Here is a 142,324-nt window from a genome sequence, read left to right on the forward strand (position 1 = left end):
TTACATTTTTTTATTTCACTTATGTTGGTCATTCACTGAACTTTTTTAAAAATTGGTTGTGCAGTGACATATTGTAATTTCTACTTCCTCATATTGCTGGCGACTGAATAATTGTAATGTGCTTTTAGAAAGCTTACAAGAGGAAGTGTGTAGTTCCCTATCAGTTCCCACATACAAACTGGTATTTTCGCTTTATTTACATTATGATGCAGACTGTATTATTTCATAAAACTAAATATTCATCATCTCTTATACCTTCAAGAAATGGCTTTGATTCTCTAATATCAACCATCAAACTATAATTCAAACATACAAAACATACAGAGCACACAGGAAATGTTAAATACAGAGGCTGACTTGTTAGCTAGTGACTATCTGGCCTCACTAATCTCATGGAACATAGCAGAACAAGTGGCACCTTTCTGAGATTAACTTGTGGATGGTTATGGTATTGTGCTGTTCAAATGAGGCAACATAAAACAGTAACACAATTGTTGTAAAAGCCTTTTCCCTGCCTTTGTTTTGCACAAATTAAATACAACCTTTGTTAGCTTTATTTTATCTCCTGCTTTTCTCCATTAGGTGGTGAGTTTAGGTCACAGGTGGCCTAAAAGCTTTATCCTACTTGTCTTCAGTTCTCCATCTTTGTACAAAAAATCAAATCTTCATCTCCCATCTATTCTAGAATATTTTGACTATGGTGTTTCTCAACTACATGCACAGATAATACGTCTTTTTAATGCATCCAGGGACCTGCAGTTGTAATGTGTTGGCTAGCTGTGAAGCATCACATTCTTTAAGTCCTGTTGCAGTTATCTCTCAGTGCTTATGTATTATTTTACTGTCTTTTTGCTCCACATTTAACCAAAATATGCAGTGGCCTTCCCTTCATCTGTGCAAGTCTGTATCTGTGTGTCTGTTTTCAGTTTTGCAGAAATGGGTCAAAGATTAATTGACAGCATCTACAGTATGACTAGAAAGATAACACGTTGTTCGCTTGTTTTGCACAGACGAGTAACCTGACAAGGAAATTAAAAGGCTGTCTCGTTTTTTTTTCCCCAGACAGGAAATAGAGACATACATTTACTAGAATATTTGACTTAACTCTGTGCTATACCCTGTGAAAAAAGAGCAACGGACAGATGGCCTGCTAACCTGTGTTTTTTGTAAAATTGCAAGGATGCACTGTTGTGCAATAAAGTAATTAGGGTGATAATGACGTGTAATTAGCCTCATCCTGCGGGCTTGTCCATCCTTCTCACGCCAAGATTTCAAGGATTCATCACTGGGAGAACAGCTAAGTTACATTTATCTCCATTACATTACTCAGATAGGGTCAGTGAAAAGATAGCTTTTATCGGCATCAACATGATCCTCAACGGCATTATGAGGTTGTTGACCTGCCATCTCGGGGTCAGGGTGCGTTTCAGTCAATTCTGACTGGCTCTCATGGCTCTTATGAGTGTGAACATACACAGTTGCTGCTGACCTTGTATAGATGAATCTAATTGGTAGTCAGCAAAGCACAAAAAATTACCATCTCATAAACAAGATGTACATTTATATGCAAGATAAACATAGCCAGATGCACAAACACAGACAGCTGATGGTTTGGGATGACAGTATTTGGCAGCATCTGGCATCCCAACACTATGCAAGTTTAAAAATAACTAAATATTCTGGTCACTCAGTGAGTTTTACAATCATTATGCTTCATAGAAATACCATCCCTCTTAAATGACATGTCCAGATGATGTTGCATTCAGAAAACAGATACTGGATTTGACAAAGATGACCAGTTACCAGACTGAGAGGCTGTAACTGTGAATGGAAAAACCCAGTGACAAACTGTGAGAGTAACGTTAATTTCACACTTAGTTGGCAATGTTAACCCCTGCAGTCTACAAAGAGGACCTTCTGGCCCTGCATCCATGTGGATACATTTGGAAATGTTTCAAAACATTAGTCTTGCATCATAGTATTATTAGGGAAATAGAGCTTTTCAAAAATGCTGATGTGTCATGGACATATTTCTCTGTTGTATAAATTAGTCGATTTCAATGCAATAGCAATAGAGTTAAAATTAGCCCTCATAGTAGTTTTCAATCAAATCACTCATGTACTCATTAATGTCGACATGGTTTGATTAGAGTCTCTCGCACAGCAGTTCTGCTACATATCCTGCCTCCTTTGACACACCCAAAATTCAAAACATGCCACTAACCCTCACATTAACAATCTGTGAGGGACTGTGGGAAAATAAGTAGCTGTGAAGGAAGTCAGAAAAGTTTTGTTTTTTCTATTTGGTAAAGGAAGAGTTCTCCAATTTTTGGGAGGAGAGCAGTTTAGGGTCTTTAAAGGGTCCAAAATGTAGAATTTGGTGGCATCTAGCAGAATGGCAGAAAAAGAAAATAATATTCATAAGTATGTTTTAATTAGTGTATAATCTCCTGTCAATAGGAAACATTTTGATTTTGATACCTTAAAAAAAGCCTTTTCTATCTATACAGGGAGTGGGTTGTCTTCCATGGAGCCCACCATTTTGCGCCGCCATATTTCTACAGCAGCCCAGAATGGACAATCAAAAAACCTGGCTCTAAAGAGGGCCTTCACATTTTTAATAAGTTTCGCATCATCACCATAGGTTCTCCTACACACAGGGAAAGGGGAGAGTGAGGAGGAGGGGTATTCAGTTGGTTGCAGTCTGCAACATCACTGCTAGATGACACTAAATCTTACACACTTTTCCTTTAGCTTTATATTTTATTTTATTCCTCACAAATGTTTTGCATTCATCATCAAAGCATTTAGTTGTTGTGTGGCATTTATTGCAGTATTATTATATAGAGTTGCAAAGTTGTAGGAGCAATTTCAGATGATAATGTTCAGCCCACTCCTGACCCCTACCATTTTTGAACAGTCCCTAACCCGAACATAAAGTTCTTTAACCCTTTTCATGTCCTCTCTTTCAACTGCCTCTTCTGACAATGACATCATATCACACTGATGGCTTCAATCATCACCAGGAAAATCCCTTAAAGGCAAACGGGAAACTGTTGCTCTGATTATAATCTGCACTGTTGCATTATACTCTCAGGTTTTTTATGACCTCAGACATTATTATGTAACCTGCAGAAAAGCAACACTTCTCTTTCCATAGCTAAAGGTACATTTTTTGTGGTAGGACCTGGTCATCTATGTTGATCTAAATGCCAGACAGGAGCATGACTCACTGGTAGCAGTGGCTCATTGTGTAAAGACACAGTTGAAACAGCAAAATTGTCTGTACTAACAACTGATTAGACTAGATTATCTCACTGGTAATATTATTCTTGGTATAATTTGAGTTTTTCTATTTACCTTAAGATAAAAGTTCAGACTTCAAAAATGGGCTTTGGATGTCCACTATAGGACATTTGTCCCAAAGCTAGAAATTGAAAAAAGGGCATCTGTGTTCTCTGCAACTTCGGCATAGAGCACGTTGCGGAATAACCTGACACTCAACAAATTCATCTGATTAAAACTAATTTAAATTCAAATAATGAAGTAGAGGCGGATTATTCAGGATGTAACATTTTTTTAATTTACCTGATTTCATTAGCGAAAGAGTTATTCACAGGAAGACAAATGAGAGTGTGTGCGTCTGTGTGTAATCTCTGTGTGTGTCAGTTGTGTGTGTCTGTGCATGTGTTCGTGTTTCACATATCAGCTGTCCCCACAGCAGCTAACAGGAGTTTTACATCTTAATCAGAGTGTTAGTGCATGCCATCCTGGTGTTAACATGCTTTCTAATAATTAGTGTGACATTCGATGACAATATGTTTCCAAAGTTTCCAGTGGTGCTGCATTGTGTTAGTACAACACAAGAACATTTCTCTCATTCACTCAGTCAAAGCATCAATCAAAAGTTTGCATGAAAAATATGGTCAATGAAGATTAAGAGATTCAACTAAGAGCACACCAAGCTAAAAGCAATTCTGAAAAGGACAATAACCCTTCAGAGAGGGACCTTATTTTATAATGGTTGTCTCTACTGTTGTTGTTTATGGTACTCTGATTTGCATGCTTATGTCATTTAAGACATTACCCAACAATGGCATTTGCTGTGAATAAGAAAAAGAAATATTTTTAATATAACAGTTTTTAGGAACTTTATGACAAGAATAAAGTTACATAACAACATCATGGTTAAATTGCAACTGTGCACAGCTCTATGGCTGATCTGTGTTAGCATAAAAGGGGCTGTTACTACAGCTGCCTAAATCAGCTGGCCTTATCTGATGAATTCACACAGTCTAGCAGGGGGTAAACTATAGATGCCTCTTACAATACATTCTCATGCACATAATCCACTGATGGCATGGCTCAAATTACTTTTCTTTGTTTTCTTTTTAGATGTTATTTTACATGTTGACATGATTAAATCAGTGTCTGGACCAGGAAGGAAGGTAACATTGAACAGAAGACTGAAGGCAACATATATCTTACATATATTAATGACAATCGCTCACAGACATTACTCAAAACCTTTTGTTATTGTATAATTTCTAATTTAATTTGTTAATTTCTAATTTGTCATGAATTTCCTACTTCTTCTGACACATTACTCTTCACATAAGAAATGACTAGATGTCTGCAGTCTGTGCCCAATTTCATGCTTCACTGGAATGAAATATTAAGTCATCTAGGCTGCCTTTATTGCGAAAAAAAAAAAAAAAAGATGTTCAAAGAGTCCTGGAAAAAAAGTAATGAAGGTGCATAGCATTTACATTTCTGTATGAAGAAAACCTCCAGCATTTGCAGTATTTTCAGAGATTACTGTAAAGGCGTCATCATTAAGATTGTTTTCAATGCATATTTCACCCTTGTATGTGTAATATGTAAAAATGAAACTCCTATAGGTTATGCATAACTTTGTATCAAAACAATTATGTGCCTCCACCTGACTAAGTCCAGTTTAAGAGCAATGTAATAAAATGCAGACTGTAGATTTAAATATGACATAGCAAACATAAATTCATCAATTCATATCTTCAATCATCAATTTGATATCTTTATCTTTAATGCCTGTTTTGGATTTCAAAATGTTTTGAGTCAGTCTTTGACTCGTCTTTTTAAGTCTCAGCCAGTTTGTGGTGTAAGATGACCTCTGGTTGATCCTGTTAACTGATTAGCTGCAGGACATATAGGGCCTGCTGAATAATGACACCCTTAGCTGACTAGGAAAAAAACAGACCACAGATTAAGGCATAGTATCAGATTCTATTAATTATAACCAGTCTAATCTTAATGGAAGTTAACTTCTTTATATCTCTTTTATATGCCCAGTGTAATTCAGCTTTAATTACAAAAGGCTGTGAACAAAAGACAGACAGGGAGAGGCTTGCTGATGGTGTCATCTTAGCTCATTTCAACATGAATATATCAACAGAGTCCTTTGGATGTGCATAGAGACAGAAGAGTGGTGCATTCTAACAGAGTGACAAATGAGTGATAAATAAGTGTTCCATTATTGAGCGTGTGTTTTGTAATTTGATGAATCTGTTTTCATTTTACAAGTGCTGAAGGAATGGTAGGCTCTCTTCTGAAGTATTATTATTGAAACGTAGAGATCCTATCACCAGTGCTGCACTTTCTACTTAGCCCTGTCCTGCTCTCTTTCATAGTAAATGCCTCTTGTTAAATATGTCTCATTCCCAACTCATGGCTTCAGGGGACATAAACCATTCAAGACTCCAGCTATTTATACAAGCTGGATGTCTGCCAAACTTATGGTGAAAAACAAAACCAGATCAGTCTTATATCTCTCTCACACTTGGCGTTGAATGAATTGAGATTCGACAATTTGCAATTCTCAATGTAGCACGTTTCAAGGTGGCAAAGAATTGTCAGGGTGAGGTTAGAGTTGACACAGAGAAAGAAATCAGCCCACGCCCTGTTTATTTGCAAATTAATCACTGTAGAAGTGGGAAGAACAAAGGAGTCAGCCATATTCCCAATAGTCTCAGTTATGCAAATCTGTACCCTTTTGGAGTTAGGGGTTCTGAATTTACCAGAGCAAGCAAAAAAAAAAGTTGCAGTCACAGTTACAAGTGGGGTAAAACAGGTCAGAAATGATGCTATAGCAGTGATTCTCAAACGTTTTCACCCTAACCCTAACCCAAGGACCCCTAAATTGACCTAAATTAAACTACAGACCCCCATCTGGTAAAATTTCTGAAGCTATTGGACCATCCAGCAAACATTTCCGAGTATAAAGGCCCTGCACACCCATACAGGTGTTTTCAATTCTTCTGGCTGCTAGCTTCTGGTTGTAGCTGGGTGGACCTATGTTGGAGTTTGAGCTCACTAATCTTCATGAACTGATAAGAATTACAGCTCTGTAATCTCTCCCTCCCGATACTAATTAGACGGTCAGACACATGGTAATCAATTACAGTCTGTACACGCCAACAGTCCTCAGATAATGTTTAACTGGACAAGTAAGTGAAAACACCTGTGTGGGTGTGTAGCTAATCTGATATTCGTGCATATTACAGACCTGCAGTTAACATTGCATTTGAAAGAAGCACAATCTTTCAATCTTTCAATCTTTCAATCTTTCAAATTTATTCCATATTGACTGCTTGTTTGGCAATAAGGTTCTAATAGAGGGCTAAAAACTTAGGTGTGAAGAGAAAGTGCTTGCATTCATATTTCCATTCTATTAATACTAACTGGTATCATGTTCATATTAATGGTTAATAATCTCAACAGGTCCAGGATTGTGCCCCAGATGGCCCCAGTCTATTACTTTCATTCAATCTGATTGGGAGACAAAACGGTGGCTGTTTATTTATTTATATTTATATTTCCTGTGCAGCCATCATCTGACATTCAATAGTGCCCTTGGCCAACAGCAGTAAATGAGATAACACAATAATTCAAATGACACAGAGACCTAAGAGTATAAACACCACATGATGCTATGAACATTTCTTGAAATATTGGGAGAACGGATTGTTTTTATTTGTACAATATTAAACTGGTATGAGGTTAAATTGCTGTTTTTTAAGCAAAGATGGGCTATGATTCCCCTCTCTGCTAACTGGAGGTCCACTGGGACTTTTTTGCTGAATGGTATTGGTGCACACTAATTAAATCCTCACAAGGACTGTAAAGCCTGACCTCTGATTTTCCTCACACAGGGTAAAAGTAATAATGCCTTAAAGTCATAATCTCAAGATTTTCATTTAAATAAATGTCTGTTAAGTCACTGTCTATCACTGAATTAGATAATACAATGGTGATTGAGCCTATGTCTGTAAACAAGCTTTTTCAATATTATGAGTATTACAAACTATTTATTGGTGATGACATTCCTGGGAAAAATCAGAAGCAGTGCACAATTAGTGACATGTTTCCCATCACCCAGCATTGGTTGGTCTGCCAGAGAGACTATTCAGAAAGCTACAGTAATTCAACAGACTCTGGTTAACTGCACACTGAAGGTCATTAGGTTCAACCTTTAACCTTCTTACATGTGTCTAATAATACGACTAATACCCTCTGTGAGTGTTTCCCTTTGTGTGCCCCAATCAATAAGAAACAAAGTGACTCCCATGAGACTGACCATTTCTCTGCCAAGCAAAGGATCAAGGAGTATCCTCTTTCATTTATTATAATACAGTTTACTGTACTTTGGCATAGGCATTATTTTCATTACTATTAATGCCATGCAGTGAAAAGTTTGTTGATTTGTAGTAATGGCCAGTAGAGAGCGGTCACTTTTTGACCGTTGAAATTCCTACTTGGAAAAGTGTGAGTGGAAAGGAATGTGGAGTGTGAGACAAAGGACATTTATACACTTAAAAAAAAAATCTGTGTGTTATGGTCGCATGGTGAAACACAATAGCATCCTGTGTAATATACGTTGGTCAAATCCTTATACTGACATTTTTTCTTTTAATCGTTTGTACATATTGAACTCTTTCTGGAAACCACAACCCAAAAGTTGTTGATTAGTACAGTAAAGTGTTTTTACAACCTCTTCCTCTGTCTGAACTTTATCAGGGGCGAAATGAGTGAACAATGACTCGTACCCGGGTAGTAACTGCTGAGTCTATATATGGCCTGATCCATTTGAAATATACAGTAGAAATAGTTTAGTCCCATTGCTTCTGTTTATCTGAACCACACGTAATACCAACGTGGATATCTTCCACTTACAGCAAGTAAAACACACACACTGCCACTCTGCATGGCATTGCACACAGTGTCAGATTTTTGTTCTTTGATGGCCATACACCAAATTGTTTTTGGGTGGACCTCAGCCCCAGTCCCCTAGTGGTCTGAACCACAGAACCAATTATGCTGTGCTAAATCCCGAGAGGAATGTCTCTGTTCCTTTGAATTAAATAAGAAAATAATTGAGCTGGACAATAATTCTTTAAATCAAACAGAGATTGAATGGATAAGACATGACTGAACAGTCAGTAGCAACTTTTTTTAACATTGTCACACTCAATTTGAAATGTATTTTCTGACATTTTCATTCATCTTTGCCTAGTTGGCCTCAATAGAAGATGTCTGGAAGTGAAAAATTAATGGCCTGTGAAATATGTGCTTTTACTAACTGGTAAGAGCATAGCCTGAGGATAGAGTGCACACGATAACACACAGCACAACATTTGATTGTATATTTATGTGTACAAATTAGATGAATATATCTATAAATGTTTTGCACTTGTCTTATTAGTCTTTTCCAAGTGCAACCCCGTGCAATTTTTACTAATACATATGCTTATTACTTTGTTTGTTTGACTCCAATGACATGGACTGAACATATGCCACAAAAGAAATATTTCACTGTGTGGCAGGATTGATATTTACTTTAGCTGTTAAATAATGGTTGTTCATTCTTCCAGTCTTAATGTGACACTAAGCTAATCGCCTACTGGCAGTAGTGCCACATTCAGCACACAGAAATTAAAGTGGTATTAATCCCCTCATGTAGCTCTCGGCAAGGTATTAAATAAACATATTTTCCCAGAATGTTGAAATATTCCTTTAAATTGGCAAAGTGGCAATATGGCAAATGTAATACCAGGAAAGTGAATTAACATGTGAGAGAACAAGTGAGAGAGAGACTATTTAGGCAGTCTCATTTCCTCTCATGCTCCTGAAAGCTCTCCCTAGAGGAATAATGCCTCCAGGTATTGTTCCTCACAGATTACAGGAAAAATATAGTGGGAGGGAGGTGAGAGGTGCAGGCTTGGTCATCAGGTCAACATCACAACTTTCTATGAAGGCAAAATGGGGAATAAAGTCGTGTGCGGAGCAAGAGAGATCTATTGAAGCAGTGCATGACTAAACGGAGCGTTGAACCATATCTATCTACTATCTAGGCCAGTTAGAGGGTTATCCAAATGTGAAATGGTTTGGCCTGGGAGTGTCAGGATACAGGAAGACAGATGTCACAGACCGAGGAAACCAGTCATGATTAATCGAACACGTAGACTCCTGCTTTCCAAAACAGGACATTGAACAGAAACTACATTTACATTATATTAAGGTAAGGTATGTGGCTCTTACCCAGAGTTCAGTGGCGTGACGTCTAAGACTGAGCTATAACACGTGATCATACAGGTTAGACCAAGAAATCAACAGCTTTTCCATGAAAGAAAAAAAGAATATGTATGGAAATGTAAATAGATTTAAACCCTCTTCAGATATACGTGTACTTTTTGATATTATTTTCACTCAATGGGAAGTTTCAGCTAAATGCAGACAGAAGAGAAGGGCAGAAGGTCAACAAAACATTCAAATGAATTCTGAAATCATGAATACAACAGGTTTGTGGAAACCTGCCAAGATAAGTTGTTGTGGGACAAAGTGTTGAATGGTCACAGGGTTACCAAAATCAGATGAACGCCTTCTATGAGTGCTATGAAAATCAAGCACATGACATTTTATGGTTACATGCCCAATAGGTAGTGAACTTTGTCTCTGCATTGAATAGCTTAATGGGTGATGCTTTGCTAGTGTAGAAAGTGAGAAATCTTTAAGGCAGTATAAGAAATCATAGCAGGGGGCAATGCATGCAACTGAATAGTATTGTTTAAAAGAGAGAGTCACAGAATTGATCTAGTATTTATAACATCTGCATGAATGCTGAGTATTGAGATCCGATTATGAGGATTTACTGGTCAGATTTATTCTTGCGTCATCAGTCATATGAACTTTTGTGAGAGCTCATTGTGTAGTGTGGGGATGAAGTACGGTGCCTGTGGCGTTTGCAGTCACTGAAGGTTAGAGCTCTGGAAACTATCATCACTTCCCTCAGTGAGGTAAGCACAGGCCTTTGTGCGCACACACAAACACACTTGCAAGCACTCATAGAGAACTAAACACACCTACCTCTTCAAGAACTTGTTTATGATCCATGCTTTATCTTAATGGTTATTATTCCCAAATGCAATGTGACCTGTATACTGTATTTCAACTAAATTGCCTCAGCTTGTGATTATTATCAAAGATGACTCCAACAAAATCCTTACACAGCAAGAAATGCCTAAAAAAAAGTGTTTATTGATTGATCAAAGACCCTTTTTGTAATAATTTAGTGTGAGCATGACACAGACTAAATTCTGGATGGAGTCCGCCAAAGAAAGTCAAACTCATGACAAAGTAAATAATGACCGAATAATTCTCCATCCACAGATCATATCATTTAGATTTTGGAAGGTTGCATTGTATTGGAATTCAGCTTGTTGTCAAGTGTGTCTGTGTACCTCTGTGTCATTTGTGACATTTATTCACTGGATGCCATTTGTCACAGTGTGTGAGATGTGAGACAGTGGGTTTCTTAACTTGCTTGCTCTTTAAATACACTCTCAGCTACAGTATGCTTGCACACAAAAATAAATGTTTATATGTACTCATAGTTATAGTTATTTAGTGGTGACACATCTTGGTGACTCAGTATAAGCAGGGCTAAGGCACAAACTGGAGCTGGATCTGCTCTCAGCCCTCTGCCTTCTTCATCTGTCATCTGATATTCAGTTCCAACACCAAACTTTGTGTCTGTGTACAAGAATGCCCCAATGAATAGTTGCACATTAGTCCATAGTCCATAGTCTTTGCATAGACTATGGTAGTTTCAGAAAACATGCAAACTTATCCTGAATGCTATCAGCCCTATTTATTAATAGTCAATGATATTATTCCATAACCTGAAATGTTTTTGATTTTGTGCATCTGCAAAGACTAACATTTTAGTGTATGCTGTAGTATACATTTTTTATTTTAAACAAATATAATATCATGGCAAAAAGAGATAATTAACGGCACAAACACAACAAGATTTAGTCAGGAGAAGGGGAGTGGTACAAGTCAAACTTGATTATAGTCTGAGCTGGTGTAACTTGCCTGTTGGATCAATTGTGCAGCCAAGTTATTCCTCATTTTTTATAGATTCACCAGCTTTTTTCATCTGATCCTGAATGAACAGGAGAGAGCTGCAAAACCTCTTTAGTCCTGTGATTGCATCACTGAACAAAATGTTTTACTCTAACTTTTAACACAAGACATGCATTATACCATTAGTATGGTAGCTTTAGGTAATATAGCAGATTTTAAAAATATATATGTATTTAGAATTTCAAGTCTTTGCTTCTTTTTGCAGCTTTTGTCTCATGCAGTCCTGCAGCCGCTGCAGCAGGGACAATGTGTTCAAACGCTCGGGAGCTCTCAGCACCCTCCACAGGCTGGCTGTCTGATTGGCTGAGCACTGACCATGATGTCATCACTGCCTGCTATAAGGGCTCTGACAAATAGCCTGGGAGACACATTAGGAGAAACACTGCTCAACTGAAGGGCTGAGTGAGTGAGACACAGAGGATAAGATAAAGTAAAAAGAAAGACATGTGACAGTGAATACTTGCAGGAACTACCTGAACAGTTAAATTTCTACTTTTTATGGGAGGCAGAAAACAAAACAACTACCTGTGGAGGTTTGTACTTTTATTACTTTTTTAAGCTGTGCTTGCTGAAGCCTGGCAGGATGTAGTGATTTTGCTGTGTGGTGTTAGTGCCGTCATTTTTGTTGTTTGTTGTAAAAACCAACAGCAGACACCTCAGAACAAATTTAGTCAGTGCTAGTTGTATTTACACATATCATTTGAATGAAGCTCTTGTTTTCATTCTTCTCTCCTGGCCGCTCATAGTTTTAAATTGTGTTCCTCACCTCTGTGTATGTGTGTGTGTGTGTGTGTGTGTGTGTGTGTGTGTGTGTGTGTGTGTGTGTGTGTGTGTGTGTGTGTGTGTGTGTGTCATTCACATATGGTCTCCTCAGATGGGAAGCACAACCCCCCCATTGTATCTCAATGTGAGTGAGAAGATGATCAACTCGACATCAGACCCTGCTAAGAATGAGGAGGCTTACAGTGAGGCAACAATGATCCTGCTGGGCATGATCATGTCCTTACTCGTCCTCTGCATAGTCTTTGGCAACATCCTGGTCATAATAGCTATTGCCCGCTTCCAGCGTCTCCAAAATGTCACCAACTGTTTCATCACGTCCCTGGCCTGTGCTGACCTGGTAATGGGTCTCATTGTGGTTCCTTTCGGTGCCTGTTACATCATCTTCAAGACCTGGCACTTTGGTAGTTTCTGGTGTGAGTTCTGGACTGCGACTGATGTGCTTTGTGTGACTGCAAGCATCGAGACCCTGTGTGTCATAGCTATAGACCGTTACTTGGCCATTACTTCTCCCTTCCGCTACCAGTCGATGCTGACCAAGGGCAAGGCTCGCATTGTGGTTGTGCTGGTGTGGGTGATTGCAGGCTTGATATCGTTCCTGCCCATCCACATGAAGTGGTGGATATCAGATGATAAGGAAGCTAAGGAGTGCATTGAGGACAGTAACTGTTGTGAGTTCTACACCAACATGGCTTATGCCATCACCTCCTCTATCGTCTCCTTTTATATCCCTTTGGTCATCATGGTTTTTGTCTACAGCCGTGTTTTCCAGGAGGCCAAGCGCCAGCTGAAGAAGATTGACCAAAGTGTTGGACGTTTTCATAACAGTGACAACAGCAACCTCAAATCTCTTGAGGCCAACAATGGGCGTGGCCAGAAAAAGGCCAAATTTTGCCTGCGGGAACACAAAGCCCTAAAGACTCTGGGAATCATCATGGGGATCTTCACTCTGTGCTGGCTGCCCTTCTTTCTGCTCAACGTGGTGGTGGCCATCTGGAAGGTGGAGGACATCGACCTCACCTTTAGGATTCTCAACTGGATAGGTTACGCAAACTCTGCCTTCAACCCGCTGATTTACTGCCGCAGTCCTGAGTTCAGATATGCATTCAAGGAAATCCTCTGCATGAAGAGGAACCGCCTCAGCAACCCAGGACCTGTGAATGGATACATCTACAGTAGGCACAGCTGGCAGAGTGAGCAGCAGGGGAGAAGTAAGGGCAGCTCGGAAGACAGTGACACCCATGAAGGGTGCATGGGGAAGGGAGCGGGGGTTTGCAGCGTTGTGGACAGAACAGTGGACCCCAACGGAAATTGCAGCAAAGCCCTAACAACTGTAACAACAGTCCTTTAAACCTGGATCTCTGCGACTTCTGTCAACAGGGTAATCCGTTAATGTTTACACTGCTACCATGAACTTTTTCCAATTGACTATTGAAGGTAAGGCCAGTCAAACTGACTGGAGACTGCTTTAAAGAAACTGTAATAATCATGTTCAGCTGAGGAAAGTGTTCTTCTTCCTCTTGCAAAACAGTGATTAAATAGATAGATCACCTTTCTTTCTGTTACATTTATCATGTTGATTTTAAATCTACCTCACCACATTTTCGTCAATATTTGTTTCTTAACCGTTTATCTAAACTATTTCACATTGACTCACTGTCCACAGAGTTACACTAGGGCCGTATCTCAGCAGTTTATTTACTCTACTAAATGGTCTCTGAATGATATAAAGTAATTGTTAATTACCTGGCTCCAATTTTATTTGAAGGCATGTTTTTTTATATCTTGGCATTCTTAGCGAAAGATCACATAATTTACTCACAAGAACATGTTTATGTGTTTCGAAGGAAATATTGGAGGCTGTAAAGTCTGTTCGGGCAATCCAATTCAGCGTGGATAGTGAATAACATATTTATACATGAATACATTCCAAACCAACCAAGATTAAATTTAATTTTCCAGTTTGTGATAGATTTTCTAATGTGACAGATGATCAACACCAGGTGTGGCAGAAATCTGTCTCCCTCTCTCTCTCTCTCTCTCTCTCTCTCTCTCTCTCTCTCTCTCTCTCTCTCTCTCTCTCTCTCTCTCTCTCTCTCTCTCTCTCTCTCTCTCTCTCTCTCTCTCTCTCTCTTTCTTTCTCTTTCTTTCTCTCTCTCTCTCTCTCTCTCTCTCTCTCTCTCTCTCTCTCTCTCTCTCTCTCTCTCTCTCTCTCTCTTTCTCTCTCTCCTCAGTGCTCTGCAAAGTTGTGAGGCCCAGCTCCCTGCATGCTCTAATGTTTTACAGCCTGTTGCATGGGAGTTTCTGTTGCCAGCAGATAGTAGAAGAGATAAGAAGGCTCATAGTTATCTTCCCGATGTAAGCTGAGAAACGCCTGGAGCCATCCTCTGTTAGTCACTTGATAAAGCTTGCAAGCTTGTGTATTTATCAGCAAGATTCCAGCCCCAAAGATACCTAATACACTTCGGTCCAAAGCAGACAGCATTGTTGTTAATCCTAGGTATTGACCTTTAAAACTTGCAGCTGTTGTATAAATTTCAGTGCATTATTGTTTTAAAACCTTTGCTACTGCACAGTCCAAACCAGTCATATCTTGCGTTCACTCCACTGGTTCATTTTTGAGACATGCAAACACTATTTGGTACATTACATTGCCATTACTTAAGTGTACTATAAGGGGTAGCAAACTGTTACTGTTTCTTTTCCTTTCTGCTGGTGGCAACAGAAATGGTTTTCCCTATTGTTGCACAATCCCTGTTTGTTTATGACATTTTGTGGTTGCTGTGCTTCAGTATGTACAGTGTTTACTGAAACTAGAGAAGCTGTTTCCTCAGCCATGGCACAAGGGTACAAACGACGCACTATAATAAACAGAGCGTCAAAATAGCCAAGTGATAACAAAGTTCCAGGTCCAAGATGTGCTAGTGGCTATTCAGACCTGTAAACACAGATGAGAAAATCAGTCAATCAGCACTCCTGAGCTGTGCACCTTTGTGCTCCCTGCCTGACATGTCCCAGAATCTCCTCTTTGTAAACGGATGTCGGGATCATCATGAAATCTGTCAGCATTTGGAACGAGCGCTCAGGAGTGTGTTGGGTAGTTCCTCAGCTGTTTCAGTCAGTTTCAGCGAGTGTCCTTTTCTCGTTTAGGGCATTTGCCGACTCCGGGAAATGCCCTAAACCAACTGAGCCCAGCCCAATAAATTCACAAATAAATGAATTATCTCTGCTGTTTAGCTGGAGAATCAAATACTGCCTTCCTAAACAAAACACTGAGATAGATTAGTAGATCACAAAGTATACAGTTCTCCGTTTTCAGGCTGTGAGGTGATCCAAAGAGCAAGCATGAAATGATTCTGTCTTATTATTCGTCTTAAGATCACAGGCTCCTGGGACTGTTGTGTCGCCTTTTGATTTATTAATGAAGGATGAGTACTTAGTATGCAGGGCTTTAATTTGAGGATTACCCCGACTTTTCCCAGTTGAAATGGCAGGCAAGTCCATTACTCCAAGAGAAATAATGGAGGTGTTGCAGTGGATCCAGTGTGGTTAGCGATCACTAGTATGTTCTGATCGAAGTGACAGCATGCTAAATGTGGCTCCTGAAGGCAGGAGGGGGAGCAGGGATTCTCTGCCAGTCTAAATCCGTGTTAGTGACCTGTGTTTTAGTGCATGTGGCGTTGCCCCTTGAGTAAGGTCAGCTGACGCTGTCAAAACTGTGAACTTTGAATCTCTATGTACTGTATCGCTAGGTTTGGTCAGCACTGTTGTCACAGACCTTAGGAATAGACGTAAATGTGGTGTCATCATACGTCAATGTTTGCCGAGCTAAAAACAAGCTTTCCACTATGTTCTTTTTCCCCCTGTTTTTCTTTTTCATTGAATAACATCAAAGTAAATGTGCACCAGGCTTTTCTCAACACTTTGACTGTACAGCATGCACAAAGCATAAACAGATAAAGATTTTAGACCAAGATTTTGATAAGAGACTATTGTATTTATTCACACATCATGAACTGAAGCTTAACTAATAAGTCACTGCTTGCTTAGAAAAGGAAAACACATGTTCAAGTCTATTTAAAACATCTGCCATTTGTTTTAATGCACTTTGCAAATTATCTTTTGCATGTCAAATCTGTATTTGTGGTGGTGTGTTTTGTGGACGTTGGTTCCATTACCTTTCAAAGTGATCTATTTTAGTCCAAGTGGAGTAAGGCTGTGAAGAATATATCCACACTGCTCCCTCCTGGCAGTGGCCTCTCTTTGCACCTCAGCTGTCTCAGAGTTATTGACGGTTACTGTTTCATCGATATGCCTATATATTAATGAATGTAATTCATGTCTTCACCTCCCTATGCTAGGACACAACACAGTTATGTGCAATGACTCTTGAATGATTAGCTGACACTACAACATTCCAAGCATGGCTGAAGGTATGAAACCATATACCATGCCTACTGATGCATACAATGTACATTCTGTTCTCTCACCAATCTTTGACTGTAGATTACTCATATTACCATCTGGTGTATGGTTATACCAACTCTGCTAATATAAAAGACTCTTTTTAAAGTGCATTCTGGTTACGGACAAGTCTTAGGGGATATATTACAAAGTGGCACATATATTTTCAGTGTTAAAGAAACTTCATGTAAGTAGATTATTTATGGTTACAAACAGCTTAAGCATCTTGATGTACGTCATGCAACATCACATTTTAAATTGATCGAGGGTCAGGTGAGCTAAACTAATTCAGTCCTTACTGATTCATTACTGTTACTTTTGACTAAAAGTCACCTTTTGTGTACCCCACAATAACAGCTCCCCTTTGACTTAGATTAGGTTTGTCACTGACTTAAAGAAGCACTGTATAGCACTTTTTCATGAGACACTTGTAGATTTTTAGGTATCGAATCCTATTTGAGTTCATGAACTGTAAACAAATAATGGCTGGAGAGTTATGCTGTTCACTTGTATCATAATATCTTTGTGGTCCTCGCTCATGTGCATGAGGAAGTTGTCTTTCCTGTTTGCAATAAAAAATGAGGACTCGTGAGAAATGATTGCTGCAGAGTCTGGGCACAGACGTTGTTAAAAGTGGACTATTCTAAAAAGTTGATGTATGTGAATGTGAATTTTTTTTATATATATCAAAGATAAATATTGCTTCAGCCAAAAGTAAACCTATTAGATGTGAACTTCTTTCATGGCCAGATTGAAAATGTGGTCAATCAGCTGAATGTTTACTAAATGTTTTGTTTTGCAAGTTACTTTCGCACAAGTTTTTGTCACTGTTTGTTGAGGCAATGAAGCCTGTTACAAAATGTGGTGTCCTGTGGTATTTATGAAAAGCAAGTATGCTTAAATGCAAATATGTGCTGTAACATTTAAATAAATTATATACATGTTGCATGTAATGTCCTCATGGATGTGTCTTTCGTGATCATTAAATTGCACAACAGTTTGTGGTGTACTTTTATTATGCAAGCAATGTCCTTAAAAAAATACATTACATTTCATTTTTAACTTTAAAATACAAAAAAAAAAACACCTGAAGTATAACAAGCAACAAACTTAATATGAAGCATCTGAATGCATCAGGCCTGCATGCTGACAACAGCTCAGGCTATTTCAGTATGGGAAAACCAGTCACCAACACGTGATCCACATAGAAAGCGATCAAGATATTATGAAAATGTTTCCATCCTCCTTTTGAAACTGCACATCTGTCCAAATGTTTCGAGTAATAGTTGATTATACAGAGTGCCTAAATTCTATTCCAGAAATCCAAGGGAGGAGGACAGTGGAGATATATAATGCCATAAACAAGTCCTGATGTCTGGCCCTTTGTGAGAGCAGATTACATGTTTCATGCTTCTTGCAAGCACACAAAATGTCCATTTGCTAAATGAAGATTAAAAACCTTAGGAGCAGTTATCGTGGTTAGGGAGGTATATGTTTACAACATGACCGCAACAACATACCTAATAGGTTTTGGATATCGCTCTATACTGTACATCAGGCTTTCATGGCAAGCAGAAAAGTATTTTGAAAGAAGATACTTTCATTTGGCCACAGGGTTGTTTTCTCTTTTTCTCATGTGACAGACTAGGTCATTTAACAAGATATAGTACGTAGTTAAATGACACGTTACACTGTTGACTGTATGAGTGAGTGGAACATTTATAAAACCTGTAAAAATCTCTTAATCTTTGACAGTTTAAATCAACCTACAATTTATACACATACTTATTACTCGGGAGCAAAAGTAACTTGATATATTACTCGTGACTATACCTTTTTTCACTTGACCGTTAACTCTGTCCAAGTTGCCTTTTGACATCTTAAAATTCATCACAACCACTCACTGTTTTTTTTGTATTTAACGTGTGCTGTGGTTTAACAGGCAGGCAGGATACAGTTTGGAAGGATTTTCCGACCATCCAACAGCCAGTGGTAGCGTAGCCTCAGTTACAGCACACACTGATCCACACAGAGATCACACTGATATCAACCCTTCATTACTCCAATTAGACAGCGAGCATGCCGACCCCCAAGTGTAAAAGTGACAGAGCGTTACTGGGATTAGTAGCTGTAATATAATTACTCCTAACACTACTTGCCACTCGCTACTAAAAAAGTAATTACATTACTGTAATGTGTTACAAAGTAAAGCATTACTGCCCAGCACTGATTATGAAACCATCAGTCAGTGTGTCCAATCACAAAGAGCCATCATGTGGCCTGTGAATTACATCTACTTCAGACTTTTAGACGTACACTCAGTCTGATCCACAGAGATGTGTGCAGGCATAAATCTGAGAGATCTGCTGCGTGCTCAGTGGAGCTTAATGATCAAATCTGAATACTGATAAAGAAACTTCAAGAAACCATACCAAACGTATATCTTATATCTGCTTTGTCTTTCAAATACAAGCACATTCATGGTTATATTTATTATCAGGCTTCAATGACTCAGATCCTTAAGAGCAAGATAAAAAGGCAATATTCCCTTATCCAGACCTTCCATGTCGCCTGAGTCATAGTTAGGGAAAAAAAGCAGCTGTCTGAAAAAAGGAGGTCTGACTATTTCTCAGATATGTTAATCATGGCAGTGACACACTGTATACAGGGTGTGAGCATGTGAAAACTTTGTCTTGGGTAGATCGATAAGTCCCTTGGTACTAAAGTGACCAAGGCACCACAATGTCTGTAGTCCCCTCGCTCCCAAGGGCCCAAGGGCCACTAGCATGTGCATGTTTGTGTGAATGTGTGTGTATGTGCATCTCTCATCATAGCCTGTCCCCCTCTAAAAAACTAGCACCACCCGACCTGAGGTTATAAAAGCAGCTATGACTTCAAGATGGGTTTCATTTGGTTTTCAAGGCCAAAGAAAATGTAATAAAACACATCTCTACGAAAACATTTTACTTCACAAACATGCCATATTCTGCTAATGTTTGTACAGTAATCCTGTAAATGTTCTTATTCATCACAGTGTCTGCAGTCAGCCATATGTATGTTCAGAACATACAATAATATTGCCTGTGACAACTATAAGACTTAAACTTAGAGGATGGAGGCACTGGATTGTACTGCACCAGCTCTTTTCCCTGAGTCCCTTCTTAAAATAATGGAGCCTTTGCCAGAGAAATAGATCATGGTTAAAGAAACAAATCCATTTTAATATGACGTGCAGTGCAAATCAATTGGCAAAATACCAAGATATCAGGGGGATAGATGTGATGTTAGTGATGGGAATTCATTACAGGATGTAAGGATCAAGGGTTAATCGCATAATGAATGATGGCATGAAAACGCTCTGGGACATATGAGCTTAAATGGAATGGCATAGAAGCCCACACACTGTACTTCTTCTGCTTCATAATGCCCTGTCACACTAAAAAGTGACACATCAAAATTATTAAAATAATGCACCATTCACACTAAATGCACTGATATTAAAAACATTTTTTATTATCAATGCATGTCTTTGGTTTGCAGTGGAACAAAATGGTGAAAATAACTGAATGCTTTTTCTACAAAGACAGTCTAAAATAGTCTGGAGAAAATGATTGGTACCCTTCAGAAGTTAGAAGAAATAATTGATTTGTAGTGATACCTGAGGCAGAGTAGTGAGTTTGAATTAGTATCACAGGTATTTTCAATCGTATAATCCCTCATGCAGCCAGTTTAAAAGGAGCCTCGCCCTGTAATTTTGTGCCGCTGTGTGCATCATATTTAACATGGCAAATGGAAGGAAAACTACAGCATGGTCTGAAGGCATTAGAAAGAAAGTAATAGCCAAGCACAGTCTACATAAAGGTTACAGGACCATCTAAGTGAAGTAGTGAAGAAATCATCTAAGTGAAGAAATCTGAGGTAATGACTTCAAAGTGGTGCAAGAGAACAAAGAGTGACACAAAAACTACCCAGTGCAGTGCTACCCAGTGCAGTGCAGTGCAGGTCTACAAACTGCAAGCATCTGTTCATGGTTTCCTATGATGAAAAATGCATTCTGGATTTGGTTCAGAAAGGGTCAAGAAAGTGTTTTAACTGAGTATATGGGTGGTCACACATGATGAATTCACTGCTTACTATCAGTAGTGAGTGATGGACTTTAAAACACTTCAAGTGTCAGTTTCCTATTTTAAGTTCTATTCATTTTTGTCTCCATGTTGCTGATGATAGTGGATGACTTTTGGTTTATATGTGAATGAATTGGCACATCAACATAGGAAAAAGAAGATGCAGTGCAGCATCTTCAAAATGTGCCCCAGCTCAGTCTTTATCTATATCTCCTAATGGCTCAATTATCTGAACAAAATAAGAGTCATAATTTGCTTTCAAGCAATCAATTTTGCTGTATTTGACTCTAAGCTGTCTCGGGGCATTGTATTCTTAATGGTGAGCAACTGTATTGTACTGTGTGACTTCTTTGAACCCCTTATGTAATGCTGAAGTTGTTCTGTTTGGTTTGAATACAAAGGAGGATGAGATAACTAAATATTGTACATCATATGATGTTCTATGGTGCAGGAATTGACTTTTAAAGAACTAGAGTTTGGTTTTGACTAACTGCAGTTAAGTCTTGTTCTCAGAGAGGAGCTGTGGATTGTATTTAATAGCCAGCAGCTTCACTGTTGTACATTCATCAGCAGGACTGTTGAAATGGATGGCTTACATTAACCATGCAGCTCTATGTCATCGTAACTCTCCAGTCTGCTCCGCAGAGAAGACTGATGTATGGGAATAGCTTGACAAAAATCAGGCTGTCCCTTAAATGTGCGCAAACAGCTGGGCTCTAATAGAACGTGTCTTCTTAAGTTACTGTAAATCTCACAGTTTTGAAATAACCAAAAAGAAAGACACACAAACACCGGAAGGAATGACGGTTACATTCTTGCAGTGCTCTTACGAGAGGGGGAATTCCTTGTTTTGACCTGTCACTGCCAGACGTGTCACACCACGTCAAAACCAGTCTGCTTGTGATTGCTTTTTATCCCTTTAACACTACAAATGATCTCTCCCAGAATTCCCTGACATACTCACAGTGTTTACTAAATGAGAGGCAAAGATGCTTGTCTGTTAAGTCTAATGCCTAATATGGTACTAAAAATATGCATATAATGTAGTGTGAAGGCTGGAGCGCAGAGGAAACCACCAAGTGTGTGTAGGTGTGCATGTGCGCGCGCGTGTGTGGTCTTACAGGCTCATGGTTAATGTCCTGTGGCACAGAAGTATCCAACAGTAAACCCTGACTTAACAGAGGAGCACACCATGTGAAATGGAAGCTATGTGCTGTATTTAAAACACCACTCGGGCCAATAGTAAATACTTGGGTGGGGGGTTTTAGCAGGCAAATGCACACACAGTACTTCATTTTCTAACAATGCTTGCCATGACAAAAGAGAGAGAGGGAAAAAAAGTGAGTCTAGCGATTCCAAGATGTATTTTTTAAATTTTCATAGAAAAAACATGCAGAGAAAGTCAGTCTAAACGTGTATGCATTTATAACCAAATTGCACATAGAGAGCATGAACATGGAAAGAATTACGTTGCCCTTGAACTGAAAAGAAAACTATGTTCCTACAAGTTCAAATGGAACCTGAAAAACGTGTTATCTGATGTCAAGACGGTTTTACCCTCCCAGATATTTACAACTTCACATTTAGGTCACAGCCAGTGAGAAGAGACAGCTACTATTATGACCCCGTTCTAATGAAAACCTGTATAGACATAGAGTGAAACCACAGTTAATAGTGCTGGCCAAACTTTCACCATGAGCTGATATAGTTTGACCTTATTCAATTTATGGGACGGCACTGACAGCATAGATAAAGTTGCCTTGAGATTGTGTTAACTGGAGCGGTCAACCTTAGACAGTCATTTTTCCTCAATATTATAGAGAGCACACACTCTCCGTTCACCTGTGATGGAAAATGACAAATGAAAAATGATGCTTAACTCATTCATCTGTTACAACAGTGAAGGATTACATAGGAAGAGTGTTATTATCTCCTGGCAAGTGAGGTGAGGTGGAGAAGGACAGGGCAAAGTAGAAAAGTGAAGATGAGTGTGTGTGTGTGTGTGTGTGTGTGTGTGTGTGTGTGTGTGTGTGTGTGTGTGTGTGTGTGTGTGTGTGTGTGTGTGTGTGTGTGTGTGTGTGTGTGTGTGTGTGTGTGTGTGTGTGTGTGTCTTCTATGTACAGTAAACTGAAATTGGACTGTGACGAATCAGCTATGTCCCCACTAAGACTCTTTGTTTTTTTGTTTAGACCATTAAATGAGCACTATCAGTTAACTTAAACTAGAACAGCGGTGTGTCACCATGTGACTCTATAATTGCATCAAGGGACTGATGGAATCAAAGTTTCTGAAGTACTATAGGTTGTTATTTTTGTTATCCGACAAGAGAGACTAACATCAAATTCATCTTAAAATCATCTCTACCGCCTTTGGAAGATGTTAGCATGAAAGCAATTTAAATGAAATATCCAATATGTGCAGAGGACAACGGTGAACATCAAGTTTTTATTTTCTTATGTGACAACTAAAACAACAAATTATCCTCAAAGTCTTGTTGGAAGTACGTGCACCCCTTCTATGCCTCTTGCATTATGTAATTTTACTCATCACTAGACACCGTGGGGAAGTTTCGACCATGTGCAGTAGTGTGACTGTGACTCTAACGGAAGCAGGGCCAACGTTTCCTAAAATTGCAACTTACTTCTTGGTTGAAGTGCTCTCTGACACATCTTTTCCTGTTAGTCTTGCAAGCACAAATATCACAAAAGTAAAACTTAAAGTTGCCCTCCAATTCAAAAGTGTAGAAGACATCTTGTGTCCAGCAGTTAAACTTGAGATGAAAAACATTTGTGTATTTATCGATTTTGGATTTTTTTATGGGGGACAGGAGTAGATGCTATTTTAAGGATTTAAGCTCAGTAATAAATCCTTTTGGTAAAAAAACCCCATATCAGACACAAATTATATTTCAAATCAGATTATTTTTCTATCTTTAAATGTGTATGGAGCTAGAGCACCTTGGTAGCTGTGGTTCAGGCACATGCTATATAAAGGCGGCGTACCTAGTTTGATTCCGACAAGGGACCTTTGCTGCAAGTCATTCCCCTTGCTGTCTCTTTCTCCTTGATTCCTGTCGGCCTCTATGCCACCCACTGTCAAATAAAAAAAAATATATATATAAAAAATAAATCTTTTAAAAAAAAAGAAGTGTGGAACAGATCTTTAAATGATAAAATGATGATGGAACAACACTAATTTTTCTTACCTTCTACTGTTGTACTTGCATGCACCTCAGAGTGATCCACTGGCACAAACATAGGTTATATGCATTATTTTATGCATTTATCCCTTTTAACTTACTATCTTTTTAAATTATTGGGTTGTTTTGTGTGTCTTGACCTCATACTTAACAGGTGAATATGCAAAACTTAGACACAGACGAATACCATGGCTTAAAATAATGTGTCAACTGTAGCAACTACTAAACTTTCGACAGAAGACAGTTGGAGTCACATGTTAAAAAAAAATGTACTCGAGTTCTGGGACTAACCTCAGAATTCTGACTTTAAAGTCAGAACTCAAATAAATGTTTCATATTTGGCCCTAATCCTCTTCTGCATTTCTCAAGTTCATACAATTTTGGATCTTAACTTTAGAGGCCAGGTAAGGGTTGTGTTGACTAACAGACATGCAGAGAACAGTTTATACAGTGCTGTGCTTTTTAAACTTGTTATATACCAGGTCCTTCTAAGTTTATTAGCTCCATGGGTTTCCAGGTAGTACGGTTATTCTCAATCTGAAAATACCATCTAGCTCAAAAGGTCATTGACAATCAGCTTGTTTAAGAAGGAAGTCACAAGAGATTGTTTCCTGAAAGAAAGTATTCATAAAGTCACAAGCTGTTATTAGCTGGAAGACACATCTTTTCATTAAACTACAACTAATAATAAACCGGTATTTTGTGTTGTTTTTTTTAACCTTCACTGTTTCTTTCCCAGTTATGTGTTTAAGTTACTTAGGGTTTCACATATTGTTTAGGGCCACATGAGAAAATTCAACCTCTGTGTTTTTCTGCTTTGATATTAATGAGCTTCTGTGGTTGCGCATTATTCAATGGAGCGCTGAGTGTAAACATGTAAACTGTTAAGTTCATCTGAAAGTAGCCCTGGGAATACTTAAAAAGGAAGAACAATTCAGTGCTTGTTTTGGCACAATTGGACTTGTTTTGAACTTGTGCTAAACTCATGGCTGTGTGGGAAGGAAGAAGCCCAGCAACACTGTCTAGCATACAGTATGTATGCAAACATCCCTTCCTTTGACTCATGTTTGACAACAATGTCATTCTTAACCGCTTCTCTTTTGCCTGCCTGCTCTCTTTTCCATTCTGCCAATTGATCATATGCAGTATAGTTAGTATTTTATTTCTGCATTTGTCTGCATGTTAAGCAATGATTTATTATATTTATTAAGTATGCTTTTCTCTCCAAAAATGTGGTTAAATTTAGGCCAAATCACATGTGAGATCAAATCATTGGATATTATTGTCTGTATTCTAGACTCATAATGTCACAAAATGTATTAAAATATAAAACCCAAACAGTGTCATATTGTATATGTACCACTTCATTACTGGACCTTAGGTATAACTAAACCCAAAATGTGACAGAGGACCCTTTGGATTGCTGCCAGGAAGGATGATGTAAACGTTTTACTCCTTACTCCTCTGTATCTCACCTGTTGTGAAGAGCTGCTGTAGCTGGTTTGACACAGACCAGACCTAGAGGTTGTCTTTTACTGCCCTCTTCTGGTTATACTAAGGACCAACACCATCTTACTGGCTTTTACAGAAAGGCAAAAACCAACATGATAGCTCACTCTTGTGGTTCTTTCGAGACATGGCATTATTGTTAAAATAAATGATGCTGCTTCTGTTTTTCTGTGGTGGCCTCAGAGGTGTAAAGTGTGACAGAAACATTGGGTAAATCACATGATGTTTAACCTGTTATATGATGTTTAGCCTGTTTTAGCCTGATTTTAATTAGATTTCATTTATTTTTCAAATCCTGAGACCTGAGTACTACATCTCGCTCACATGTCTGACATGATGAATGACAAATAAAGCATCTTGAATCTTGAATCTTGAAAAAATCAGAGAGAACTATACTATTTCAGAAAACAGTGGAATTCCAGGGGGGAAAAAACAAAGGATCAGCCCATCCTCTGGCTGAACAAAAGGTGGAAAATGTATGTTTAGCACATAGTGTGGGAAGAAATCTGAATCAATTCCAAGTTTTTGTGACATACTGTATGTGGGAAGCCACTTAGTTAAAAACATTTTGAAGTAGCTTGAATTTCTTCCCACGGTAGTGATGTAGTGTTGGATAAGTGTTTTCTCCTCTTGAACCCCTTGAAAAAGTCATACTCTCTCCTCTTTTGACCTTATGTAACATTTCCCTATACAATGAATTAAAATTCATATAAAATCTTGAAACAATGCCTGTAGCACCTTGTACAGTACCTGTAGCACTATGGACACCTGTTCAAGATGATAAAAAACAAATGAAACAAAAACTGTCATTTTCCTCCACACATATTTAGACCTCTGACATTTTAAGAGTAGATGTTCAATAGTTTCATCCTCATCACAGATGTCAATAGGGCACTTTTCAGTTTTATCAAAACAATTCAACCCTGGTTCCCCATATAAAATAAATTGAAATGAATGTAGTTTTTTCTTTACTGACTGTTCATTGTGAGAAAAAAAGGTAGCTAAAAACAACAATTTAGAAAAGTTTTTATGATTACAATTTTAGTTTTATAACTATTTGATTTATTTTCCCACGTCTATAGTTCTTCTATCTCCCTTTCCTTACTTACTTGTACCAGTCGTTTTCATAGCAGTTCTCACTACAGTTTTGTATACCTAATATTTTCATTCAGTCATTTCTATGTTGCATGTCAATCAAGGGTCATGCATTGTCCCTTCCAAACCAGATGCCTTCTGTTTTACCCTCACATACGTCCTCATGTAGCTGAAGAATTTTGTTTACTATATTGAGTTAATTTTTTTGTACCACATCTGTCTGTGAAGGCCATAGCATATGATTCACATCATTTTCACCAAAGCATTCAGTGACCCCTCGTGCCCTATGGATGGGAGCATTGTCATCCTGGAAGAGACCACTCTTATCAGTATAGAAATGTTTCATCACAGGATAAAGGTGATCACTCAGAACAACTTTGTATTGATTTGTGGTGACCCTTTCCTCTAAGGGGACAAGTAGACCCAAACAAAATGCCCACCACAGCATAACAGAGCCATCAGTACAGACAGACTGTATGCATTACAGAGTTTACTTTGTATGGGATTTGTTAATAAAAGGAAAATTATTGAATAGCTCCAACGGTATTCTTTAACATTTTCTTACTGTTAATGTTATTGTGTTTCCTGAAATGTTCATTTTTAATATCATTGTGTTTTCTCTAATGTTGTGTTTTCTTTCTGTTGTCCAACATTGTTCCACTTTACACCTGCAGGGTCACTGTGTAGCCCCTATTTTCCTATATGTAAAAGCCCAAAAGCAAAGAGTGAACACTCAGCAAACAAAATATCATTCTTTATGATTTGAGACATATCTTCCAAAGATACAAAAACACATTTAGAAAACATATGCAAGCATAATGCACTGTAATAACCACAGAATGCATAATACAAAAAAGTACATGCTTTTAAGTTACTAAATCTCTGAAAACTTTACAGTATTGACATCATCTGTCCTACAATAAGTGCCATATGGCTGGAACGTTGCATTCAGTTTGCCGGACAATACACTCATGACCGGACTAAGGAAATGCCAGTGAAGAACCTTAAGTGCAACTGGGAGACTATAAGTATCCATCATCTAAATCCATGTGTTGACTATGTTTGTCAGCTGTATTGTCCATGTTTACAGCTTTATCTTCGTTTATGCTAACAGTCTCTGATTGGTCGGTATCGGATCGACTCTTCTCAAGGCTGCCATCTTTCTGCTGAAGATCTGCATCTACATCACTTTCTTTAGTGGGAGTGTTTTCTTCATCCTGAATGTTAGAATCAGTGTGTTGTGAATCTGTTTGTCCACTGATGTCACCTGTGACATTAACAGATATTTGACCTGACACATCGTGGTCAGTGTTAAAGTCTGAGTGGCCTTTGATAAAATCGTCCTGATCTGTTTGATTCTGATAAGTTTGGAAAGTGTCAGTGGAGCTGCCGGAGTCTGTGATCTGCTCCTTTGCCGTAGCGAAGGACTCTGTGAGAATACTGTCACTGTACGACTGACTGGTGATGGTTTCTGTCTCAGATGAGGCATACACACAAAGACTGTCAGTATCAGGAGGATGAATACTGTGATCTTCTTTCATGTTGCCATTCTCAAGAATAGTGTCTCTAAGTCCATGCTCTGTGTCTGCCTGCATCATACAAGTTCTTGAAAATGAGTCACCTTCACAGTTTTCATTTACGTTTCTCTCAGGCGAACTTTCTGTATGTTCCATATCAGCATCAGAAACATTTTTCTGATTCTGGCCAGACTCTGTGTCTGCATTGCCCATGTTTTCCTCTCCAGCCAGAACTCTCTTCAGACTCTGGGCTCTGTCTCTGTAAACTTGGCAGAGCTGAACATCGGGCATGTGGTTGCCATGGATCTCGGCCAGCTTCATGTACACCACATACAGAGCCTCAGGGTTAGCTTGGTCCTCCAGGGCAGCCGCCAGAGCCATCTGGAAGTAGCCCACTGCATCAAAAGCATCCTGGAGAGATTGCACCAAGCAGAGGTCAGAAGAAAGATCTCAAAAGAATTAAAAAAATATATTTTCTTTTTGTGCAAACATGGTTCTACTTTAATTTATTTCTACCTGTTTTTGACAGGAAAATTTGACAGGACAATAGAAATATCTTCATTGTGAAAAGTTATTTACTTGTTTTGTATTTCAAGCAAAAACCCAATTCACATTTAGAAATTATAGATGAAATTAAATGATTTGTTAAAGGTGTAATCAAGCTTTAGTTAACGTGAAAACATCATTAGCCTGTATAAATAAGATTTAGTCAATGTCTATGGGAGTGCTTGCCAGTTTAAATTGAATTTTGGCATCTGAATTTTGTTTACAGTTACATTTTAGACTGCTCCTGTACCTTGAGCTTGTGTAGAGTGATATTTCCAATTCTGCAGTAGAGTTGTGTGTAGTAGCGAGCCTCCCTTGGGTGCTGCAGGATGGGCGTACAGAGAGACAGGGACTTGAGGTAGTAGTTCTCTGACATCTCGTACTGCTGCAGGTTGTAGTAGACTGTAGCTAGCCGGTGGTAGGCTGTCCTCTCATTCACACTCACACCTAGGGAAAAACAATCATGGTAGAACTGGGCCAGCAGTATTGTAACAGGCTTTACTTCTTTAAATGTGAACTCACAGTTATATGGCATTGATTCTACAGCAGGCTGTGCTTCTACTCAGTACCTGTTTTGCTGGCAATTTGAACAGCCAGTGTAGCGTACTGCAGAGCCTCCTCATGCTCTCCCTGATTCATCAACAGTTCAGTCAATTTACTCAAAAAGCGGAACTCTGAATGGATGTCCTTGATGCTTCGTGCAAATGGCAGACTGCCATCCTGAAGAAAAATGTAAATCATTTTATGAAATGACATGCCATGAGATGCCGAGATATCTAGAATTAAAAAATAATTTAATGCAATCAAAGTAAAACTTAGTTTATTATGAAAACTGCTACCTTGTGACACTGCAGCTTTGATGTGAACAAAATGTATCACATATATTTTATTTTGTGTTCAGACTTACCCTGTAGAAAGGCAGTGATGCCATTCTGTTCCTGTGGCCTTTAAAGTAGACATCTCCTGCCTCCTCATAGATGCACATGGCAAAATGAGGATCATTCATCCGCAGGGCTGTCTTCACTGCTGCCTGTCAGTCAAACAACAGACTTAATTTATTATAGTGGTTGTATATTCATCATTAGACTGTGATTTGTGAGTTTGATTAAAAACTGTGTTAATAAGGGGAGCATAAAACATTGTTCAAAACTGAAATGTCATGTCAAATCAAAGCAGCTATGAGGATGTAATAAAGCCACTATCTTTGCTTTTGAAAAATGAGGAGCTCCGGCATACAACAAGTTTAGTACGATAGCAAAAGGGTAGAACCAGGAAAAGAAATGGACTGAAAAATATTCATCGCCCCAGCCCTACTCACCTGCAGGTACATGTCAGCCAGCTCGTCCTCCTGGATGAGATAATAGATGCGTCCCACCTGTAACCACGTCTCAGACTCTTCTTCTCTCTTGCCCAAATCAATAGAAATCCTCAGGCTCTGCTTGGTGTAGTCCAGAGATTTACGAGATGATCTGCACCACACAATCCAAAATTGACAGTTATGTTCTTCCTCATAAAACAAAACAAAACAACAACAAAAAAAAGATTGTGAAAGGGAAAGAAATTTACTTCTCAGTGTTGAGCGAGAGGTAAAGGCTACTGAGGATTTCCAGATACTCTCCCTCCAGTCTCTTGTCCTTCAGTTCTCTGGATACTGACACACAGTGCTCATAGTAGACGATACTCTGACCATACAGCAGCATGTCAGCGTATAGCCGGCTCAGCACCTTGGCCACCACCATCTGACCTATGAGGAAACATAGCAAATTGGTTACCATTTGTGCCTGAAGCAAAATCTACTTTGGTAAGTATCTGATACTAAATAAGAACGTAAAGCAGTTTGAGTCTCTCATATTAGCTACAACAAAGTCTTATTTCAGATTTGAGTAATAATCAATGGAGTGTTTCAGCACAGTCTTACAATTAATATTGATTATACAGTATGTTACTTATGTTCACACCCTTAATTTGTACTTACTGTGCAAGTTTCTAGCATGTAATGCAATTAATAACCCCATTTCATAACACGCCCTGCTGTCCTGACTCTTCCCCCTGTCTTTGTAGCTCCGGCCCAGCCAAAGATAGGTCTGAACATGCTCCTCATCTGTGGGGCTTTCCCGGAGTTCCAGAAAAAGGCGCAGGGATCTGGTGAAACAATAACCATCACAATAAATAACTATTTGTCATTATGTCCTGTCACAGTTTCATTGTTGCGCTATTTAGAAGACAAATGATAGGGAGGATATCCGACCTGACCAGGAAGCGCTCTGCTACCAAGGATGCACCCACATCCAGCGCCAGGCAGCCCAGGTTGGCCAATGCCAGGGCCTGGTTTCTCTGGTTTCCGCTTTCCCTTGATATTACCAGGGCAGAATGGAGATGCCAGCCTGCTTCTCGGATGCAACCCTGCCGCCTCAGACACAAAGCCAAGAGGTTGTGGATCACTCCTCGCTGAGTGGGACTGTCCGTGCCCTGAGAGCAGAGAGAGACACACAGAGACACAGATTATAGGAATAAGTCATTGAGAGCTAGGGAAAACTAAAATTGAGCTAATCTGCTGTACCTGAAGTGATGTAAGCAGTGGCTGCAGCACACCCTGAGCCCTCTCAGCCTGTCCTGTCAACACCAGCAGCCAGCCAAGCAGCACAGCGGCCTCAAAGCCTTCCTCCTCATTGATGTGACCTCCTGTTTCCACTGCCTGTTGAGCACAGCACACTGCCTTATCAAGAGCATCGTGCTGCTGGTAGACTGAGGCCAAACCTAGGCACAGGTCCCTCTGGGTCTTTAAGTCCTCCCCTTTTTCAGCTATGGCCAGGGCATGCTGAAGGTAAACCACAATCTGTGCAGGGAGCAGGGAGGTTCCTTCCTTCCAGCACGGGTTCAGACGGACTGAGTTCCTGATAAACAACTCAATCCTCTGGAAGGCGTCGTGGAGGGAGTGGTCTTGTCTTGAGTCCAGGCTCAGTGAGGCCAGTGTTAAGTAAGGCATGTATTTGCGATGATAGAGCAAGCTCAAGAGCCAGTTCAGGTCCAAAGGAGCTATAGGCCGTTCCTCAGCGGCGGAGAGAGTCACTGAGAGAAACTGGAGGCGCTCAACAAACGGAAGGGCATCATCAGTCTTCCTGAGATGGAGGAAGAGGCTGGAGATGAGGTAGCAAATGCGGGCCTCAAGCAGTTTGTCCCCCATGACCACAGATCTCCTCAGGAGCAGCTTCAGCAGTTCAACCTCATCCATGGAGGTGAAGGTGTGGCTGGGGAGACATAGGATCAGGGCACTGGCCTTCTCCAGAGTGTGGGGCAGCTTGTCTGTCATACGCTGCTTCAGGTAGACAGCGGTGAGGTTGGTGATGAGCGCGATGAGCAGTGGTATGTCTGAGAAACTGTCCACATGAACACTCAATGCCTCTTCATAGTACACTCGTGCCTGAGGATGAGAATTTATATTTAGGAAATGGTTTCTAACAGATGTAGACTTACAAAGGACAACATACCCAGGAAGTATATTACTATTATTACTTGATAGACTGAAATTTAGATAAGAGATGTTGAGCTGGATCTATTATTTATAGCAGCTCACACCTTTAGGTTGACAATAGTAACCATTGTTTATTGAAAGTAGTTTAAGTTTTTATTTAATTTGATGGCTAAAATGTTCCTTGCAGAAATACAATACAATCCATTGTATTACTTAAACTTTAGTGATATAAATGATATTGCACTGTGTGCTTTGGCCCCTTACAGACCAACTAACATACATATACAACAAAGTAATGGTGAATATAAAGCACAAACCTGGGATAGCTTAAGCTTCCTGGCACAGAGTCTTCCCAGTAGAAAGCATGCCCGTCGATGTGCCCAGTGCATGTCCATCCTCTTGGCACACTCCCTGACACTCTCGAGGTGCCCTGATAGCTCATCCTCGCTCTTCCCATTGAAGGTCACCCAGAGGAAGGAATACTGCAGGTCATACAGGGGCAAGAAGTCCTCCTGGAAAGAAATAAAGAAAGAATTACAGAGGGTCCCCTGACAGGCTGTGTGTGTTTAGTACAAATAGAGTTAATGGAGCTGACACAAGTAAATAAACCCATAGTTTCTATTTTAATAACAGATTCCTGTTTCAAGTTTCAAACCTGAGACTTTGTACTGTGCAATGTGGTTTGGAACGTGTTAAAGACTTGCAGCCAATAGGCCAAAGTTTGTTTGAAGCAGCACAACTGACTGAAGTCAACCTCAAGTCCTGACAAATTGTTGACTGATTCAACCAGAAATGCAATTTTTGACAAAACCTTGAAATGATGGTTAAATTAATCAACTAAAACCGAGCACAGCACATCAGTGTATTCATACAGGCCTTTGAAAACCAGAAGAGACATGGGTTTAAAGGGAGACAAATTGCCTAAAATTGTGGTCTGGTGGTGGTGCTCAAAAAATGTTATAAACAGTAAGTAACTTATCAATGCAGACATACAGCATGTCTCTCTTCATGCTTTGGCGCCACCAAATCCACACATAACATATCTCACATGAAGTGCTTTCATCAGAATGATCTTGATAGCCATAATAAAGGCATACCAAAGATCTGTTCTTTCAAATAATGGTGACAACTGGTAAAACTTTGTATGAAATTTTTTTTTTTTAACTTTTTTGATACATGAAAAGGTTTGAAGTACAGTACAGGCCAATAAATGAGCTGAAAAGGAGAATGATGGTGGTGCTAAAGGAACTTTAAAAAGCACTGTGTCTATTTACTAATTAGCCATTCTCTAAAATGATAAAGCTATGCAAACAATCCATCACCAGTTTTGAATCTTAAATCTTGTTTCTTGTACAGACCTACAGATTGAACCTACATTTCTCAAATGTACATAAAATATGATAAAGTGGTAATATTACCTACCATAGGCATAAAAACAAAGAAAGGAATCAAATGTCAACAAGCTTGGGGCCTGCTTTGTAATAAATAAATAAATAAATGACTGAACTGGGACTCTGCTGACCTGGAAGTGATCGCAATTGAGCAGGGTCAGTGTGGGGTCACTGAGCTCCGACTCGTCTCCCTCCCAGCTGTTCTCCTCCAAGAAAAGAGGCGGATCTTCCTGGAACTCGTCCAGTTCCCTGAAAGTGTCGTCCAGCGTGAAGGACAGGCGCTCTCCCTCCCTTGGCAGAGGATTGTGGGAGCGATAGAGGGACAGGCGGGGAGAGGAGTGAGAGAGAGAGTGGCGAGGAGAGGAGTGGTAGGGGGTTATCTCTCCACTTCTCTCTGACAGGACACTCTGACGGGTGCTTGTAGGAACCTTATGATCTGGGGAGAAGAAATTAGCCGGTTAGATTTGAGCTTTTTTGTAACATGTGTTAACTTGGGTAAATAAATGTAATTCTGTTTTGTGTATTCATGCTGTTTCATTGCACTAAGCTCAAAAACACCATTAAATATAAATCATTACCATGTTTTGGCTGATTCTTGATGTACATGAAGTCAGAGTCATCCAGTCTATCTGGAAACACAAGGCAAATCAATTTAAATGTCATTTTTCCAGTCGGGGATAGAGGGGGAAACTATTTCTTCTCCAGGAGGAATCATAAACAGTACAACTATTTAGGAAACAAATAGGAGCTCCATATCAAACCAAACATGACCTATTTTTCAGTTATGGCTCACTAGCACAACCCCCAACTAAAAGCACAACATCTTTTGAGCATTACCTAGCCTGTACACAGAGCTGATGTCAGATGAGAAGAGTCTTTCCAGCAGGCTACTGTCACTTGGCTCAGAGCTACATGGGTTAATCTGAGCCAGGCTGGCCCTCTCCTCCTCAGTCAGAAAGACCAATTGTCCATCTCTGTGCGGGGGAAACAAAGGCAGCATTATCATTTCAGCTGTCTCCCCGGCCTGCTGTGCTGATCCACCCCGTCCAGAGTGCAGATACACTAAATAGGATTTCATAAAAGATAAGCAGAGGACTATAAACTCGAGGTAACTAATATGGATTTGATGAAGATAAAGGCCTTTAAAGTTGAAATGACGCACAACATCATCAGGCTACTAAATTCAAGGCATGGCATGCATGATATAACTATAAAGCGGGACATCTTACAGTGGTATGGTGTCCAGAGGCTTGACATTTGCCTTGTGTACGAAGCCAGTGTGACCCGTGGAAGCGTGTTTTCCTATGAATATGCCCAGGCCTCGGACTAGTAGACCCTGGATCTCCACAATGTCACCTTGACTCAGCTGGAGCTCATCTTGCCCCACTGGACTGTAGTCAACCACCGCTACACATGAACCTGTCACTGAGGTAGTAAATGGGGAGAATGAGATTAAGTCAAGCAAAAAAGATATTGATACTTTTCTGGTCAATGATAAATATGTTACTATAATGTCTTATATGAAAGTGAGGAATCGACAGGCTATTTCTAAGTGTTTTCACAAGTGCACATGGGTTAGAGCTACTTTTTACACATGAGCATATTAGTATTGATATGCTGAGGTTGTGCACTGCTGTGTGTTCCAGTAAACGAGAAGCGGTTGGGTTTGATATGCCCTTCTTTCTGTGCAATCAGTACACAAACACAATGTACAGTTAAGTTACATGAGAGAGACAATTACTGTAGACAATGTGTTTATAACCTTTTGTGAGGAACTTTTGATCTTGTTTGAAGAACTTGCTCTTACAATAGACATGTAGGAAGTCAATTATGCTATAAGCCGACCTCTGTGCACACAGAGACTTAAAAAGTGACACATAATTTTGTCTAACTTTGGGAAGAAGTGAAATTACTCTAAAATCAAACTACCTGCATTAATGATTTATTTTTTTTACCACCACAGGGCAACATTAGAGTTTAACTTGTAGTCATTATTCCACTTGATGAATGTTAGCCTCTCATTTACTTTCCTCCATGTTCCTCTCCACCAACTCCTGATGGAAATATCAGGCGCTTTAGCTGCTAAATGCTCAGTTTTCCACTTCCAAACTTCCAGTCTGCCATTTGATGCTGGTCAGGTAACACACACTGTATCTTTACATTGTTTTTTGGATGAAAAAAAGCTTAGATCTGTCTGAATGATGTCATACAGTACCTTGATGTCAATGATGACAGCATTTTTGCAGTCTTTAGAACTAAAACACTGAGCTGAAAGATGCTAATGCAAAGTTGTGTTACAATTCTATGTGGATTTGTCAGTAGGAGCAGCCCTTTTCACTATTACATTTTGTCATTTGAGCCAAATATAAAAATACTGATTAGTAACGGTACATTTATTACACGTATAATTACATTTAATTACAGCATCTTTCAAATTCTATCATGGGATACGTTTTTTTGTTTGTTGAGAAATTAAACCTCAGTGTCCCAAGATCAGATCAGATGGGGAGGGGGCATATAGTGACATGCTGATACCATAGTGTCATTGTTGATACTACCACCAGAGGCCACCAACATCAGAAATCTTCAAATTCCACACATATTTGCCTTAAATATCACTACCTGGGCTCAGCACATATGTGTCTCATGTTTGAGCATGTGACTGTATGTATGTATATGTAGAATATGGCTTTACCAAGTGGATGTCCAAACGGTTCCTTTGCTGTTGGCGAGCATCCAACATTGCCTTGGTCCTTCCTCAGGAACCACCTGACCAAGAAGGAAGTGTAGTTAAACAAACAATGCCAATTTATATGTACAAATGTACAACTGTAGCACTGTTCTTTTTACTCAGCAAAAAAAAAGAAAAGACAATGAGTTGATTCTACTTTTTCTTACAGCATGCGTCAATGAATTTGTGACAGAGGTTTCTCATATGAGGAGTGACTCACTGATAGAAGGGGTAGGGCAGCGGCTGCATGGCGTTGACTGGCACCTGGCCATGCTGTCCTGAGGAAAGCATGGTGCCCTCCCACATGTCCTGCCCTGTGTCCTTCACCATTAGCAAGTCATTCTTTTTGAATGACAACCGTTCATCATCATCCTCATCCAGCTCACTTCTCGTGAATAGCGCCTTAGCAAAAAAGGATCCTGCAAAGAGACTGATTCATTAGTAGGCAACCTCTACCTAAGTAAGAATGTATAAATCCAGACATGAAAAGTGTTATTAGTCAGTGTTTTGTGTTTAGAAAAGTCACGTTTAAGTTAAAGATCAGCACATCTGCTACTGTGCAGCTGCTGCGCCCTCATTCAGTCACGGGCAAATGATGGATGCTTTTTATCCCTCTCTATTAAGTTAATGCAATTCTCATCACTGCTTGCCAGCACTGCAGTCCTTTTATACATTTACGCAAAGCTTTTTGCCTAGAGGAAATGTTCAGGAGAAAATACTGATGTCTGTGTAGATTAGGCAGGAGCAAATCAATATACATTCTTGGGGGTAGGGAGTCTAATAGTTTTACTTTGGCAAAACACAGACATGTCCAGTTTTATTTTAATTCAATTGTGGGAGATATTTATAACACAAAGGGAAGCTGTAGTCAGAAATAAAAAGAAAATAAAAAGCTTTTGTAGTTTAGAGATTACTGCAGTAGTACACGTTAGGGAACAAGATCTCCCAAACTAAATATAAGACATCCAGGGCTATAATTTGTGTGAAGTTATGTGAAGCAGTTCATTACTTAGTTTTTCTTAGTGTTAATTAAGGTCAGTGCAAACATGGATTAAGAATAATGGGATCAAATGGCAGCTGCAGTCAGTAACTGTATAATTACAGTAAAATTAACAATTAACAGATTTAAGACACATCTAACAATGACTGCTTTAAAGAATAAGATTATATAGTCATTATAGTCAAAGACTGGAAAAAGACGACACAGCACTGCTCAGTTTAGAGTCCTGCTAACGCCACATGTTTAACTTACCAAGCTACAGATTGATGTATTACAAATACACTTACTGGACTGACTGACATTGTGACTCTTCCAACCTCTGTGTTAAAAATTAAAATGTTCAAAAGTTTCTTATAAATGATTGACTGCGAAGTAAAACTATACTCACCCTCCTGTAGCAAAAGTCCCAGGTAGAGGGTGGCCAGATGTTCTTCATCCACTGTTACATTGATCTCCAAGTCACTGAGCAGCTCCTGGTCCAGCCAGAAGGACTGATCACACAGGAAGTTCTCCAAGCAGCGAGCCACATAGCCTGGGATAGAATACAGATACAAATACTGCTTATACTTCTTATGCTGACAACACTAATGATATCACAATTAATAGCCAGTAATATTATCAACACTTTTGCAAGTATAAAAATCCAATAAATGCATTGATAGCAAAATATTTCAATACATAAGAGTAAAATGTAAAATCAGTTTTGATTAGTCCTACCTAATGCAAGGTAAGTTGAAAACTTCCAGATTTCCTCCACAGTCTTGAATGTGAGTACAAAGCTGTCCTTCTCTGCATGGACAGACACCAGACGTGCAGACAAGTCCTGCAGAAACAAAGTATCCTGTTTCAGTAACCTAACATCCATCCATCTCCAACATATACAGGATACTATATCACAGTAGTGTGTTATATAACATACTTTAAGGCATATTATTTTTCATTATGATGTCAGAAGGTTTTAATGGCGCAGCAATGTCTGGGGAACGTCTGTATTGTCAGCTCTGACTGTCACTCACTTTAAAGAGCTGGATGACGTCCTGGCTGTTGCTCTCCACCACTCGGAGTCGGGTGCGCAGGGCCTCCTGAAGGGCTCGGTCAGGATCCACACTGGAGCGCCGCTTCCCGGTGAACAACAAAGCAATTTCTATGAAAAGACCAAGTTGGACACTGTGATTAATCGCACATAAATGACATGACTTGTTTTTTTTCAGTGGAATAATATGGAATAGAAAACTAATTCCATGGAAATAAACTGAAAAGAAAAAAGATTAAAGAAGAGGACTTCACATTCATTCTGTCACCACTAAGGGTATAAACAAAGGAATATTATTTTGTCAATGCATCACATCTGCATGAATACATCTGTATTTTTCTGTCTGTAACTGTACCTAACTAAAACTAAGACAGGGATGAGATGGTTTATTGCCTACCAGCAACAGAGACAAAACTTTTAGGAGTTCATAGAAGATTTTTCTATAGGAGCTAATAATTCAGAGAGATGCTTTGTGAGCACAATGTTAGTCTCCAGAGGAATAATAATGCTATTAGGCCTCTTACTGGACTCTCATGGTGGCCATTTAAATCCATTTGAGAGGAAGAACCTGAGGGAATCTGATGGATGGGGCTAAACTGCTGACCGAGCAATACATTAGTAGGCAGGGAAATGCTTTATCAGTATGCATGAATATAATATTCATGGGAAATGCGTCTGTGTGTAAGCTATAACTAGTTTAGACTGGCTGATGTATACATAGTCAGATAATGGACTATGGCAAAAGCATTTTGAAATGTACCTGAGGAGAATTTCTCGCCCAGTGACACAGTACTTCCTCTACAAAAGGCTTCTTTCCTCTTCCAATAACTGTCTGGCTCCACTCCTCCCTCGCCTGACTCCACCACTGGACCGTCCTCCTCCTCACCTGCGCCTGAACACAAGGACACAAAATCAGGACAGAAAGTACTGGATTAAGTTTAAGATGTAATCTTTTGTGATTCAAGGCCAGAAGGAGAGCACACGTGGTTTTCCTTTATGCACACTGAAGAACAGTAGAGGACTAAACCCTGTATGGTTTAAGACAGTGTTTTCTAAACACTGTATTGTATATAGAGTATATGTCTGATAAAGACAGGTGTGTAATATGTGGAAACAATTTTATCAAGAGGGTCATCAAGTGCGGTTCAAAGTCAGCTGCAATTACAACACAAGTTCCAGACTGGCTTTGACATTTCACTGGAAATGTTACCACATGACACATGATGGCAATCTCTGTTTTGTCATTTCAGATAATCATATCTATGGTCAGTGTTTAGTCCATTGCTATAGGTTGCATTAGAACAACCTTTTTTCTGACCTTTGTCCAACGTACCCCCACAGTCCTGCCAGGTTAACTCAATTATTCCTTCATTGATGCCAAACTACATATAAAACAGGATATTATAACACTATAAATTGTGTAAAAGTGAAGTGCGTTGTAAGACTTTTTTCATACAACTGAACTGTCAGTCAGTCCGTTTAGGTTGGTTTAGTCAAGTTTGTATTCAGTATTATCTTGATGCAAAGAATTCAGAACAATTACCGCAATGTATACATGAATTTTAGGTTCCATTCTTCTAAAATGTTTACACAACCATTTATCCATTACTTTTAGATCTCTGTTTTCTACACAAATCCAACAGTTTAATCTTCTCTGCCCACTTGCTAACTAGTTTTGACATACTCTTGCTTGCTTGGTTGTAAAATTAGGTGTTCATGTGTTACAGCTAACTTAACATGTGGATTTATTTATTTAAAAAATTTTATCGTAACCTCTATTTTTTAAAATAAGTTTAGCTAATGACTTGACTTCATAATCTTTACAAATACCCCCCTGGCAACTGCAGGGTCCCTGGTTGGGAATAACTGAATTAAGCGTTTAAAAGTTAGTACGTTTACCTCAACACATAAACAGGATCTTAAACTGTTCAAAACCTATAAATATCAGCCAGATGGATACGCGTTATAGCTGCCATAAAGTGGCGGCAGGCTTCCCCCTTATTTGTTCCATTGTACAGGGAGGATGTCCCAAACACTTCCTCAGTCTGTGACCGCAGGGACATCAGCACAGCTCCTTCTCAAATGAGCCTCATGATGTTGTTTGTGCTCCAAACTAACAGAGGAGTCTTTAATAACGCAATTTCAGATTGTGCAACATGCTCTACCTTGAGTCATGGTGTCATTTCCTGAGAAGTGTTCATTTGTTCCACCAAGAGTGTACGGCGGTTCCCTCCAAAGAGCATCCAGCTCAGCAGGAGAGATGTCTGTGAAAAGGGGAACGAATCAGTATAACATGAACCTGAAAAAAGAACAGATTTACTCTACTACTTATCCCCTCTTCTTTCTGTCACAGTTTTCATTCATTTAAAAAAAAAAACATGTTATTGGTTATGCAGGGGTTGGTAGTTAATGTCACTGGGGGAGATGAGTACAGCGGTTTACACTGGAAATGCAAAGTTTGAGCCATTGGTTAGTGTGAGGAGTTATCAGTGTTTTGAGGGGTACAATGATAAACACAGACACACAGCTGCACTGACATCAGAGAAACTTCCAGACTCACACAGCTGCCCTGCCCTTGACTCCTTAGAGCACACTTTTATGTCAACATGGTCACATGTTTTCAGACACACACTTAGACACCATCTTAAATTGGAAAAAAAGGGAAAAACTCTGAACCAAAAAGTAACATCAATAGTAATATTTTTCATTGAAATGACATTTTTTTCTCTTGTTCAACATGCTGTGTCAGTGCAAAAAACGCAACAAAACAGTATTATCTTGATGCAAAGCATTCACAACAAGACAATGGGGTGCACAACTTAGTAACACAATGCAACATGACATTATGCTGAAGAGGACAACAGCCTATTCTTTTCCATCCTACAACACAGAGCGCAGTTAGCACCAACAGGACTGCTTGAGTCAACACAGGCACAGTCATGCTGCTACAGTACAGTACAGTACAGAAACACACCATGCCCATTTTACCTTCTTGGCTAAGCGTGTTACCCATGTTGTATATTGACCTATGCTCCTGTCTGCCTATCTTAAAGTAGCAGCGTGTCTCATGATGGTACAGTCGTACCACACAGAGCGGGCTGGGACCGACCTGTGAAGGAGGAGAGGCAGACTTTGATGAACGGTCCACAGCAGGAGGAATTGAGCAGCGGTCTGCAGCAACAAGACGCCATCTGGCCCAAGAGCCGGCAGCTCCCAGAGATCAATGCCATCCCATCAGTTCCCTCCAGCCTCTTGAACAACAACTCACTCTCTTCCTCTCTGTTGGACAAGCCCCATTTCCCTTCCTATTTCTGTAGTCCCTTTCCTGCCCTGCTCACTCTTTCTTCCCACCAGTTACAGTATAGTGGATGTGTCTCCTCTGCCCCTTTTGCAAGCTGTATCTCTTCGTCTCTATCTGAATGGGTCTGCTTCTCTTTGTAATCCTTCTGTCTCTTGCTGTCTCCATCCACCTCCTCCCACCAGACTCTCTCTCTCTCCTCAGTCGCTGCCCAGTCAGTCAGTGAAAGCACAAAGCACTCTCTGCGATTGGTATGACTGTGTGGGGGGCAGGCCTCAGAGAGAATTTCCCTGTGTGAAAATATGCACAGAATGTGTCTCACAAAGACAATGTGTGTGTCTTTTGTGCGTGTTGCTCGGATAATGTATTGCTGATGCACTGTAAGGCAATGCCACGGAGGGACAGGCTGCAAGGTCACAGGGAGGGGGGTGAGAGATGCCTGGTGGTATAGATCGAGGATCAGTTTATCCACATCACAACTCTGCTCTCAGCCATTAGATGAGTAATAGACAGGCGATATAACATCACCACACCAGAGCAATATCATCCTGCACTATTAGGTCACCGTGAAGCAAAATATGTAGGTAAAATGGATTGATGAGATTGGTCGGCGGGGGTATCAGTGCAGGTTTTCATTGTTCAAGGCTTCAAATGACACACACATAAAACTGGGGATTCTCATACTCGTGGAATTTGCTGTCATGGTAAGGTCAGAATCAACGGCCTTATATGACCCTTTACCATCCAAGAAGGAAATAACATATAATGCAGCAATGGCTCCCTTGAAGTGTTAATTTCTCAATATTCTTTTAAAAGGGAAAAAAAAACAACAGCTGATACTAGGATGTTCTCCACAGCATACTGCAAACAGAGGGATAACATAACCATGACGAAACCAGTTGCTATATCCTCCAAAACAGTGAGATTACTTATGTGGTAACAAATCATGTAATTAGTGCCAGAATTGAACGCATCTTTGAGTGATGTTCGCGAACAGGCTGTGTCATATATTACAGTCAATGTTCATGCAGAAACTCTTGAATTAAAACAGAAAGTATACCATTATACACTGTAATAGAATAAAGAAAAAGATAAAGCTGGATAAAATCACAACTGAATACAATACTGAGTGATTCAGATTATACACATGCTGGCTTGAATAAGGTAATATTCTAAAATGTAATGATGTTATGATTTAGATTACACTAATAGAAGATTAGTCTAGCCTCTAATGTTAGTAAATATAACATTGTGGATGGATAAAGCAACCCAAATAATTCGGAGTGAAATGACTGAATTTTCTTGTTTTATTAAAGCAGCATATCTCTTGTCTTGAATGCAGAAAAGTAAAAATCAATACTGAATTTCAAGCTTTATTATTTCTTGTGTAAAAGCAAATGGAATTTGTTTGAGTAAGCCACTTTAGAAATGAAATGTAATTTGATAATGGAGGAGACCTTATTTCTATGTTTTAAATAAACATCACGCTCAGCAGCCATCTGTTTTGATGATGAATGGTAGCATCTATAGTTACTGTATATGATTGGTACACATACAGCCCAACTAGTTCATTATTTTTAAATAGCCTCATTCTCAGTTCCCTTTACTATCGGCTTTACTGATACCACTACTGTGAGTAAACTGTTCACGTTCCGAGATATACAGTACTATTTTCATGCTTACCCAAAATAGGAGAAACTCATTAATAGAAGGGCTTCACAATCACTTAAGTATCACGTAAAACAACAATCAGATGCCCATATGATCACTAAACGAGGTTTTCCTCACTGTAATAATTATTTCTGTTCATACTGACTTGAGTACAATAGTAGTAGGAGTAGCTGTAGTAGAGTACTAAATCCTCTTCAAATGTGCTTTCATTGTAAATGATAGTGGCCAACAGTGCAATTTTGTGCAAAAATGCAATTGAAATTGAATCATATCAAGTTGATATCTGTTACATGTAAAGTATTTCTAGCATCAAATTCCCTCTTTTTGTTTCCTTAGACAGTGTTTTATCACAAAAAGAGGGATGTTGGCTCTAAAAAAGACTGTAATATTGAAAGATATCCACTTGATTTGACTAATTTGAATGGCTGAAGCTTCATAATAACTTCATATAATACTTTAAATACTATTTTGCACATAAGAAAGACTGTGGATTTTGGCCTTGATCACTTAAATTGTAAGTGCATTATGAATGGATCTTCTAATAACCAGTGTGAGCAGGAGGAATGATTATGGCAAGAAAAAACAATATCATTGTTCATTTGGGCACCTGACTGTTGTTTTTAGACAGAGTTGAAAAACTGTGAATCCGTCCTTTAATATCTCTGCAAGATAAAACATTGACGTTTTTCTAAACATTGATGGCTGGTCTAGGTACTACATATTGCTAATTACACTGTGAGCAAAGATGGGCAAGCCGACTGATCTGATGTGATGATGGAGAAAAAAAGTTTTACATTACAGAAGGAGAGCTGCTCGCATGATTCATGATTATATGACTAGTGTCAGCTGCCACAGCATCTAATCCCCGATCACAGAAATGTATTGTCTCTTCTAATATCTGTGCCCTGACCGTTCCACTTCTTGGATGTCCTGTAGACAAAGAGGCTGATATTCCTGTCTGAGACCAGTCACTTCATCTTGTTTATGTGGCGGCTGAGTGGTCATGATTGAATCTGTGCCTGTGTATCTTGTGAGGCAGAAAGCTGTAAACAGGCTGGAGGCGTGTCAGGGCATATCCTGACACTCTTTACACTCCTCTCCTTGTTTCTCATAGTGCAACATATTCAGCCTAATCTAATAAAAAAAGACTGCTCATGGCTGATAGGCTGTATGGTCACATGCCAGGCCTTTGTCAGCAACAGGAGCTGCACGAGGGGCAACAGTTGTCTCCAAACCGCAAAGCGCTACATCCACATTAAAACAGGAATACAAACAATGTAATATGATTTCTGGTGATGCAATCAAAATCACAATATCATTTTTACTGTACACCTGTGGATCTAGCTATTGTTCCCTGGCAGCTGCAGGATTAAAACACCTCCTCTTCTGAATGACTGCACACTGTGGGCAGCTTTACTAAAGCCTCACATAAACTATACGTGCGATTGAACATATGACAAGGCACAAATACAGTGTGTATTGCCTTTAATGACAGGGATTCTCAAACCCAATGACCACATACCATAAAAGACTTTATAGCCCCCCACACAGTCTGAAGCCACAGCAAATCCTGAGCTGCAATTGTGACACTCAGCAGTCCATGACAATAACATTTAACCTAATAAGAAACATATGGTGTCAGCGCTGTCTGGCTGTGTTCAAATGCATGACAAACAGGGTCATTTGAGTGTGCGTATGTGTGTGTTTGAGTGCAATCTGGGTTTGTAGATTTGGAATATGCGGTACAAGATTTAGCAGAGAGTAATATGAGATAGGGGTTATGGGCTCTAAGTTTAGACTAACCCCCTGTTAGCTCACTCACATGCCTGTGTGTCTAGGACAGTGCTCCCTGCAGGGAGATTCCACACCGCTGCATACTGTAGCGGCATTTGTACAACTCTGAAATAAACATTGTGGAACTATGGTTACAAATTAAGTTTTCAGGCTCTTTGGTTTTATTTCCACTATCTGACACTCTTTAATTCATTAAAAGTAGACTAAACAGAAGCAGAAGAGGAGTAGAGACATAAGAAAATGTTTGATTATGTGAAGATTTCCCTCTCTGCTTGCACTATCAAACTATTTATGGGCTGAATAAGGAATTCTAATCACGTCCTTATAGTCACTGCCCACTGGATTTGACAACAACTTTATGGTTATACGACCAAGTACAAAGTACAGCTGTGTTAAACCTGCTGAACAGAATCAGGCTCACGACACACAGTAAGACTAACAGAGCGGTCAGAAGTGTTTAAAGCAGAAAAAAAGCAACTCTTACCTCTGTGTTGTTGCCAGCTCTCCCCTGTCACTTCATTCCTCATGAGTGTGACAGAATGTGTGTGTATCTATGTGTGTGTGTGTGTGTGTGTGTGTGTGCCAGTGGGTGTGTGTTTCACCATTTAACTGGTGAAGTGCCTGTAATGACAGCTGCCCAAACTGCCGTCATTCTCTACTGTTGGACCGTCGGTCAAGAATGAATAACAGAACAAGAAAGTAAGAGTGTTTAAGTCAGTGTGAGTGTGTGTGCCTTTGAGTCCTACAGAGGCTATCCCAGACGGCATGTCACTGACTGAGGAAGTTTTTTTGCTGTAACTCCTCCCATCATTTCTTTGGGACAAGTTTCCAGACTCCCTCCCTCTTTCTCTCTCTCTCTCTCTTTCTCACTCACCCTTGTTTCAAGACCAACACACACACACACACACACACACACACACACACACACACACACACACACACACACACACACACACACACACACACACACACTTTTCTTTACTGTCAAAATGTGTAAATATAAGAGTCTATAAGAGGATTGAAACAGAAGAAAGAGGTCAAGTTGCAATTATATGTTGACCTATTTAATAAGAGCTATTATCCCTGACTCCTATGACTGTTCTTCCCATTTAGAGCAGTAAAAGTACAATAAGCAAAAGTCTATTTCCTCATTCTACAACACCAGTCATACCAGTTTGGTTTGACCCACCTGAAATCAGAAGATGACAACAGAGTGAAAGTGCAAACGATTGGTAGTTTGTATAATTGTTCAGCTCATACCTGAGGTGTCGCTCGTCTTCATTCCAAAGGTAGAGTCTCTTTACATGGTCCCACCCATTAATCCACGCTGCCTGCATTCCTCTGATGGAAATGCTTAGAAATTTGAAATATTTACCCTTGTGTGCTTGCATGAAGTTGCAAAAACAAAGTGATATTTGCTCCCACACAGCAGCGACCTTTCTATCATTGACACTATTTCACTTTCTGGATCATGTCCCTATGTGTGTGTGGGGAGATAATAATCCCTAGGCCAGTGGTGCTTTGTTTTCTTTTGTGTGTGTGTATTTTTATTTATTTTTTGCCTGCTTAGTTAAATATAAAATCTGGAGCTGATTGTGTATCCCCAGCCCCCAGTGCACCATGACAAAGTCACCCTGAACACAGAATATCAGCCCTGCACTGCACATGTGATCATGCAATTTGCTATGCAAGGCTGCGGGACACAGACCATTTATTCTGCTGTGTTTGCAAAAGTGTGTGTTTGTGAGTGTGTGTGTGAGGCAGTGAAAGAGAGGTAATGTGGGTGTATAGAATAGCAACAAATTACAAATAGACAGGAATGGGTGGGGATAGAAGCGTAGTGTTACATGGTGGTTGGCAGATTGTTTGTGTGTGTGTGTGTGTGTGTGTGTGTGTGTACTTTCCCCCTGGCTATGTGGTTGGACAAAGGGCAAGGATTGTGAGGGTTAGTTAAGAATGCAGGATACTGCTGATCAGTGCTGCTGACAGTGGACACATGCACTGATTGATAAACAAAAGACAACCTCCAACAGAAAAACAGAATGGTTGATCAGGCCATACAATGTGACAAAACACTAGGACTGCAGGCATGATCATGTCTCCATCATGTGTTCAGTAGTCAATAAAGCGTATAATTTGTGGTCAGTGTTGCTGCTTTATAGTGCTGATGTCAAAGACAAATGGTGCGCTTAGGGAAAGTAGTTTCCATCAGAGGGGAACTGAGTAATGTCAAAAGCATGCAGGTTTATTCCAGTAATAACACGCATTAGGCGATGTTTGCCTTTTTAGTTGATTATGGGGCACTGGCGCCTTTGCAAACAGTGACAACGCTGTGTTGACCTGGTGGCCTCTTGCCCTGCTGCCTTCAGTGAACAGGAAGGCCAACTTCCTGTTTTTCTGCCCCATCAGTTTGGAGGACAAAAGCACAGTGCAGGATTGACACAGGAGCACAATCAGCACCCGGCACCACAGGGCAGCCTCCCACATACTGTCACATCCAGAGACACATACATGAACTCTAATCAAAATAGTTCATTTCAGTAAATCATTATCCATTCAGATCAAAGTCAGTTTGGACCTGGACCAGGGTCGTGCATGTATTGCAGTAAACATGTAAAAACACTTGAATCTTGGATACTGTTACTGTGGTGTGTTATATTTCATTTTCAATTTCAGTAGCAGCACCAAATCTTTCTTTAACAAAGTACTTAAGCCTGGAACACAGTCTTAGCTGATGATTTAAGTTGATGCTGAGGCTACATGATATGCATCTCGGCTAGCACAACTTCATATGTGGTGAAACCCACACTATAGTTTTTTAAAACAATCTGAGCAAAACTGACCATAAGAAGACAATGAAAGAATGCGAAGGAGTAAAGCAGATTGAAGGACAAAGAGAGAACATCTTGTACTATTGAGCTCCAGAACGAAAGAGGTAGAACAGTGCAGGGCAGCAGAAGGAGAGAGAGAGGCACCTCTCACATTCCACTATTGTCCAGCTTCCTTCAGGCTTCAGAACCAGCACTTCCTCAGGACACGGGACAAGGCAGACGGTTAGTTTAATAAAAACAGCAGTCACACAGTGTTATAAAAACAGCACAGGCGCATGCACACACAAACGCAAAGTACAATGGGTACACTGACAAATAGTCAAATTTATGGGACTTGATGCAATTGAATGATAAATGCATAAAGGCTACTAAGATTGCATGTAATTATCTTTACTTTAATATACATAAAAAGGTACTTAAATACATAAATCACAAAATATTATCCTTACATATTTATTTTTCGTAACACCATTTTCCATTTGCTTATTTTGCCTTTTTTTAATATTCCATTTTCTGATTTCAGTTTAGGGTTTAGAGAATAGACTTTTGACTTTGCTAGTCTTTAAGTCTTTTAATGCATTCATGTTAGGTCATTTTCTGTGTCAGGCAACCAGCTCTAGTGATTTTCAAGATGTGAACTCACCAATGCTTGAGGCTGCCTGGCTGGGACACAGTAGATGTGCAGGTGTTTGGCCGTTAGGTGGACATCTTTCCACGGTGACACCACTACTCAACGTAAACAACACTGACACAGAGTGCATAATAGTTCTCTTACAGTATATAGTCAGAATACTGGGACCACCTCAGACCCGTCTATGAGCTGAGGTGAGTGGCACTACTTTGCAGACCTTTGCGATTCTACAATCAAAAACACCAGGGCAATGTCTGTCAACAGTCTCACAATTAACCTTGCCGCTTCTAAACAACTCCACCGTCAATAATCCAATTAACTAATTTGATTACGTCGATTTACCAGAAGAGGGCGGTGTCATAACAGTTTTAGCAACAAGCTCAGCTCCGCACTGCAAAAAAAAGAGAGACAGGAAAAAAAGAAAAACATTAACAAGTCATTTACGAAAAATAATTCATTTAAGCATTCTTTGTTGTTTTCTGAAAGAGTTTTAGCCTCGCTGTTTAGTTCCAAGATGATGCTTAACTGATTCCTAATTCATTAAGACGCTTCAGACAGTATGAGACTCTATCTCACCACTCACCTCGTTTTAAAAATGAATGACACTATATAATAATATATAATGACTTTTGAACATTTAGTACTTTTTGCAGTGTGATGTGTCTTGCGTCTATCTAGCTCCAAAGCGGGCACAGCAGCCCAGAGTGACGTCGCTTAACCCAGGAGAAAAAAACAGATCTGTCAAGTGAACCAATGACAGGCAGAGCAACACCGGTACAGAGACAAATGTGCTTTCATAATAAAGTCAGAATGGCGTGTCAGTGATTACCTGGGCGTCCAGAGCCAGGTCATATAAAGTGCTTAATTACACCTTGATACAAAGGCTTAAACTATGCTCAGCTTATCCAGAAAGATTAGTTCTAATAATGCACAAGAAGCATAATTACAGATGACATTGGTCTAATGTTAGAGTTTGCTGTGTATTTATATCAAAGTGTTACACCATAATGACATCCTAAACTCATAATTAAGACACTACATTACAAATAAGCCGTGCATGTGTAAATTAAGGGGACATTTACCCCTTTAAATGTACTGTGATTTAATTTTAGTCTCTTTGGAATCCCTTATAAAGTTTCATGAGACCTGGAGTTTATAATTAGTTTATAATTTGTGAGTCTGTAACTTAATACAAATGAGGATGTAAGGTAACAGGTAAGCTATAATCTACCCCTTGAAATAAAATAAAATATAAAAATGGAGCCAATTGTGATCCATTATACAAGCTACAAAAGTGTGATGTGGAAACTTGAAGCATTCACAGTGAAATAGGAGACTTCTTTGTCCAACAGTTAAACTTTTTTTTCTTTTTTTATCTGTGTATTCATAGATTCTGGATTATTTAATGAAGTAGTTGTAATTTTAATCATTTCTGAGCAGGTAATTTAACTTTTTTTTTCTTTCTTTTTTACTTTTTCACACAGATAAAGTAGAAATATTTTATGTGTCTTAAAACATGTCTAAAAGGGATATTTACCATTTGAAGGTGAAGTTTCACCTTTTCAAAGTAGTGGATAAATATTTCTAGTGGTAGATTAATAATTAACTATGAGTGTTTTTTGTTTATAGAGATTGGTGTTGTTTAAATGGCGTGAATGTGGGATACATAAAAAGTAATCCAGGCCACTCATCATACTTTGAAAGTGAGCACCGGAAGAGGTTTGCTGTGTGTGCATTGACATCATCAGCAGCAGCAGCCGCACGGAGAGCGCGCGCGGCGGAGCTGGAGTCAGCCGCGAGCGAAAATGTGAAGGTGGAAACCGACTGAGCAGTATTGTGTGGAAACCGGCTCATTTTCTCTGAGAAAAAAAAAAACAACAACCAAGATTCCCACACAGCAAGAGCGGGAGCTTTATTTGGAATGAATAATCCCTGGAAATAACCTCGCTTTCTTTTATTCCTTTTATATGTTTTTGTAGCCCTCTCTCTGGCTCTGTCCACCTTCTCAGAAATTGACTGGGAGCAGTGTTGGGGAGAGTGAGGAGCATCATTTACGTTCACTGGATATTGTTGTTTTAATCACGCAATTTGGAAAGGAGTAAAACTGCTCCGCGAAGATTTCCTCGTGCTTTATGGGATTATATTCGACAAAGCGGCTTTGTTTTAGATAAAGAACATATTTGGCATCATGAGTTCCAGTGGTAAGTCCATTCTTGCGCGCTTTATCCTCTCCACTTGAAGCGCAAGGACAATACCTATAGGTGAGAGCAGAGAGAACTATACCATGGAACAATAGTAGCTTATTCAATATATGATGGAAGAGATTACAGAAAGTGTCTTGAGAATAACGATTTTAAAACAAGATTTAACCAAATTACAGTTTGCCATCACCTCCAAATGTTGCAGTTTATGTTATATGAAATTGTCATTTTCCTTCACAGTAAGGAAAAACAGAAAAAATCAAATGTGATAAATGCTAGATGAATATATTTATATTTACTTATAATAATCTTGCAGCAGGTTTGGAAGGGATAGGAGAGCTAAGTATATGGAGGTCAAAGTAGCATTTGTCAAGAGTTCATCCATAGAAGAGCATTTTTGGGATTCTTCATCCACATAACAGCTGTTGCTCGGGTCCTCCCAGTGTCTGCTCCTCTCTGTCTGTCACTTCTCTTTCCTCTCTCACCTCCTCTTCTGTCACCAGACTCCACCAATATTATAATATTTAATTTAATAATAATACGCTTTATTTATGTAGCTCTTCTCATACAGCTGACAGCGCTTAGCAAAGAAAATCGCTTAAAGAACAGTTATTTGACCTTCTTGGAAGACCAGCCAGGCTTTCAGCTGTTGCCTCTTCATAAAAGTCCACCTGCTTTCTAACATGTTCATTGGAGAAGCAGGAAACCCATGTAGCTGGAGGTTTCTGACCTGACCGTTGCTGTTTGGTTGCTTGGTCTCATGGAGTTTAGTTGACTGTGATGCAGCAGCACATGACAAATAAGGATGAGAGCCCGAGGGCTCCTGTCATATTTATATTACACCAGCCCGGGGCCTGCCATGATGCTAAGCTGACCTTGTATCAGCTGACTCTGACCCTGATCCTCTGTCAGCTGAATCAGGGTTTTCCTAGGGCTGGCTGGTCACCTGTGTGTGCATGTGAACATTGTTGTTGTGCTTTGTGTTTACAAGTTATCACCGGTTGATCCACAAGGCAGGTTTGGATGTCCAAGGGAAGACTTAAAAAAAAGAAATAACAAAAAAAAAAATCCTCCCCTGTCCCTTAACTGTCAGTGAGGCCAGTTGATGTGTGCCAGGTGCTCTGTGAACTGATGGTGTCAGACGCTTCCTGTCCTCCCTCCTCTGTCCTCCCGTGTCGAAGGAGGAACCCTGTATTACTGCATCATTCATAATCTAGCCTGTCATTGTGTGGCACTACATTATTTATCCGGTACTCTTAACCCTCTGGTACCAAGCCTGCCCTGACTGCCAGTCCCCGTGCCGTGCGTGCCGGGAGTGGTGTTGCAGTTCTTCACTCTCTGAGAAAATGCGTAGAATTCTTTTGTTAAGCTTTAGAATGCTTTTCTCAGCTGACACGAGGAGGGGGAGAACATGCAGCCCGCATGTGGCGAGCTGTCACAAGCTCTTGTAATTTAGAAGCTTGTGCTCAAACAGGAACGGCGCATATAAACACACACACACACATCAATAACATGTCAACCTGTGGTATGTGCGGTTTGCACCATAGTATGTGGAGAAACCTGTATGTGTGTTTAAACCTGTGTGTGTCTGTGTGTGTGTCAGCATTGTCACAGCAGGCAGATGGTGGTGTAACATGTGTCTGTACTTTGGCTTTAGGCATAAAACACAGCAAGCATCAGAGCTGAGGAAAGAACATCTCTCCTCTCCTCTCCTCTCCTCTCCTCTCCTCTCCTCTCCTCTCCTCTCCTCTCCTTCTTTTCCTCCGGTCGGTCAGTCAAACATATGTTCCCCTCTGCTCTCAGCACTCTTAAGGTTTGGACATGAATGGGCCTGCTAGGCTGTTTTGTGTGCAGTTTTTTCCGCTGCATTGGGTGTGATAGCCCAGAGGCCATCGACACACACAGAGTAATTACACACAGTGCTGACTGTCTGTCTTCATCTTCTGGGCTTTCTATCTCATGGTCACTGGGTTTTTTATGTGTGTGTGTGTGTGTGTGTGTTTGTATGTGTGTCCAGTCAGACTCTTATTTTCTGCCTGGTTGGCGGATGAAGCAGGACTCTGGGTGCGTGCAGCAGGTTTGTTTCTGGTGGGAAGGACTTCAGTTTATCATAGTTAGACAAACACACACTAGAAATACTGATATAAAATCATTTATAATGACACAGTTTTGTAATATTTGATCAAACTGATAACTCTATTTCTGAGATGTTCCTTTTTTAAGGACTGCATATGTACAGTGTGTGTTTCAGGGGAGTGATAAAACACATGTTGATCAATATACTGATCATTGAGCTCAGGGACCTAAGGGGATCTGCAGAGCCATACATCACTGGTAGTACTGACACCTCTCTCTGTCTTTCTCTCTCTCTCTCTTTCTCTGTATTGCAGAGAGTTCTCAGACAACACATCAGAGAGGCAAAGATAAATTTAGTGCAGCGTGTCAGACTGTACATGTTTTTACGCCTAATGTTCACATTCGCCTGTCTTAACTTTAACAAGTCATGCTGCATCTCATGTGATCTAATGATTAATGCTTACTGAAAGATTTAATGTTTAATAAGTATAGAAATCATTGAATCAGTCCATCACTTTGTTCATGTCTGAAATAACAACTGTTGGATGATTGCAATGAAACTTTCTTGATCCTCTGACTTTTGGACAAGCACCACTAGCTTGTTAAATATCCTAACATTAACTTGACTTTTGTTTTGTACAGATATTCATGATTTCCAGATGAACCCTCATTAATTTTGTGATCCCTTGACTTTTCCTTAAGAGGAACATGAGGTCAAACTTTAAATGTATCTAATATTTTGGTTTATGACTAAATACTTCAACATTCTCATGCTCCTTTATGCTAACACAGGAGTTTAAGATGTTGACCATTACACCACCATTGGTATGTTAATATATTCATTGTGTTCAAAGCACAGCTTTGCTTGTGAATAATGATAAATAAAGTAAAAAGAAAGTAATTTGTGCCTACAAACCTAAAAACAGAATTTCCAGAGTGTCAGTGTGATGAAGCACAGCAGAATCAAGCAGATTCAGCCATCTGTGCAAAAAAATAAAAAATAAAATTACATTTGGCTCAAGAAATGATTTGCTTACAAATTAATTTGTTCTGCATCAGTTTAGGGAATAATCAAATACAAATGCTTTAAATTGAACTAATTGTAATTCTTTAGAAGATTTATTTGACCTGATAGTGGCAGCGGAGAGAACATCAGTGGGCCAAAAAAAAAGCACACATAATCATTCTGTTTGGAACATGAGTATCACATACTTTGTGGAAGACCACAGTGTTGGTTTAGGTAAAATTATGACCTCCTGGTGGTGCTGGACCAAATGTCAGGGAGTCCACAAAATCAAAACATTTGCCTTAAATACCCACATGAAATTTCAGGGCAATCTGGCCTGTAGTTATTGAGATATATTGGTCTGGACTAAAGTGTCTGATGGTAAGAGTGATCTATTAACAGGCTGACACACAGTGCATTCCCAATTCCCCGCTGCTAGCTTGGTAAAAAATAAATAAGAAACATGACTACATCAAAAGATAGATGTTCTGCTCTGTCTCTATGTCAGTTGTGTTTTTCTTGTTTTATGGAAGGGATGAGTTGAAACCAGGATAGACAGGGATGGGTGCTGTATCATACTGTATATGATTCCTGCTCTTCTGCCTCATCTAGTGAACAGTCCAAATCTGAGCCAAACACCATTTATCACTCCCGTTGCCAGCTGCCTTAGTTCAATAACACAAAGAACAAAGGTGGGAGACAAAGATGCGCAGATGCAAACACAGATGCTGGGATGCACATATGAATATTCATACACCGTTGTGTATAACTATTATGTATTTACAGGTCAGCATAGTATTGGTTCACATATTTTTGTCGTACATTTGCAGCTAGGATTACAGTGGATACTAAACTGGTATTCAATCATCTTTCCATCACACAAGCTAAAGTCTTTGTGGGAAGGAAATTTTGAAGACAGCATGGAAATAACCTTCAGTTGCCAGTTCATCTCATACATTCTAAGCCTTTTTTATTTTAACTGAATGATTATAATAATCAGTAGAGTCATTCAGCACAAGGCTAAGCCGTTGTGGCTGTATTGTACGTTGTGTCCTCCAGGCTGCTCCATGTCTCCATGACCTTGGCTTCTGGTAGGATTGAGTGATCATTCAGACTGTCACTAGCAGTCTGACCCTTCTCGCTCTCTGTCTCCATACAGTGCCAGTGAGTTTGTGATACCACTGGACACTATCATAGCTTTGATGAATGCTCCTGTCCAAGGTCTGGACAGAGACGAAGGGTGATAAAGGGACGGTGGGGGTGGGGGAGGCTGGAAGAGACCTGATCATTGACTGCGTTAAATTATGGACATATGTACATATACAATTGTAAAGCCACCACTCAGATAGCTATAGTGAGGGCTTGAGGCTAAAGCCAATGTGGAGGTACCTTAAAGTGCAACTCTGGGTTTCAGAGTGGCTCCAATTGAAGATTCAAGAAACTTTGTTGTCTGTCACATAGTAATTGCAATCCCTCACTCGCAGTGGGTTACCCGCTTGACACTGTCTTTCTCAATTACCAGGGCCAGAAAACCACACTTTTGATAACAGAATTGACCCTGCATGGACGGCTAAAATTGCTGTTTCAAACTTGCTACCAAGACTCACAAGTGATTAGCTATAGAAACTCCACAGTCTTTTGGAAAATAACTAACATTTAACATATTTTAAGAGATATGTTAGAGCTCTTCCCAGTCACATCAACACTGTCAGAGATTTCTTGCAGCCAGCAACTTGCTTCCATTAGAATAACTTAATTCTGGAGTGGCTTCAGTTCTCAGCTATGTTGGTTGCTGCTTGGGTTTAGTGACAAATTAAGATGAGTAAAGGAATAATGTCTGCCATTATTGGAAACCCTCAGAGATCTCATTTTTGGCTCAGAAAATGCCACTCAACAGCAGTGTCTCCTAACAGTTTAAGGATGGCTATTTTTGTGCAGATCGATGCATTCTACTGGTCATGTTGATGCGTGTAATAAAAATTGAAGTGGATGTAAAAAGACAGTGTCTTGTACCACAGTTTGTGGGGATTTGCACAAGCTTACGAACAATCACAGAGCTATAACTCACTTTATCAGAATACCATTTTTTACATCAACTTATGTATTATGTTTACAGAACATCTGTGTAATAGTCCTATTAATAATTTGCCTTAGCAGCAGAATTGCTATGTTTTGCATAGAGTAGCTTATGAATAAGTTTATCCATGTCACTGGGTTGAAGGCTTGTTTTAACATTGAATTAGGTCTGTGGTTAAAAATTCATACAGTGAATTATTATAACAGACAAGCTTGGGCGTGTTATCAAAAACTACACAAATCTGTGAAAACTAAACCAGGATTGTGAAACAGCACATTTCCCTTTGATAATTCAAGTACACATGGTCTTTGTATTGCTTCTCTTTGATTGTTTTTTTTCCAACTCCTCTCATTCATCACCACCAATCTCACAGCATCCTCTGTGACTGAGCTCCCAGCATGTTATTCCCCTGGGCTGTCAGGGCATGGGCAAAAAATAGCAGCAGCCTCTTGGTCCCTGGGGATGCTGTCAGCTTCCCTGACCCTGGCCCTGTTTTTATCACCTGTCAGCTGGAGGCTGTATTCCCCCAGGGTGCTCGCCACTGATTTGGAGTCATTGGATTACACCTGTAGTCCGGTGGCTATCATTAGAAGAATGATTCAACACGTAAGCATGGGAGAGGATGGAGGGCTGTTCAAGAGCTCTATAATGGATTTAGACGGAGAGAGCTTGGCTGTGTTGAATGGGTATGAACGCGCTGACATTATTAGATAGTTACGTCATTCGTCAGCTCCTGAGCTGATTGTGTCTGGAGTCTCTGTTGGAGAAGCTTTTTGGCATGCACACTCCATAAGTTAATTGCACATTTAATTCATTAAAACATATTTGTTGAGAATCTTTGCCTTAAACACTGCACCCATGGATAATTTAAATATGTGCTGATAGTCATTGTTATTTCTTTTAGACTTTGGTTGGACTGTGCCAGAGGTTTGTTTTGGCCCACTTTCAAAAGGTCAGCATTTCAAATAAATGTCCTGTGTGTTTCCAGTAGGTATTGGCGCAGTCTTGCATGTACTGTCATTAGTTCCCATAATCTCTCATTCACACCTGATGGGATCAGTGTGGCTCATTTGGTTTTATGACGCAAAAAGACTGACTTCCCTTGGCTATGGGCTCTCTCACCCAAACATATACAGTACAAAACACATTTACAAGGGAGTGTTATTATTTGAACCAGTGGCTGGACACTTATCAGGCAATGTAGTGGGTCCCAGTGCTGTTGCCAGCATTGTGAGGGAAACAATGAACTAACAGATACTTGAGTGTGGGAGATTGAGTGTGGGAATTAATCATGCTTGCATATTTCCAGTGCCCACTGCCCTGTCCTGAACAGGAAAGTAAACAACTAGTCATGCATACATTCTATCTTCCACCCATGGGTGTATATCCTCACACTCACATACACTATGCATATACAGTCGTCAAGTGTGGAGCATGCAAAGGGTGCTCAGGCTATGAGGCGTGCAAGACTGTTAGACTTTTAAGTGCTGCAAGTCCTTTGGGATTCATCCAGTGAAATGGAATCAGGAGCTCCGTCACGACAGCCCACATGCTGGTGATACTATGACTGAAGCAGCAAAGTCCTTCAGTCAGTTATTCAGGTAGTCAGCAAGGCCAGCTGGTTATCCTGCCATTATACGCCTTCCACCAAGTGTAGGACCACTCAGATGCTCCTTAAGGAAGATGAAGCTGAATAAGAGACCTTGAACGCAGCTGTTCTGGCACACTCAGTATTTGGAGGCTGGTTGTCTCTGCTTGTGGATGCAAGATAATCTGTTTATAGCTCAGAGGAGAAGATGGACCTTTAATGAGCCTCTAATAGCCTAAGAAGTCTTAGATAAATTCATTTTCCACCCGCATTTAAGATCGAATTAATCTATCATTTTGACCCATTTGCTTGTGATGATATTCATCCCATTACTGTTAAGGCTGTGTGTAAGAACTTGCTTTCCTGACAATGTGAAATAGCTATCAGGCTTTCAGGAGTCTGACATGTAAGCTAATGCATAATGAGGTAAGGGGATCCATCCACTTTCTAACCTGACGCATCAGTGTTTGTGTGTGTGTGTGTGTGTGTGGAGGTGTGTGTGTGGGTGTAAGTGTGCACCAGGGTGGATGAGTGTGTGAAGAATAGAGACGGTGGGAGAGAAAGCCCGGAGCTTACCCAGCTTACATAGGTGTCAGACTTTACAGCTTCAGACTAAGTGTTGACAGAGCTACACACTGATCTTATTGTGTGAACTGTGCACAGTATAGTCTTCAGTTTACTTGTGGCTCTAATTACATCTACTGCATACAGGGGAGAAGCTTTTGCATTTGACATAAAGCAGTTTTCTTAAGCTTAATGCAGCTTTAAACTCTCTAATATATACAATATTATTATGTCCATTTTTAAAGTGGAATGTTATTAAACACTAAAAATGGTGCATTTGCTGAGACTGGAAATTCTCAATTGTGTTCTATTCAGAAATGTCAATTAGGTAACTATTGAACATCATATCTATGTGTTCGACAAAAACATCATACGTAGACAATTATAGGCTTTATTTGTTTCAGGCTACATGGTTGGCCAATGTATTTTTAACTATGAGAAAAGTATTTTAGAAAGCTGCAATTGTCCAGTCATAGCCTAGAAACTGTAACAAAGCATCAACTGTACAATTTGTCCGTATGTTTAAGTGATGGGCGTGGGGCTGTAGAAAAGGAGATATTCAGTGTTAAAAAAATTGTTTGGTTTGGGATTTCTTCAGTTTCACCTTCTCCAAAAATCCAAGAGCAAAAGGTTAAGGAATGCAATAAATTGTGTGTTTGTTTGCACCAACGTAGCCAATGTTTGGCTAACTATCTAACTATATAGCTGCAGTACTAACCAAACCCAGCATTACTTCCAAAGCCAGAGGCGTTTCATACTGCATTATTTTGCGGAGTTATAGATTTAGTTAGAAAAAAAACTTTTTTAGCTTTTTGCTTTTTTATTGCTTTTTTTCTAACTTTTCTTAACTTTAAAGAAGCTAACAGTTTGAAAATACAAGTAAAGCATGAATCTAACATTTGTTTTGCTTGTCCAAGTATGTAACGCTAAGCTGACCGGCTTAACAGAATTATGTTACAACCACAGTCTGATCTTACGTTTTTATTTATCGTATTTTTAACTCTAGGATTAACTCACTGTACTCTACAATTTAAAAACAATGTTGCTTCTTCATTTCCAAATTATACCTGTATCATCAACTATAAGGATGCTGATTTTGTGCATCTTTAGTCTCCAGCAAAGTGCATGCAAGATCTCTTTACAGAGCTCTCATTTTAAAATGAGTCAGCTTGAAACAATGACAGGTTAGCCAGAGACAATATTGTCAACCAAGTCAAATCAACAAGTTAACGTTAGCTTGAATTTCTAGCTAGTATAGTTATCTCTAAAAAGCTAAATGCAACCGTATTAGTGAAAATATCATGACTTACATGAAGCAATGACATAAACATCCACTGAATCTTTAGCTCTACTGAAGAGAAAAAAAAGGAGTGATGAGAAGACTGTAATGCTTCCCTAATGAACCCAAGACACTACAAATACCATGTTTTTGTTTAGTTTTTCACCATTTGAGGTATGACTGGTGTTCTTTTAATAACATCATCTTGTTATGACCTCTTCTGCCGTAATGGTTTAATGGACCCTGACTGGAAAAGCAGTGCCAGCAGAAAATAAATGCACATCAATTCAAATTTTCTTTTCTGGAGATATAGTTCAAATTTGCATGACATTTGGATGGAAACCTACCTTCTATTTCCCTATTCTCATAAACTGCATATGTGCTGTATAAGAACAGAAAGGTTGACAACAGTAACTAAAAGAATGTCAATTCAAGTGCGAAATAGTGTTTAAAATATGTGCTTGAGTTTAACATAGAAATAGAGTATAACATTTTGTCTCTGTCCTCAGCTGCTTATCAACAAGGCTCGACGGGAGGTGAACGAAGCTCTGGACCAATCCGATGTCAACGATGCCGGGAGTTGTGCAAGGGAGAGGTGGTGCGAGTACAAGACACCCACTTTCACGTCAAGTGTTTCACCTGTACCGGTAAGACATGGGAACTTGATCCATAACAAGTGTGTAGAAACACAGTGGTAGTGTTGGGACAAGCAAATGTTGACTTGAACAGTCCCCAGGAGTGGGTATTCCTGGTCGCAAAATGTTAAAGTTGTATAGGGGACTCAGATTACAATGGTAGACTTTCACTAGTGTACCTACACACACCTACCCAAACACATGCACTGACAGACACGTATCCCCTCGTTAATCCATCTACTAGTGTAGCATGCTGAGTGCTATTATTAGCCCACGGTGGGGATTGGAACGGATCAGAGGTGCCTTGCAGGGGACTAAGACTCCTGCTAAGTTAGCTTGTTATTGCACTGTCAACATGTTAGGGATTTTCCCACAGTTCTACGCTGTGGTCTAATGACACTGTCTTAACTAGCTTTTCTGTGCTAAAGGTGAGCACTATTGACCTACTGTACAATAGGCAATGTAGTGACAAAATCAGACATCGTCTTACAAAAGGAATAGTGTGAAATGCCTTTCTGCTCTGTAATGTCTTCAAGTACTTGCACACTGGTATGTTCTATATGGCAGTCCTTTCAAGAATAATGTGTCAAATTGCTGGCTTTGTATTTTTATTAAAAGCAGCAGTTGGAATTAGTGAAAGCAGAACATTTAGAAAGCCGATGATCTGATGAGTGATGAGATAACTCAATGAGAGATAACTTCTGTGGAAAAAATGATTCAGTGTCCTTTTCAAACATGATGTTGATACATAAAATTGCCAAAATGATGTGTGTGTCTTAAAGGCTCATGACGGTCAAGTATCTGTGAATTAGAAATCAAAGAACTGAAAAACACCATCTGTCATGCTGCTGTAAAGCCTGGAGCATGTACGCTTAGTATTATATTAATAGTGCCATCTCTAAAGCAAAGACAGTCATGGGTTACTTTTCAGTCATTAGCACAAAGCACATGACTTTGAAAAAAAAAAATCAACTAAATACTGTAGATTAGGAATAAAATATATACTCAGCAGTCTTCTAATTACACCCATTTTTGCAAAACTATGAACTTATCTGATATAATTTTAGACAAATCTCTCTCCACTCAGCCCTCAGCCAGCTTCTTTTCATGGGCTCAGCTCCTTTATATTGGCATTATTGCTCATTGGCTGGGTAGTGTAGAAGAAAGCACATACATTGTTTTCAGTTTTCTGACTTAAACAGACAAAACATTTGTTCTTATGTGTATAAACAAAAATGGACAGGTATTGATAAAATGCTGCTGTATACTATCTTGAGTTTTGGGAAACACTGATCCACCATTTTTCAACATTTTATAGACCAAGCAACTAATTAATTGTTCAAGAAAATAGATTCCTAGATAATGAATTCTTAGAGGTTCTGAAATAATGAAAACGATCATTAGTTGCAACACTACTTTGTACATCTGCTGCTGTTATAGTTGTCTTTTCAGTGTCGTAGAATTTATTATTTACAGGACTATGACATAATCCATTTTATTCAAATGCCCTTAATAAATCATTCAGTCCTCTACTATACACATGCATGAATGAGATTAAATTAACCTACTTTATTGTTCTCCTTTTAGTTGTTTTAGAAAAAGTTTTTCATAGTAAGTTGAATGATAAATTATTTGGCCAGAAAGATATTTTACAGTGAAAACTTTCCTGGTCAAGTTAAATATAAGTCAGGTCATCAGCAGCTGTTGAGGAGAAGAAGCTTTGTAATTTACGCTACAGTGTTGTACAGCACAGAGCTGTTCTACAGTAAACTCACTGAAGGCTATTCATTGGAGGGTTTGTTGTAACATGCTCCCTATGTGTAGCTGTCACACACATGAAAACACATGCTCATAGCGCACAAACATGCACATGCACTTATGTATACAAGCGTGCACACACATGCACACTCACTGTGGTTGTGAGCGGTTGCTGTGGTAACGGTGTGAAGGGGCACCTGGGCCCTGGTTGGTGGATATTCTCAGTATCTCTACGGTGCTATTAACCAATCGGTGGGCACTGTTCCGTGCCCCAGAGGAAAAGGGAGGTGAACACAGGAAGCAAGCAGAAAAGATAAGAAGAGGGGGGATGGGGGTGCTGTTTGTGTCGCCTAAACATTACATCATCACTTTGGTGTAATACCAATCTGATTCTCATTTCTCCCTCTCCTTTCCCTTTCCTGCTCTCCCTCCCAGTCACTTCACTCATATCAGCCATACAATAATGGAAAACTGTCATCGATGAGCATCATGTCAAATGCACCTATCACACAGCCCTCCCCTCTCATGTTCCAGAGAGCTCTCCTCATCCCATGAGGCAGTGGGGTACTATTGTGCAGCCAGACTCTGCCACAACCCTGCCCATAATATGCTTTCCTGTATGGGCCTCTGCACAGCCAGCAGTTTTCTAAAGCTTTTATTGTCCGGCGTCTAACCCCCCTCACACACAAACATGTTGCATGTTCTTTTGAACTTCGTAAACTCCATCTATTCTCTATTGTCTGTATTTGTATTGTCTGCTATTCATTAGTCCTCTGCTTATTTTCTCAAGCAGGCTGCAAATGAAATGACAGGATTTAAGATCAAATTTCTACATTTTCCTTCCATCTCTCTCTTTCTCTCTCTCTCTCTCTCTCTCTCTCTCTCTCTCTCTCTCTCTCTCTCTCTCTCTCTCTCTCTCTCTCTCTCTCTCTTTCTCTCCCTCTCTCACTCTCTCTCTCTCTTCCTCTCTCTCTCTCTCTCACACACACACACACTCACACATTTTTCTCTTTTTCTGTTTTCCTCTCCCTCGGATTCTTTCTTTTCTTTCTCCCTTTCTTTCCTAATGACTGTCGCTCAAGCATGAAATCAATTTCTCATCTTGGGACAGGATGACATTGGCATGTGGGGCGTGCAATTTGGAGAATAATGACTAAACTGTATTGTACCATTTCACCAGAATGACAATCCTCTCTCAGCAGCCACTTGCCTTATCTGCTAGATGTGTTTATGAACTCTGATTGGGGTGTGTTTCAACATTTTTTCTCAGAGAATCAGTGTATGTACCCAGGTTATTGACCTTGGCCAATGATTTTGTGTGTGCCTCAGCCCTTTCATTTCCACTGCAAAACCGTAACATAAAATCATAGTTCTTTCCTCATTCTCCTCTATTTCTTTCTTTATATTTCTGCTCCCTTTTTGCTCAAAAGGGCTGACTATGCCCCACTGAATACATTATGAACACATGCTGTCAGTGCGACTACACACTCGGAGTTACTTTGTGATCACACGAAAGCACACACATTCATTTAACATGTACAAATACATGCATTCATCCCGTCCATCATTTTATCCTCCTCTGTCTTTTGTCTACACTTTATCAAGCCACATTGCCTTCTGGATGCCACATTATCATAATTCTTCTTTCATGCATTAGTCAGAGGAAGAACACAGCACTAATCATGTGCATTTAACTTCTCATTTCACCCCATTATACAGCAGCTGATTATAGCATGAAGCAGCAGCCACGCAATCAGCTCAAGACAGAAGTCTGTGGAAAATACAGAAGACTGAAGCCAGCTCACAGATTGATGCATCAACTCAGGACACAGAGAAGGCGACGGGGGTGTAGATATGTGTGTCTGTGTAAGAGTGTGTGTGGATTATGTGGCCGTATGGATGATGTGGTGGTGTATTAGCTGCAGACGGGCTGACTCGTACATACTGGCCTAATGACATAGTGACCACATTTATCCCGCCTCCGAAGCATAATTGGCACTCTTAGATTCCAACAAGGATAGCGGGGCCTGTCAGTGGCACGAGCACAAACACTCACACAATAACACAAACATAAATCACTGGCGAAGGCAAAAAATGGGCGCGTGTTTCCCATGCCGCCAACTCACATGCTAACAAATAATAACACAGACACACACAAAAAAAAGTATACGAGAACAGATAGAGACAGAAGCAAACACAGGCACATTTACACATAAAGCTTTTCCAATCTGCTGGGCTGCTCCCACTAGTTATTTATTTTTGGAGACAAAACAGATTTTTCCCATAAAACGGTTCTGAAGGGAAAAGCAGATTTACACAGACAGGCCAGATAAATACTTGACTGCTTTGCTAATGCTTCATTTCTAGCCCGTATTCTCACCAGGGTTCTTGTAAATTGCAGCATCTTTGTCTCTTGTCTCTGTAGACCTGTTTCAGTCAGTCCAGCCTCCCTTTGGATACCATTAACCCCCATCACTCAACCTCTGTGTTAATAACATCAACCTACTGTTCCGCCATTCTGTTCTCTGTCAGCAAGGGAACAACAGGAGTGAGAGAAAAAGATAGTGGGAGAAAGGTAGAAGAGTAAAGAGAAAAAGAAAGAAAGACAAGAGGAAGAGAGAGACACACAGCACAGAAAAAAGCGGGGGGTTAAAGGGAAGGGGAGCTTCCTGTAGCTATAGCAACCACTGGTACGCTGGTCCAATCACCACGCCAATGCCTGGTTGCTAGGGAGAGATTCCGGTGGAGAGAGAAGGGAGCGCGGCAGGCAACGGCGCTTCTCCCCGACGACTCTGCGGGATCCGGGATAGATGACAGGGATTATTCCTCCTCTTGTCTCTCTCAAGCGTCACCGTCCTGAGGGATTTTCACACACTGATGCCCTGCCTATTGTCTTTAAGTGTGTGTGTGTGTGTGTGTGTAAACTGTTTGATCTAGCTCTCCTTCTGATTTCTGAATGATAAAAAGCGTAATTACTGTAAGAAACAAATCCTGCTGTGTCGGACAAACACACATACACAAACTACAACAGCAGGACCTCACTGTTTAATACGACGCTCAGTCTCTAGCAGTTTGGGCATCTCTGCGTGTCTGTGATCTCATTCACGCTTATTTTCCCCTCGGCTGAGTCTCTCATCGGCCCTCAGAGGGTTAAAAGCTGAAGGCCTCAGTAGTGGGGCCAGTCTGCTGGTATGAAGGGACACTACTGGGCAGCCATCTGTCTCCATCAACTACCGCAGCCAAAAGCTGGGGGAACCCTATTATTCATACACGATTCCTCTGTTTTAGCCAGCAACCTTCCTCACTCTCCTCTTGCCCTTTTGTAAGACCCCATCTCCCTCTCTTTTGTCTTTTTTTTCTTTCTTTTGCTAATTGTTAGGCTCAAGTGATGGCAATGTTGGTCTCTTGGTAGTGTGACTACTTTGGTCCAAACTGAAACATGTCAACATTTGAATGTATTGCCATATAATTTTGCTCAGACATTCATGGTCTACACATGAAAAATCCTAATAATTTTAGTGTTTCCCTAACTTTCAATCTACTGCCACCACAAGGTTGACATCCTTAAATAAAGTGAATTGATCATATTGGGCTCTTAGATCATTTATTTTACTGTGGCTTTAGTTTGGAGCATGTGAGTGGGTATATTTGTTCAGAAGATTTATGAGACATACTGGTTTTGAACTGCCTGTGGGAAGAAGCCAAGGAGCTCTGTTTTTGCTGTCTACTTTTCTCTTTTTAGACCACACCAGGTGAAAAAACTTTTCTCTGACTTGCTTTATAGCTCTGATGCTGGCTGTGCTCATGCTTACGATTTGAATGTAATGTAATACAAAGGATCAGAAACATGAATATATTTTGGTGAAAACAACTCATGCTGGGACTTGAGGGTTTAATGAACACGTAATATTTAGCCATTTACAGTTAGGCCCTATGCAGTTTCAAAATCATAAAATTTTATCCTGAGTAAGAATATCCTCTCACACTAATCCAAATGTATCTCCAGATTCAGAGAAATGCTCCACTCCAGCAGTGGAGGACAGTCACTTCAACATCACTCTCTTTACTCTTGGACAGCATACTCCACGCTGAGCGGCTCGCTGTTCCCTTGTTTATTTAAAGTTTATTAATATTAAACGTGCTGTGTGTCCAATTGTGTTTACGCTGTTTGCTTTTATCTTTTTAGAGCACGTCATGTAAAAATACTTTTCTCTGACTCAGTGTACATCTCTGATCTCTGGCTGTGCTCATGACATGCAGTCACCGATCTCTGAAGCCCTGCCACACTAATGTTGAGCTGAGCGGCTCATTGATCGCTTGTTTATTCGAGTTTCATTAATATTTAATATGTTAAATGTCCAAGTTGCACCAAATTCAACACTGCACACCCTTGAGTGTCCAGTAATACATATACCACGTGTGAAATAGATCAGGTGAACTGTTCTCGAGATATGTGAAGGACACACATACAGAAAGAGATTCAATTGCTTTATAGTTAGATAACATTCCCATCAGCCTGATGTGGGTTATGTTTGTGATCTGATTATCAAAAACAGCATGCTAATGCACTAAACTAAAATAATGTACAAGATTACCATTATATCTGCTACACATTTTAGCATCCTCATTGTGAGCATGTTAGCATACTTATGTTAGCGTTAAGTTTAAAACATTGTGCCTACGCACAACCTCAAATAACTGCTAGGCAATTAGGCATGGCTGCATACTCTAATTTCACTCCTCTTCTTGTCTGTGTGACTGCTTTTTCTCCCACCCCGCAATTTGGCACAATTTGAGAAAACACATTATTTACTGTTGAGGTGTTTCCCTCTGTCAGAGGGGCTCAGATCCGGGGGACAAGGGGAGGGCAGAGGATCTCGGGCCGCATGTTGGTAGCACATATATGGGGGCGAATAGGTGAGTAACTCCCCTGCTGAAACGTGTCACTGCCCTGCTACATACATATGGCCCTCAACTAAACAGTCTGTGGCTGCCCCTATTATCTTGAAAAAAGCCATAGAAATTTGCATAATGTTGACAGCAGCACTAAAACAATTAGAATAATGCAGCATGGCTACTTTCATGCACTATAAAAAGCATGACTATTTACCTAATAACACATTATTAGGACCTAACAGCAGCATAATGATCTGAGGGAAGAATCATGGTAAGAGAGAAGAGTGAGGGAATTGGGGAGAGATGGGAGACACTGTGATATGATGTGCAGTAGAGAAAGAGAAGGGTGCAAATTGAGATAAAGTGGAGACCTTGTGCTCAGAGCCACAAAGAATTGGAAGCAGTCCTGAAACGGAAAAACAGAGAAAAAGGAGAAGGGAAGGAAGGAAGGGGGTGTCAGGACTTTTTGGGGGTTCTGGCCTGGGCAGACTTTGAGAAGGGAATTTTAATTGCGTCTGTTGGCTGGAGATAAATACCCAATCATCCAGACCCCCTGTGGGTGCCTAATCAGTGTGGTTCTAATGACCACAGCTGCAGACACTAGCCTACATGCTAATCTCTAATCACCAGACTTCTGATCTCTAGATGTTAACTTCTTGCGTTGCCAAAAAGGAGCAATATGAAGGAAAGAAAGCTGCATCTTTCAGTCTCCCTCATTAGAGAGTCATTCAGGGAAGAACATAAAATGAGCAAATAGATGGAAGTCTTTGATATAGTTCAGTCTTGCAAAGCTGAGTAGATTTGTTTTAGGAAGCTATTGATGATGAAGCTGAATATGTCTTTATAAAATGATACACATTTCTTCTATGAAATTAACTTTTTATTAACTTCTGAATTTTGCATTACTCTTGTTTCCAACTGCAACTTACCAACAAGTAGCTACAGAATGAACTGATTATTGCGATGCCCTAAAGCCATTTGCAGGACAGTGAAACAGACCAAACTGATTCTACATTGGTTGTATTAGGCTGTTGTTTTTATGGGTGGATGTCCACACCATGTGGTGCTGCTTGTGTGGCTGTAACCAAAGCCTTTCTTCACTGAGCCAAGCTAAGCCACATCTCTGCGGTGGCAGAGACAACAAGCTCTGACCCAACTCCACCCACTGTGCTGGCAACTGCAACATGTGGATGGATACGTTTAAAATTTATGCTTTATGGTTGAGGCTGAAATGAGAAAACTTGAAAAATACTGGGCGAGCCTGAAAGTAGGTTGTGAAAAAGTGATGGCTGTTTTATGGAGGAAATGTCTGAACTTTTGGAGTTCCCTCTATGTGGTGAATGTATAAATGATTTAGTTTAGGCAATTCTGTTATTTAAAGGCACACATCATTTTATTTGAGTATTAACACTGAGCTTGTGACAATTTAATCTGATTGTCGCAGATACATTTGTAACAATAACTGTACTTGAAATTAGGAAAGAATATGTAAGAATTACTTTTGCCAAACAGTGTAATATGTGTATATGTATATGTGTTCAACAAGTGAACAAACGTTATACACATACTTGTACTTGTTGGTACAATCTGTGACACAAATTGGGCCACAGATTTACATCATTGCTGGTAAAGTGGGAAGTTAAATTGGATATGATTTAGTATTTAGTTTGTGTCACATTTATGTAAAAATTTCACTTGATTCTTCAATGTTTTTGCCATCAAAATTGTTTTCAGACCGATAACATTTGGTATTTACATCCACCAGTTCAACCACACTCCTCTCCCCCAAAAAAACATGCCACCAGCACCACAACCACCACATCATTTAGACTGGGACCTAGCTGTCTCTAGGGCAACTGTGGAAGGTTTACGTCTCCTATGGCAACTGAGGAAGGGGGACGTCCTTTGCAATGCATCCAGCCAATCGTCCAGTCAGAAAGTCAGAAGAAAAACAACATGATTAGCCAGAACAGGTGAACTGTCCAGCCAGCCCATCCAATCCAGTCTGAGCACATCTAGTCGGCCGGCTGTGATTCGGTCAGGCGTCCGTATGCTAATAAAGTGCATTAGGCTAATTGAGCAGATTCCAGTCATTTGAAAATCAATCTGGGCGCAGATTGAAAAGCAAGTCATTTTGAGGGAGAGTGAGAGAGGAGAGAAGGAGAGGAAGAGTAGAAAGGAGAGAAAGAAAAACAGAGGCAGAATAAATGATGGCGGCAAATTTTACTGCAATTTAGTTTTAGAAGATTAAAAATATTGTTTTCATTCTGTAAATGCTATTGACCATTTCAGGACAGACAGATTTTTTTTTCTGTGGTGAAGAGCTTAATAGATGGAGAAATATTTGTTCTCCCATTCCTTTTTTCCATGAAGGCATCAGATAGCATGTGATTTGGGTTTCTGGTAAGAGCTTTAGTTACTCTGGTTGAAAATGCAGCAGGGACACTTTTTGAAGCTCAATGCCATTGTTCAGTGGTTCTGGAAATGTGGTTGGCGCACGCACACACACGCACGCACACACACACACACACACACACACACACACACATACACACACACACACACATTTTTATATACAGACTATCTTAAACCTCAGAGTGCTGGTCTTACTCGAGCATTCTCCTATTCGACTCACTCCTCCCTCCTTCTGCACTTTTGCAGTCACCTCGCCTTGATGCCAGTGACCTGTCGTAATGATAAAGATCCATCATCATTTCTCACATGCACGCTGTCACATTTCATCATCCTATCTCTGCATATGCATAGTGCTATCCCATCAGGGATGGATTTATGTGTTTCCATCCTCTTGTGGGAGCCGAGATTGTTTTTGCTTTTAAGTGAGGCCCCATTGATCTTTTATTACACCATTAAGTCAATATGCTCCACTCATAAACAGCTTGAGATTAAATGAGCCCCTTTGAAGGGTTTATGTGCATGTGCATGTCTGTGTGTCTGTGAACTCAGTGCCTGCCAGTGTACACTGAAAACGGTGGCTATTGGGAGCCGGATTTAGCCTGTAGCTGCAACTCCAGCCTTTACAACATGCCATGGCCAGTCAGAAGCCCTTTTTTTAGCAGTAAATTGTTGATATTCAAGGTGCTTCGTTCCACTACAACTTCCCCCTGCATACTACTTTATTTACAGTATTATAATCTACCTTAATTACTGGCATGCTACACGCATTTTTCAGCAGATTTCTGTGCATCAACAGTTGTTCACCTAACAATCAGTGACTGCAGATTCTATTTACATTCTTTCATGCTGTGAATAGTCAGTGGGTTGTCTTCAGTGTAAAAACAGGATATGTTTACAAAAGGAAATTGAATTGCTGAATCACTGAATTCCATTGCAGTAAGATCAATTACCAATTAAATATGATTAAAACAGTTGACTTGAAAACAGAAATTTAAAAATCATTTTCCTGTTTTAGTATATGTATTATTCTCTGTTGCCAGGTATGAAGATGTGCCTGCAATTGAGTCAATCACAGCTGTCAATCAATGCCCACATGCAGACGTTAAAGCTACTATTTGTCTTTATATGTTAGTAATTGAGCAATAATCTCCAAAATGACCAGCACACTTAGGGAACCTGAATTTACAGGTTGAGACCATAATGAGTTGTTGTAAAAAAAAATATTGACGTAGTATTTCATGAGAGAAGTTTATGCTATTTGAATGGGAACAGCTGCCGGTGATAATGCACTTTTAGGGACTTTAGTGCTGGCTTCAGTCTCAAGCTGGGATTGTTGAAGCTTGTTGCTGACTTGTAGCATTAAATATTGACACAGGAAGTGGTATAAAGGGAATTGTTTGACACTTTGGGAAATACGTTTATTTAAAAAAATAAAATAAAAAAAAAGTTACAATGGTGACAATGTGTGTGTGACAACCTGGATTTGTTTTGCCTAGCATGTGACCCTCAACAGTACCATGTATGTTGCATCACAGAACTTTTGGCTGGACTGCAACAGTGGGGCCAGCATCTAACATGACTGAGTGAGTGACTGAGTGATGAAGTCACACCACTGGTTGGCCTAACAAATTCCACATTTTTAAGCTTTTCATTAGAGATAGAACAGCTTTTATTTTCACAAGAAATCACAGGAAGTTCTCTCTCCCGTTAGTGCTAGCTTCACAGCGGAATGTTCAGGCACAATCATACGTGTAAAATAGTTGCATTGATGAGAGGGAACACGGGGGTTGACTGCTGGAAGTCAAAAACATTATATTTAAGTTTATGTTCTTTGATAAATTGCTTGTACCGACTCCCTTACTGCTAGATTTTGTTGCACTTACACGAGTTATAGCCCATTCGTTCACTGTGAATTCTCCAAAGAATTCTATGCTGTATTGACACATAGACTCAGTCGGACCCTGTACTAGGGAGCAGGCGGGGTAAAAAGGTCTGTTTATGTCCGGTCCAACAGATTTGGATATTTCCGGATCTGTATGTGTGAACACAAATGTGTAATGTCGTGATAACTTCAGGGTTGCAGTACATGTGTGAAAGGGTGAAAAGGGTGAAAGGTATCTGTGTTCACGGTTTAAAAAAAAAAAGTAAAAATAATAATAACATGCATTTACAAAGGCAAACTTTACACATGAAACAGATTGTATCTGGGTCATACACAAAGCATTAACAATTAATTTCATAGTAAAACTTCATAGTGAAAATCTTAACTCATCCCTTCTTACAACAACAGCATATACTCCTAAAATCTGGAACACCTTATCAGCTGAAAAGAAAGAGGTGACCTTTTAAAAGCCAAAACTATACAGACTGCCTTAAATTAACTTCCTCCCCAATAACTACCTCATCCTCTTGGCTCTTTCATATATTGTTTAGCTATATACTAGATTTTGACCTAGTCTTATAACTGTCTACTCTTTCTCTTGGTTAACCACATAGACTGGCAGAAACCAGAGACCAGCAACCACATTGGCCACTGATCTGTGAAAACGCCTCTTTGCTATACTGTTACACCCACTGGAATTTACTCTCAGTTACATGGCAAAGGGCTTTTTCTGCTTAAGTTTCACAATACAAAGACACACACATACACAAACTGAGCACACACACCCACAGCAAATGATTTCCGCATCTTCCCCATTGGTATTTAATGAGTCTGCAGTCGACGTTCTGATGATACTGGGAACTTGCGGGCTGTTGTTTTGTCTCCTTCTTCGCGTTGTTTAGCACAAAATGACTTTTCCACTGATTATATCATTATATTGCCATCAGAGCAAATTGGCTCACCACTGTCTGGAGCTGAATAACTTCCCTAGCAGCCATGTGTGAAGACAAACACACACACAGCACAAACAACCACACATGCTCACACCAACAGGTAAAACAAGGGGTGCTCAAACTGGAAGGAAAACATAACTCAGAGGTGTAATGGAACAAAACTTTAAAAAAAGGGCTTGTAAAACTTTAAATACTGCTGAGTGTTATGTATATAGTTTGATTTTAACAGCAGATGACACAAAATGGAAACCTCAATGTGCTTTTTTAGAGGGGAAAGACAAAAATAGTATTTACAGTATTATATTGTTAACATCTGTGCATGTCCTTATCCACAGTTAATTCCATATGCTATATTGTTTTGAGTGAATTGCGCTGTCTCACTTTCTCTCTCCCATTCTTTCGACAGTGTGTAACTGTGACCTGGCACGATCTGGCTTCTTCCAGAAGAAGGGCGAGTACATCTGTACAGCAGACTATCAGCGTCTGTACGGTACACGCTGTGACCGCTGCGACAGCTTCATCACAGGAGAGGTGGTCTCTGCTCTGGGACGCACTTACCACCCCAAGTGCTTTGTCTGCAGTGTCTGCAGGTACACATGCACACACACAAGCAACAACAGACTCCCAGTGTTACACATACAAGGTTACAGTACATATTAATGGACAACATGACAATATATTCAGTGAGATTCAGTGATGTCATTTTATTATACAGTTTATGTGGTAGGTATAATTTTATATCTTTGGCAATTACAGAGGTGCTAAAAATCAATGAGCAGGCTCAATGTAATAAAGTCATGTAATAAAGTAATTTGATTTGTTAGCTGTACCGCTTGCCACTGAGCAGCACAGTTAGCATCAAAATCTGTCAAATCTGAACACATTGATAGGACACACGTACAATACTAGATTCAGTGTGTGACTCACACTTTCTGAGGATATAATTATTTGTCTAAAAATCAGTCGAAGTAATTCAGTGATACATCCATGGTTAAATTGCAAATAAGAACTGCGAAAAGCTTATTCGGCAGTCTTTTTTGGATGGTGTGAATTTATCAAAATGTTAAAAAAAAAAGAGGCTAAAATCATGTAAAGTAAAATTTATAAAGACAACAAACACAACACTGATATATCCACTCTCCTTTTAGCTGTGTTTTGGTCTCCACCAACTCGTGTAGGTATCCGGTTTTTTAGCTGCTAAATGCTCCACTTTGTTCATGGAATAGTCTCTAACTTTTTTCTGTCTGTCATTTGGTGCTGGGCAGGTAGTGTGTGTTGGATTTATTAGATGAACATTGATGCCTGCTGTATTGGGAAATTCTGCTGATGAGAGCGGTGGGAGTCAACTAATAGTCGTTTGGATCACAAAAACAAAACAATTAGCTGAAAGACACTAAGTGCACCAAGGAGTTGGGAGGGACATCAGTCGGATGCTAATTCTCTGTATGTTTCTGACTACATTTCACATCACACTTTAATATAAATATATTGATTAGTGCAGTTTTAATATGCTGGATAAGCCAGTCTGATTATTTGTATCCCATTAACAGGGATCATTTTATTTTGTAGCAGTATGTAGCAGTATAAAAACACATATAATTGCCCACTCCAAATAGTACACATTTTCTATTCAACAGTCTCTGTATTATCCAGTAACTGTTTGCGCACTGTTCATTCTTTATCTGTTTCTGTTTTTACTGTGATGAAGCACAGACGTGATGATTCATTAGTAGAAATAGCCTGTTTCAGAATAAAAATAGAGAGAATGAGAACAAGACATGAATTGTGGAGCTAGAGAATAAAAAATGTATGACTGCTCTCTTTCTCTGCCATGAGTCACTGTTTTCTGCTTCATGACTGGGAACTCCTGCCTCAAATGGTGCTGCTTACCAAATACTGTGTTTAATTCAAATATATAAATGAAAAAATTGCACACACCTCAAGCTGCATCTTTTTAGAATATGAAATCCAAAGTTGAACAAGGTCTTTATAGTCTATTTAAAAGCTCATGATTCAGTATAAGATCAGTGGCTGGTTGTCAACATAATTGGAAAAGCTCAAGCAGTCTGTCGTTTTGCTTAGTCGAGACACGTCTCCAAAAGAGAGCTGACCTGGTGTTTCACGCTGTTAGATTTAGTGAAAGTAGGCCATCTCTCCTCTGACCTCCATCAGTGCTCATGTTAAGCTTCTCCTGAATGAACTAAGAGTCAGCATCCCTGTTGGCTCCTCTTTCTGTTTCAACATTTTCACTCTCCTCGTCGCTCTCTCTTTTCTCCTTCTCTTTCATGTTCCGCTCTTTAAAAAGGCCTTCCTCTGTGCTTGCTTTGCATATACATGTATAGTATGTGGAAACACCTGTCTCTCTGTTGCTCACTCCCTCCATCCCTCTCTGTTGTGGCATGTTATAGGTTGAGATAACAGCGATCTTTCTTTACCTTCCTTCCAGGGGAGTACTGTTGTACTTTTTCATTGTTGTGTAAGAGCTTGACATTGGCTTATAAACATGCGGTCGTGCCCATCAGCTGAGGGCAAAAAAACCCCCAAAACGAACTGACACCAACTGGCCACAGACAGTCAGTGGAGCAGTCCTAGCAGTGACAGGGATGTCAGTGTGTGTGTGTGTGTGTGTGTGTGTGTTTTTTTCAGCGTGTGTGGAGTCAACTGGAAGAGACAGCAAGAAGCCGAAGGGTGAATCTTTTCTTTCCTGCTCCGTCTGCCCCCTGTCACATTGCTCAGAGTCCTTTCTTGTACTTCTTTTTTTTTGTCATCCTCTCCCTTCCTATCTGTCTTCCGAACACCCCCTTCCACCTCATTATTACTGTCATCATCTTCCTGCTCTTAATCATCATCAGCGTCACATCATCTCCCTATATGTCTTCATCATCATGTCTCTTCCTCTTTGTCATCATTGCCTCAGCTCTAATGAAGGCAGATAGTGAGTTTCACTTTTCTGTGCTGATGGCGGTGATCAAAGTCAGAGGGCGTATATCTCTAAAGCCAGAAATAGCTGTACTTCTGCGGACAGTTTAAAAAAAGAAAAAAACCATGCATTAAATATGTAAACAGTAAATTTTTAAAGCGCTGAGAAAGGCTGACAAGGCAGTGTCTTGAGAGAAACATGCAGGTAAAGACAAGGTCAGACACACACACAGACTAACACACTCCTCTGCACCATCACAACACTTCCTGTGCTTAAGTTGGACCATAGACTATAATAGCTACGGTCAGGCCTGTCATGCGTGGAAGTAGACACAAACCTCGAAAACAGGCTTCACGTGTCTCCAGATTTCTATGTTTAGCTTTTTGCTCAGTATGGCTGAATCAAAATGAAAAGTTAAGGAACAGATGGTTAACCTTGGGAGCAACTGAACGCTGAAATGAAAATGAAGCCTAAATGAATAATACGCTTTATCAGTTTCAATTGACTTGCGTCCCCTCTAGTGTTTACTAGAGCCTTTGTTGAATAATTTGTGTGCCGAAATGTCTCGCCTTTCATCTCTGTTTTATGTGTGGATGTTGTCCTTCTTTGAATAATATAAAAGCACAAAGGAGAAAACATGGAATTCTATATGTGCCAGTTCCTTCTAAACACATGCAGTGACATTGGTAGAATACGACCACTCTGATTTTCACAACCTCTAAAGCTGCCTTAACACATGTGTGTGTCTGTGTATCTCTAAGAGCATACATGGATGTAGTGCACTCTTGTGTGCGGATTGCGAGCTCTGCTGCAGACTCTAGCCTCCCTCTGGGTCTTGGCTCCGGCTCCAGGCTTCGGCGGGGGAGTAAAAGGATTATTGCCGTCTATGTCTTTTAAACAGCCTTCCCTAAGCCTTTTAGCTCCCCATTCTTTTTCACATCCTCCCCAGTCATAAAGAAATCAATCCGTTCTTCGAAAAGGAGAGGAAAGAGAGTCAGAACAGTGTATCATGATATGGTCAATTTGATTTCATACAGTGGGAGCTGTTTTGCTGTCACGTACTCTGCCTGTCTATGCATGTGTTTACTTTCCTTAATCGTAGTGTGGCTTTCAAAAAAAGAAGAAAACAGTAGCACAAGCTGTGTGGGGAGCGAGCTACTATAGGCAAAGCAAACTGGGCGGACAGAAACAGAGGGAAAGAGGCAGTTAAGATCAGTATGCACTCCACACAGTCCTCCTAATAAGTTTTCATTCTCAGTGAGAGAGCAAGTTTCCCTTTCATAAGCCTGTGGCAGCATCACATTATCAGATCTTTAATCACAGAGTAGCCAGGTGCTGCTGCAACAGTCTGCGTCCTATTAACCCGTCATCTCAGCTGTTTGTAAATGTATTTTCAGATTCATAGAGGATGTCAGACTGTATTCATTGTGTGTCAGCAGGACTACGGCCTGTCTGTCACCCAATCTTATTTCTGCCAGCAACAATTTGTTATTTCAGTGTGCACACTTGGATGTAATGTCTACACGCAAAATGACTGCAGGCATTTTATCTCCAGTTATGTGCTGCTTTTCTAATTCTCTCTCAATTTTTTCTTTTCCCCCTCAGTAAACCCTTCCCCATTGGAGATAGAGTGACATTCAGTGGAAAGGACTGTGTGTGCCAGCAGTGCTCTCACACACTCGTCAAGTCAAATGAACCGATCAAGATCCACGGGCCCAGCCGTAAGTCCAGTATCCGCCTCGCTTTGTCCGTTCTGTTTAGGGCCACCAGGCACAACAGTGCGCTGATTCTAATGCGATGTGTCCATGAGGCCCATTTAGCTCATTTAACTAATCTAGTGTCTGTCAAATCAGTGGTCTGACCTGTCAGGCTGATCCGCCAGCTGAGAATTATGCAACACAAACAGACACATCAGTCAACACTAAACATACAGAGAATAGATGTTATGTATTCACTGCACATCTGTTCCATCATCTTAACCTCTTCTTATATATCTTGAGTATTCATACTTTAGCAAATGTACCTTTTACACATATAATGTACATCGTATAAATAAATAATGTGCCAAATATCTTTAGTGTTATTAGATAGGTATGTGTGGGAAGAGTGCACATCCCTCTCCTTCAAAAGAGCAATAGTGATTGATAGTGAATCATTTGTTAAGTGTGGCACACAGACAACAAGCTGCTGCTCACTGGCTGTGCAGTAATAACAGATGGTGGAGAGGCAGTGAATAATTGTCCTCCCCAGATTGCTCCATTCAGGAGAATAAAAACCAAACGACTCCCAAGGTACGTGTTCATCACTCTGCCTTATGAGGAGGCAGTCTATAAGACGGGACTCAGAGTGCAGACACAAAATGCAATGTGTAACTGATTTTTACAGCCTAGTCTTCTGCAATTTTGAAAATAAGCACAATGTTTTAGAATGCAAATGTATGCTCTGAGTGCACAAGTTGACACTTACAAATGGATTCTTTCAGGGGAATGGAACGTATTATCCATGGAAAGTTTGCTTATTTATGCTTCAGTGACAAACCTCCTGAGAAATTCTCGAACTTTAATACAAAATGTTGTTGCCAGTCCTAATCCTCACTTTCATTAAAGATGACATTAATGTCATCTCAAATTATTATATCTGAGTATTAATGTGTAAAAAAACAGTCTTACAAACTTGGGTCAGACTTTGTCATTATGGATAATATATTGCAATAATAATTTGCTGAATGTTGTAAATCTGCACTACGTGACTGTATACAAACACACACACACACACACACACACACACACACACGCACACACACACACACACACACACACAGGACAAAATGAGATAGCAACTGTCAATGAAAACCAAAATAATCAACACATTGTGGACTGGTTTCAAAATCACACCGAAAATCAAAGTAAAAAATTAAAATTACAGGCTGATCCAACTTGCATGAATTTCATGACTGCAACTCATAATGTGACTCAGTGGTGTGAATGGACCCCGCATGCCTGTATACACTCCTGACAACATCTGGGCATGCTCCTGATGAGTCGGCGCATGGTGTCCTGGGGGATCTCCACCCAGACCTAGATCAGGGATTCAGAGAGCTCCTGGATAGTCTGTGGCGGTACTTGGCGGCGTCGGATTAGATGTCTGCATGTCCCATAGGTGCTCAATTGGAATTAGGTCAGGGGAACATGAGGGCCAGTCAATGGCATCAATGCCTTCGATATCCATGAACTGCCTACACACTGCCACATGAGGCTGGGCATTGTCCTGCACCAGGAGGAACCCTAGGGCCCACTGCACCAGCGTAAGGACTCACAATTGCTCTAAGAATTTCATCCTGGTACCCAACAGCAGTCAGGGTACCGCTGGCAATGACATGTAGGTCTGTGCGACCCTCCAAGAATATGCCTCCCCAGCAGTGGCGGCTGGTGACAAAAATGTTTGGGGGGGCGCAGTTTGATGGTTGGTGGTCCTAGGGTTAGTGTCAAATAAGCCGTAGCAACACTTCATACCGCAGCAAAAAAATAAAAATAAGAAAGAAAAACCAATCTAAAAAAAAACACAACACACTATAATGTCCCCTGGTTTGTCCCAGTATGGTATCTCTGACCCACAGAGAGAGGAATAAAAAATTATAACCAGACATGATAAAATGCCCATTTCACTCACATCACCTAAAGTTACCAGCAGTTAAAGCAGAGTTACCAATAAGGTAATATGCTTAAAAAGAGACACCCCCTTTATTTCAGTTATTGTGTCTTCAGTCCTGATTTCACTGTAATCTGTTAGTTGTTGCAATACCTAAACATGACAATAGATGGCGCATTAAGCACTATACACTGCTGTGATTAAGCATAACTTATTTAACTTATTTTAATAATGAAATGTACCCCAAATCAACTGTAATAGTCAAAATGACTTCCATCATTTCTTATCCTGCATTTATGCATTTTAGTTTTTTACACTTCATACTTATGTCTTTTATAAAGTATTTTTTTTAACACTTTACAATATTAATAACAGCAATGCAGCTACTACCTGATCTTTTATATGTCATGTTGGAGCTGCTGGATGCAGCCACTGACTGAATCTATGTTCCTCTTCTGGAGCTTGGCATAGCAGAGGTCTACATGTGGCCAGATGTGGTGAAACAGCTGCAGAAAGAGCTCAGCAATGCTAAGTCTGCTAAAAACAACTGCTATTGTCTCGATGGTTGCAGCTTTCTGTTTGATTTTTTTCAGAGAGATGTTTTAGGTCTCGTTCCCCTGTCGTTGTCCACAACGTTTCGGTGCTGACACTTGGAAACAGCAAACAGATTAAGCAATAAAAGGAATAATTCACACCACATCCAGCTAGCCAGCTCCGTTTATCATAACATCAGCAGGAGAAACTCTCCATCACCTGCTGCTGCTTTATCCTCTTTCTCTCTTCTAGTGAAAGTTGTGTGAAATTATGGTTTTGTAGAGAAATTACAAAATAATCTTCTTTAATTTCCGCGGCTCCACTTTAACGTCATCTCCTGAATCTACCGTCAGCAGGAGTTTGGGTGACAGCAGCTGACGGGAGGGCGTGAATGACAGCCGGAACTGTCCAATCACAGTAGATTAAAAAACATGAAACAACAACAATTCGCTGCCAATAAAAGTGGGCGTGTCCGGGGCGCACTGAGCTGCGCCCCGTGGGAAACGTGACGCAGGCCAATGAGAGAGCAGCCTCAGGTCATGTGCTTGTCAAAAGTTTGAGGGCTTGCATTGACTCCCATTAGGCCGGCGCCCCGCATACAGGAAGTACATATAGAAATTAATAAAATACAATTTGGAATCGATTTATAATGAATGCTGCTGACAGGTGCTGAGAGACTAACAGGCGCATTTTACAAGCAAATACTTTTTATTTCATAATGATTTAGCATTATCTGATTAATTTATATTTAATATGTTTAAGTAGACTTTCTCTAGATTATTGGATGGGGCGGCGCCCCAGCGCCCCGCATTGACCAGCCGCCACTGCTCCCCAGACCATCCTGCCTCCCCCAAAAACCCTGATGATTTCATCTCAGTTTCAATATAAGGACTACAAATGTATAACAGAAAGCCTGCGTTAAGGACTGAGGGTATGGAGTGTGAGAAATGTGGGGCCAGGGAGGCAGTTGCATAATGTGAAATGTAGGATCCAGGGTTTTTGGGGTGTGACTCATAGGGGATAAAAGTCAGGATATCTCAGCCTCTCATGCTTCAGTTGTGACCATAAAGTCTAACTTTATGAAAGAGCAAAATGAATTGGTGGCATACCCTTTTAAAAAGAGAGAAGTGCATCAGCTGTTTGTAAATTACCATGTAACCGTTACCTAACATTTTTCATGCCACAAGCTCATTTGCATAATTCAGATGATCTGACAGCAATTTTATCCCGTTGCTAACATGGGAAGTGTATCATGACTCAGTAGAAAATAAAGTGTGCACAGTAACAGCAAGATCCTGGCTCTATGGACTCAGCACTATCACCACCAAATGACAGCTAAGATATATTTGGACTGCAGAAAAACAGACTCAGTACACTACAGCTCTTTTCTTTACAGTAAAAAACAGTTTATTTTGGCTGACAGGGCAGAGTGGAGTGGTCCCTTGTGACTGTATGTGTTTCTCTCAGGAGCTGTAGACTGGGTTAGAAAAGGTTAAGCTAATCCAAATGTCTTCCAAATGGAAATAAATGGAGCGCTGACCTTTTTTCAGCATTTTGACATTCTGCAGCCATGCTTCATTTGCCTCTGCACTGTCCTGCTTCTTTCTGGCGCCGTTAGCAGTGGTCAATAACACCTGCTGGGTGTCTTTCGGAGGGATATGAAACATACAATTGCTTGTATACTATTTCTGCTTGTGTGTGTGTGTGAGAGAGAGAGAAAGACATTCATACATATCTCATGTGAGAGGGATTTTATGCAGCTGTTTTAACCCTGGGGCTATTTCAGTGATATTTGCTCTGTGCCTGCTTTCAATCATGTATTAACAGTGCTTACAGTTAGGAGAACAAGGCTCACAGCTCAGCAATATTCAGCATTAGCACAGCTATTGACTAAGGAGGTGGCTGCGCCAAAGGGGTAGAACACTACATTCAGGAGCACAGTAGATGTTTAAAGCAACATATCCTCATATTTAAACAACTGTATAGGTCTATAAAATTCAGCCAACGAAAAACAACCTATAGTCATGCTTATGCTTATCTAGTGGCTTTAGATGACTACTAAATCTGTATTTAACATAAGTTGTTGCCGTAGTTGTGACCTGTCAATCGTAAAGAAGCTATACCCTAAAGCTTACCCTGCTTTATCATCTATTTTACTCTAAAGAGAACCATAATAGAACCATGAAATGAACATCATGCTGTATTGAAGAAGACCTGAAACTAGCAATTGAGACCATAAACTCATTAAGAAAGTATTTACTTGAGGTAATAAATCAAGTGAGAAAGAGGGTCATTTTCTCATAGACTACAATACAATCGGACTTCTTTTTGGAGCCTGTGGAGTCGCCCCCTGCTGGCCATGAGAAAGAATGTAGTTTTAAGGCATTTTCATGTTGGTTTAACTTTTCAAACCCAGAATTAACTATCTAGCGATCTCATGAAGTCGCCTTATATTGACATTATCTGAACTGTGTCATTATTATTATGCCTGTTACTGTAGCTTGCCTAAATGTTAATTATAGATTGTTTCTGCTGGCGTGAATTATAGACCTATATTGTAATTTTTTCTTGTGATGATAGGCTGGTTTAAACATGTACAATTTCACCTTGGCTCACTTTGTGCTCTTTCCCTCCATTTCCATATTTCTTCTTTTTTCTCTCTCAACCTCCCTCTCCTTCTCTTTTCCCCATTCTTCTCTTTTTATCTGGCTCTTTCTCTGTCTGGTGCACATTTTTTTCTCCAGACTGTGCTGGATGTCGAGCTGAGATCAAGCAGGGTCAATCTCTCCTGGCGTTGGAGAAACAGTGGCACGTCAGCTGCTTCAGATGTCGAACCTGCAACATGGTCCTCACCGGAGAGTATATCAGCAAGTGAGTGTGAAAAAGAGAATAAAAAAACATTTGAAACCATTCAATTCTCATGTCTCACTCAGAAAAGACACGCAAACTGAAAACATGTCCTGCTGTGTTTGTTGTTGATGAAACAAACCGCACTTTTTCCATATCCAGTTTCTCTTTAGATTGGCTAAACTGTGCATTTGATACACTACAGTAGCTTCTTTTATATTTTCTGTATTGCAGGGATGGAGTGCCATACTGTGAGGCAGATTACCACGCTCAGTACGGGGTGAAATGTGAGACCTGCAGCAGATACATCAGTGGAAGGGTTCTGGAGGTGAGAATAGGACAGCATTGAATAAGAATCAGAATGTGTTGCAGTATGCACCGTATAAAGAACGTGTCTTGGTCTTTGCTCCCACAAATTCATCATAGAAGAATCAAAAAGAAGAGTAAGGTAATAGTAATATTAAAATTGAATAATAATAGTTTGGAAATCGGATATAAAACTATACAAATATTGACTGATCAAAGGACTGAAATAAATGAAGGTGACAAGTGCAAAAATTATATGTGACACGTGACAATGAGACAATGCTAACAAAAGTTTCTCTGCACTGAGTTTTGCAGCAATACAGACATTCTCAGATGGGAGTTGACTGTGATAACTGAGTGTAATCAGTGTTATCAGAGCTGAGCAGTTGCATTTTATCCTCGTCTCCGTTTTAGCCCCTCTGTGCTGAGGGAGTGAGCGACTTAAGATTGGGAGGTGATAAAAAAACAAAAACAAAACAAATTCAGCTGCAGTGTCTTAGCCGACTGGTCAAACATTGGTGCGTGTCCACTTTTCCACTGTTTTCTTCAAGAAGCACAGTTTAGCAGAGTATAGGCCCACCTGCACAAAAAGCTAGATTGAATTATAACAACCTGTAAGAGGTCAAGAGGAAAAGGGAGTTATAAAAAGATCAGTGTGAAGAGTGAAGGGGAGAGATGGAAGGAGGAGAAAACCGAAGCAATTTAAAAAAGAGATGAATGAAGGAGTCAGCAGTGGAGAGAGGAGTAGAGGGGGAAGGAGCTGAGGCGGATGGAGGAAGATGGATTTAAGAAGAAGTGAAGGGAAAATAATGAGGGAAGTATAGGGCTGAAAATAATGGAAGTGATAAAGTTCAGATGCTAATTAAATGTTTTGGACTGTCTCCCAAGGGTGTCTTTTGTCTTTTGGGACCTGAGGAAAGGGAGTGGACGTAGTAAAATTTTGTCAGACACACACGACATGCACACGCACACACACACACACACTCAGGGCCTTGTTGTCCCTGTGCTCATTTGCTTGTCAGAATGGTTGGTGTAAAGTGCTTTGTTCCTGACTGTCAGTCTCTCTGGGCTATTTATAGACATGGGGACATGTCAGCCTTTATCTTCAAGTCTCCCCCCCACTCCCCTCTCTCTCTCTCTCTCTCTCTCTCTCTCTCTCTCTCTCTCTCTCTCTCTCTCTCTCTCTCTCTCTCTCTCTCTCTCTCTCTCTCTCTCTCTCTCTCTCTCTCTCTTACTCTGTCGCTCTCTGAACGTGTGTGTGTGGTGTCATTCTTTACTCCTGTCAGATTTTGATATCATAATGATTCACTTCTTTAAGATGCAACGTGCAACTAACTCACAAGAAGTCTGATCTAGAACACCCGAAAAACAGAGTAGGAATATTATATTAACTCTATTGGAGCACTGTCACAGACAGTCCTCCATTTACCTATTTAAAGTAAAATATGATTTCATTCTTATATCGGTGAAGTTACCTGACACTTTGCCATAACGATAATCTATCTAAATGTAATCTGTCTGTGTTTGTATCTATGTCAATAATTAGGCTCATTCAAGTACCCAGCAGCACAGAGCCCCTCTTCTGTCTAGCTTTCCAGAGCATTGTTAGTTTAATAACGTTTATGTGCTTCAGAGAAGATGGAGACAGGGAGAAATAAAGAGAGGAAGTGAAAGACATAACAGAACAAAACTTCCATTTCCTTACTTTCACTTATTTCTTTTCCCTTACTTCCTCGGCATCTCCATTCGCCAATAAATATAGCAGCCTATTAATACAACGAAGAGAATGAGGGCCTCATTAGAAACAGTAACAGCAGTTGCTGTACTGATACAGTATGACCACAGACGGTAAACACTGCTGCTCGGAAAGCATGAGATGGAAATACAGGCTTCCAGCATCCTCTCCTGGCTTTCCTTACAGAGAAACCTGAGACAGACTGGGAGAGCTGGGATTGGTTAAAATGCAGCATAGATACAATTAAAGACTATACATGGGCAGTTCTTAAAGAGAGTACATTCCTGTAGGTCACATATCAGTTTATTAAAAAGCAAGAAAAGCCTCTGCTGTTCTATTATGTATACATGTTTGCATTAAATGACTTACCACCACACGCACATACATTCAACACACACACATTTTCTGGGTGTGTTCAGATGAAACAGTTCAGGTCTCCTTGATACACGCCACATGTCAGCAGTGCGTCTATAAATAGAAATGTTCTAATGGTGTGTTAGGAAGGCAGAGGTGATGGGACGGGGCCACGCCTCAGTCATCAGCCCAGCAGAGCCACATGTGGGAAACATCAGGACCGTGAACTGGACTGGATGAACAGATGAACACAGCACAATGACATCATACTGCATCATTTCACGTGACCATGTTCACCTGCGCGATATGTGTTTGGATGTGTTCTCTCGGGGCACTCCGTGTCCTTCACTTACATGGCCACCTACTTCCTTCTTTCTCTCTGTAGCATACACACACACACACACACACACACACACACACACACACACACACACACACACACACACACACACACACACACACACACAAACACACACACACACACTCCAACACATTTTTTCATGTGACTGACCTACAGGAATCTTTGCTCTAATTATGGCATGGAGGAGAATGAGTGGTGGCTATCATGTCATTGCTGCATACTGATGGAACAACTACAGGCTATGTTATGATCTCAATACATTATGAGGCCATTTATGGTCAGGTGATATACAGTAAAAAACATATGGAGACAATGACCTGCTCAAGATGGGGCCACAATTTATAGATAAGCCCCATCTCTGTGACACTGTTTATGATCATTTATGTTGTTTTACACCCCTCCTCTCCTCTCCTATCCCCTCATCTTCACTCCTCTTCTCAGGCGGGAGGGAAACACTACCATCCAACTTGCGCTCGCTGCACCCGCTGTAACTTGATGTTCAAAGAGGGAGAGGAAATGTACCTGACAGGTGAAACTGAAAACAGACACACACATATAAATATGAATGTGCACATACACACACACACACACACACACACACACACAGCTTACATGTAGATGAATGCATAGCATGTGGGAACACCCATCACCAATCTGTCTTCTCTCCTTCTCTGGCTCTTTTTCAGGGTGTGATGTGTGGCACCCATTATGCAAGCAGGCTGCGAGGGCAGAGAGGAGACTTAGGGTGAGAATTTGAAATGAAATTGAAGTGTGAAAAGAAAAAAAAGAAAACTGCAATGTCCTTACAGTGTGCATTCTTCAATCTACTTTTCTTCGTCTGTCGGTACCTCACAGCACAGACGCCTGTCGGAAACCTCCATCTCTCCTCCTGGCTCCTCCATTGGCTCTCCCAGTAGGGTTATATGTGTAAGTAACTTATGAAGCAGGTTTTAGATGCTACTGCCACGGAGCTAACCTTAAGATTGCTACACCAAAAACACAAGCGCCAACCATAGTCTTGAATGATTAAGCTCCAACCTGAGAGGCTGCTCACTCCCTTGGCCTGTTCACTATCTGTTTACTTACATCTGTTATCACTGGTGATGTGTCATGATCAAGAAAGAAGTAAGAGAGTTATGAAGTATCTTGCCCAGGAAGCACAGATTTGGTGATTTGCGATTCGAAAGCTGTCTATTTGTAAATTAGGGCCACATTTGGTTGAAAGGGGATTTTGTTCATAAAACTGCAATATTTCAATGGCCATATTTCAGCTTGAAGAAGGCTGTAACTACACAGTGAAATACAGTCACTGAAATGCTGTCAAAATGTCACTTATATGTAACTTTGTGGGTGATGTCAACTGTTTTATCAGGGACTTTCTTTGATAGACAGTTGTTGCAATGAAAAATATGGATTAGCAGATTTTTCAAAACTTTAAGTCCCACAAACACATTTCTACTCACTTTGATTGTGTTGGGTTGCAGAAGAAATCTCAGAGACAGATATGTCAAAACCTGGACAGATTAAAGCAAAACTAGCTGCATGAGTAGATACACCCAGAGGTAAATGAAAAAAATGTTTGATCCAATCGTTTTTCATCTCAGGATGTCTTTGAACCAGCAAATCAACAGATTGGTGCCTTCCAGTTGGCCATCCTGGTCAGACAAAATATATCAAAAGCTGAAAACTAGTTAACATCTCAGGTTAATTTGAAGGCCGTCACTCTATTTCCTGCAGAGTTGGACCACTTCCATTTCAAAATGAGACTTCAGCCAGAAATGAAACAGTGTCTAACTGTGCTGCTTGGCAGACTGCTGAGTGTTGCTGCTTGTTGGCAGTATTAGCATGTCAAGGGTTGTTTGCATGCAAGCAGGAGTCACCACTCTCTGCTCAGCCCTGCCCTGCCCTGCTCTGCTCTCATCTCATAATCAATGACCTTTCTGTTTAAGGTGATGGATGAGGAAGAAATGCTGTGTAAGCACGCTTGTCGTCCATACTGTCTCCTCTCCCTCCCGCTCTCTCTCCAGCTCTCTTTTGCTTCCTCTGCTCTCTTTCTCACACATACTGAGCTACTGAAGGTCAGCAACTTACACTGCTGTCAGGTTTCTGCAGTGCACATGTGTACTTTTTGATGAGCACACACACACACGCAAACTGTGTGTGCAGACTTGCGTGCTGTCTGTGTGCCTCATCAGCTTTTTCGGCCCGTCATTCCTCTCAACGCTGCATGTACTGCTTGCTGTCACTGGTGGAGTTTCCATTCTTTTTTGTAACTGTGCCTTGTCCATGTGGTTGATGTTGCTCCATGTTGCTGTTGTCTCTGTGTTTGGTGGGTGTATGTGTGTGTCCTCTCTCCAGGCCAGAGTGGAGAATGAGATCCTAGATTATAAGGACCTAGCTGCCCTGCCAAAGGTCAAGGCCATATACGAGGTCCAACAGCCAGACCTCATATCCTCCTCATACCAGCCCTTCCACAGATACACCTTTGATGACAGGCTAGACACTTACAGCTATGGGGAGGTACTACTGCTGCACACTCCAGGCCAAACTTAGCACTCGTCTCATCACTGGTCTGCTTTTTGGGAGAAACCCTTTGTTTAGTTCTCCGATGGTGCTTTGCTTTAAATAATGCCTGACATTTGAGCTTATCTGATTAGATGTTGTGTGTATTTATCATATCATAGTCATATGGTATTTGATTGGCTCTTTAGTTTCAATTTTGATAGACTTCAGACCCTCATAAAAAAACAAGAAAACACAAACCTGGTCAAAAATGGGATTCAGAAGCTCACTAGTTTAACCATTTTTGAGCTTACATACTCTGATGCATAATGAGGAGCATAATGCTCATTTGCATTTTCTTCCTATTTTTCTCTCTTTTTATAACCAGAGGCATTTACTGAGCTGGCAACATCATCAGAGGACATTGTTTACTGTACAACAGCAGTGAACTTTGTCCTTATTGTGTACTGTATGTAAAATGAGCCACTCTTACTGTATGTTAAAAATCTTGAGTATTTTTCAGTAAAATATGGTAGAAATTGAAAATGATGAGCCTCAAGTATGTATGAATATTTTGTAATATTTGTTTGAAGTTCCAGATTGGTGGATTTTACTGCATGCATTCAGGAAATTCACATTATTTGCTGGTAAATGTATGAATATAATTACAGGTATAGTTCAACATTTTGGAAAAGAGCATGTGTACACTTCCTTGTCCATCAATGGATACCACTCTCACATGTCTATGCTAAATGTGACGTAAGATCCAGCAGGTGATTTACTTATCTTAGCATAAAGAATGATAGTGTGAAGAAACAGCTGTAAGTAGGAAAGAAGAATTTGCCTACATGCACTGTTAAAGCTAACTAATGAACATGCCCCATGAAAAGCAGCTTGATGTGTTTATAATTCAGTTTGTGTGCAGATTAAACAAAAAAAAGCTACTTTGCAAGCTTTAACCAAAATGTCAAACTATTCCTTTAATTAACTTTAAATGATAATTTGGCTGCATGTCATTACTTTGTTCCATGCAACAAAGTAATGTAGGTTAAAACAGAGCATAGATCAAATCTGAAAAGACGGTCTATACTTTTGTTATAGTCCTGTAAATACATGTATTAATAAATATGTATAACATATTGTTTTTGTTACGCCCCTTTGCTCCAGTCTAAATAATAACTCTTCTCTCTCCACGGATTCTCCAGTCACTTGGGACACTCTCTCCCTATTCTCAGGTAAGAACATTTCCTCCCAGTAAATAGCAGACCGCTTAAAACAAGTTTAAACAAGTGTTGTGCTGTCATTTAGACCCCTCACAAAGCTATTTGTCTCCTCTTTGCTTCTCCTTTGTCTCTATAGGATTATGACAGCTTGGATATTAAGCAGAGGCGGTGCTCCAGTCCAGGTTATATTGACTCCCCAACATACAGTCGTCAAGGCATGTCACCCATCATGCCTCGCTCACCGCAGCACTATGGCTACCCTGGTGAGTCAGATGGCACTCATTGTTGGTTGTCTTCTTATAGTCAATTGGGAAAAAAATAATAATAAGTCAGTCATGTTTCACATAATGTGAAATATATACTTTTCTGTGGAGTTTGTGGAGTTTCTGGTCCCAAGAATTGGAGATTCTAGTTAAGTGAAGTAAAGAGTAGTTAGACATTTTAGAAAATATACTTGTTCTCTTGCCGAAAGTGAGATGTGAAGATCAATACCCCTCTCCACATGAGATTATATTGATCTTCTTCACCTAACACTCAGCAAGAAAGCAAATAAACATATTTCCCAAAATATGGAACTGTTCCTTTAAGAGAGATCAAATTGCTTCCCATTTCCATCTGTTTGTCATCGCCATTATTATATTAGCAACAAATACGCCTTCATTTAATATCAGAGGTGACAAAAGATTTACACCTGTCTTTCACTCCACTTCCAAATAATTGTTTGGCTACCACATATGTTGCTGTAGCTCTTTGGCTGTCATTACATTTAACTCTTACACATGTGCATTGACACTGTAATTACTGTCATAAAAAGCCTGTTAACAACCACAATAACCATTGTCATTACACAAGTGGAAAAGTTAACACCAATATCACTTTGTAATTTGAGTGAGTGTTTGGGCCTTTTTGGGATTTCATTTGTATGGATGAGACTTGTGTTGAGCCCTTCCCTCATGCTCATGTTTCCTTTGCTGTGATTGGCTGTGGCTGGCTGCAGGCTCTGAAAGTGGCAGGAGCTCACCTTATTACGGCCAAGATGGGCGGTCAAACACACCCACCACAAACCAGCCCCCTAAACATTTTCATGTACCAGGTAGGACTACTCATCGCTCATTGCACCACTCAAAATCTCATAGATTAACTCCAGAGGGTGGGGGGGCATTATTCATTAATGCAAGTCATTCAGAAAGGTTATTTTAAGTTCCGTGGAAACGAGGGGGTGTGAAAGTCATATTTTTATACCGCATATAATTGCTCTGGTATATTCCTCCCATCATACTTCACCTTTACCTTCCTTTATTACCATCCCTCCTACCTCCTCCTTCCTCCCATCCTATCATCCCAACGGAAACTCTCATCCTCAAGCATCTCCTCCTTTTACTCCTCCACGTTTCATCTGTCCATTTCCTCTTTTTCTCCTCAGCTACAGGGGACCCCAGCATCTACAGGAAGGCTCCCATCTATTCGAAAACGGGTACAGTGCAGTTAGCCCCGCCTTAGCCAGCCTGTCCACCTGTCAGTGTAGTCATGCTGTGTTTGAGTACACGATATACTATAGATGGTTTTAGCCCCTCGTGATTTAGCATCGATTTGTATTGATGTTCCACTTATTATTGGAATCATTACAAACAAAAACAGATAGATGGAAAGGATTGATACCGTGCTAGAAAATGCAAGTGGGAAATAGAGTTCGACTTGTGCAGCTTGTTTTAAAATTAAAGATAATCAATAGTTAGTGGCTGCCTGTAAGAGAGCAATCTTTAATGTGCATGAAACAAGCTCACTAAAAACACAGGCCTGCTTCTGTGTGCTTCCAACAGCGCGGCAGGTTCTTGTCTGCAAATAGGGTTGGAGTAGGCCATGAATGAAGTGAATGTTGCTCAGACATGACAAGTGTTGAGTACATGGGACTCTGAGGACACACTGTTCACTAGAATAGACCAGGACAATGGAACAAAGCACGGTGGAAAACTGTATTGCGACTGGAATTCATATTTGCTGTGGAGCCTTCTTTTTTTAATCATTTCTCAGCCTAGCCTTGTTAGAAAGCGGTCAGTATACGATTTAAGTAGATGAGATGCTGCTCGGATTGTTTTCAAGGAATAGGCAGCTGCCACGCTCATTTTTGCAGAAAACAGAGGGAGTATGTGAGAGGACAGTCTGATTTCTTAATTGTGTGGATTTATGTTGTCACTCAGTTAAATTGCACAGAAGCGTGGTTAACACAAGATGCCTTTTTCCTTTTTTACAAGTAATTAAACTTACATGCACTTCAGCCATCTGGGTAGTCTGCTTCGGTATAAACATTCAGAAGAAAAAGATTCACTACCCTCTCGTCACATTACATTGGTAAAAAAGCTTTAACCTCTCTGAAGATGACAGTTTATCTGTCTCGTAGTCCTGCATGTTTCTCTGTTATGTGTGTGTTTTTATTTGTGGGTCAGTCAGTGAACTGTGTCGACCCGTGAGTAGACATTTTCACCCTTCTACAGTATGTTTCTCAACCATAATTAGATTAGTACATCACTGGCCATAATGACACATTTTTGCACATGACAATTCAGCATCTACTGTCAATGGCAAGTTTGAAAAGCGTTCAACATCAGTCACATTGATCTTTCTAGTACTTGATGTCTTCCTAAACAGCTATTGATTATTATTTTCACTTGTTCCAGCACTAAACACGATTGATGTGAATCCAAAGCCACAACTGACACTTGTGAAGTCATGCTGCATGTGTGCAACAAAGGCCTTTTATGTACTATTCAGATAACAGGTTTGCTACCTGTATAGAGCAGAGGCTGTATAGTATCAATCCCCTTGTTTTCTGGCTTCATCCTTACACTCTGTATGGGTAGCAAAGCTCTCACGTTGTCATATATCACATTGGGGACGTTCCAATAATCTTTCCCTTTTCTTTTCACCTTTTTTATTGCATCCAATCACTTTTTTTCACACCCCTCCACACCTCTGCTCCACTTTACCCGGCGACCTTGCCACTGTAAGTACCTCCCTCCTCTCGCTGTTTCACTCTCTGTAGGTAGATAGATATTGAATGTATGTCTGTCTGTGTGTACAGTATGTGTCTATTTTCCTGTGTTGCTCATCTCATGTACAACTTCCCTCGACAGAAGTTTTAATCAGATGTCACTCCTTGCTATGAATGTGTGTTTGTGTTTAACGGCTCGTCTTGTCGCCGAGCGAAAAGTGTGTGTCCACAAGATGACAAAGTCTGCCATCGCTGTGATGTATCATGTATATAGGAAACCAATGGATCATGGCTAACAGAGTGAAGTGGGATCTATTTGACATTACACTGCATGTCAACCCCATTGACTTCCATCGACTGTGCTTTAGTGCAGAGTGGCATCAATATCATCGCCTTGCACCACTCATGAAATGACTGCGTGCCTCAGGCTGAACAGTAACTGAACTCACTTTAATGCTGGTTATTTTCATGCTATTGGCTGAATTATTGATCTCCCCTGACAGGAATGGTTGGAGGATGACTGTGGATATGTAGCGTAAATGTACTCCTCTCGCTGTACATCATGAACATATTTTTCTCCTGAGCAGTGCGCTGTCTTGTAGGAATAGTTTGGCATTTTGAGAAGTAACACTTCTTCACCTTATTGAGAGCTAGATGAAAACTCTGACTTTCATCACTTTCATACTGCAGGCAGGAGACGATTAGTTTAGCTTAGCATAAAGAGTGTAATCGAAGGAAACACCTAGCCTGGCTTAGCCAAAGTTTTTAATTTTTTAAATCACAAAAGCTCACTAGTAAACACATTGACTCCTAGTAGCGTCTAGTAATTACTGTAAGGTTGCCAGGTAGCTAGTGGCAAATCTAGGATACACATACATACCAGGTAAAACCACAGTTTGACGGTTTACACCTTATGTTTCATAACCTATTAATTAAAAACAAGATTGAACATGTTGAATATTGACATTGAGATATGAGAGTGGTATCAATCTTCTCATTTAACTCTGGGCAAGAAACATATTTCCCAAAATGTCGTACTATCCCTTTAAACGAATTACCAATTGCGTTGGTTCTGTCTGCTTCCCTTTTCTCTCCTAACTCGATCCATTTCTTCACAGACAATCATTTGGACGCAGCCACCAAAAGCAGGACCAGTGAGGACATCCTCAGATCCTCCAGACTGTCCACCTACTCTCCTGAGCCATACACCCAGTCAGAGTCTGACTACTACCCTTACACCAGCTCCCCCAAAGGTAGGAAAGACTGAGTTTAGAGCGGCAAGCTGCATTTTCCACGGGACCAAATGCATAGGAGTGCTGTTCATTTTGTAACCCTGTGTTGTCATATTTATTCACTCTTCCACTCTGTTACTGGGTTCCACTCTGAGCTCTATATTCACACAAAGGGAATCTCTTTTATCTCTTTCCCCTCTCAGCCTATCGGGTGCCGAGAAGACGGTTCTCGACAGGAGGAGATGAAGAGAGTTGGAGTCACAGTCTTCAAAGAGTAAGAGCTTCATTATTCTCTATCTCCTTTTCTTCAACATCGGGTACCAGTCCCCCCCTTCCTCAGAAACCCCCATAAATAATGCACTTTTTATGGTATAGCACCATAATTATCCTCCATTTTTATATTTGCTTCTCTCACCATCTTGCGTTCACCGTACATTAAATTAACAGTTTTCCCTTATGTCCCTTTCATTTTCCCCCATTCTGCCCCTTCCCTCATTCCCTGTGCCTCCCTCAGATTGGGAGTGGCATCGGGAGGATGATCCTAAAGGAGGAGATGAAAGCTAGATCTGGTTCCTATGACAACGACCCCTGGGGCAGTGCGAGGAATTCTCGTAGTGGGAGCAAGGAAACACTCAACACTACAGGCTACGGCACCACGGCGTACAACAACACTGTCAACGGATGTAAGGATCCACCCTGCCCCCATGTATCTCCCCTCATTTGTCTCTTGTACTTTCTGTTTCTGCAAGTTTACGTACCTATGACTGTATATCTGTCCCAGTAACTGTGTAACCATGTCTATGTCCCTTCCATTGTGTGTGTATATGTCGCCACAAGGGCTTTTTATGAGCTTTAATATCTACTGTCATCAAGGTTTGGGGCGAGGGCAGTGAGGTTGTGGATGCAGGTCAGGGAGGGTCATGGCTGCTGCAGGGGAGGGGGGAAGTTTATTGAGATGGAAAGATGTTGAGAGGGGAGAGCAGCTGTTGTCAAACCTGTCATAGACTGTCAGCAGCAGCACATGTGGCCTGTCGTTGTCTGATCACACTGATCTGAATGTTTCAAGCTACAGAAAACAGAATGTTCAAGCAGGTGTGCAGATGTTCGGGATGTGATGAAGTAGCAATAGGAGGCCTAAAGCTACCACACTTGTTTCTGTTTGTTAGGCCATGCTTCACTGATCATGCAGCATTTTGGGACTGTTATTTTAGCCTCTGAAATTCAGGCACCAGCCTCTCTTCATCTGTCCTGCTCCTTTTTTAAGTGCTTCTTTTCACTTCCTCGCTCCGTCTCTTTCGTCATCTCCCTCTACACTTTGCATGCTTTTTCCTCTTCCCCTGTCTCCCGATATCGCTCTCTATATTCCTCTCTGTTAACTCTCTGTCTCTCTATCTATCCATCCATCTATCTGTGTATCTATCTCACTCTCGTGCTCTCACAGCTGGTGTCCCATATCCTGGTTTATTTATGAGCAGTAAGATCTCTCATTAAAGCTGTTTCTCAGATGGGAGGGGACACAACTGAATAGCACTCTGCTGGCTACAGTTGAAAGGAACAAAAGGCTTGTAACCATACAAGCTGTGTTGTGTGGTTAGATATTGGGGCATGCAATGCGTCTCTTTTTGCTTGTGTGTTTGTACGTTGTTGTTATCATGATTCCTCTTCTCCTTCCCTAAACCAGTCTTGCATGGCCTCTTTCTGCCTTACTGCACCTTTGATGTTTTGTGTTCCTTGCTTCATGGGTACCCAACGCACTCCTTTTCTTTTTTCTCTCTCAGTCCTTGCTCTAACTAGACAGATGCCTGTCAAATCTCTACAATAATTTTCCTTGAATATATTCTGAGGGATTTTCGATGAGGGCAGGTTAAACATACTGCAACATACATTTTTTTACAATAAGAAGGTATTTTATAACTCTATAATCTTTCTCTCTTTAACAGCTCCTCGATCTCAATACAGCACTAATAGTGGTGAGTTCATCATCATTTCATTACTATACTGAAATGCCAGCAAGTAGATCGCCTCAATTCATTGGTCAGCAAGTTTCTAGTTCATTATAATACCTGCTGTTTTAAAGTGTAGTTTTTGAGTGGGGGCTGTGATTTATACACAAATGATGTATTTGTGCTGAATTCAAAGACCCAACACCCACAAGGCTCCCGTTTTATGTAGTGGGCACATCTGGAATTTGAGAAAATGTTTTGTTAGGTGTGAGCGCCATCTTCTGGCACTGACTTCTGATTTCCGTGTGCCAAACTGCTTTTCAAATTTAAGTCGCTGTTGGCTTGACTATAGTAACAGTTTATTACTATTTTCTGTATTTTAGATTTTGTTTGTAAGTCAGCCTCACTACCAGGATATGGACGCAATGGCATCCAAAGGGTAAGACCACAACGAACAAGACATGACATGATTAGATGTTAATTATCATGCCTGTCTGAGAATTTTGATGGATCTGTTTTATTAGGCAGTTGAATAATGTCTTTCTGTTATCATTCCAAATGCTTACATATATATATGCAATATTGTAGTCTAAATTATGTCTCTGTCTACTCTTATTGAACTCATTATCCCTCTTCATACCTGCAGCCTCAAAGTGCAGATTGTTACCAGTACCAGTATGACAGTGAGGTCAACTGGGGAAGCAGAGGTAATTTAATATGAATTTAAAACATGTTGCTCAAGATAAAGTAAGTTATTAATCCAATCCTTTCTCCATTGTACTGACTTGGTTTTCTTTCTCTTTATTCCCAGCAGAATACAAGGTAAGGTTTCAACAGAATATCTTAAATAATACATTTCATGTCAGTTGGCCTACATGTAGCATAATCCCAGTGTTATTGTAAGGAAGTCTCTGTGGAAGTGAGATAAAACATGACTGACCCTTTATTCCCTACAGATTTACCCCTATGAAGCACTTATTGTCACCACTAGAGGGCGCAACAGGCTGCCCAAAGATGTAGACAGAGCCAGACTAGAGGTAAATTATGAATGGGTCATTAAACTAAACTATGGTGTGTGGAAGTTGTGCCTGTTCGAGGTGTAAATGGTGAAGTAGAGGTGTATGAAGTTGGTATGATCTGTTAACAGTGTGTCTTCTCTTTGTCCCTGTGTTTCCCAGCGTCACCTGTCCCCAGAAGAGTTTGTCCAGGTGTTTGGCATGACTGTAGAGGATTTTGACCGGCTGGCTCTGTGGAAGAGAAATGAGCTAAAGAAACAGGCCCGTCTTTTTTAATGATGTACTGACGTCTGTCAAATACTGCCATAAGTAAAGCAAGAGACTAAGTGTAGGGAGGAAAGAAAGACATAGGAAGACTTCTACTCAGTTTCACTGCCATGGCTGAGAACCTGTTCTAGATCTCCTCATATGACGAACCAAATTCTGGTCACACCAGTGTGGACCTCTGGGATACAGAGGGAAGGCAACAGAGACATCATGCACAGACGGACTGATAAACTGTTACATGGTTGCCAGTGCAGCTGTGTCTGTGTGATGGAGTGGTGTGTAAGCAATAGGCGCGGATGCCATGTACAGTAGTGTTGTGCTTTTCTTAAGCCTGAAAGACGGGTGTAGGCATGACTGTGCCCCTATAAGGCCACATGAGGGGATGTCTGTGACCAGAGCCGCAGTACTAAAACACAATGAGGAGAATTTTGGCTTTGCCTTATTTGTTATGCTCTCTTAGTTATGAGTGTGCAGCACCAGCAATCTGAATGAGTAGAATGTAGTTACAGTATATCATTTATGACACTTTATCAGTTGTGAATGATTAGATGCCAAGAATGAATGAGTGAAAACACATTTTGCTTTGGTTCATAGGGATGCATTTTGTTTACCCATTCCCCTGTTTTTGCTTTCTCACAAAAAATGCTGTGTTCCCCTCTGGTTTACATTGATTGATATTGAAACAAACAAGAAGCAATGGGAGGTGGACACATTTTTACAATTATATGTGTGAACTGCATTGATTTATGTGAACATGAAAACCAAAGTGAGAATGCAAATATACAGATTAGCAGACCACTTCCATGTAATGTTATGGTTACATAGCTAAAGGCCACCAATAGATACAGTCACTGTGCAGCTGTAAAGTAACCTATAAGAATGTGCAATTCAGTAGATTTAATAGATAAAAGAAACACCATTTCAGTCCTCTCGTTCATTTTCCAGCTCATTGCAATAGGATGGTGACTAAATGTTTTACTATAAAGACAGTAGTCATCCATACATTTTACATTCACTATTATTTCTATTCTTTTCGAATGATAATCCAATAATTTTGTAGCTACAGAGATTATAATCACTCACAAATGCTCTGCAAGGTATTTAACACACTGACAAAGATCCAGGGTTGTTGAAGAATTTTCTTTGAATACTGTTATTTTTGATTTTGTCACTAAAAATTAAACTTGAAACCAAATTCTGCCTCCTTTTTTCTTATACATAGTTAAAAATCATCCCTACAGGCAGTATGTTGTGTTTTGGTAAATAGGCACTTCACTTTTCAGCACTATTCACTTTCTTGCCTTTTCACGGCAGACATTTTGACTCTTCAAAGTCGGATAAGCACAGGTGTCATTAATATACTTAATGATGGCTGGATTGCATTTAGGTGAGCTAATTACAGCACAACAATTAATGCAATGGAGACATCGTTAATGCTATTAATTACAACTGTGCGGTGAAAAGGGTCTGATTAATGAAAGGATCAATGTCACTCTCTCCTGTACAATACATCTGTAACTGCTGTTGCCAGTAGACAGTTATCCTAGTTTAGCATAAAGACTGGAATCAGGGAGGAACAGCTAACCCCAACTCTGTTACGAGATAAAACATAACCTCACATTAAATGTTACATTTTTGTTATTATACTTTTTTATACATTTTACATACATTTTTTATTAGTTTGTTGCATATTGTGGAACCAGGCTAGCTGTCCTTCCGCTGTTTCCAGTCATTATGCTAAATTAAACTAACCGTTCCGCTGGCTTCATCTACTCACTTACCCAACAGAGGTTAGAGTGGTATAACCTTCCTGTCTAACTCTCCACAGGAAAGCCAGTTATTTTTATTTATCTATTTTTACAAAATAAATGTCAAATCATTCCCTTATCTTAATTAATCATTTAATAAGGTTATATACCCATCTAGCCAGTGGCTAGATGGGTATATTTAGACAGGAATGTCTAAATGTCTAAATGTCTTTAGACAGGAATGGTTATAGGTGCTCAAGCACCCCTAAATTTGATCTCAGCACCCCTAAAACTAGATACAAATATTATGGGTTTTTTTCTTCTAAAAATTATTTTATACAGCTTTTATAATTTTTGCAAGCCTCTCTGTTAAAGGTGGGATAAACACTTGTGCTACAGGTTAAAATGGTTTTATTTTAACAGGTTGAATGTATTTTGGATAGTTCTGTCATTAATATTGCCTTTCCCTCAGGGTTTATTAACTATCTCAAGATATATCTGTAGAAATCTGTGATTGTTTATTCTGAACCATTATTATCATACACTAGTAGACCACTCTACTGTGTATTAATATTTCTTGTTGTAATTTACGTTATTTAGTGAAATGAGTAATTAAGCAGGGGGTTTGAACACTTGCAGGGCATTGTATGTCACATTCTCATTAGGAGCTGAGCCCCTATAAAGGTCTGATCCTAGAATCGCCCCTGCACCTAGCTGAGTTTTATGTATTCAGAGCAGCTATACGTCGACAGACTTTAGGACCCAGCAGAGAAGTGGCCTCCCCTGAAGTTCCTGACCTGGCCGCGGATAAGTGATGGACCGACTGTATCTGTCAGCAGGAGCCCGTCCACACACGCCTTCACTCATTCACTCACTCACTCACTCATGGACTTACACTAAAATTGCAGCAACTCTCTCATGGACAGCATCAACGGTAGAATGGACTCAAAGGGCGCCAGGTGTAAGTTCACTCTTCATCCCGTGACACCAATGCAAAAGAGGTTGATTAGGAGGGCAAGTTCAGAGTGTGCGCCCCTCCATTCAGATAACATTGATTTGCTTTATGTTTTAATTGGTCAATTTCTGACCCCTCACACACCTTTAGTGTGTTTTGCTTTCCTCACTGTCCACCTATTTTACTGGGCACATGTTAGTTAGGGTTGTTGTTTTTTTCATAAATTTACCTCTTTCTTTTTCTGTGCATCCTTCTCTGTTCCCTTCTTTCTCATTGGTCTGTATTTATTATGTGACTCTAGCAATAGGAATCAGTTGTCTGAGATCACCCATGAAGGTGTACAACATCTTAGAGGACACAATGGAAGTGCACTTTGGAAACATAAATAATGTTGCTTCAGTCTCCCTCCAGCTGCTTGGAGAGGCAGTAAACCAAGTGCTGATCTAAAGCTTGATTGTTTTTCTAGAAAGTGAATCTCACTCATCCCGAGTCAAGTCAAATATCTAGATGTGGGGATGAGATATTTGGAGATTAGGCGGTCACGGTGCTCATTGTTTGATATTGGATACCACCAGCAGTGAATTCTTTACAGAGAACCCTGCAGAGCTACAGTGTGTTTGTGTTGAAATAGCTAGAAATACAAAATGTGTTTCCGCCCCATGTGTGTGTTTTCTGGGAGGGGTTGCAGTACCCCCCGTCTCTAACCCCCCTGCACTGTCCAACATTTTTCCACATTGTAACTGAAAACAAATACACTTGCTCCTCTTTTGTGAGCTTTGGCTTGAGGTGAAAAGTGAAGGCAGTAACAGGGTAAACTGTGACCCAGCTCCGGCTTTCAAATATATATGAAATTATCATTTTAGCTTATAGTTGATACGAGTTTGTTTGATGTTTCTTTACATTTCAGCTGATGTTTCTGTATCATGTTACTGCTTATAGAGCCATAAAGACTTAAGTGTTTAGACTTGCTGCGAGCCGCCAGGCAGGTAAACATGTGATAGTGATTATAAGGCCAAACTTTATGGAGGTGAAGGGAAATGGGACAAACTGCATGCATGGTACTTTATCTTCTTCTTCATCCTCATATTTCCAGCACCTTTTTAACAGCCTCTCGGCCTACTAGTAAAAAAAAAAAAGGAAGCTCCTCTTTTCGGTCGTGTAGCCATACCAGTCATGATGATTCGCCTTTTTTCCATCCCTCCTCGCCTTGTCAGCGTGTGTGGATTAATTGAATGTTACCAATGTGTATGCAAGGTATCTTGAGGAAGAAGTTTCTTTAGTTGCTGTCCTGGTTTTTAAAGAACTCCTCGGTTGTCACTCCCATCTCTCTCAACACACACAAGCACACAGGAATTTTGCTTGACTGACTGAGCTTTCGTTTGCCTAGACACCACAGGAGAAAACATGCAGTGACGGCTGGTGTTCCCTTGGGAAAACCCAACTGTTTATATGGTCCTCGAGGTTCTTGATTCGCTCCTGCTAAATCACTTTTCCTTGGTTTGTCTTAAATAGGGCCGCAAGTATTGATTGTTTCAGCTATTAATCAATCTAATAATTAGTTGTTTGATCCATTAAATGTCATAAAATAAGAACAAACGTCCATTACAAACTCCCAGAGCCCAAACTGATGCCTTTTGTTGCTTGTTTTGTCTAAAAACAACAAAAAACACAGTCATCAAGTTGTTATTGAAGTAAAAATAAATGATTTGACAATTCAGTGCAATATATGACTTGAAATGATTAATTTATTGTTAAAGCAGTATTAATTGATTTTGTTTTAGGGTTTTTTTGGCTACTTGGGGACTGCAGAACAAGGTTGATATGGTGAACATGTTGGCAAACAGTTGCTTTTTTTATGCATTCAGGAGCAACATTAGCATTTAGAGTTATTTTTATGTCTTCCAGATGAATGTGAATTGATTATTTACTCTCCTTATCTCTCTGTTTCCCAACTCCTGAAGAACATCTGGCTCTTCAGTGGCTTAATCCTACATTATGTTCACCAGCTTTTCACTAACTTTGTCTGTCTGGTGTTTGAAGCTGGTTAGTGTAAAGTGGGTGTATGAGAACTTTTAGCTGAAAACACAGCTACCTGCTGCTGCAGCAGGAGACAATGTTGATAGAAGCAATGAGAGTGAACCAAACAATAATGTTGCGGACCAGAAAACCAAAACAACAAGCCACAAAAACACCTGAAATCTCCCCAGGGCTGCAGGGTTGTGTGGTCATTCTCTCTGGGTTTGTCATAACAGGCGACATTCTTCACATTACACATCATCAGCTGACTCATTGTTAATCTAAAAAAACTTGATTATTGCAGCTTTAAAATTGGCTTTGACCAATTCATTGATGAATCTATTAGAAGTTTCAACACTTTTAAAATTTACTTTGATTCTTTTTGATGATAAAAGCTTGCTGTGTGAATTTACGTGACTTGAGATATCAGGCTTGGTAAGTTTGATTGAGAGGCAGGTATGTGCTTGAATAGTGGGAGCTTCATTAAATGCGCTGTCCATACCAGCTGGAGCAGCAGTTAATAAAGGTTTTTGTTTCGACAGTCGCCTCGATGTGCACTCTGAGAAGTGGAGCATCAGGTGGGTGTGAGAAGGGAGAGGCTGTTGTTTCCTCAGAGATGCATTGCAGTGCTGGGATTGTCTGTGATTTAGCCGAGCAGCTACGATGAATCGTGGGTATTGTCCGGATGTCTGGGAGCATATGGAAGAACTTGTGGACAAAACAGTGATCTGCTATGGACTCTATAATGGCACATGAATGAAACGTGCTGCTCATGTAAGCACAAGTCGGCTATATGCAGATGGAATCACCAAATCTATGTATTTCCTCTAATGAGATGGTTGCAGTGCCCTACATATCCACATTCCACTGAGAAATCTATGAATAGAGAAGCTGTGTGTTTGTAGGCACAAGTGTGTCTGTGAGATGGGTTTTTTCCCTTAACTGTTTTCCTCATATAGAAAAGTAGTGGCATTGAATTGGATTGAAATGGGTAGCAGCATGATAGGTTAACAGGGCAAATGAGCACAATAATGATGCAGTCCGCTGTCGTCATCGTGCCAGTGGTCAGTGACCTCACAGTGTTTGCATTTATGCCATGATTCTCATTATTTGTGCTATGATCTGCATCTTCACATAGAAAAAGCATTGTTTGTAGAAGTATCTGGACTCCGGACAATGGGGACAAGGAAACAGGAGCCTTAACAACAAATCTCATCCTGTGCTTCATTTTGATGCCAACCTTTTATTTAGTTTATCTTGATTTCACTGTAAACACTACAGCATTGCACATCCAAGTCAGCCTCTAGCTTGATCTGCAAATCAAGCTTTATCTAGGTTACAAAACATTTTCACCTTCATTTAGATTTCCTGCTGCTTTTGATAGTTGGACTATGAATGAGACTGTCCAAAAGCATCAGTGGCTTCCATTACTCCTGTCCACTATCTCTGCAGTGCTTGATGAATCCAATGTTATTTTAACCAATTGGGACGCCAGCTACAATAATAAGACCCAGGAGGTACATAAGCAGAGGTGGTCTCCCTTCCATGTATGTTTTATTTATACATGTAAAGTTCAGACGTTTGTAGTCTTGTGTTTGTTCTATCAGACTTTATCATAAAAAGTCTGCAGACTTGCTGACACTGCTACATATAGCACATGGCGCGAAATATAACATGATATATATGTGCCCCATTATGCGTGAGCTGTAAATCATGCATGATTGTGGAGCAGCCCTATAAGAAGTGGAATTCCCCTCTTTAACCCCAATGAGATGAGGAGATCACCATGATTCATATGGCCGGGATGCATGCAGGGTATTTTGTTCATGTGTGTGCACGAGTGGGCGTGCATTTTCTCATTGTGTGTAGGCAATGGTCATTCTCTGCTCAGCTGTTTATATAGGGTTACCATGGAGATATGCTGCACAACATTACAGCAGGGGACTATCGAGTACATGATACAATATCGTTTTAGAGAGTGAAAAGTGACTCTGCCTGGGGTGTGCATGTATGCAGGTAGAAGCAATATACTCACAGGGAACATTCAGATTTATTGAACTTGGCACAATATAAAACCGTTATATCCTGTTATCATCAACTGTAGGCTTACTCTGTATTACTTGACAAAAGTCATAATTTAACACTGATATATGCTTCATATTAAATGTACACGTGTAGAAATCTTCATATTTTGTCTTTAGGGTAAACCCAGATTATCAGTTCAAACAGCACAGTGTACTAATTGTACTGACAAAGTAGGGGTCTGGCACTCAGGAGAGAACATAACCCATAATTCTGTTATTGTAACAGCCTGTAGTTTAAATATGTAGTGCAATTTGTAAATGTATTCATGTATTAAAATTTTAAAACACTTTTTTTTTTAAACTGTTTTGGCACTTTTGAAAATACATGCATGTATGAGTCGTGTGATAGGGTGAAAGCTGCTCTGCACAACACAAGGAGAAATGGATAAGGCCCCTCAGGTTATCCTCAAGGAGAGCTTATGCCTCCCATGACGGTGAGATTCAGATAATAGCCAGAAGGGAAGAGAGAGTATGTCCTATTTACTGGAGAACAACTGAAGCCAGCACCCCAGTCAAAATCCCATTAACATGAAAATTCCCTAATGGAGACAAAGCAGTCCCTTTTCCCCTTTGTGCGTGTGTGACTGTGATAGTGTGTGCGTTTGTAAGACTGCATGTGTGTTCTGTGTATATTACCCTTGTCTGTGCAACATCAGTAATACAGTGCTTCCACTTGCAGAATAGCATCTTTCTCAGTATGTGAATCCTTTTCTGTGAGGGAGACATAGCATCGTGATGATCTCATAGGACTCAGGGCAGATAAGAGATCTGAATAATACTGACTGCACTGTAGGGCCTTTGTCTGGCAGCAGGCTGAGTCAAGCCCTCTGTGCCATCTCGGACCTGAATAAATCAGAGAGCAAAAGATGAAAAATGAGAAAGAGTGAAAGGAGGTTTCACAGGCAAAACTCTTCCACAACAGACATCCCGGTCAGTTCTGTGACTTTTGACCTTTGACCTGACTTTATATTGATAAATACCCAGTTGCAACTGTTGCCACCTGGCCGGTTTTTGTACAGGGTCGATGGGAAAATCAGACTATCCCATAATGCAATGGGAAAAGACAGGGGAATCCTCCCCGGACAGTTTTCCAGTCTATCTCAAATAGGCAAACTTGATTGGCTATTGGTGTGTGTCGACTGCCAGATTAGATTTGGCATGGGAGGGAGGAAGTAAAGGAGACTGCTTATTACCTATTTTCTTCCATGTCACACAATACACAATGAAATTATTTCCACTGAACACATCTTTGTTCATCATGTCCTGTCAGATTGGGCCAGTATTTGCCTGACAACATGTAGTCGGGTCCCGGCTCAAGCAAACAGAATCCCTTTCAGCTACTTGCTATCACTGCTGCTTCTCAGATTATTCAAGTGCTATAAAGCTATGTTGCATTTCTGTGTGTGTGTGTGTGTGTGTGTGTGTGTGTGTGTGTGTGTGTGTGTGTGTGTGTGTGTGTGTGTGTGTGTGTGTGTGTGTGTGTGTGTGCGCTCAGAAAATGTGTACATCAAAGCTTCAGGGCTTCTGTGGCTGGCCTTCAAAAGCCAGTTAATGCTTAAACAGGTGAGTGGGAGTGCACAAACCCATAATTCTCCCTCTCCATCACCATGGAAACATCCCAGCCGCTTAAGAGGCCTAATGACTGAGTAGATTTCTCTCTGTGACAAGCTCATTAGACTGGTCTGACTAAAGGGAGTGGGGATGGACACTGGAGCTAGAAAATGAGTTGTAGGCATGGACGCATAGGGTACATACACACCCTTCTTTAATGATGTCCACAAATATTTGCAAAGAAGGTGAATTTAACCTTCAAAGTCTTGTTCTACTTTAGGTAGATGAAGTAATTGTGCTGTGGAATGTGTCCTAATTTGAGATCATGAAATTGTGTTTCTGTGTCAGTCTATGAGTCAGTATATCAACCAATTATCTCTGGTTTAAGTGAACAACTTGGACAGAACTTACTGCCCCCACAAAGCAATCAAAAGCATCTACAGTATTTCACTGTTTCCATCCCTAGTGTAATTAATGTACTTGTCCGGACAGTTGCGAGTATCATGGAGTGTGAGATCCTTGCTATATTTAATGATGACCTGAAGCATCGTCCCACGTACAATAAAAACAGTGGGAAGAACATGTTTTTCCCCTCTCTTCCCTAATTTGTTTACCTTTACGACTTCTCCAAACCCAAATAAGTTTTTCCACATGCCCGCCTCACCTGCTGCTCCGCTCCAGCCGGTTTTGCAGTGGGTATTTATGTTGTGTGCAGTACTTATTGTATACCAGCTTTGTCCAACCATATGATGAATGTGTACGTCAAAGCCATGAGAAAGGAATTTGAACTCCTACAGGGGGAATACCGAAGCTAAATAAAGGTTTGTAATAATGGCATATTCAAGAGCTCTATTGCATTGTCACTCCTTTGAAATACAGTTGCAGAAGCAGACACATTCAATGCTATCTTTTCGCAGGATCTGGTGTTCATCAAGAATGGGGTCACCAGAGACAGTACTGTAAAAGTAGGCGTAAGTCAGCTGACGGGAAGAGGAAACAGAAGGCAGGAGGTGATAAGTGATGTCATCAGCAGAGGGAGGAAGTCCATCTCTATAGGGGGGCATATGGGACATCCCATACCAGTTAGTTGGCCCATTAATAAAGTAGGACAGGGAAAACATTTTGTTGGCAAAATGCAGAATGAGATGATCAGTCTGTAAGAAGCATCGAGTTGAAGGGAAATGCAGAGTTGATCATTCTCTGTGGGTTCATCACTATGAGGGAGTCCATTCCCATACATATTGTCTTTTGATATTTGCCAACTAATATTTCATATTTTACCTAAGGTTCATCCACCTCAAATCCAACCCCAAATGATGACTGCAAAGGCCAAACAGTAACAAAAAAAGACTGTTAGGTCACAGCTCTTGTCATCATACTGATTTTTATCATCTCCTCAATGAACCAATACTGTCTCAGTTTACTCACAGTAGGCTCCACAAATATCAGTCCACCGATGCCCAGACTTGTTTTATATCGGGCAGAGGAGAACCGTCACACTTGGGAAATGACTGGAATCTGAGGAGTAGAGTGGGAGGGGATCTCATCAAGATTGGGCACAGGCCGGTGAGAGAAGACATTGTTGGCACAGCTCTTAATGTAATTAAAAAGCACAAGCACATCTGGCCATCTGGTTTACCTCACCTTTGTTAGCATGTAGGTTACACGCACCTCAATGATCTATATGGGCTCAGTGGGTATGATAGAGACTTTTTTTTTTTTGAACAGCAGGTATGACGTCAATTTTTTTTATTTTTTGTATCTGTCTTAAACCTGATGATTCAGCTATTTTCTGTGCATGTCCCAGCTTTGATGATTGAGTTGGATGGTGGTATTTAGATAACCCTCACACGGCATGAAGATAACATTCAAACACTGCCCTGTCTCTTAACTTAAAAACTTCTCTTGTGACTCACTTGACGTAAAATAAGATTATCTTTTCCTTTTTTTTCAAGAAAAAAAAAGCTTTTCTTTTCATTAGGTTGCTGGGTCATTTCACACAGCTGGCTTTAGCGGATAGAGAAAGAAAGACTCTGACTCCTATTTTTCTGGACACCTCAAACTCATCAACCTGCAGCGCTCTTTCATGTCAGATTAGGTTGAGAAATAGCTGTATACCCAACATGTCCAAAGACAATAAGGAAGGGGAGACTTCCAAGAAAAACCCAGCAGTTTTCATTAGATACTGATCTCTTGTGGAGTCACAGATGGTACAGTGCTTTGAGTTTCTAACAAGGGCTTTATCTCTTTATGGCTGTACCTACGTTTAGTATCGTGGACTTAATTCCTGAATACACATGAGAACTATTGTGCCCAGTCGTGCTTCAAGGTGAAGTGATGTGTGTTTTACAGAGTGTAGCGCGCTTTCCCGTCCTTCCTCTGGCATCTGCGGCCCAGCGTAAGTTCACAGCTTTACTCTGGAAGTCAGAGGTCGCATTTAGTCACAGTGTGGAGTGGTTTCGTAAGGCTGTAACTAAGCCTAGTAGGGCGTGTCTGTGGCATTTGTCACAGCTAGACTATCGGGGGAAAATTGGGAAACATTTCATACAGAGGAAAGATCTTGCTTCATATTGAGGGAGTGTTCTGTGTATCACTTTAATTACTAGAAGGGCTTCCTATAAGCATGATGCCTCATAACACTAATACAACTGGAAGTATTTAAATATTTTGAAATCCTGTACAGTTTGTTGGATAGTCATTATTTATCTTCTACTGTCTCATGGTACTCTTTCCACTATACTTTTTCACTGTAATACACATGTTGATTTTGTGATATCAAAATGTGTTGTGGATAAATGCACTGTAACATTAAATGTATCACTATATGCACCAAGAAATGTTTCTATCTTACATGGGCTGTTATGCTGCTACCTGTTACAGGACCCCAGGTCAAACATTTGCTGTTGGGGCCCTCCTGACCCCAAACCTACTGCTCTCTGTTTTATGTGTATGCACCCCGTTGCTTCCATATTCCTGTTACATCCAGTGCAACCAGTACTCCTATGCTAGTTTAATACATGTGTTAGTTTGTGGTAATTTCATTAAATACAATGTTTTTCAGCATCTTACACCACATGGACACACTGTAAGCTGAAATAGCAGGGCCCTTATGTGAACAGCCACAAAATAGGTTAATTCCAAACATGCTTTAGTTTACAGTATATTGTACTTTAGTGGTGTTAATTCCCAAATACATTTCTAATTAATCATATAACCAAAACTAATTGACATGCTATGAATTTGGTACATTTGATGAAGATGATGCTTTTGTCATGCCCCCTCCATTTCTTCATATGTATTCTTATCAAAGTATGTGATCCTTATATTTTGCTTGCTTAGTGAATCTTACCTGGTAATTTGACAGTGGTTGCACCAGACAGCCTCACAGTCTGACATTGTTTTCATTCAGCAACTGATACACAGTAAAGGCCTCCACTCAGGTGAAGTGGCGTGTTTTGTCTGTGCGTGTAAGTGTCTGCATTGTTGTGCATGTGGTTGTGTATTGGTCTGTGTGCGCTTGAGGGTTTGTTGGTGCCAGTGTGATTGAAGGCAGCATGTTGCATCGTGTCAGGGCCCATGAGTCTGCCTCAAGGCAACAAGTCATCCACGTGTAACTCTGAAAAGTCTCAACTTGCCACCACCACCTCTACTCAATGCCTCCTGTGTATTTCACTGCACATTTTTAAATGAATTCAACAAAGTACCACTGACAACACCAACCTTCCTGGTATTTTTTAACAATATATCATATTGCTAAAGATGCTCTAATGTAAAGAATCAGCACAATGCCTTAGTGTAGGTGGTGTGTCAACAGGTTTATTTCCTGGATGTCAGACTTTGTGGACAGTTGGTTAAAAGTTAATAATGCACACCGAGGAAAGGTATGTGAAAGAATAAAGAATGTGAGTTAGCTATTAGTGGATGTGTGTGTGTTTACACAGCAAGCCTTTCCCAGGTGCTACACGATCCCTAGGATTACTGCAAAGGGAGATCCAACAGGGATACACACACACACACACACACACACACACACACACACAGAGCACCACCATCTCCCTTTCTACCCCCCTAAAAGAAAAGAGAGGAGGGGAGAGAGATTGTAGGAGGGAGGCAGAGTGGTAGATAACAGATCAGAGGGAGGAGGGAAGAGGTAGGAGTGTGAATTCAGCAGCCAGCAGACTATACCTCACCTCCACAACAAAGACTTCACAGGACAAGAGCACACAGGGAGACTCTGACTCTGGAATCCCTCTGACAGTATCTGCTTGGTGTATGAATGAACTACTTTGTCTCCTCACTATCCTTGAGAAATGGTGGGAGTCTCATCCACTGCTGTTGAGGGTAAGTGTTTTCTGTATATTAGAACAGCAGGTATCTAAAGAAAAAGAAGGTGCAATGCTTTGTAAAGATATGCAAATACACAGAACAAAGTAAAGGCATACAAGCTGTGGAGCTGTAAAGGTGTCGTAAACATGAGATTGAATACGAGACATCGGGTGATGTTTACTTCATGTCTCGAGCATCAGGCCAGCTTGCTGAAATGCCAGGAGAGGCAATGGTGTTGAATTGGTGAGAAAGCTGAACTATTTGGCACTCGGACTCACAGTCAATAGTGAGACATTGTAATTTTTCGAACGTCTAAAGACTCTTTGTGGGATGCAAATTCTTCCATGATTAGCTGGAATGTCAGCTTGCAACAATATTGTGAAACAGAGTTGCTGCTGAATGACTGAGTTTTGTCACTTTAGACACATTGTGAAGGAAAAGTGTGTGTGTGTGTGTGTGTGTGTGTGTGTGTGTGTGTGTGTGTGTGTGTGTGTGTGTGTGTGTGTGTGTGTGTGTGTGTGTGTGTGTGTGTGTGTGTGTGTGTGAGTGAGTGAGTGTGTTGTGTGGCAGAAGTGAGCTCAGCATGAAGAAAGCTATTGGCATGAAAAAGGGGGAGGAAAAAGAAAAGAGTCCGGACACCCAATTGAGGTCACATTATTCTTCATATCAGGGTTTTGTTAGACATGTTAGCACAGGTGCTCAACTCGCTGACATTACTCAATCCCCCCCCCACACACACACACCCCACCCCCGCCCCTACTTCCTCCTCTTCTCTCTCTTCTGTCCCTTGTAGAGTTTGTTCAGAATGCTAATGTAAGCCTCTTTTTAAAGGTCTGAGTCTGCACCGTTAAACAAACGACACTCTCCGCTTCACAAAAGTGTGCGCATGCATACTCACAGCCAGGCCTTGCGGAGTCATGCACTATTAACAAAGTGAGGAATGCGTGTAGTGTTTAACAGCAATTGTCAGACAAGTGTGAGGAAGTAAATGTTGTGAGTGAGTCTAAAGCTTTGAATAGCATTGCACATTCCTGCAGGCACGGTGCATTGCCTGCACACACCTTTTGTATATTTATATTTGTTAAGGTGAGGAATGCCCTCAGGGTGTGTTTTTTCATAAGTTATTAGATCAAACTCCTTCTTGTAGCTGGAAATATTTCAATTTCACCTTGGTCTGACTTTAATTAAACCAAATCCAGTGTGTTTTTATGTAGCATTATTAGCATATGTAAGCTTGCGTTTGGTTTCCCTCAGGTGCTGGGAACAAAATCATTTTTTATCTGGCTTTGAAGGACATCAAAGACACACACAAACAGTACCTGTGAGCAGTTGTAGCACAGATTTAAAGGATCATGTGCTGCTTTTAGATGTGTGAGAACTCATGTGAGGTGTATGGTGTTGATTATAAAGGCATGACTGGGGACTTAAAGGTGGTCTTATGTGCCTCACATGCCAAATACCACGTCATACCTCTTTGCTTACTTTGGCACAGGTGGAATAACGCTGTAATCTTACAATTGGATAATCAGCTTTTCAGAGCTGTAATCCAAGTGATTCGTGAAATAGTTTTATGAATGCTGTGTCCTATTTCACCCCAACTCCTTGAAAGCACCACCTTCATTTCTGTTATATTTGATTTAGTGCTGACTGGTGTAAATTTCAATTTTCTCTCTGTAGCAAATGACTCATGGTGTGGATAAAGTTTTGTCTTCCACGAGGTTAGGGGAAGCCCAGTTGCTCACTAGAGCCAGAATCTAAACAGCTGGAACCTCTGGCAGTGAGACAGCATTCACCAAGGCCAAGAGATCCCTCTCTCATGAGTTTCCTCCCCCCTTTCCTTATTTCCCCAGGGTGACTCGGATCGTAATCAAGAAAATAGATGTTCCAGGACTCTGCATGAATCAGTTCCTCATGCCCACTTCTCAGAGAGAGTCTGCCAGCATGTTTTTTTATTACAATAGAAGGAAACTACGCTAGTAAAGAAGACAAAGTGGTTAAACAGACACAAGCAAACACACACACCTACTAAGTGTAGCCTTGGCAGGGCATTGTTAAGCCCATAGGAAGACCCACCTCAGGAAAGTATGCCTGTCTTTAAGGAGTGGGAGCAGCTTTCTCTCCCTCTCGAATGTAGAACACACGTCACTGACAAACACCAGATATATCGTCCAGCTTATCAAGATTTTTCTACTTTTCAATGGTGATTACATATAAAATCTCTGTGTCAGGGTCATAAATCAAACAGTCCATCTTTGTGCCAAAACTCATCAATATGCGAATAAAACCTCCCAAACCTGCACACATACAGTCAGACTATTTACACACCTTTACTAAATGCACAGCATATAAGTGTCTCTTTGGGTTACACATTTTCTTTGTGCACATCTATGTGTGTTTATTTGTGTTTGACAGTGCAACAGGTCTCGTTGCCATATGACCGCCCATCGTGCAAAGAGTTTTCTGGCTCAGCGGCTGTCCTGTGGCTGACCCCAGCAACATGCACGGTTCAGCGGGTCTAATGTGGCTGGACTGTGAAAATGGTGCATCGTCCGGGGGGGGGGGGGGGTCCGGGGGGGGTAGACAAGTGTGCCAGCAGTGCCTCAGCCAGTTGTCAGGTTTCACTGAGGATTTTCATATTATAGAGATGGAAAAAGGCATTCCAAGATACAACAATACAGAGGAAAAAGAATACTGAAGAAGTGATGAACACAATGCAGAAACAAGGGAGGGATGTGGAGAGTGATTGGTGGCACACACACACACACACACACACACACACACATCACTAGCAGGTTGCAAACCTGTTCTCAGGGTGTTCAGTAGCTGGGGTGCTGCGAGGCGGTTTATTTAAGTTCTGCTCTGAAAACAGGGAGTGGACTGGTCCCACCTCTCAGATCAACATATGATGTGAATCATATATTCCTATAAGCCGAGTCCTCAAAGTGTAACAGAACCTGGAGAGCCCTGTGAAACCCCTTGTGTGCATGTGTGTTGACCAGGAGGTCTGTTCATGACTTAAACTCTCCCAACTGTTAGATAAACATCAAATCCCTGTGAATGAAAATCTTGCTTGCTAGTACATTTGGCCCGCTCGAGACACTCTGTAAAGTGGCCCTTCAGTTATTCTTGTCAGAATATCATATTTCTGCCGACATCTTAACTGTCTTTGTGGGGCTTTTAATTTATGTTCCCAGCATTGAGAGCCATCGTTGATTGAAATTTGGCTTGACGCCCATCTGTCTGTGAGAAAGATGTTGCTGCTCACTGCCCCTTGTGCAGGATTTTCCCTTAACATGCTGTGTAAGATTTGTTATTTTTAGCTCCGCAGGTTCCAGTTTTCTTCTGGGTTAATGATCAATTAGCAACCATGCTTCCTGTCACCTTATCCTTTTGTTGTTGTTTAGTCTTGCTTCTGACAGAAAGAGAATGATAGGAGGGAGACTGTGATAAGGTGGCAGATTGATCTTGACAAACTGTGAGGCAAAGTGACAGAAAATGAAAGAACCCAGCAAAAGCAAAGCAGGAGGTTTTAACATACTCCTAGGGTTTGTTTGGACTTGTCCGCCTGACCTTTGCCCTCACTGCTGTTGATACACTGAACCTGTGCCCTCTGACCTTTGCCCCCCCTGTGCAGCGATGGAGGTGTTGGTGAGTGAGCTGGGCGCACTGCTGAAGATGCTGGACCAGGAGAACCTCAGCTCCTCCACCCAGGAGAAAAAGACCTCTGTGTGGAACCTCCTGCAGCAGATACAGCCTTCAGGTCAGAGATGTGACAAACAGTCACTGAATCTGTTGATACATGAGTTGTTTTAGTTCAAAGTTTTTACACATAAAGAACAAGCAAACTACACTTACAATTTGATGTAGTTACTGACATAATCTGCTTTGGAAATCCTGCTATAGATTGGTATTTAAAGATTATGTTATAACTCTAATCAATTTGTTACTGTATATTAAGTGTGGTTGCCTTTTCCTCTCGTCTAGTTTCAGGAGCAGACTACATCTACATGAACTCGGCAGTGTACAGAAATGGCACCAGCTTTGTAGAGTCCCTCTTTGAGACATTTGGTGAGTTTAAGCTCCGAAATGGAGCAGTATAATCTCCATCAGTGTGGCCGTAAGATCATTAATCATGCTATCTTCATACATCTAAATAAACTGTGAGTTGTTGTAATTTGTAGACTGCGAGCTTGGAGACCTAAAGGACGTAACAGATGATATAAAACAAGACAAGGACACTCAAACTGAGATTTTAAAACAGGCAAGTGGTCAGATTTCCTCAACAGATTGTGAATTTCTAATGTATCCCTTCCATAAATATCATTTTATCTGCTTTATATTCTTTAAATAGGCTGGAGGTATGTGAGTTTGACAAGCCAAGTCTTGTTAGTACTCACTTCCCAAATCTAACTTTGCGTGGGATAATTACCAGTACACGTCTAAATGACTTGTGGAGAAACAGAAAAGAAAAACATATATTTCATGTTATGGGGGTTTTCCCAGCACACATGTTTGTCACTCTGTTAGCTGTTGGAAGAGTTCAAATTTAGGGATCCGCCCAGAGCCCATGTGTCTAATTTATGGATATAATTTAGATATAATTTATACTCTGTATCTCTCTGATGAACTAGCTTTTTGGCTGTGAAAAAAAAACCTTTCATGGTTTTGGAGGAAATTTGAGAGAGATGTTTGTGTGTCTCCTTCAGCAGAGCTGTGCAGACTCCCCAGCCCCGCACTCCGCTGACTCTCCTCCCCCTCTGCCCACAACACCTCCTCCAGAGGACTATTATGAGGAGGCAGTGCCACTCAGTCCTGGCAAGATGCCCGAGTACATCATCACACGAGGTCAGCATCCTCCCATTTCTGCTGAACTGCCCATATTGCCGTTTTTCTGTAAAAACCTACTGTAGTAAACAAGTACTCTGCACTTAAAAAATATAAACATACATAATTACAGAGTACATTAAAGCGCGTGATGGAACATAAGGCCTAATTAAAGATTTTCTTTCATGTCTTTAATTTACAGTCAGGCCCAGCCCTCCCAACTCTATAGAGGACGGGTATGAAGATGCTGAAAACAACTACCCCACTACATGCATTAACTCACGCCGGAAAAACTCCTGTGAGTTAAGAACATTCATACCCACAAATAGATGTGATTAAAGGAAAAGTTTTATGCATACATATATTTAACATTCTCTTTCTATCTGCTCTCTCCCAGATAATGATTCTGACGCTCTCAGCAGTTCCTACGAGTCGTACGAGGAGGATGAGGAGGAGAGGAACCCTGGTGTCCAACTAACTCACCAGTGGCCCTCAGACGAGAGCTCCATGCCTCCAGCCAGGGACTGTCGCATCTGTGCCTTCCTACTGCGCAAAAAGCGCTTTGGCCAGTGGGCCAAACAGCTCACCGTAATACGGGAGAATAGATTACAGGTGAGAAATGACACATTCAAAACAACACACAGACAAATAGCCTCTAAGTTCCATCTCTCCTTGAATCTTCATGTGTATCCTCTTTTCTTCAGTGTTACAAGAGTTCTAAGGACACATGCCCCTATGTGGACCTGCTGCTGCCCCAGTGCACTGTGGTCTATGCTCCTAAAGACAGCAAGAGGAAGCACCATGAACTCCGGTTCACCTTACCTAATGGAGATGCATTAGTGCTGGCAGTACAAAGCAAGGAGCAGGCCCACAGATGGCTCAGGGTAAGCTGTTCTTTGGCATGATATGTATGCATGTAGAAATATTCAAACTGACAGTCACTGGGAGTGGGTTTGACAGTAGGGAAAGATAACATTTACAGTTGGGAGTGACATATAAAACCTCCCTACAGGTTGTCAGAGAAGTGAGCGGTCAGAGCACAGGCCCAGAGGAATCTGTGTCTCCCATCATTCCAAGAAAAACTGAGCTTGACAAGGTAAGTGTACATGTCAGCACATCCCTGTCAATGTCTTTTTTATCTTCAAGACATCATCTTCACAGCTGAGGTGTGGAAAAGTCAGTGGCAAGCAGCAATTGTGTTGTCACCATCACTTTTCCTAATTGTTCGGCTGGACATAGCACACAGGGATGCCTGTATATTTTCCTTGCAAAACAAAGAGGAGATGTTTACTGTAATTGGGTGTTAAGACAACAATTATAGGGTTGGTAGTGAGTCAGTGTCAAAAAAGGCACATCCTCTTTAAAGCTCACCAACCTGTCAGTACATAAACCACACCATTAATGAAAGCACAGGAAGAGAGGGAGGCACTGCGGTTGGTATGAGATAAGAAAAGGCAGATAGCCAGTAAGTTTGTCTCATTATGTCATGTGTTCGTGGTTGTGAGACTGTTTGTGAATCCAGTGGGAGATGCTTAGAGACAAGTCAAGTGCAGCAGACTCAGCTCCAGTTTGAGCCTGGCTGGCATGCAGATAGTGTGTTTTGACTTGTTCTAGTCTAAACCTAGATATGTAAACGTGTTGATGTATGTGTGTTCTTCCTTTAGAGATTGTCTGCAGAGCGGAACACATCCGATTCTGACAGCGTGGGTGTGTCAACGGGAGAAAACTGCAGAGAAAATGGTGAAACAGACACACATGCACACCCTGAAATCATTACTGTAGCTATTTCATTTTTATTGAGTAATAAAGTTATGACACAGCAACAGTTTGACATTTTGGAAAATGGGCTTATTCTCTATTTAAGAGTCAGATGAGAAGATCCATACCACTCTTACATGTGTATGCTAAATATGAAGCTGGGACCAGGCAGCAGGTTAGCATAGCTTAGCATAACTACTGGAAATAAGGGGAAAGAGATAGCCTGGTTCTGGCCAGCAATTACAAAATATGCCCCATGGCTCCTCTAAAGCTCACTATCAACATGTTACATCCCATTAGTTCAATCTACACAAAAAACAAACCAACATGTTCATGTTAGTGAGCTTTACAGCTGCCAGTAGGTGCATTTTTTCACCTAAGGGCAGAGCCAGGCTATCTTTTCCACTGGTTTTCCCCACTTTTTTCTCATTTTTGTGCTAAGCCAAACTACCCTGCTGATGGCACCAGTCTTATATACCAGGCAAAAATGAGCTTTTTATTTAACTGTGGAACTATCCCTTAAGTGTGTTGACAGAGATAAACCTGGAGAAAATGATTCTAAATCCTTCAATTTTTAATTTAGGTAAGGTGAAACGGGGGGCTTTCGCTGCAGGCCGAAAGATCACACGCATTATCAGCTTCTCCAAGAAAAAGCCTCCCCGACCAGGAGATTCAAGGACTGCCTACAGTGACCCTCGGCAAGGTCAGACCCTGTTTCACTGTCACTTTCCTCGTGACCGAGCTTGCATACACATCATTATCCTTTATCATCCTTTCCCTCCTCGCTATGCAGGCTACCTATCGGTGCTGGTGAACCAAGTGTGGAGGGAACAGTGGTGCTGTGTGTGCAGAGGCTCCCTGCACTTCTACCATGACAAAGGAGACCCTCGGACTTCCCTGCCCTCCCTTCCTCTTCATGGCTGCGATGTGTTACCAGGGCTGGGACCTAAACATCCCTTTGCCTTCCGAATCCTGCGGGCCAGCGCAGAGGTGGCTGCTCTGGAGGTATAAAGCTATTTATTTCATATTTTAAAGCTGTAGCGATCATTATTATTGAATGTCAAATGACCACATGTAATATGAATCACTCATAGAAATGAACCCAGTTCTCATTAGCTCCTCAGCTGTACCAGGTTTCTATGCATTTTTTTAGCTCTTTAGTTTTTCTTTTACAGCCTACAACTTTTCTGTTTTAGTTCAGTCTCAACAACCTCATTATGAGCAGCAGCAGGTTGTTGTTTTGAGTATAAAAGCTCAGATAAACCCACTGTGCACTACCTACCCATCACCAAACGGCAGACAGACAAAGTTAGCAATTAGCTGGTGAACACAGAAGCATTTAATCGCTAAAAAGCCAGATATTTATCTCGAGAGTTGGAGGAGACCAAAACAGAGCTACAAGGATATATTGAATGCATTGAATACATTGTGTTGAATGGTCAGTAACATGATTCTGTCTGTGTCTGCCAACTGTAATATTTAGATTTCAGGAATGATATTTGTAATTTATGTTCCGTGTGATTTTAGGCGGCAAGCTCTGAGGAGCTTGGCAGATGGCTCGGTGTCCTGTTGGCAGAGACCGGCTCCACAACAGATCCAGAATCACTGCATTACGACTATGTTGACGTGGAAACCATTGCTAACATCCGCGACGCTGCGCGGCATTCTTTCCTGTGAGTGAGACAGTGACCGGGGGGATATTGGGATATTTAGGAGGTCAAAGGAAGGCCACCGGCCACAGCAGCGATGTTTTGACCTCACACTGACTAAATATCTGCTCTCTCTCTGATCCCTAGGTGGGCTACATCCTCCAGCAGTGCCTCCACAGATTCCAGAACATATGATGAGGTTCCTAATGAGAACATGCAGGTGGGACACACGTGCTCAGATGCACACACACACACACACACACACACACACACACACACACACACACACACACACACACACACACACACACACACACACACACACACACACACACACACATTTCCCAAGTTCAGTCAGATCTAATGTGTGAGGCTTCAGTTTGCTATGACGAGATTAGAAGCTGTGTGTCTGTGTGTGTGCAGCTGTTTGGTGACTGTCACTGTCTGAATATGACACCCCTGATCATTCACTGGAACAGACAGATGAAGCTCTGTTAGTTGCCTATCAATGATGGCTTTTTGTAGGCCAGAGGAAGAGCAGTGTGTGGGCATGGGAGGGGGAAAAAAAGGAAAAAGGGATCAAACTGGTGACAGGAAGGCAAGAGGTCATGGCAGTTTTACAGCCTGTAAACCTCTTTCTTAACCCCACTAACATGCACTTAAACACACACCTCTCACCACCTCCAGCCACAAACACACACACCTCAGTGACCCCATGCCAATAAATCTAAAGATTACTTTACTTTGTTTGTATATTAAAACTTTTCTTTTCCCTCTATCCCTCATCCTTCTTTGCATCCTCTAACATCTGCCATACACCCCCTCCTCCTTATTCCCCCTCTCTTCTCCACCCAGTCAGCGGAGAACCGCAGGCAGCAGTCTGGGAATCAAGGGAAGCGGCGCTCAAGCTTCTCCAGCAGTGACTCTGACAGAACGAAGCCAGTAGTCTCCCTCAAACGAACAGGCTCAAGTAAGTGTTTCCCTCCTGTGTGTTTTCAGTGATTCTGTCACCCTCTTGGCTTTCCATCTGTCTCTCTAAGGAAAAAATAAGGATTGCAATCTGCTGCCCTCCAAGGAAAACAAGAAATCAGATGGCACCTCAAAATAAAGTTGTGTGTCACACAGGAGTCATAGATATCAAAGCTCTACTATAGTTTCTTACTTTCTTCACACAGTCCACCAGAAGTAATAAAATTTGATATTTTATCCGGCTCAATATCTCTCTTTTTCCTGTCTTCTCAATCATCTTCTCATTTTCCATCTGTGATCTCTTCCCTCTTCACTCGCCTCTCCCATTTGCTCTGTTGTGTCAGTTGGCTTCTTCCACACAAATAAAGAAGATGAGCATCTTGGGTTCAGGAAAGTGATATTGGTGTGTGTCGGCTCTTCTCAGTGCTTTTTCTCAGGCCATTGCCGTGACTGTTCTGAAACATCAAAGAGCCGGCACTCTCCGGGGCTGAAAGCTTCAGGATGTAACCTGAGATTTATTGGACACTCACATTAGAGCCGCTGTCTCGCCTCCTGACCTTTCACTCTACATGAGTGTGTGTGTGTTTATTTTTTTATTCATGTGTCATATCATTGTACTTTGCCAAATTCTTTATTTGAATTATGAGAAAGGTCAAAATATTTAAGTTACACTTTTGTATGCAGAGGCACTGTCATGCTCTTCTCGTGAGGAGCATTACATTGATAAAGAGACGCAGACAGATTGACGTGAGATGTTTTGTCTCCTTCCCATAACCTTTGCACATTTGACCATTAACCTTTGCTCCCTCATGTCCACCCAGACTGCAACCAGTATGGAAGGTATGGGAAAACCCGAGCAGAGGAGGATGCCAAGCGTTACCTGAAAGAAAAAGAGGAGCTGGAAAGAGAGAGGGATGGGATTCGAAATGCATTAGTGACCCTTCGACAGGAGAAGAGAGAGCTGAAGGAAGAGCTGAAGACTGCCTCTGGTAAGAAGATACAGAGCCAAACACAGAGCAGATACTACACAAATCATTCTCGAAATCCAATATAATCCCACAGCTCCTCAATAGAGCTGTTACATCTATGCACCTTGATTACTGCAAGAACCATTCTACTGCATGCACTGGCTGTCATCTTTTTCTGATGAGTTAGTAAGTACATTTTGTGAGATGGATGTCTGAGCATTTGTCTTCAAATGAACCAGAAGCGTTGCATATTTTGTATATACTGCACTCCTGTGCCTGACCCTGTAGTCTGACCTACATTACTAGATGGTCATGTGAGAAAAGAATTGCCCTACAGGGATAAATAAAACAGCTGATTGTTATTATTTTTAAAATCAACAACATGGCTTTGAACATTCCTTCTTAATAGAACAATTTCCTCTAGTTCCACATTTTGCAGTTTTCTGCCAGTAGTGGAGGAAGACACATTCAGATCTTCTTTAAAGTAAAAGTTGCAATAGCATAATGTCAAAATTCTCAATTAAAAGTAAAATGTTATTGTTATTACACTGAAATATTGTTACAGGTGTACTTGTGAAAATATACTTCTGTTTTAAAAGCCAAAAAACATAAATTGTGCTTGTCGTATTTGTTGCTGTGTGCCCGTGGAGCAGAGAAGAGGAAGACCTTTCTGAACAAGCGTGTTTCACAACTGGAGGAAGTGTGTCGGGCTAAGGAGGCAGAAAGGGTGGACCTGGAGCTCCGACTGACCCACGTGAAAGAAAACCTGAAGAAAAGCCTGGCAGGAGGAGCACTGGGTGCTCCGGTGGACGCTAAACCACCTGTCAAGGTATTTTATGTGCTTTAAGTGGAAAGACAAATACATGCTCACCTGCATGTAATTACATTTTTATTTACTTTTTTTCCGTTTGTACAGGGTTCAGGCAAAAAGACCCAGAATATCTACAGTGAGTCTTTACCAGTGAACTGTGCTCTAGAGATGCGTAAGAGACCTCCATCTATGTATGCTTCTTCTTCAGGAACTGTCATGCAGAAGGCAAAGGTAACAGTTTTCTTCCATCTTTCACACTCACATCCTGAACAACTCCTCAGCTTCATCTGTCATTATGGACAGATTTGTCTGTCATGCTCCACAGGGGTTTAATAGAATCACAGCAGCATGTGTCATCATGTAATGGATTTCCACACTTCCCACATAGAAATAGATGTACAGTCTATGTGTGTTGGTTCTGTAACATTGAATATTCACAACTAAGTAGCTGTTAGTGTGACCAACAATAATGGACCATGATTCTTTCAGCACACACACGGATGACTCTGGCTTATTTAGTGTTTGTTTGCAATATGTTTGCATTAGTTTAGTTGGAAATGAAGCTTTTGGGTTTAGATTAGATTAGATTAGATTATTTTATTTTGAATGTGTAAAACAAGAAAAAACAAAAAAACAAAACAAAACAACATATATAAAAAAAGAAAGCACAATGGTCTCACTGAAAACAGTGAACTTACACCTAAGAGAAAACGGAAAACATGATGCAATGCACTTTCAACCACACCTGGGTTATTTGGGTTTGTTGTCTTTCATAGTGCTTTTAATGTTTTTATGCTCTACATTATGTTTTAAGAATGACTGAACATGCGTTGATCAAAATGTCAGTGAGAAAGAAGCAAAGCAATAAAGAATTGATAGATGTGCTCCATATTCTGATTATTGACAACCTGCTGTGATGATTTCATTGATGGTCAAAACAGCATTTGGCAGGACTATACAGCCACTCAACCACAACCTGAAATTTTCCTTTAAATTTGCACTTTGTTCTTTTACTTTTCCTTAACAATGCAGATGAATTGAATCTAATGGTGTTAATAAAGTTTACAAATATGGAGATTATGGTTTAAAAGAATTGTCCAGCCCTATCACTTTGTTGTATTGAGATGAAATGACTCCTTTACAAACATATAAACATATTTTTATAAACATAAACTTGGGATTAATTTGTCTCATTTGGTGCCATTTATTTTTGTTTTACTTGTAATCATTTGAAATGAAACTCTTGATGCCTAATTCTCACATTCATCACCTGCTTGTTGTTTGTATTTTTACAGGAATGGGAGTCAAAGAAAGGAACCTAAGTGCAGTATCATGGAAAGAACTGGAGAAAGATATAATGGATATCATAATGTGACTGTTGCCACCTTGAATCCTACAAAGGATAACCTCCCTTTTACATTCCGAAGCACAATCTTCACTTCTTTCATTTTGGATTTCTGAGGAAATAGATGATGTAATGAAATAAATTAGCCACTAGGTGGAGTTACATGTCACCAAATATTTACCCTTCTGTCCTTTTTAAAAGGTCTCCAAGTGCTAGAAATCCACAGACAGCAGTCTGTCTCTATATCATTGTTTTAAATAACACATATTCAAATGTGGCAAACAGAAAACTGAAATTAGGGTATATAGAAGAAAGACACAAGATAAGTGTATTGAAAGGCACAGCGAGTGGTGTAATGGAGAGACAACACAGGCTTGTGTTGGCACCAGTGTTGCAGTAGGTGAAATGTTTAAAAAGTTAAGGTTCCATGTGGGAATATACAACTTTATAAATGCGATGTGGAGGATGGAAGTTAGTTTAAGCCATGCTGTCTTACTATGACATAATGTTATTTTTTTCTGCCTGTACATAGTGAGCCATGACTACTGTTTTGTATGTTTTATACTTTTATACTGTTCAAGGTTTCATTTCTCATCATTATCAGGAGTATGCAGCGATGTGCCAAGGAGGACTGACTCACGATTATTTGACTGCTCCTAGCTGTTGCTTTTCAGCTAAAGCTTCTGCTGGATTATTTGGTTGGAAAGAAATCATGCATCCACTTGAATCTTTTGGCACACAGTTGAGCACTCTGGCTATAGATAACTGTATGACTAACAAAGTGGTGCTATTCAGTAATGCAAATCGATCTTTCCTGAGTGAGAAAATCTCACTATATTTTAACAACTTTTCTGCAGAACCTGTGGTTGACTTTTGCACTTTACTGTTCTCCTACCTGGATAAGGGAATAATAAATCTGTATCTTATTTCTTAAACATTTTGTCTTGTATTGTTCTTGAATGATGTGTTATAAAATAATACAATGCACCAACAGTCACCACTCAGTTGCAGATTTATTCTTTTAATATCACGTGATATGCTGTGAAGCAAACCTACAGAATATGAGAATATGGTCCCATACAAACTATGTATGAAATCTAAAGCAAGAGAAAACACATCTACATCAGTCATTTAATGAAGGCAATTTAATGCAGCACAATATACTGTGATGCAGTTCAGGCAGCCTATTCTTTATAGCTAATTAACTCATCTTCATTTGATCTATGGATTTGTCAGTAAATAGGCAAACACAGACTTTGTATAATCAATTTTACATGTGTATATGTTGCTAGGCATCAATTCATACATGATCAATAATAGTTTTCAATACAGAGTGTGGTACAAAGATACATTTTAGCTTTCTGATCCTAACTCACCATTAATTTGTAGCCCTATCTTTTGGACAAAAAGGTTTAATATGTGGTACAAAAAGGTTTTAACCAAAAGGTAGCATGGTCACTTTAGATCCAGGCAGTGGCGACTGGTATTGGTATCTCAAATCAGGAGGTAGAACACTGTTAGGATGGAGAAATTAATTAGGCAGCAGCTTGGAACAAGTATTCAGAGGAAGAGATAGTAAAGCCAGTAGAGGATATTGACAAAGAGGAATGCAGTGGGGAAAACAGTGCGGGCATGGCGATCAATATTGTGTGGGTTTTCCACAACGAAGATGGCTGCAGCCCTACGTGATGCATCCTTCACTGATGACAGGCCACAGCCCTGTCCTGGCATGTCCTCCTTTGATCCAGCATTGTTCTTTGTGTCACTGTTTAATGACTGCTCCACATGCTCCTCTGCAGTGGAGCTGATCTCCACAGAGTGGTTTGGTTGGGTGGACCTGATTATAGGGATGGGGCCGTTGCCATTGGATTCGTTTAAATCCCTCAAAAGAGCCTAAAAAATAGATATACAGATGTTGTAATTTTTTTTTTTTTCCATTTCATTTTTAAATGCAAACTTCTTGCTCACCCTGTGTATATCCTCTATGGTGTGGTGCTGCATGGTGTAGAAGTGAGCACAGGCATACTCCAGTAGTGCACCAAAGATGAAGGTGAAGCAGATGCCCAGGTAAACATCTATGGCCTTAATGAAGCAGTTGGCATTGGGAAGGGAGGTGCGGGCCCCCATCATCAGAGTGGTCATTGTCAATACTGTAGTCACCCCTGGAGAACAGATCACAAAATTGTTTGGTTTGTGTGAGATTGTGTCTGAATTGGTAATCAATCTATTGGCCTTCCCAGCTGCTCTCTGATCTACGCTCCTGTCTCTCATTGGCCAATGGTCTGAATAAACAAGCTAAAGATTGAAACTTGTGTTTTGCACTCATAATGATGTATTGACATGTATGCTGAACTGTAAATTTACAGTTGATAGGTTTAGAGGTTGTTAGATGAGCTCATGGTCATCTTTTTGTTCATAAATTAAATACCACATAATTGCACAATAAGGTTTACATTAAGTCAAGACATATTAACAACATCAGCAATACAATTTAAAATTAAACGTTTTGTGTGGCCCTGTAGGCACATTGTTGCACACTGAGTACTTGAAAGAGAGGATTTGAGGAAGAGTGGGTGTGCGCAACTGCCTGCTGTACAGCATTGGGGACCTTTTCCTTGTTCTTTTCCAAATTGCTTTCCCCAGCATGTTTTTGAGTGCTGGGGTTTTCCTATGTAGTTTGTTATTTTAGTTTGGGATGGAGATAACCAATAGTCCAGTTATTGGGTTTTTGTTTTGGTTTAATTAGGGTTGATTTTCCTAGTTTAGGGGGATAAGCTGAGTGTGACGGCCCACTGTGAGGCTGGCTCATTGACTTACCCATTTATTGTTTCTTTTGGCTGGGAACTCCCTTTTATCTGCTTACTTTGTATTTGATTATTTATTGTTTTCAAAATAAAGTTTTGGTCCCTAGCTGGGACGGTAAGATATCTGGGAGCTCATCCGAGATCTGGGATATTTTTCCTTGCAGACAGTTCTGCTTTAAAATACCAGATTCATTACACAGAATACAATATTTAATTTAAATGTATGACAACGTTATGGTAAAATATAATTCCTCTGTGATAGATGTGATGTAGTAACATATTCTGTAACCTTATAAGATCAGGCAGCTGCACTGTGTGAATCAATACATAATTTAATAAGGCATTATTGTAACGATTGGTCTGATAGTAATTCCAGTATGTGCTCAAATCTACTAACATCGAAATAAAAAAACATATAGTAACATGCTGCACTAACCGATGCAGGTCCTGGCTGGTACGGAGGACTGGCTGATCCAGAAAGAGACCCAGGAGAGAACCACCAGCAGAACGGAGGGAACATACGTTTCCAAGATGAAGAACAATACATTTCTACGCAGTGCAAAATGTAGCACCAGCTTAGGGTACTTTCCTGTGAATAAACACATAGAGAAATACGGTATATTTAAACCAAAGACAGAAAAAAATTAACACTGTGTATTAAGTTTGTGCTTTACAAGATATATTTTTGATTAATTCCTTCATGTAGATTTTATTTTCATGTCAAGTGGAGTTCTGAAAGTTGAAATATTCCTACCTGTCTCATACACAGCCTCTGATACTGATGTATAGTAGCTCTCAACACTGTACTGAGCCAGCCGCAGTATATCCAGACCCTTCACTGAATCATTCCCTCTGGTCCAGTAAAACACCACATCCTGCAGATTGTAGCCCCCTGATCACACACACACACACACACAGTGTTGATGATTCTGATCGGCTACGCATAACATTTATTGGGATACTCACTACACTGATGAGGATGATGATGACAATAATGAAGGTGAGGATGGTGATAATTTGTTTATCCAGCAACACACCTAAGGCTTGATGAAGTTGTATGGGGATGGGGGTGTGGCTTTCACAGGTACTCACAGCTCTCCAGCTGCAGGGTGCACACCTGTTTATCCATGGGGTACTTGGTCAGGTCCATGTTGCAGGCAATTGTAGCTGTGATGCTGTGTATGCATAGCGAGATTGTTAGCAACCTTCAAAAACACACTGTTACTCCTTTAATGTAGGACAGGGCAATTAATAATTTGTGAACACACAAAGAACTCTCTCTCTGAGCAACCCTGTGCAACAATCAAAAGAACAAAGACGTACATCTGAAGTGTCAACATTTGATATCTTCTATTCATCTGATGCATTAGTTATGTATAGTGCCTGACTTCTTGGAATTCGTGTATAGTCTATCAGCTTCATACTTGAACTTCTTGTCTTGTTATTACTTCTATCAATGGTGAAAATATTGCCAAGGACATTGCAGTGTCCTGATATATTGCTATAGCTAATTATACTAATTTTGTAAGAAAACCGACATGTCCACTTACATACTGAGTCCTCTTAAATTAAGGCCAAATTAACAAAATGGATCTACTATATAACAGCTATTTATGTGGTTATGCAGTGCTGACACTACAAACTACATAATGGTATCCTGGACTGCAAAGGAATAAAGAATACTATTGCAAAAACACTGCCATTTCTTTCCTCAATAAAGCTGTCTAGTCATAATAAAAAATCCTACATGATAGATTAAACGTTAGTAAAAATATTCACTGTAGCCTGAGGGGACATGGCAAATCTTAACAAAAAGTGAAGTGTTTGAAGGGCATGAGAATTTCTGAATAACGAAATTCAGTGGCATTTACTTAAGTAATATGACTGAGTGATGATACATAAGTGCTTTTTTGCTTTTCTTTAGTAGAACCTGAGGGCAGTTCATGGATGATTACCAAAGCAATCACTAAAACAACATGAAAAAGAAATGTTTTTGTGTTAGTACATTTTCCTTCCGTTCATATATCTTTTCCTTATGTGTTGTGAGTCAGCTGAGCCTGTAAAGCTCACTCTACAAATGCAGTAATAGGAGTATCAAATGTCAGTAAATGTCAAATCAATAAATCTAAACCCCTAAGAAGTACCGAAGAGCATAAAGAACAGTTCCATTGCTGAAGATGCGTATGAGACGGTTTTCCACTGTGACATCGTGCAGGAAGGAGCGCTTGGAGTCAGGGATGAACGTGTCAGGGATCCAGAGTAGTGACACCAGGCGTCCATCCACACTCACGCTCTCATTCCCTGGGAACACCAGCCTGGAATCACGCCACCGCTGACGGAGAAAGATAGTTGCAGTGTAGTCCTGAAAAGAGAAGCATTTCCTTTATTTCTTCAATCACTAAGTCATTCACCTTCTCCCTCATTCACACACTAGCCACACAAAAATAATTGGAAGAGTGCTATACCATATTGATTTCGGAGATGGCATCGATGCTGGCAATGTCAAGACTCATTCCAATTTCCACAGGACCCTCTATCAAAAACAGAAACAAAGGGAGTTTTGGAAATGGGCCAGTTTACATTAGCACTGGCTGCTTTTACAAAGAAAAAGGACTATATTAAATGTTAGCAAAGACAACAGGCACTCAAATGAAACAATTTCTTATCAAGCCGCATCCTACCATTGAAATTGGGCCGGAGGTAGCGGTTGTATCCTTTCATCAGCCTCTGAATTGTTGGCTGAAGCTGAGAGTCATTCCACTCTCCCCAGTTATGGCTTGGGAACACACAACCACTGATAACAATAGAGAGATGATAAAGAAACGAGAGGCCAGGGATGGAAAATAGACTATAAAATTTGTCACAGAGCAAAATTGCTGAAGCAGTCAATATACAGTATGGAGGAAAGGATTATTATTGCACTCCAACATATTCAGCATCATGAACACAGGCCATGACTATGGCTGACCAGTGTATGTCTGTTTTTAGTGTGTGTGTGTGTGTGTGTGTGTGTGTGTGTGTGTGTGTGTGTGTGTGTGTGTGTGTGTGTGTGTGTGCGTGCGTGCGTGCGTGCGTGCGTGTGTGTGTGTGTGTGTGTGTGTGTGTGTGTGTGTGTGTGTGTGTGTGTGTGTGTGTGTGTCTGTGTTTTCAACCTCAGGTCTCTCACCCATGTGTGCAGGTCAGGCACAGGATCAGTAGAGTGTGCAGCTGGACAGGCATTGTGGATCAGCAGGCAGCGGTCAGCAGCTGGAGATTTGACAGAGGCCAAAACATGAGCGCTTTCCAAGATAATTCTCTTACACTTTAAAGCATAAATGCATGTATTTCTTTCATTCATGATCACAGGATGCCACAGTTTCACCATTGGGTGGCAGCACCAAACTGAATGTGATTACAAACCTCAGGGGAAACATGCAGCGCAGCAGCCATTCTCACTGTTTGATGTGATAAAACTGCTTCCTCCCTACCCTGATACTGGTAAAATATAGCAGAGACTTCTATTGATCTCCGCCTTTGGTTCCATGAATATCTTAGTAGCTGATCCATTTAGTTCACACAAACACACACTAATACTACAATACACTGATACAGAAATACAAAATGACACTGGTTAGATAAGGATATATGAGTGCGCCTACATATTTACATGTTTGTGTCTTCTCTTAGACGCAAGTGTGTTTGAGTCTGTCACCTGCTGATTTATGTGGACGCCATCTCATGGTTTATTCACAAAGCCTGATAGATAACTAATCCCATCTCTTACTCATAAAGGATTCAGTAATAGACTTCAGCTTTCCTTACCTCATCCTCTCATCAAAAACAAACTGAATTTATCATGCTTTACGTGTTTTCCTGCTATTCTCAAAGTAATGTTTGAATGCAAAATTACAGTAACCAGACATGCCAGAGAATCAGCAAAGCATTCCTACTAAATATTCAATATAACATTTATGCAGTGGTGACATTATAATGACTTTTTTTCCTAATGGGCATAATAAACTATAGGACCACAGAAGCCTATTAGTTGTATTTTTTTCCTTACGCGTGTCACATATGATTAATTAATTCCATTTTTTTTTTAACGTTATCATTAAATTAAACTTTGATTCTGTATGTTGCATGCTTCTCTTTATTCTTTCATTCCTCTTCCAGTCCTCTTAACTCATTGCTTCTTTCCCTGAAGCTATATACTGAACTACAGAACAGAATAGTAGTCTCTAGTACACAGCATCTTTAATCTGTTCTTAATATTAGCTCAGAGTTGCCTGTGCATGCACTTCCAATTAAACCTTAAACAGTTTACATTTCATTTTCTTTACTCTGAGTAATTCTCTCATTCATTCTCATTGTGTTCATTGTTTATGCTAAAAAACAATTTACACACTCTCAGTTTTTTTTCCTCCGCATTCTCTTTTCACTTACCTATTTCAGTATTACCACACTTATGTTCTGGTTTCTTTTCCCACCTGGTCCTCTCTTTCCTTTGTTTTCCTCTTCCAGTCTTCTGCCTCTCTCTGTGTCCCAAGTGTTGCTCCCTGTCCTCCGTTGTGTATGATTATAACCCAGTGTTTACTCCATCTACCAATAAATCACTGTTGCTTCTGTGGTTTGGTCCTGGTGTGTGTGGAGCTTGTGTTGGTTGTTATACTGTTTGTGCATCTCCCTCTGTCTCTCTGCACAGCTGTATTCATCTCCCCACAGAGCTGCTGTGCAGCCCCCTCCTCCTTTGCTTTCTCTCCTTCTCTGTTTATGCCACTCACCCTCTCATTTGCGCTGTACCCCCCCCTCCCCCCCATACAACACATACTGCACTCGCACATGTTTAAATCCAGTTTGATCCCCCATATCACTTCTTTCTCTCCCCCTCCTACACAGTTTTTATTCTTTTGGCCCTTAATCTCCATCTACCTCCTTCTTTTCCAATTTACACTGACACTGCACCCCCCTCCTAGGCTTCTAACCTCTCCTCTATCTTATTCACCCTCCTCACCTCTATCTCTGTTCGCTTGTATCAGTATCATCATCTGAATTCCTCTCCGCCCTGTCTCATGCCTCGATTTTCACTTCCGTAAAAAACCTACAGTATGTGGCTCCTGTATGAGATGAAAGGAACACTCATTCTTATCACTCTCTCTATAAAAATGTTTTGAAAACCATCATCTTGTCTTTCCTCCTCTATTGCAGCTTAGAACACATGTTTTACTCTTCCAACCCTTGTTATCCAACCCGCAGTAACAGCTGCTGTCCATATTTCTGTGCACATATTCCTGTAGATGTTGCTGATGGTGACTGCCAGTAATAACCAAGAGCAGAATCCTTGTACTGCTATTGGTAATGTTGATGATGATGATGATGATGATGATGATGATGATGATGATGATGATGATGATGATGATGATGATGATGATGATGATGATGATGATGATGATGATGATGATGATGGGCAAAATGGTCAATCATTTAGCTCCAACACCGGTGATATTGTGAGATTAATCTATATTAGCTCTTTATTCTCCTCTGGCTCAGTAGCTCAGCTTCAACACAAATTATACGGCCTAACCTGAAAGAGACCACTGGTAGGAGCACCAGCATTTATGAGAAAGCCTTGAGGATACACCACCTAATAAAGTCTTATGAGATTTCAGTGTTAGTCGACCTGCATTCCCCAGTACCAACTAATGATGTTAACTGGTTGCTAACAAGCTGATGTTGCCACTCCAGGTTTTTCAGTGTCTCGGGTAAGTAGTCTCTTATTATCAATTTCATGTTCAGATATCTCTATTCTCTTTACCCTTAATGCTTGTCTTCAAGATTGCTGTGGAATGAACATAAAATAATTTGATTTGCATCCACCCGAAGAATCATGTGAATCGCCGTGCACACACTCCCTGACAGTGAAAGAGGTGAATGGAGACATTTGTGTACCACCTAAAGGGGGAGGATGTAAATGTTTGATTTGTGAGTTAGGGGAGCTCATGAATAATTATAGTCTGAGCCGTGATGTCACAGTGGCAGACAACTTGGTGTTAGTCAGCATCCACCTGACTACCTCTGTCTACCTGTCTACATTTTAATGTCACTATCTATATCCACATCTGCCTGTGATGGAGTTCTTTTTTGTGTGTGTCTCATCTCCTGTCTGTGAAATCTTTGTTTATTCAGATCTGTCCACATGCCAGTTTCTCTCAATACTTATTATCCTGCTCACTATCAGTTACTCTGTAGCTGCCTCTTTATGACCACGCATCTTTTATTTGGTGGTTTCAGCTTCATTTTCCTCGGTCAATCCGAGTTTAACTTGTAAAAGCATAGATGCTTCACATATAAGGAGTTTGATTGGTTAAAAAGAAATGCTCTTAAAAATTAAACAAACCAACTTAAATGTGTCTCTTATTATCAGAGCTCTTACCATATCTAACCAAAAATAAAATAAATTAAATTGTCCACTCTTCAGCTTCTGTTAATACCCAGGTAGTGTTACATTTCGACATCAATATATTTTTTATTCTTGTCTTGTTGTTTTTTTCCAAGGAGAACTACAAAATAGACATATGATTGATACAGTCCGTGTAACGACCTCAGACAGGAAGGAGGACTCAAACGCTTAACTCGAAGGGAATTTATTAAACAAAAAACGCTCTCAAGGAGGATGATAAAGGGGAACAAAAAACGCTCACTTGGAGGACAGAATGAAACAAGGCTTCTCGGGCTGCATGACGGTGACGCTGACAAGACAAAACGAACTGACACAAGACAAGGGAGACAAGGACTATTTGAACATGAGGTAAGGGGACACAGGTGGAACCAATCAGGGGCGGGGTTGACAATCACAGCGGAGGGAAGGCACACAAAGGGAGGAAGTCAGGATCTGAAACAAGAGGGAAAAGGTGAGTACAAAATAAAACAGGAAGTGCATGACAGGACGGGACATGAGTGACTTGACTAAATGAAAACATAAAGGACCAACACATGACACAAGACAAGACATTAACAAATTTGACGAGACATAACAGTCCGCCACTTGCATACACAATAAAATCAACTCAAAGTTATCCGAGCCCTACTTACCACCTTGGTATGAAAAGGTCTATAAGCAGGCAGACTGACAGGAAGCACTAGGAAGGAAGCTATACCTTATACCTATAACAATAGTCAAAATCATCCATCTAAAAATAATAGCTTCTATCTAGCGATCAAATATCAGCATACATACCTCTGACCAGGGACTACAAGGGAGAACTTTACTTACACAAGGGGAGTATTCCCCACCACATGAGCCTGACCACCTCCAAATGTGGTCTCTCACACCTTAATTTATTGCACATATGGGGGAAAAATGCATAATACAAGTAATACACATATTATATGCAGACCGTTGAGATTAGGAAAAGAGAACAATAACTAACAAAAGAGAAATGTGCAGGGGGAGCCAATAAAACCCATAAGGGCTTGTCAGGTGGCCCTCCTAATAGTAGTCACTAAGACATTAGGCAGGCCTTCACACACACACTTTGCAATGGATTTATAAACGGCTGGTGCAACCCTTTCCTGTTCATTCTTGAATATGCATTCCTGCACAGTGCTGGGGTTACATTAAGTGTTTATGTGTTCATAAATATGTATGTGTACACTGCTACTGCACTTCTGGGCAAGCCCATTTAAGTGTCAGCCTCACTAAGGCTAAGGTCATTATTTCAGTATCGAGTCCCTTCTGACTGTGCCCTAAGGTCATTTTTCATTTTAAATGCAATCAGGACCCCACCACCATATACACACCACAGTGACCTTTCTTTGGTTGTGTGTCAACTCACCTTTACAGCCCCCAGCTACCGCTCCTGTTCATCCCTCATTCATTCATCCATTCTATTACACATACAAGCACAAATCCTCTCCTGTCAACTTCTGTCTGGCCAAGAATGGCCACTTAATGCGGCACTTTGGTTTCTTTCTCATCAATCCCCTGTTGCATAACCATCTTTCTTTGAACCTCTTTTCCTCTCTGTCTTAAACTGAATTTCTCATTTTCTTTCTCTAGCGGTATAAATGAACATGGTGATAACACCATGTTTCTGGTACCGCTTCTCTCATCTTTGTGGCCGTACTAGAACATGGAAATGTCACTGCCAACACACTGGCCCGGTGATTTGCTGTCATGTGACAAATGGAAATGTCACAGGACGGCTCATGAGAGGGACAGAGATAAATCTCTTTTAAATGACTGTGACAGCTGCCTTGTCCAGGAGGAACACGTATGAATTAATGTGGCGTAGATACTCAGCACTGTGCGCTGGCTTCTGCTCTGAGCCAGCTTACATATCTCCCCATGATTTTGTGTTGACTTGTTAAGTAGTAAAAGTGTTTTCTGTTTTCTCTCTTCAGATGCAATAAATGTGAAATATCATTTAATATTCATCTTAACTCTTTTTCCCAGCAGGCCTACTCAGCCAGCTCTGTTGCTATGGTGCTCTAGGCATTACCTGTGGCAGGGCTCAAGGCACTTATTTTGTTGAATCTCATACCTTTGTACTTTCTGTCAGTTTTCAAATAAAGCAAATTACATCCTCCTACTGTTATTGCACTTCTTAGTCTCAAAGTAGACAAGTGTCTCCAGTCCTGCCCTTGTTCATTCTCACTTAAGAGGTTGCTTTAAAAAAAATTACTTCCTATCAGGCACAGAAATCTCTCAATCTCTATTATGATCCCTCCTATCATTATAATACATCATTCCTTTTTTCATCTCTTTGCTGTTAAAGTTTTGTTGAAATGTTTTCATCCTTTTTCCTGCGTATGAGTGAAATTAGCTACCTGCTCCCTCAAGAATAAGATAGTCACAAAAGTATAATTAAAATGCTTTTGGAAACATTGTTCACAGAGCATGGTATAGCATTCTGTTTGGGACTGGGAGCAGCAACCAACCTTCAGGACTACTTACCATAAACTGCATTTGGTCCCTCAGTAGGGTACCTTATTAAAAGTATATGCCCTCAGGATTAGAAACAACATGACATAATAAGGCAAAGGCTATTTGCACCCCTGGTGCAAATATCAATGAATGCTATTTGCACCCCAGTACAATTAGAAGTGGATGCTATTTGTACCCTGGTATATATCGCAAAGTGTTCTAATTGCACCCGTCTTGGTGCAAATATCATTGTATGCTATTTGCACCCCAGTACAGGAGTGCATGCTGCGGGAATGAGCGTCGGAGGGGAGCATCTGGAGATGCGGAAGACTCCCGTATCCCACCGGGATAAATATACGTCGCTGTTCTCTTCTGTATATCATATAATAATTTCTGTCCGGTGAGATCTATCACTTCCCGGCGTGAAAAAATGTCAGGTGTGGCGTGTGAGCGTGAGAGCAGCTTGAAATGCGTGTTTCACGGCCAATGCCTGAGACTTCAGAGGTCTGAAATGTATTTGGTATCCATAGCAACCATAGACTTATCTGTGAAGATTTGATTTCCATCATATAACAACCTGAAGGTTGTAAATTCAGATATTTTCGGGTTGTATGAATTTACTTAACAAAGTTATAAATATGTTGAAGAGTTTTTCCGCTGAAAACATTATCAATAAGTAACTGCTGCTGCAAAGACTCCTGTAGCCTACTAATGACGGACACGCTGCCCAGACAAATTATTTCTAACTGACAAACTGACGCTTGTATGCATTCAATGAGGAAAGATTATGAAAATATAATACAACTTTCCCGCCAGAAATGTCTTTAGAACAAACATTAGAAAATGAAACCTTTCTGAATTCGCCCTTTTCTGCTGGCGTGGAAGATGAATGCCCGCCATGTTTTTACGTTGTTATACGTCTAGGGTGCAAATAGCTCAGCTGTGTGGCCGAAGCTATTTTTTACCAGGGGTGCAAATAGACACTCCAACATAATAATCGCTAGAGGGGACCTCTGGTTCAGACAGCCTCTGGCTATTTGAATTGATTAGTCTTAGCCAGCGTAGTTTTTGCTAATAAATCAACTTTGAAATGAGTTCTTATGTATTCACTAGTCTGCATTTGCACATGAAACTGCGTATTAAACAAATTACAAATAACTGGTTAACAGATGGTACTTTAATTAATTCTAAATGAAAGGATCTTGTAAAAGCTAACTATGAGAATCAGAAAAAAAAGAAGAAAGATGTTAAAATGGGTTAGATCAGTGGTCACCAACCCTGCTCCTGGAGAGCTACTGCCCTGCATGTTTTAGGTACCTCCCCACTCTTACACACCTGATTCTGATTATTAACTTATTATCAAGCAGCTGAAGCTTGTCAAGTGGCTTGATAACGAGTTTATTATTAAAATCAGGTGTGTTAGCGTGAGGAGATACCTAAAACATGCAAGGGTTGATGACCACTGGGTTAGATACATAACAGATAATACCTGATGCCACCTTGTTTATGGATATAAAATTGTCTTTTTTTGTCATCTGTCTATCATTATTGTATTATGCTATATAAGTCAAGCAGAATTCTGTAATATAATTTTGTAAAATACTAATAAAAAAATAATGTGCATATTATTTAATTGTATATGTACTAAGTAAGTAATAAGTACACTTACAATAAATGTCATCCCTCCACTTCCACAAAACAACCATAATAAAATAAACATTGTACATTCTGTTAACATCAGTTGATTTGCTTCTTATTCAGTCTGCTTTAAGCAGATTTGTGCTGAGCTTCAAAAATATTTTGTGACAGTAAGCAATTCTGTTTGATAGGAGGTAATTTGGTGGTGGTGGGAGGGGTTTTATTCTATTTTGGCCTTTTTCCCCTTTTTCTTGGATGGCGAGTAGCAGTATAGAAGCAGACAGGAAATGAGCGGACAGAGAGAGAGAGAGAGAGAGAGAGAGAGAGAGAGAGAGAGAGAGAGAGAGAGAGAGAGAGAGAGAGAGAGAGAGAGAGAGAGAGAGAGAGAGAGAGAGAGAGAGAGAGAGAGAGAAGACATGCAACAAAGGTCTCCAGCTGGAATTGAACCAGGGATATTTTGGTTCTGTGGCCAAAGGATGCCTTGGCAGAATATATTTAATTACAAAACTGAATATTTTGAACATGAGCTTAAAAACCTCCATAGCCCATGCAGTATAAATAAAGAATAGATTTAGGTGTGTGCTGAATATGAAAATTCTTTTTTTTTGTCTAAAAAACAAAAGAAACAGACGTGATGTGAGGTGAATGTTTTGTGTAAGCAATATATGATGTACTGCATTGCTAATATAAGTGACCTGTGTGTGAAGTTGTGCTTAAGTAAGATAAACAGAAAATGTCCACTCGAGGAAAACTTTTTTAGCAGTCAGTCACACCACGAACATTTTGGATCTATTAGAAGAGCAGCTGCTTTCCCATGAGGACTTTGGGATTTGGAACTCTGCCCGGAGAGAGTGAAAATAGAATAATCCAGTGAGTGAATTAAGCTTCTTACTCCTTCAACATTAACATCTTTTTTTGCTGCTTGAAATGGCTCTGAAGTTATTCAAGCCTTCACATTGTATCACCCAAATTGGAAAACGTCATGGCTGTAGAATGAAAAAAACAACAACACAAAGTACAGTTATTTTTTCGGTCATGTAGCCAATGATGTGAGATAATTATCTTAGGAAGAGGCAAACTGACACTTCGACTTGCTATAAAGTCAGGCATTAACCTGAGAGTCACTCTTTGATCTGACATATAGCTTGTAGGGAAGATAAAATTTGCATGATTTTAACAGACTGTTAATCTTAGTCCCCACATAATAACGCCCAATTAAACATCTGCCTCCAATCCTATCTTTATCAAACTAGCATTGATCATTTTATCCCCAGGGATATGGCTCAACAGATTTTACACAAATTCACACTTTGTACTTTGGCCATAACCATGCTCAGAGAAACATTAGCATGCACCCTGATAGAAGGAGCCACACTCTCCTGGCCAAAGAGCTCTTGCCTGCTCTGCCCTCAGGTCCACTCAGGCTGTTATTAGAGCTGTCAGGAGCAGACTGAAAGCTCCTCTCTATGGACTCTCTATGCATCAAGACCCACAAGGAAGGAAAGTCTTCCTATCATATCAGAAATTCAATTTTTTACCTTCTCCGAGCATAGCTGTGGGACATCACTATTCCCCTAAGCTGTCACACTAGCAAGTCACTTGGGATTTCAAGGAACTTCAGCGCCATGTAGAGTTTGCAATCTATCATTTAATTAGTCAATCAATCACGTATGTCAAGGGTTAATTCCACAAGCAACGAAGTGGAACATCGGGAAAATGTAGCGGCAGAGTTTTAAGACTGCAATGTAAAGCTTTAATGCTCATGTAAACATTAAACTACAAGGAACCGGTGGGACCAGTTAACTGCAGGTGGATGCAGTGTGGAGAAAAACATCAAGATTGACACAGTGTAAGGATAAGCTCTGAGGAATATAGGGCCATGGTTTGAGAGCTGTAGAGAGACTGGTGTATCGGGAAGAGTGTAACCATTCCCATTAACTATGCTGGAAAATCTCACCAACACCTCCGTTTCCTGTTATTATTGTCCTGCTTCTACATTCCTGTTTCTGCTATCCATATTGTTGTCATCGTTGTAACAAGCTTCTTTCACTTTCTCCTCTTTATTTTCCAAACGATGTAATGAGACATCTCTCTTTTACTTTGAAGAGAAAGAAGGAATACTTGCCCATTTCGGAAAATTTGTTAGACGAGAAGGTTGATACACCTCGTGTCGGTATGGTAGACCTACCATCACCGTTAAAGCTCACTATAATATCCACGTTATATTTGGTTTTTACAAGCTTCTCAATTCCATCCAAATACATGTTCGAGCCTGAATCCGACAATGCAAACAACAACAACAGACTATGGAATGGGCATGTGCGAATAATCTGACGCCATCACAAGGATGCAGTAGAGGTAACATTGCAACAAAGGGTTCGGAACAGGCTTTGTGCTGTACACTGATGGGCTGTTGTCCTGTCCAGCCCCACATCTTTCTAGACCTCCTCTGCTCACTCTTTTTCCATTTCTCACCTTTAGGTCAGTCAGTTCTCACTTTGCCACTCAAGTAAAATGTTTTATCCCCTGCTCCCTTGCTTTGAGTGCTCTGGTCTGTTTTTATCGAGCAACTGAAGTGTGAATTCATCCACCAGGCCTGGTGGATCCCACAGGATTTCAGGTTGGTTTAGGTCAATTAATCAACTATAACTCTGTCCGGTGAGATCTATCACTTCCCGGCGTGAAAAAATGTCAGGTGTGGCGTGTGAGCGTGAGAGCAGCTTGAAATGCGTCTACTGAGAAAAAAAGGATGGGTCAAAGGTGTAAATATATGCAAAAACATTCATTTCTGAGTCTCTAAGAACTGGGAGAGCCGTGATGACGCTGATTCTATTAGATCACATTTCATTCTCTCTCCACTCAGTCCCTTTTTCCTAGACCTGCACCTATTAATTACATTACCATTGCTGGCCTCTCTCCGATGCTAAGTTCTTGGCTGTATTCTCTGTATCATTGCACTCCTTACATTTATCGAATCAGACTACTGACCCATAGTCTCTCCTTCCAAAATTACCTCCTTCTCCCTAGAGCAAGTGCTGTCCCCTTCGCCTTTCTACTAGAAATTCAGATGAGTGCAGTGTCAGGAGTGGTTATCGTCTGAACCTGGGTGGCATCTCATTTAATTCCACAGGAGGGAGGAAAGGTGAAAGGGGAATATGTTCTCCTGTCACCTACATCCTGCCAGCTCTGATGGGCCAATGTTACTGAGAAGACAGAAATAACAACAATCAGGGTACCCATGTGTCTTTGTCATTATATATTGTGGAAATCTATTTTTGTAATTTCATTGACTTTTCTCTTCTCAGTTCTTGTGAGCTAATTTGGTGACAGAAAACGAGGATGGTCATAGTAAAGAAATATGAATATGTTGTTGTTACAAAAGGATTTCTTACAGTCTTATAAGGCATAATGAAAAGACATATTTATTTGCTTAAATATTGGATTAATGGAATAATTTGACATGCTGGGAAATAGGCTTGTTGGCTTTCTTGCTGAGGATTAGATGATAAGATCAATACCACTTTCAAATGATAATGGTATCAAGCGTATTTCCCAAAATGTCAAATAACTGCTAATGTGGTTTTAGGAGGAGTTATACACTGTATTTCTTTGCAAAGCCTCCGGCTTTAATCACACAGGCATGGGAGTCTTATCACTCATCGTATTTAATTTTCAGCAAGACAGCGAACAAATGTATTATTCCTTGAAGAGACAGTGGAACCAGTAGGCAATTCCCTCTGTTTCTCGTATTTATAAAAGGCTAGGCTAATTGGCTGCTGGTGGTAGCTTCATATTTGCTACACAGAATATTTGTCTGTCAAATTTAATCCAGCAGCCAGTTATCTTACCTTAGCACAAACACTGGAAACAGGAGGAAACAGCCAGCCTGGTTCTGTATAAAAGTAGGTAAATCTGCCTATCAGTGCCTCTAAAGCTCACAAATGAACACATCATATGTTGTTTGTTTAATCAGTAAAATACCATAGCAGTGACTTACTCAAGTCGTGTGGTCATCATGTGCTTGCTTGGTTTCCAGACTCACAATAACACAACACAACATTTCACAAAATGGAAAAGGTAGGGATGACAATCCTTGTTTGTGAATGGACCAAACCCAGGTCAATTCAGAGTTTATAAAATGAAGATTGAAGATTTATCATTGACCATTTTTGACTGAAATCTAAACTAACCTGGGTTTGGTCCAATTACAGATAAGACTTGTTGTGCCTCCCTTTTGTGTTTTCTAAAATGTTATTGTGTTTTGTGAAATTTTGTGTTTTGTTTTGTTTTTGCACTTTGTGTACTGTTGTTGCGTTTTGCACCGCAGGGCCACTATACAGTGCAGCTGTTGTCACTGATAATAAGTTGAATTAAGATAAAACAGTTCATGGTAATTCCTGCATATGACACTACTGACTTCAAATAATTAAAGAAAGAAAGAAAGAAAGAAAGAAAGTAAGAAAGAAAGAAAGAAAGAAAGAAAGAAAGAAAGAAAGAAAGAAAGAAAGAAAGAAAGAAAGAAAGAAAGAAAGAAAGAAAGAAAGAAAGAAAGAAAGAAAGAAAGACAGAAAGAAAGAAAGAAAGAAAGAAAGAAAGAAAAGCAAAACAAAACAAAAAAAACAGAAAATGTCACCTGAGCAACCCTTCATACTGTTATTGCCTTTAAACCCAAGTGATGAAAAAGACAGTTGGAAGCAACTCAAATTTGGTGTCTCAAAAGGTGTTTTTGTTGTTTGTTTTTCTGTCATTGATAACTTGGAAGGACAGGCCAAAACTAAAAGGAATGTATTTGAAAACCTCTCTGAGGGGACAGTGTCTAGATAGATATACTGTACTGATGTGAGCTGTCGAAAGAAGGATTTTTCCTGCGGCAATTGCAGGACCCTACTTATCTACATGGTCCAGTTAAGACTCTTCGAACCACACTCACACAAACACATTTACACACATGCACACATGCATGCATGCACACTCATACTATTCCTCCTTTTGCCACAGGGATAAAGATATACTAATTAGTATGCACCAGTTGATTTACATAGGAATTGGCGAAAAGCCCAATGGGAAGATGAAGGTTTAGAAGGCCAAGGTTGTGTGCCTGGCTTGGGCAAACATTACAGCTGAACTGCAGTAAGAATAATTAGCTGTTTCTTGGATGTGTATTGACTTCTGGGGGAATTACAGCTGAATAGCCAATTATTAACTAATAGGCATTAAAACTCAAACAGTTACTGTCAAGGCTCTTTTGCTCTTTTTAGTCCCAGTTTTTTTTCCCATTGTGATGAAAGGATATAGACATGAATACATGAACAAATGAATTTTCCTTTCCTGGCTCTCCTGTTTCAAAGTGCTGAATATGTAAATATTTTTGTCATACGGGTAATGCATTATCCCTGCTACATTAACAAAATGCTAGCTTTTCAGGAATTATCTGAGACAATATTTTGTCAATGACAGCCATGCATGTGCATGGTTTTAATTAGTTTTTACACGTTTAGCATATACGTAGAGATTTGCTTAAATGTTCAATTTACTGTCACAAGATTTTTCCCTTCAGAAAACTCAATTTCAGCCCTGCAAATAAGAAACATGCACTCCACATAGTTTCATTTACTCTCATGTCAGACCAATGTCACACTGAACATCATATTCAAAACATTTGTTGGGAAAGAAAAAATATAAAAGCATGTTTTTTATCGGTAGTATTTGCATGTAATTTTTCAAACTTCTTGTCCAATAAGATAGGAGAGGATTTGTTAGATTTGAATAATCCAAAATAAATATACAACATAGATGAATGTGTGCTGCATATTTTGACTGATATGGGGATTGGTGGGCTTGGTGAGTACATAGTTTGGATAACAATGTGCTGCTTAGACAGTATATCAGCTGGCAGTCTGTTAGGTGTGCCCTGGATTCCTTTGTGGTTGAGTGTCTTGGGAAAATATATTCTGTTTTAATGATTGTCGTGTAGAAAGTAAATTCATTTATTCCTGCTTTGGGAGCTTTGGGCTCCCTGGTGTTTTCTGCGTGTGGACACACTTAGGTGGCTTTTTTCAATATAAATGTTCTCCTTTTCTTTGTCTTTTTAAAAAAAAATTAATTTTCCAGCCATACTTGTTATGCCTCTAACCTCCACTTTCTATTATCTAGTTCCCTTATCTTTGGAAGCCAAACCTCCGGAGCCTACAGCCCACATGTTGCAATATTCTTTTTTGAATTTTCTCTGGTTACACTTATGCAAAACATAAGCGTACATAAACAACAGAAAATGTGATGGAGAGGTGTAAAAGAACCCTCAGTGCTTACCTTCATCCTTTAGAAAAGGAGGGAAAATATTAAAAGGCTGGGAAAGAGAGAGAGAAATATGAGACTGCACACACTAAGAGACATCCATATATACAAATACACAAAGTCATTGTGGCAGTACCTTTAAAATGTTTTGTGAATACGACCGCAAACTTACATTGGATTGATTATCAATCAAGGTCCGCCATGTGTGAAATTCCCACTTCACCAGGACACAAAAGGCAATTAATTTCCCATTGATTCCCACTTTGACCTCCACAAATGTGCAAAGTAATGAAAAACTTGATAGACCTATAAAAAAAAGAGAAGGAAAAAAAAGTCTTCATTAAGAGCGCCATGGTCGTATCCATTTAATAAGGAGCAACATTTCACACACTTAATGATACCAGCGGTCAACTTACATGACCAGACACTTATATGCAACACTGGATGTTTATACACCACATCAGTATGCTGAGATAAGTTTGAATGCCATGTTTTATGTTTAACATGCACAGTTCTTTCAATGACCACTAGATGGGCTCTTTCCACCTCAGACACCTGTTCCTGAGAGCACATGTGCCACCTGGAAAAACAAGCAGCAAGGATTTATTATACTATAACTGTTTTAAAAGAAAGGCACTCTTTTGTGACATCCAACTAAATCAAAACACTGCAAGTCTCAAACAGTTTGACCATACTGCCTATCAATGCCTTTGTACATATGGTAGCAGAATAGAAGTATGTATGGTATCAGAAAAAAAAAGCAATAATAAACATGGGACCCTTTATTGCTGTTTCTTAAACAAAATAAACAGTGTATTTCTGGAGTCTCGGCTGGGGACTTAGCAACTTTAAGTTGACAAGACTTCCAGACAGACATTGTGACAAAAAACCCCCCATCAAAAACACACATACACGCACAAAATCACTCACATTATTTCTCAGACATGTGTTAGTCAAGAGTTGGATTTTGTTCTAGTTTGTGCAGCTGCATGTGTAAAGTTCAGTAAGTTATTATGTAACTGACTTTTTTTGGCATCAAAGACATATCTACTAAATGATTTTTCATACACGGATAGGAAAATCCCTAACAGGACCTAACTAACCAGTGGAGTCAGGAACCTTGTTTTCGTCGTGGGATTCAGAGATGTGTGTCATAACAATCAGATTATGAGGGTTTGGAGGACATGCCTGTCTGATGTTCTCATGCAGGCAACAGTTTTGTAAAAACAATTCTAATGAAATTGTAGTACTAAAATGTTTTAACCATCTAAAGCACTTTGTAACTTTGCTTTGAAAAGTGCTGAACCAATAAAGTTAATTATTTTTAATTTCCTTTTATTCCTGCAGCAGGTGTGACAAGTAATCCGTCAGAGGTGACCTTCAGGCACCAACAATAAAACTGAAGGCTTTATGATAGCAAGTGATGCTCTCTGTGCTGAGATGTACTGTCTCTGATGCCTAAAGCACATTGAAGTCTGGCAATAAAGTAATTGTATGTGTGTGCATTTTTGCACTGTTAAATCTAAAACTTTGGCAGGAGAATATGTTACACATTCAAATATAGTACGACATTACACAACTTTGGTTGTGCTTAGTCATGCTCGATGCGGAGTCACAAAACATGATTTCTCCTCATCTTTTCCAATATAGAAGGCTATATAAAGCTTTCAAGTGAGAGAAATCTGAGGTGCAGAGCCTAAAGCTGCTGCAGTAATAGTTTCTCAGCTTGTTTACAACATAATGGAGTGCCAGTGGTTGATAGCAATGATCTATTGATTCTACACACTTTGGCAAGTCCTTCGATTTCACAGAGTGCTGCAACCCCAGTTTGTGCCAATAAATGTTTAGCTTGCATGTGAACAGCATTTACAACCGTAACTGTTATCAGTGACAAAATGTAAAGCCTGAAGATTACTTTTAAACAGAATA

The 142,324-nt window shown here is 40.3% G+C and overlaps 5 protein-coding genes across 6 annotated transcripts; 3 read left to right on the top strand and 2 right to left on the bottom strand.

Moving 5' to 3' along the window:
• The first annotated feature begins 11,846 nt into the window (after window positions 1-11,846).
• Window positions 11,847-15,963, top strand: adrb2a (adrenoceptor beta 2, surface a). Its single transcript, XM_062425985.1, has 2 exons — window positions 11,847-11,993; window positions 12,335-15,963. The coding sequence occupies exon 2, from the start codon at window positions 12,335-12,337 to the stop codon at window positions 13,589-13,591; it is 1,257 nt and encodes a 418-aa protein (XP_062281969.1). The 5' UTR covers window positions 11,847-11,993; the 3' UTR covers window positions 13,592-15,963.
• An 11,447-nt stretch (window positions 15,964-27,410) lies between these two features.
• sh3tc2 (SH3 domain and tetratricopeptide repeats 2) lies at window positions 27,411-45,750 on the bottom strand. 2 transcript variants are annotated; one of them, XM_062426295.1, is made up of 22 exons: window positions 45,569-45,750; window positions 40,487-40,585; window positions 39,082-39,213; window positions 38,305-38,432; window positions 38,006-38,111; window positions 37,677-37,820; window positions 36,509-36,707; window positions 36,253-36,326; window positions 34,787-34,982; window positions 34,395-34,531; window positions 34,136-34,186; window positions 33,689-33,993; window positions 32,484-32,678; window positions 31,255-32,115; window positions 30,943-31,163; window positions 30,670-30,836; window positions 30,261-30,438; window positions 30,013-30,163; window positions 29,602-29,724; window positions 29,264-29,414; window positions 28,945-29,141; window positions 27,411-28,559 (listed from the first exon to the last, which is right to left on the bottom strand). In XM_062426295.1, exons 1-22 carry the CDS (start codon window positions 45,609-45,611, stop codon window positions 27,654-27,656), a joined length of 4,764 nt encoding a protein of 1,587 aa, XP_062282279.1. In that variant the 5' UTR covers window positions 45,612-45,750; the 3' UTR covers window positions 27,411-27,653. The 2 variants fall into 2 exon arrangements, with proteins under 2 accessions (XP_062282279.1, XP_062282278.1); XM_062426294.1 differs by lacking the exon at window positions 45,569-45,750 and adding an exon at window positions 41,431-41,551.
• Window positions 45,751-56,304: 10,554 nt separating this feature from the next.
• On the top strand, window positions 56,305-96,942 carry ablim3 (actin binding LIM protein family, member 3). The gene is made up of 22 exons (XM_062425290.1): window positions 56,305-56,437; window positions 59,814-59,984; window positions 72,283-72,466; window positions 76,402-76,517; window positions 81,723-81,849; window positions 82,060-82,153; window positions 85,023-85,110; window positions 85,268-85,326; window positions 85,437-85,508; window positions 86,940-87,101; window positions 88,289-88,318; window positions 88,443-88,569; window positions 89,304-89,399; window positions 92,414-92,548; window positions 92,731-92,801; window positions 93,042-93,210; window positions 94,468-94,497; window positions 94,854-94,909; window positions 95,117-95,177; window positions 95,282-95,292; window positions 95,427-95,507; window positions 95,649-96,942. Exons 1-22 carry the CDS (start codon window positions 56,305-56,307, stop codon window positions 95,760-95,762), a joined length of 2,187 nt encoding a protein of 728 aa, XP_062281274.1. The 3' UTR covers window positions 95,763-96,942.
• An 11,392-nt stretch (window positions 96,943-108,334) lies between these two features.
• On the top strand, window positions 108,335-121,656 carry afap1l1a (actin filament associated protein 1-like 1a). Its single transcript, XM_062425362.1, has 19 exons — window positions 108,335-108,448; window positions 112,068-112,193; window positions 112,418-112,501; window positions 112,615-112,694; window positions 113,143-113,278; window positions 113,460-113,555; window positions 113,655-113,869; window positions 113,962-114,141; window positions 114,270-114,353; window positions 114,922-114,997; window positions 115,599-115,718; window positions 115,809-116,020; window positions 116,543-116,688; window positions 116,812-116,884; window positions 117,520-117,634; window positions 118,455-118,622; window positions 119,255-119,430; window positions 119,518-119,643; window positions 120,708-121,656. Exons 1-19 carry the CDS (start codon window positions 108,418-108,420, stop codon window positions 120,732-120,734), a joined length of 2,271 nt encoding a protein of 756 aa, XP_062281346.1. The 5' UTR covers window positions 108,335-108,417; the 3' UTR covers window positions 120,735-121,656.
• Window positions 121,657-122,317: 661 nt separating this feature from the next.
• On the bottom strand, window positions 122,318-126,780 carry gabrp (gamma-aminobutyric acid type A receptor subunit pi). Its single transcript, XM_062425499.1, has 9 exons — window positions 126,728-126,780; window positions 126,243-126,355; window positions 126,027-126,094; window positions 125,706-125,923; window positions 124,654-124,736; window positions 124,316-124,453; window positions 123,998-124,150; window positions 122,726-122,919; window positions 122,318-122,650 (listed from the first exon to the last, which is right to left on the bottom strand). Exons 1-9 carry the CDS (start codon window positions 126,778-126,780, stop codon window positions 122,318-122,320), a joined length of 1,353 nt encoding a protein of 450 aa, XP_062281483.1.
• Window positions 126,781-142,324: the final 15,544 nt, after the last annotated feature.

The sequence above is a fragment of the Scomber scombrus genome, chromosome 9 (genome assembly GCF_963691925.1).
Source record: "Scomber scombrus chromosome 9, fScoSco1.1, whole genome shotgun sequence".
Classification (NCBI taxonomy): Eukaryota; Metazoa; Chordata; class Actinopteri; order Scombriformes; family Scombridae; genus Scomber; species Scomber scombrus.

Excerpts from the sequence above, each read along its gene's own strand:
- sh3tc2 (XM_062426294.1), bottom strand. The coding sequence starts at position 41,551 with ATGGCATTGATCTCTGGGAGCTGCCGGCTCTTGGGCCAGATGGCGTCT. Across the intron at positions 30,439-30,669 it reads ACATGCTAGAAACTTGCACA|GTCAGATGGTGGTGGCCAAG; the intron begins GTAAGTACAAAT and ends GTTTCCTCATAG. Across the intron at positions 30,164-30,260 it reads CTCTCGCTCAACACTGAGAA|ATCATCTCGTAAATCTCTGG; the intron begins GTAAATTTCTTT and ends TGTGTGGTGCAG.
- adrb2a (XM_062425985.1), top strand. The coding sequence starts at position 12,335 with ATGGGAAGCACAACCCCCCCATTGTATCTCAATGTGAGTGAGAAGATG.
- gabrp (XM_062425499.1), bottom strand. The coding sequence starts at position 126,780 with ATGCCTGTCCAGCTGCACACTCTACTGATCCTGTGCCTGACCTGCACA. Across the intron at positions 124,454-124,653 it reads CACCCTGCAGCTGGAGAGCT|GGGGCTACAATCTGCAGGAT; the intron begins GTGAGTACCTGT and ends GTGTGTGATCAG. Across the intron at positions 122,920-123,997 it reads ACCAGCCAGGACCTGCATCG|GGGTGACTACAGTATTGACA; the intron begins GTTAGTGCAGCA and ends TCTGTTCTCCAG.
- afap1l1a (XM_062425362.1), top strand. The coding sequence starts at position 108,418 with ATGGTGGGAGTCTCATCCACTGCTGTTGAGG. Across the intron at positions 119,431-119,517 it reads ACGCTAAACCACCTGTCAAG|GGTTCAGGCAAAAAGACCCA; the intron begins GTATTTTATGTG and ends CCGTTTGTACAG. Across the intron at positions 119,644-120,707 it reads CTGTCATGCAGAAGGCAAAG|GAATGGGAGTCAAAGAAAGG; the intron begins GTAACAGTTTTC and ends GTATTTTTACAG.
- ablim3 (XM_062425290.1), top strand. The coding sequence starts at position 56,305 with ATGTTATTCCCCTGGGCTGTCAGGGCATGGGCAAAAAATAGCAGCAGC. Across the intron at positions 85,327-85,436 it reads GGGCAGAGAGGAGACTTAGG|CACAGACGCCTGTCGGAAAC; the intron begins GTGAGAATTTGA and ends GGTACCTCACAG. Across the intron at positions 87,102-88,288 it reads ACACTTACAGCTATGGGGAG|TCACTTGGGACACTCTCTCC; the intron begins GTACTACTGCTG and ends CGGATTCTCCAG.